Raw genomic sequence first — 121,896 nt, forward strand, 5'->3', positions numbered from 1 at the left:
GCATGGGCTGCTGTGCAAGAGGACCCTGATTCAATTCCTAGCACCTACTAGTGACTAACAACTACCTCTGACTCCAGTTCTAGGCGAATCCAATCTCCTTTTCTGGCCTCTTTGGGTACCAGGCACACATGTGCAGAGACATACATGAAAGTAAAACACCCATACACAAGGCCTTTTGGTGTAATCCAAGCCTGGTCCACCTAGACTCAAGCCAGCCATGGTAACATGGGGAATCTGTCTCAAAAAAAGCAAAACCAAATTAAGTTAAAAAGAAAGAAAGAAAGAGAAAAGAACAAAGGCTGGTGAGATGGCTTAATAGGTTAAGGGCATTAGCTAAGCCGGAAACATAAACAGACTCTTTTTGATGGAGCAGGCTCCCTCCCCCAAATAGTGCAATTGTTCCTGTTTCTTCCAGCTGTTCCTGAGCCTCATGTGGTCTCCCAAACCAGACAGAGAAAGCAGGGTGCCTTGCCCCCACAACCCACGTACTTTCAGGATGGCTCCAAACCAGAAAGCTAAATGCAAGAAAACTGCCGAAAAACTCTGTTGTCAACATTTCACCACGTTCTTGATAAGGCTGCAGAAGCACTCTGCCATTTCTTCCTCCTCCTCTTCCTACTTCTCTGCCACCTCCCTCTCCTCCTTGTCCCTGCATTCCTTCTTTGAGACAGGAGCTTGTTTTGTAGCCTAGGCTGGCCTTCATCTATGAATCCTCCTGCCTCAGACTCCCCAAGTGTTACAGTTGCAGCCACGGGCCTGATATACCATTTTCATGACGCACAGAGTTGATATCCTATCTAGGGCACATAAAGAGTTGACATTTTTCAACTTAATTTTAGGCTTATGTAATAACCTCAACTCCATTTTTCTTTTTTAATATTTCAATTCCAATGCAGGTGCTTCTCACTACTGGCTTACAAAGTAAGGCTTTGTGTTTTGGACCAAGGGGGTGTCAAATAGAAAGAATTTCTTTCATTTATTCATTCAAGCATCAAGCTTTTTTACTGAGTATGTAAGAGCCTGTAATCTTAGCACTTGGGAAGCAGAGGCAGGAGGATTGCTGAGATTCTGAGGCCATTCTGGGTTACAGGATTAAGTTGCATGCTGTCGTTGGCTAGAGTGTGGGACTTTGTCACAAACAAACAGCTTTCAGTCTGTGCCAGGCCCTGCCCTAAATACTAAGGAATTAGTGATGAACACGACAAACTCCCTGTTGTCCCTGAGTTTACTTTCCCATGTAGAAAGAAAAACAACTAAAAGAAAACTATAAGGAAATAGTCACAGCTTCCCAGAGCACTAAAGTGACGCTGCACAGATTGGTACTCAGTGGCTTCTTCAGAAAGAGTGGTCAGGCCAGTTCTCAGGAGGGAACATTTAGGCAGAGATCTGAAGGATAGAAAATGGAGCCAGCTAAACTCAAGGGAACAGCATTCCAGGCAAGGGAATTACTAGCGGCAGTCCACTGCAGCAGGATGGGAGGCAGGTGTTCTGGCTGAGACACTGTGGTCAGAGGTAAGCCTACTCTGTTTACATAAGGCTTTGGGAGCAAAGAGGAGGGTTACTGTGGGTGGGCTGGGAAGCTTCTGGAGAGTTTGTCTTGTTTCTGTTCTTGTTTGAGACTGCCATGCTATGTAGCATAGGCTGGCTTCGAATTCACAGCGACCCTCCTTCCTCAGTGCTACCATGCTCAGTTTACTGAAGAGTTTTAATCAAAGATGAAATCTGATTTGTAGCTTTGCTTGATTAGTTAGTTCTTTGCTTGGCTGTTGTCATTGTTTGTTCTTGAGACTAGATCTCACGTAACCCAGCCTGGCTTCTAGCTCACAGAACTAACTGGCCAGTGTATGAGGAACAGGAAAGAGCAGGGGAAACTAGGTGACTCTGGAATTCTAGAATCCTCCAGAGGGAAGTGGTCACAAAATGAAAAGTTGCTGAGTGGTCCAGAAAGATGGGGTCTTAATAAAATGACACTTCAGAATATGCATTGGATGAGGCCCACTAGGGTGAGAGAGCAGTCAGTGAGTACAGGTGATTCTTTTGAGTTTTGTTATAATAGGAAACAGAGAAGGAGTGGAAGCTAGAAAGCAGGTAAGATCAAAAGAGAACGAGCCCCTGGAGGAACAGCACGGCATTAAGGGCTATTGCTTCTATTGCAGAAGCCTGGAGCTTTGTTCCACAGCCTACGTGGGGACAGTGCACACCACCTGCAACTCTAGCTTCAGGGGATCTGACACCCTTTATGTGCTTATACCTGCACATAAATAAAATGGAAAAAATTCAAGAGAGGCTCAGGGGGCTGATGAGATGGCTCAGCAGGGCAGAAGTGCTTGCCATGAATTTGACAAACCTGAATTTGATCCCTGGCACCCAAATGATGGAAGAAGAGAAGCAACCCCCACAAACTATTCCCTGACCTCCATGTTAGCACCATGTTTAATACGTAAAAGAGAAATGGGATGATATATGTATGTGCAGGATTTTAGGCAGGATTTTGAATGGAGAGGTTAAACAAGGAAGCCATGAGAAGGGAAAAGAGACAGATGTAGCTCAGTTGGCACTGTCTGCCTAGCCTATAAGGTCCTGGGTTTGAACTCCAGCACTGTTAAAAACTGAACATGGTGGCACATGCCTATAATCACAGCACTAGGGTAGTAGAGGCAGAAGGATCGGGAGTTCAGGATCATCTTTGGTTAGATAATGAATTTGGAGCCACCCTGGCTCCAAATTTATAGACCCTATCTATAAATAAATAAATATACAAACTTCAGAAATTCAAGGTCATCTAGGCCACACAAAGACAGCAAGTCCAGTCTGAGCTACATCACCCTGGCTCAAAATAAAAACAATTGGGCTGTGAATGAAATCTGTATATACAATCCTGAACACCCAGAACTCACTAGATGGATGGAACTATGATTATAAAACTATTTGAAAATATTAAGAATGGGGTAATGAGGCTAGAGAGATGGTTCAGCATGTAAGAGTATTGGCTGCTCTTCCAGAAGCCTGTGGATTTAGTCCCCAGCACCTACATGGTGACTCACAACTGTAACTATAGTTACAGGAAACCAATGCTCTCTTCTGGCCTGGGAATCAGGCATACAAGTAGTGTACCAACAAACATGTAAGCAAAACACCATTATTTTTCTCCTTCTCCTTCTTCTTCTTCAATGGGAAGTTTTTAAGGATTAAAGTAAGGAAACAGAATCAGGTCTTCAGAAAATGGAGAGATTACAATTAATCATAGTGACTGTATCTTCCCATTAAAAATTAGGACCCATCATATGGATTAAATTCTATTAGTACAGCCATGTGAAAAAGTCTACAAATGTCAGGCACTTTAACTAGCCTAGCATGCACAAGGCTCAGGAATTTTTTTGTTATTAGTGAAAGTGGGGTTTGCAGGCTGGCTTGGTGCTTACTTAGCACAGGCTGGCCTTGAACTCATGGCAGTCCTGCCACAGCCTTCTAAGTGTTAGGATTAAAATTCTAGGTTTGACCAGCAGTACAACAAAATAAAACATCAAAAATATTTTTAAAAATTAAAGACTAGCTATTCATTTTATGTGTGATTGCTTTGCCTGCATGTATGTATGCCATATGAAGTCAGAAGATCCTCTGGAACTGGAGTTATGGATAGTTGTGAGCCACTACATTGGTGCTGGCAGTCAAACCTGGGTCCTCTGAATGGACAAAATCTCTTAAATACCAGCCTATTGCAAATATTTGGGTGGAGGCAATTTCAAATCCCTTTGCCTGATGCACCAGTCTGTATCTTTACCTGTCCAATTCCACTCATTGCCCAGGTTACTTCCTAGGAAGGTTACGTCCTGCTTGCCCAGTTCTTGCTCCAGCTGTTTGGATGTTCATCCTCTGTTAAAAGCTAGAACTCAACTTTTCTTCACACTTTTTTGTTAACTATTTTTTTGCATATGTGTGCATGATAGGTTGATGTGAGGACTCACGTGTGGCTAACGCTGTAACAGAAAAGCTGGGATTCTGGGAGTGTGGCACCATGTCTAGTTTATGGGGTACAGGGGCCTCACCCACAGGGCTTTGTGCACACTGGGTAAGCACACAGCCCTAGCCCCCAATCAGCAGTCAATTGAATTCAGCTGAATTTAACACTGGGCCTTTGTTGGTAACTTCTGGAACACAAGTCCTTGAAGGAGTGATAAAAATCCCACTGCAACTTTGTATCAGGCCTAGAACACCAGAGTTCTGCACTGTTTGTGTTCTGTCTTCATTTTTGTTGATCATTTAACTTATAGTTGAATGACCAATGTAATCTAAATATACATCATGCCCCAACTACCAAGCTCTCAGACTTTAAAAGTTAAAAATCTGTTTCTATGCACATGCTACTGAATATGTGTGAAGTCAGAGAACAATTTTGTGGATTCATTTCTCTCCTTCCCTTTACATGAGTTCCAGGGATCAAATTAAGGTCTTCAGGCTTGTGTTGTAAGTGCCTTTTATTGCTAAGCCATCTCACCTGCCTGATAAGTGCATTCATTTAACATAATGTCGTAAGTCCATTTCCCTGTTGATAGACATTTGTGTATTAGTCAGGGTTCTCTAGATGAATAGAACCAATAGACTATATATTCTATATAACATATATGTTTAATATACATATAACATACATACACACACATATAGATGTGTGTGTGCTTGTATTAAAGGGGGGATTTGGGCCAATGAGATGGCTTATTGGGAAAAGACACTTGCTGCCAAGCTTGATAACCTGAGCTTGAGCTCCAGGGTTTGGGCCAATGAGATGGCTCATTGGGAAACGGTGCTTGCTGCCAAGCTCAATAACCTGAGATTGAGTTCCAGAATCCATACATTGTCCTCTGACCTCCACACATGCACTGTACATGCAAGGGCACACATACATATACACAATAAAAATGTTTTCTAGCCGGGTGCAGTGGCACATGCCTGTAATCCCATCACTTGCTCTGAGTTTGAGGCCAGCCTGGTTTACAAAGTGAGTCCAGGACAGCGAGGCTACACAGAGAAACCCTGTCTCAAAAAACAAAAACAAGTTTCCCAAAACTTTTAAAATAAAAGGTGATTTTTGTTTTTTAGATTGGCTTAAACCATATGGTTTGGGCAGTCAACAACAAACAACATACTGTAGAGGCTGAGACACTCAGTCTACAACACTGGATGTTTCAGCAGTCCTAGTCTAGTGCTGAAAGCCAAGAGGATTCCTGAAGAACCATTGGTCTTCAGTCTGAGTTGGAAGGTTGAAGAAGCTGTGTTCCAGTGTCTGCAAAGGATGGCCATGGCGGCAACAACAAGGCCTGGAGAGATGACTTGGCAGTTAAGAGCACTTGCTGTTCTTCCAGAGGACTCGGGTTTCATTTCCAGCACCCACATGGAAGCTCATAACCATCCCAAACTACAAGTCCAGGCAATCTGACACCCTCTTCTGACCGCTGTGGGCAGCGCACAGGCACTATACAGACATACATGCAGGCAAAACATATATAAATTCTTTAAAGGAGAAACAAAAAGGAAAAAAATCCCTTACAGACATGCCCATTGGTTTAACTCTTAGTTGATTCTAGACCCAGTCAAGTTGATGACCAAGATTTATCATTAAAAGTTATTTTTACTCTTTTCATTCCATACAATTTGAGTTGAATTGTATTCCTTATAGATTCATATACACAGTGCTAATACTTAAAGGTCTTAGAATGCATGCTTATTTGTGAATAGAACCTTTGTAGAGAGAGGTCAATATAAACTAATGTCTTTAAAAGAAGACGACATTGGAGACATGGCTCAGTGGTTAAGAACACTTGTTGAACTCCAGTGATCTGTACATAATCTCTTCCTGGTTTTCCCACCTTTGTTTGTTCTCCTTCCAATGACTATGGACCATGCTTATCCACTCATAAGAAACACAGTCTAGAAATGACAAGATACCACAACAACACTGGTTTCCTCACAATCTTGTTCTCTTATACCTTGCTTTTGAGACAAGGCCTGATATGTATCCTTGAGTGTTCTAGAACTTGCTAGATAATCCAGTGGCTTAAATCCGCAGTTATCCCAAAGAAGCCAGCACTGTACAGGGACCTTCTCACTGCTTCATGAAGTAGCCTTAGATATGGTCTCCATTTAAGCCATTAAATAAGATTGACATCTGAAATACAAATCTAAGCAATGCTTACATTCCTGACCCAAGGAAAATATGAACATGAAAAGCTTGTTCCTAGCTGGGCAAGGTGGCACATGCCTGTAATCTCAGCAGGAGAGGCAAAGGCAGGTGGATCTCTGTGAGTTCGAGGCCAGCCTGGTGTACAAAGCAAGTCCAGGACAGTTAAGGCTACTCAGAGAAACCCTGTCTCAAAAAACAAAACAAAACAAAACAAAACAAAACAAAACGGCTTGTTTCTTTAAGCTGCTAAACTAAGGGTACAAATAAACAAGGAGGTCACAGATAACTAACAAACTTTCATCTTCCCTGAGTATCTCTCTTGAGCCTCCAGAGTTATTTGGACAGATCTCTATTTAATGTTCATCCCATGCTACCCATCTAAGTCACTCTCCCCATCAGGACTGTCTCCAAAACCAGGAATCAGCCTAGTCAGCACAGTATTTACTGTGTCTTATGCAAAGTCCAAGGCACAGATACTTGTTCTAATTTCCAAAGTAGGCTACTTGAATCCTCTCCAGCCTTTGTCTAGGATATTTTCCTACCATACCATGAAGTCTTTAAAAAATACAACCCTGACCATTTGAGAGCTTGAAATCCACAGGGTCTCACTATGCAGGCCTGGTTGGCTGGTAACTCACTATGTAGACCAGGCTGGCTTAAAACTCTGAGATCCCACCTGCCTCTGCTTCCCTAGTGTGGTCTTTTGAATAGGTTTGGCCTCTATAGACTCATGTGTTTGAATGCTTGGTCCAAAGGGAGAGGCACTGTTAAGAGGAACAGCCTTGTTGGAGCTAAAGGAAGTATGTCACTGTGGGGCCTGGCTTGGATGTCTTGTACACCCAAGCTATGCTTATTGTGGTTCACCATCTCCTTCTGCTACCTTTGGATCAAGATGTAGAACTCTGAGCTCCTTCTCCAGCACCAGGTTTTTCTGCATGCTGCCATGCTCACTGCCATGATGATAGTGGACTAAACCTCTGAGACCATAAGCCAGCCCCGATGAAGTGTTTTCCTTTATAAGACTTACCATGGTCACGGTGTCTCTTCACAGCAATGGAAACCTTAAGACACCTACTGTTGAGATCAAAAGCATGCGCCACCACACCCAGCTAGTTTTTAAAATTTCATTTCATTTTAAAAAGTTCTAAATTGCACGGTGTTTTGTTTCTCCACAAGTCTATGCTATGTGTATATGGGTACACGAAGAGACCAAAGGTATATGGAGCTCCTGGAGCTTGAGGTACCGACAATTGTGAGCTCTCTGCCGTGGGTACCAAGAACTGAATTCAAGCCCTCTGGAAGAGTAATACATGCTCTTAACCACTGAGTGACCTCTCCAGTCCCCAGCTTGTTTGGGGAGGGGGAGTTATTTGTTTGGTTTTTGAGACAAAGTCTTATGTGACCCAGGGTAGCCTTAAACTCCTGAGCCTTCTGCCTCTGCTTCTCAAGTGCTGAGATTACAGGTGTATACTACTATTTGGCGAGATCTAAATTTTTAACGCTGTCTCACTGGCCCAGCATAAGTTGACAGCAGCATGTTTGACTTACCAGGGAAATAAAAGTCACTTCCCTCTTATTCCTGTAACAATGACATTGGCTTTTCAGTTCTTCTGCTGAACCTGAACCTTGCTCCCTCAGTTTCTCTGCACACAGTTCCCTCTGTGTAAGCTTCTCTTTGTCCTCCTTCCATTTCTTTCTCTCCCCTCCTGCATTTGAGATAGGGTCTCAGGCTGGAAAGATGACCCAGCTGTTAAAGGCTACATTCACAGCCCAAAATATGAGATCATGTCTCATGTAACCCAGGCTGGTCTTGATATGTAGCCAAGGCTGGCATGGATCTTCTAATTCTCCTGCCTCTATCTTCTAAGTACTAGGGTTACAGGTGTGTGCCACCATGCCCAGCCTCCTTAATTTCTCCATGGCTCAATGTCACTTCCTAGAGAAGGCCTTCCTGTTTCCATTCTAAATCAAAGAACACTGTAATTTTCCCTTATGCTGCTTATCACAGCTGAGAGTAAATGATTGCTTAATTGGGTATTTAGTGTTTGTCTCCCATGTACTCCAAACTCCAAGGACAGAGAAACACTATCTTGCCCAGTGTACCCAGAGCTGTTTGACATATTTTAGAGACGGTAAGGGCTCAGCATATCCTCTCTGTGCTCCAACAACACACCCACCCCTTTGGATTAAGGCAAACACTTCTTATTCACTTCACAAATCATATCCTTTTATTGCTCACAAATTTAATATTCTGAGTGTCATTTATCTGTGTGAAGTTTTCTGAGAAGCATAGACACAACTTTAAAAAAAATAGGGCTAGAATTGGAACTTAGAGTTTTATACATACAAAGCAAGTGATTATGCCACTGAGCTGCATCTCCAGTCCTTCTATCTATCTGTCTGTCTGTCTATCTATCTATCTATCTTTGCAGGCAGAGACTTACTGTGTAGCCTAGGCATTGAACTCTAGCCTCTACTTCCCAAGTACTAGGATTATAGGTATGGGGCTCCATGCCCAGCAGGGACCACAACTTAAAAATTGAGGTACAGTCCACAGTAGAGTCTTCCTGTGTGCTGGAATACAGCACTATGGAAGGAACAAGCAATAGAACTACTTATTAACAGTCTTGTTTGTTTGATATAGGGTCTTACTATGTAGCCTGAGGTGCTCAGAAACTCGATATATCTACAAAGGGGCTTCCAACTTGGTGATCCTTTTGCCTCTGTCTGCTGAGTGCTGGACTTCAAGGTGTGCATGACCAGGCCTGGCCATTAATGGCCTTTTAAAGCACTCCAGTTAAATTTTAAAAGCAGTGAGAAGTTATAGAGGTTGGGCTATGTGGTAAGATCTGGATTTTTGGACTCTATTATTTAGTAGCTATGTGGCTTTGGGCAACTTGCTTTTTTCCCTGATCCTTAAAATAATCAACTATAAATCAAGGATATAATAATGGCCCCTTTTCATTCAGGTTGTGGAAGAGAGTCAGTAAGGTAATACAAAGCACTAAGAATAGGGTCTGGTTTCAGAAAATGCTCAATAAATGTCAGCCATTCTTTTCACATATGGCAAAAGAGAAAGGGTTCCCATTTCTCACTTGTCACTGGAAGACATTTTGGGGGTATTTGTGGTTCCATGAAGTTCTCCGTGGGAAGTTAAGATTGGAGCAGTTTAAAGTGCAATGCTGCCCCCTCAATTCTTTTTTATTTCTACTTTCAAGTCTTAAAGCTGAAGCCAGTGGGAGAAAGTACCTGCTAGTTTCTAATTGGTTTCAAATGACAGCAGCATGGGTCTGTACTTTCTTTCATAGGTTTGTGTTCACACTATTCAACAACCATCATCAGGTACCACTGCCAGACAGAGGAGGAAGGCTAAGAGAGGGCTACTAGCTCAGCTTCTTGACACCTACCAATTTGTAATGCTGCCTTTTTTTTTTTTTTGGAAGCCACCTAAGTCTTTGCCTTTCCAGTCTACTGGCACTTCCTAGGCCATCAGAGCCTACCAGTAGGGCCATACAAAAGCCATAATAAATGAGAAAGTCAGAACTTCAACAAGGGTTTGTCTGACTCAAACCAGGACCCAGAAGATTTCTCCTGTTCTCCCTGACAGAGACAGAGGCGGAGGGAGAGAGGAGAAATAGAGAGATGCCAATTTATCGTCCCACAAGACTCAGTGTTTTCTCTCCTAAAGGCACACTCCGTTCTCCAGCAGAAGGTAGGAAGCCAGTCCTAAGAGAATTCCTTTTCCTCACCCTTTTAAATCTTGAGGAAGAGCTGCCAAGTGTATAAATTCCTCCTTTGATCAGAAGATAAAGCAGAACAATGCTGTAGAGCTGAGCAGATTCCTAAGGGACATTCTTCTGGGGTGTGTAAGCTTGCCTGGAAGTGCCAGTGTACAGAGAAAGGTGGGGTTGGTGGACAGCTAGGGGCTGGGAAGTTACAACGGTAACTTGCTCCTAGACTTCCCGGTAGAATAGCCTTTCATTTTGCTTAGCTAGTTCTGGAGACTGAACCTAAGCCTCACACTGCACTACCACTGAGCTAGATTTATATATATATATATATAAACTTTTTTTAGAAAGGTCCTGAACTGCTGAGATTAAGCAATCTCCTGTCTTAGCCTCAGCTTGACTTACAGAAACGTGCCACATTCTCTCTCACTCAGCGTCTCCTTAAAGTAGAACTTCATCCAGTCTCCAGAAGTGCAGTCATGTTTATTTAAAAAGATCAGAGGTCTCCTCCTTTACTAAAGGAAAGAGGGAAATGTTGGGAATATACGCGCCAGGCCCCTTTGTCGCAGGCCGCCGGGCGCTGCTGTCCCTCAGGGGGAGGGGAGGCCACCCCCCTGTCCCCCGGGACAGCGAGGGAGCCACGGGGGCAGGTCCCAGTCTCCGATCCAGCCTGTTCTGGAGAGTGGCTGTTGAACTTCTGCTATGGCCTCTTCCTCCTCCTCTCCCAGCTCGGTTTTTGGAGCTTCGGGTGGTTCTTTTTCTTCCTCCCGGGACCCTTCACCTCGTTACCTTAAAACAAAAATCCAGAGTCTAAATTCCAAAACCCAAGTAGACTCTGCCGGTTTACTTTGCTTATTCCCCTACTCCATCTTTACCAACTGTACTCTTCTGCAATCTGTAAAACGGGGATAATTTTCCTAAGTGCTTCACAGTTTCAAACCAAGACAGCAGAGTGCTAAACTCTTTACAAGCACAATTCCATTTGGTGCTCACTAGAAAGGTATGATTACTATGGGGCCTGGGTGTGCTGTCTGGCAGAGCGCTGTTATTATCAGGCAGGCTACCTTCCTCACCTGGCCGCGGCAAGGCTGGCAGCAAACACCAACGTGAGAACGCCGCGCGCATCCAGCCCTTTGCAGGTGCCACGTGATGAGCTAATTACAAACCTGGAAGCACCCGGCGGCCCGCGAGGGCTCTCTTAATGCTGGAGGCAATAAAAGAATTCGTCTTGACTGTTCTTTTCTGTCTTCCAATCCAAACTAATCTCCGGGCGGCCTGGGGCCAAGATCTTAAGCCAGGCAGCCGCAGGCCAGAGGTCGGCGGCGTACGGTGCAGAGAAAGGGCCCGGGAACGACTGGCGTTTCGGAACCCAAAGCGAGCCTGGAGGGTCCCAAGGTAGCCTCCCACAGAGGCCCCGGGCCGCGCCTAGACACCCATTCCCAGGGGCAACCACTCCAGCCCTTAACCTCCCGGCTGCTGCCTCGCTGGCCCCGCCCTCGCCCCGCCCACCACCTCAGGTAGGCCGTCCTCGCCAGCCAATCGCAGGGTACCCAAGCACGGGGGGGCGGTGCTTGTGCTATCGGAAGTGACGTGCAGTGCTCGGCTGGCCGCGGAGTCAGTCGAAGCTCTCCTCGGCGGCCGGCTGAGCCAGCTGAGGCGGGAGAAAAACATGGCTCGGACCGTGGAGGGCGCGAAGGCTCGGGTTGCGGTGCAGACCGAGGCTCCCGCGGCTTGAGGTGAGGGGCGGCGGGTGCTTGCGGAGCGAGGCCTGGCGCTGCGCGGCCGCTGAGGGACCCGGAGGGGAGGGACCGCGGCCGCGGTGCCCCTTGGTCGCTCCATCCTCTCCGACTCGATCCTCGGGCCCCCGTCCCCCACCCGCGGGCGGTCGCCAGCGCCCCGCGCCAGGCCCCTTTGTCGCGGGCCGCCGGGCGCTGCTGTCCCTCAGGGGGAGGGGAGGCCACCCCCCTGTCCCCCGGGACAGCGAGGGAGCCACGGGGGCAGGTCCCAGTCTCCGATCCAGCCTGTTCTGGAGAGTGGCTGTTGAACTTCTGCTATGGCCTCTTCCTCCTCCTCTCCCAGCTCGGTTTTTGGAGCTTCGGGTGGTTCTTTTTCTTCCTCCCGGGACCCTTCACCTCGTTACCTTAAAACAAAAATCCAGAGTCTTCTTGCTTTGGGAACGCAATATTTGTGTGTATTTAGCGCATCCTCTTTCTGGGAGGGCATTAGAGTAAGAATATTTAACTCTTCCTGAGTGACTGGGGAACAAGAAATAGTTGAAGAGGAAGCGAGTGCATACGGTAGCCCTTTCCCAGTGTTGTCCTGATAGAAAGTGAAGTTCTAATCACTGTGTTTTTATTTTAGACAGTGGGTGTTTGAATTGAGTGACACGAAGGAAGCTTCCCTGTTTGAACAAGATTACTTATTAAAGAGGTGCCCCAAAACCTTTCCAGGTGGGTGTCAGGAGGAAAACTGCCTTGGGAAAATTCTTGAATGTATCGGCACATCGCAAGCCACAGGGACAGAAAATAAAAGGCTATTCTTAGAGAGTTGATGAAGTAGGGTATGGGAAGCGAGGCTGCGCAGAGGTCCTGGAACACCGATTCCAGGGAAGACTTTGTACTCTTGCCTCCTTGATGGTGGTTCATTCTCCACAAGAAACTTTCAAGCAGTTCTGCTGTCGTTGGAATCGGTGTGGTTATTCAGAGTTACAGGCCACACTGCAGTGCCTTGGTTGAGATTTTCAATTTTTGAAGCTGTCTGCATGTTTGACATTCGGTGTTTTGAGTACTGAAGAAAAAGCATTGTAACTGATACAGTTATTGGCTCAAAGTTCCAAAGGGATTTTTTAACATAGGCGCAAAATACATGAGCGTCCACAAATTCCATCAGTGTTGGCTAAGTTCAGACTCAAAAGCAGTTTATCTGTGAAAATCTCTGTTGTCTTGGGCATGGTGGTGCACTCCTGTAATTGCAGTGTTTGCCTGCATTGCAGAACTGTGGTGGGAGGGTCAAATTTAAAGCCAGCCTAGGCTACCTAGTGAGACACTCTTTTAAAAAATGATAATAAAGGAAAGAAAATTTTCTGTTATGAGTTGTCTTGTGTACATGTTGCCTGGAGTTTAAAATTATGCTTTAATGGTCTAATCTTTTTTCGGTTTTATAGCGCGTAAAGGTTGGCATGTTTGCTTTCAAGATTTTAGAAACGTTCTGTAATTAGCTGTGGCTTAAGTGTATGAATCTTTGTTGCTGCTTCTATTTAGAGCCTCAAATTTTCCATTCATTTTAACATTGCTGTGTACATTTCTGTGCCCCGGAGTAAATCTGGCACATTGTTTTTAATGTAATAAGTTGGCACATTTAGTTAGTAAATTGTACCTAAAGATGGGTTTCTAAAAGCTCACAGTTCTTGTCAGAGCATCAGACTAACCCTTCAGATCAGGAGAGGTGCATCGCACTTTTTAAAAATGCTTTAGCAGCATACCTGTAGAGATGAGCCTGAGCTACAGGAGACCCTGTCTCCAAAAACAAAAAGCAAAACAAAAATTTTGGGAGCTGGGATATAGTTAAGAATTGGTGCTTGCCCACCACGAGGCCCTGGCTTTGATTCTTAGTACTTTCAGAATGAAGTTGTAACTTAATTTGCTTTGATAAGACAACTTATCTGTTTTAATAATTTATCATATTCCCAAAAGAAATTTAAGACAGGTAAATGATGAAGGTGTTTTAGTGTGCTGCATTTAGAGAATTTGGTGATAAATCTTACCCCTTCCCACCGCCAGTACTAGGGATTGAACCCAGTGTCTAAGCAAGCGCTCTACCACTGAGCCATAATATCCCCTTTAATTTGTAACTGAGTTGAACTACAAACCAACCCACAGAAACTGGGGAGTAAGAGAAGAGAGAAAAAAGGCAAACTAGAAATTGTTGTCCAGTCCACCTGGGAAGACAGGTTAAAAAGTTCTAACACTGTAGTTATAAAGGCAGTGGTGGATTCAAAGTTCTAAGAACGATGTGATCTCCTGGGTGGGGAGGTGAAGAAATGAGCAGGTCTGATGAGAAAGATTATGGTCAAATTGAGGCTTATGAGTTCTTTCTATTAATGAGGGCAGCATGGGTAAAAGTGATTGTGTCCTAAGCTCTCTTCCATTCCCTACCAGTGGTAAGGTAATTAAGAAAGTGCCTAATAGCTCTGATATTTGTTTGATAGTATTCATATACAGTGTTCTTTTAGCAGGCGTCATGGTCACACTTGGAAAGTCTTTTCCCAATAGGTGTCTTCTACATTGTTCATAGGACTATGGGTGAGGCTAAAAGAAACCTCTTAGTTTTTCTTGCTTAAGTGGGAAAACAAACAAAAACAGTTTTGTTTGCTTGCTTGCTTTTGTTGTTGTTTTGAGGCAAGGTGTATCTGGCTATCCTGTATATAGACTAGGCTGGCCTTGAACTCATAGAGAACCAACTGTCTCTGCCTTCCAAGTGCTGAGATTAAAGGCACACACAACCACATCTGGCCATGAAGTCACATTTTTTTTATATCTTTATTTTGTGCATTTATGTATGCCTTGTATCTTTTTTTGCAATGTTTTTCCTTGATTTAAAATTTTAATTTTATGTATGTATATAATATACTTTTGATATTTCTACCTCTACCCCCTTTATCCTCTTTTATCTCTTCCCTTCCCAGTGAACCTCTTCTTCCTCCCAACAATTTTCATGTCTTTTTCCCTTTTGTGGAAAAATTTAATGAGAGTTTTCTGCATGAGCATAGATAGGTGGTTATTTACTTAAGAAAAGGCGGCTAGCCAGGGGTTGCACCACTGAGGAATATGATTTCTCCACCCCTATAGCTCCTTGAGAGTGGGGTGGGTTTATGAGTCCCTTCCAAATCCATGATGAAATGTTAATGGGCCCAGTCTTATGCAGGTCTTGTGCCATTGCTTCTATGAGTAATGGATATAGCAGCCATGCCATGTCCTTAAGACTGTTTTACAGCATTCCCTCCCATATTCGGGCTCTAAAATTCTTTAAGCCTCTCTTCCTCAGTATCACCTAGCTTTGGAGGAGTGTTAACTGATGTCCTGTTTAAGACTGAGCCCTCAATCAGTTTTCAGCACATTGACTAGTCATACATCTCTTCATTAACTTAATCCACTGCAAACAAAAGTTTCCCTGACGTACACTGAGAATAGTATTAATTTATATAAACATAAATATCTAGAAGGCAGTTCAACACTATGTCCACTTACCAAAACAACAGTAATAGGTTCCTCTCTTGGGGCCTATGACTTCTCCATTTATTACAGCACAGGTACAGGCATGAATTCCTGTGGGGTGGGCCTCGAATACAGTTAGAAGCAGTTGGTTGCCATCATAACAGTTGTGCTGTCAGTCATTTTGACTGGCGTCATCTGAGATGAGGGAAATCCTAATTGAGAACATGCCTCCACAGATTGACTGTAGGCAAGCCTGTTGAGTATTTTCTTAATTGATGATGTAGGAGGGTATAGCCCATTGAGGGTGCCCCCCGTCCCCCGCTGGTGATCCTGGGTTTTATAAGAAACCAGGCTAAGCAAGCCTTGGGGAGCAAGCCAGTTAACAGCACCCTCCATGGCCTCTGCATCTGCTGCAGCCTCCAGGTTCCCACCCTCTTTGAGTTCCTGTCCTGTCTTTCTTCAGTGATGAACAGTGATTTTTGGAAGCATAAGCCAACTAAACCCTTTCCTCCCCAATTTGCTTTTGGTCATGGTGTTTCTTCCCAGCAGTAGTAACCCTGACTAAGACAACAGCCATGCCACTACTGCACCAGGAGCACATCTTGGCCAGAAGGTTGGTGTTATAGCTCACAGGATTCATAGCAGAGTAAGAATGTTGATGACTTTTCTAGTAACCTGCATCATGCCTTCTGACACTATAAAAGGTAGCCAGTAAGGAGGAAGTTTCCAGCTCAGTTGTAGCGTGATTTCTGTATGTCCTGCAACCAGAAGTAATAGCAATATTGTCTTATAACGTAGTTCTGGTTGGCAACCAAGAGCAAAAGCAATAGCCTATATTAAGGGGAGGGGGAGCTTTGGGGACTTCTTTATCCGACAAACTTAGTAAGGGCTATCTTATACCATTCCTGGCACTAGGATTTTTGTTTTAATTTTTGGGACATTATCCACTCAGGGTCTTTTATGTAGCCCTGGTCTGGAATTTGCCATGTAGAGAAGCTTTAGGCTTACAGAGATCTGCCTTCCTCTGCCTGCTGACTGCTGGGATTAAAGGCGTGTGCTGCCGTGCCCAGCCTATGTGTTCTTTCTGATGTGATAGACTCAAAACAGTGAGATGCATACATAGACAGTTTGGATAGTTAAAAGGGAAGTAAGTACAACTGTGAACTACTTTCTGGGTTACTTTTTTCTTCTTTTGTAGGTAGGGTTTCATGAAGCCTATGCTGGCCTCAGATTGTAGCTGAGGAAGACATTGAAGTCTAGCTCCTCCTGTGCTGTTATCTTCCAAATGCAAGGATGACAGGCACCACCATAACTGACCTTGGGTTTCTTTTTATCTATTTGGGTACAAAATAAATAGAATTTTAAAACAATTTTTAAGTAGATTTGAAAGCAGTTTTTGTTGGCTTAGCTGTAGGTATTTATCTCTGAACTTTGAGAACATAATAAAACACTATTTAATTAACATCCTTACTGTTAAACAGTAATGCTTTCTGAAAGTCTTACTATGAAATGGAGTCTTATAATTTAGTTCAGACTAGCCCAGAATTCACTATTTAGGGCAGATTGGACTTGAACTCATGGTAGTCCTCCTGCCCTAGCCCTCCAAGTGCTGTGTTATGGGCACGAAGCACCAATATTTGTCTTTGGTATTCAGACCCAGTCTTGCTATGCAATTCAATTTGCCCTGTAACTGATTTGCTGGCCTGCTTCAGCCTGCTAAGTACCTGGGATTACAGGCATGCACCACCATACCTGACTTAACAGTTACACTGTAGAAAGAATCAAATAGTGTATAATACTGTTTCCCTTCATTTGCTGTACTTTGAGATTTGCTATAAACAAACACCAGAAGTAGGTAACTTAGACCAGTGGTTCCCAACCTGTAGGTTATAACTCCTTTGTGGATTGAATGACCCTCTTTCACAGGCATGACCTAAGACATCAGAAAACACAGATTTTATATTACAATTCATAACAGCAGCAAAATTACAGTTATTAAGTAGCAACAAAATATATTTGTGTTTAGGGGGTCACTGCATCATGTTGCAGCATTAGAAAGGTTGAGAACCACTGATTAAGACCAACAACAGAAAGAGCCTGATGTTTGCATTGATTGTTGATTATAGCTTAACTAATGCTTTTATTCCTCAAGACCTTATTATTCAAGTAAATAAAATATTCTTAAATATATTGTGATTTATTTAGTATAGGGTCTGGAATGTACTGCTTGAACTCAGATCCTGCAGTGCTGGTCCAGTGTTCAGTGTTCTTGTCACTGTTTCTTTTCTCTTCTCTTCTCTTCTCTTCTCTTCTCTTCTCTTCTCTTCTCTTCTCTTCTCTTCTCTTCTCTTCTCTTCTCTTTTCTTTTCTTTTCTTTTTTTTTTGTAGCATGGCTGTCCTGGATTTGCTTTGTAGACCAGGCAGACCTTTGGCTCACAGAGGTACGGCTACCTGTGCCTCTGAGTGCTAGGATTACAGGTGTGCACTGCTGCACCAGCTCACTGTGTTTAAGTTGGTGTTTGAGTGTTTACATGTGTAACACATAGCACAGTTTTGGAATGTTCATTAAAGAATGAACAAATTTATATTGGATAGACCAATTTTAATTCGTATGACAATATTTTTCTGAGATAGATCACAGAGCCTAGGCTGGTCTGGAGCTTGCTTTGTGATCACAGATGACCTTGAACTCTTGATCTTCCTGCTTTTATTTCCTTAGTACTGCCATTACAAGTGTTCATGGCTGGCCGGCTTCCTTCCTTCCTTCCTTTCATTCCTTCTTTCAAGTCAGGGACTCACAGTGTAGCCTCTGCTGGGCTTGAATTTAGAGTAATCCTACTGTCTCAGTCACATGACTGTTAGAGTTACATTGTGGACCACTACATGTATCTACGAAAATCATTATTAATGTTTCGTGGTATAATGAGAAAGCAAAGCAAAACCACAACCTTCTTTCCAGGTGAAAGTGTGTGAAAATGAATGAGAGGAGACTCCAAATGGAGATCAGTGCTGGTAATGCCTTCTGGTGAGGAGGGAATAGAACATGAGCGATTTTGTTTCAAAAACTTCAGTCTAATCAGGAATCAGGAAAATACTTTTGCAAGTGTACTATTTTCGGTTTGGGAGATTAAGTAAACTTGTATGTGCTTCCTACAAGATAAGCTCTGACGGAGACCTAACTATTCTTAGAAACAAAACCACAGTGCTGTGAGTAGCTGTGACTGCATTGGTTTATTTGTTAAGTCACTTTATCTATGTTCATAATAAAATTTATGACTGTTCTAATAAACACTTCATAGTTTAATGTATAAATCTGTTTTAGACTACAGTACTAAGTGGGAAAAGGGTGGTTTTTAGCTCCAGGGAATATGCAATGTTGTACTTTCTCCCTTTTTTTGGAGGGAGTAGGAGACAGATTTTTATTGATAACCCAGGGTAGACCCTCCAATCCTTCTGCCTTAGTCTCTGAATGCTGGAATTACAAGCATTACAACCCCACACCTGCCTTGCAATGACTCTCTCTTGTCTGACTAGACCTCCTTCCTTCCCCTTTTTGCATGCTAGATGAGTGTTCCGCCATGTAGTCCTCAGACTAGAATTCTGTGCATGCTGAAATGCTTGGCATGTTAGTGTGTTCTTTTTCTTCTTTTCTTTTTGAGTTATGCTCTCACTTTGTAGCCTAGGTTCGCCTTGAACTCGGGCACACCTTCTGCCCCATTCCTGTATGTGCTAGGAATACAGGTGTAAATCACCACAGCCCACTAACTGCAGTTGCTTTTTTCTTCCCAGTCATAGTTACTGAGGTATGTTTTTCATATAAAATCCATAAAACCATCCATCTAGATATCTGTGAGCACTTCTGCAGTGTTTATAATCTACAGATGATGGAAATACTTACAGGACCGACACAACAGCAGTTAGGATAGAGAATGTGGCTCTGGGGCTGGGGCTCTGTTGCTAGAGTGCTTGCCTAGCATGTGTGGAGTTCTGGGATCAGGTGTGGTGGCTCAGCCTGTGCTCGTAGTGCTCAGCTTATAGAGGCAAGAAGATCAGGAGTTTATCCTTTGCTACCCAGTGTAGTGAGTCTGGCAACCTGAGGTACACAGGATCCTGTCAATAAAACGAGTAGAAAGAAAGGAAGGGAGGAAAAGGAAAGAAATAAAATGTTTTAATCACTTCAAAAAGATTCTTTTGAGTTACAGTCTAGTTTTGTAGATCAGGCTGGCCTTGAACTTCTTGATCCTCCTGCCTCCGCCTCCTGAGAGCTAGCATTAAGAACAAGTGAATCATGGACTTGAACACAAGTCCTTGCGCCTACTAGATAAGAACTCTGCCACTGAACTGTATCCTGAGTCAGTCAGTTTTGTCTGTCTCCTTCTCTCACTCTCTTTCACACACACACAGACACACAAATACATGAACAATATTAGCTCATTTATAGTTCAGATAGTTATAATGTCTATCACCACTGTCTATTTCAGAAAACTTTTATCACTGCAAAATGAAACTCTTCCCATTAAGCAGTAACTATCCATCTTTCTACCCCCTGCTTTTCTTGATAACCATTATTTTTACTTTCTGTCTCCGAATTTTCTTATTCCAGATATTTCCTGTAAGTGGAAATATACCATATTTGTTCCTTTTGTTTGGTTTGTTTCATTTAGTATAATATCTTTAAAGATCATCCATGTTACATAAAAAGTAATTTGCCATTACTTTATATGACTAGATAATATTCTGTTCTCTCTATATATAGAATATATAATATATATCTATATAGAGAGAATTATATATATAATACTCTGTTCTATACATATCACATTTTGTGTATATTTATTGGTGGATACTTAGTTATTTTCACTTGCTGGCTATTGTAAGTAATAGCATTTATACTAAGACTACATGGTGTTTTGGTCAGCACAGTCTCCTTTAAACAGTGATGTGTAAATTAAGTCTGATTTTGGTGCTTTTGAGTAGGAGTAGAATTGCTGGCTTAAAGAATGATTACATTTTAAAGGAAGCACACAAAGGTGTTTTTTAGAGTTACTGCACCATCTTGTATCCCTTACCAGCAAAATATGAGAGTTCCAGTCTCTGCATATATTTTCTACCACTTCATATTTTCCTTAAAAAATTATAGTTGTCAAGTAGATTTGAAGTATGTCTGGTTGTTTTGATTTATATCTCTCTTCTGACTAATGATGCTCAGCATATTTGTATGGGCTTGGACTTCTTACTGTTGGGAGTACATTGATACTCATTTCAATGATTGGACACACACACACAAACATACACACAGACATATTCTTCATGTATACCAGGTAAGCACTCTACCAACTGAGCCACATTCACACTTTACTCAGTTGGTTTTGTTGTTGTTGTTGTTTATTACTGTTCCGTACTTTGTGATTCTTAGTTGTGTTTCTCAGTTTTACTTTTTCTCCTCTGTTAAGGCATATTGGAAATGGAGGCATGTACCATTTTAGCACAAAAGATTTTCTGTTACTTGTCATGTTGAAGTTTCGGTAATGTCCAAGTATATTTAATGATTCATGTCAAATGAATGAACAGAAAAGTAGTCCAAAGTTCAGTAGTTATCTCCACCAAGAACTTCTGTTAGGAAACCAAGTTAGACTGCAAACCTTGTGGCCAGCATGTTGCCTTTCAGAAGAAACCAAGTTAGACTGCAAACCTTGTGGTCAGCATGTTGCCTTTCAGAAGAAGCTTCTTTCTGTGACTGTGTCTTCTCATCCGGACCTCTCCACTCATATGCAGTAAGACCCCTGTCTAGACACAAGGTTATTGTGGCTGGGTATCCTGGATGTTTAGAATGTTACTCTTAAGGGCTGAGAGGGGAACAATGATTCCTGCTTCTTAAGTTACTGTATAGTCTTGCTCTTTGTCAAGATAGAAGGCTTAAGCTCGTTATTAGTATGATTGTACAAAGCATTTTGAATTTTAAATTTTAAAAATATGGGCTGCCAAGATAGCATGGTGGGTAAAGGAGCTTGCTACCAAGTGTGACAACCTGAGTTAGATCCTTGGGACCTATGTGGTGGAGAAAACCAACCCCCAAGGTACTATGACATAACCACCTCTACATACCTCATACACACACAGTAATAGTAACAATAATATTAATAATTTAGCTAAAATAAAGACAGGTAAGATTACTTCATTCTTGAACTTCCATGCTCCTCTATTTTAATTTGTGTAGCAAGCACTTCACCCCACTGAGCCATCTTACTGGCTCTTACCTGGCAGATCCTTACCTCCTGTATCCTTTTTATCATTTTTTGTTTTGTTTTGTTTTGTTTGTTTGTTGTTTTGTTTTGTTTTGAGACAAGGTTATACTATGTAGGTCTGACTGGCGTGGAGCTCTGTAGGTGGAGCAAACTACATTAAAATCACAGTAATCGTCCTGCCTCTGTCTCCTGAGTGCTGGAAATACTAGGTTGAGACACCATGCCTGACTTTACCTGTCTTTAAGATCATGAAGAATCTTGAGGAAATTTAGTTTTCCCGTGTCGTTTTTCACTGAGTAAAAATAACATCTACCTCCCCAACGAAATTCTTTTTTTTTCTTCAGTTCACTTATTATCTAAACTTAGCATGTTCTGTTTAAATCAAAACACTTCTAACATTTCTACCACCATCCTTATACCAAGTCATTGTTTGTTCCTTCATTTATCAGCATATTTGTTTCTTGGGTCTCCCTATTTCCCTTCCTCCCTTTGCAAAGAAACCCACAGCCTTTACATGCTAGGCAAAGCTCTCTACTATTGATCTACATCCCAAGCCCTCCATTGTTGAGTTCATTTGTCTGTTTTCTACAGAACAGTAGGGATTAAATGAACAGTGTAAATTCATGTGCATGAAGACTGTCTCTGTCTTCCTGTTACACTGGTAAGTACAGTAGAGTGTCTCTAACACCATATACTCTTATGTTCAGAATTTTCAATGTTCTTTGAGGAAAGGCAGGGAGGTTTGTGATGTAATCTTAATGATTGAACTTTTTTTTCTTCTATTTTGTGGCTAGACATTAAACATTACAGCCTCAGTTAACTAATTCTCCATCTTCATCAAAATTTCACCATAACCACAGAGTAAAAATAAGTTTTATTCAAGTGAGGAACTTTCATTGTGTCAGACTGTAATGCAAAAATATTATTGCACATTTAGTATCAATTTAGAGGAAATAATTAAAATATGCAAATCAAGTTTAATGTTGAAATGTGTTGGTGTTTGAGTGCATAATCACTTGATTTACTTGAGAAATTGGTTGCCTGAGAGGTGAAATGCCTAATCACAGTTGAAGTGCAGCTATATAAGAACCCAGTAATCAGCCTCAGTCTCAATCAGTCTCAGTCCCCATCTCCTGTCATGCACTGAGGGCCAATCAGTCAATCAGTCCGTCTCTCTCTCTTTCTCACTTTCTCACAAATCTCTCTTTGCCTTACTCTCCTGCCCAGGCTGACTTACAACTCCAAATGTAAGTTTAGGGGTAGCTTTGAATTTATGACAGTCCTTCTTTTTCATCCTCCTGCTGAGAGTGGTTCTCAACCTTCCTGATGATGCAGCCCTTTAATACAGTTCCTCATGTTGTGGTGATGCCTTAACCATAAAGTTATTTTTGTTGCTGCTTCATAACTGTAATGTTATTACTGTTATGAATAATAATGTAAATCTGGTGGTCTTAGGGCACCCCTGTAAAAGTATTGTTTGACACTCCCTACCCAAAGAGGTTGCTACCTACAGCTTGAGAACTACTGTTCTATGCCCTGCTGTCAATTTTGTTTGCTTCTTTGTAGTTGTCTATTACAATGGTTATATTATATATGAGCTAGATATGAATGAAGCTTATTAAGATCTAGGACCATTCTGATTTAGAGTATTTAAAACTTACGTAGATCTACTCAAACTACAAATAAATAAAATAACTTTGAAGAAGAACCATGACATCTCATCAACAAAGTATGGATTCTGAACACTGACATGATTCTGTAGATCTCTGTTGTCAGGACTAAATAGTTTGTCCTGTCTTTAGAAAGTTTTTCAGTCCTGCTTCCTGCCTTTCTTTATTTCAGATCTGCCTTACTGTCTTTATTATCATCGTATCTCTGAAGACAAACAGCCCGTAAGACTATCCTCATGTCACACATGCACTGCACATTGAAAAACAGAATTCCGCAAATCATCCTTAGGTTTGATAATCTGTTAGGATGCCTAAAATGTACTAGATGCTGTTATTCATGTGGTTAATGGTTTATTACAGGGAAAGGATAGATTAAAATCAGCTGAGGAAAAGAGCATGTAGTGCAAAGTCCAGGAGTGTTCCCAACGTGGAACTTCTGGTAATTTTTCCCCATGAACTCAGAACATTTATGCTCCCACTGTCCGCCTGTTACAGTATGCATGGAGTATGGCAACCAGGGATTCTCACATGAGTTTCAGGGACCAGATTCCCCCCCCCCCCCGCCCCATGTCTTCATTACATAGGCATGGCTGGTAGACTTCCTTTGTGGTTGAACTCAGTCTCCAGGCTGATCACACTTTATCACCTAAAGTTTTTCATACCCCAAGTCATAGATTTCATTGTTCTTTATGACCAGTCACACATTAAGCAATGACATTCCTATCAGGTATGCCAAAGTAGACTTTAAAATTACAGCTTACTTCTAGTCAGGCACAACTAGTGCCTATATCTCTGCACCCAGGAAATGGAGGCAGGGGAATGAGGGGTTCAAGGCCAGCCTGAAATAAAACACGTAACCCTTCACAAATTGCCCTTTCTTCCTTAGTAAAGAAAGTACCATCTGTGTAATAAATTGATTTGATAGTAACTTCACACATATTACAAAGGGAGTTATAGGTAGTTGTAAGCTACTTGACATGGATACATTGGATCTCATATTTTTCTCTCTGGGAACTGAACTCTGGTTCTCTTTAAGAGCAGTGCATGCTTTTAACTGCTAAAGCCATCTCCAGCCCTGTGCATTTAATTTAATGATTTTTTTGTTTGTTTGTTTAGACCATGTTGGCCTTGAACTCACAGAGCTCTGCTTCTGTCTCTGCCTCCTGAGTGCTGGGATCCAAAGCATGTGCCACTACACCTGGCTTGAGTGAATTTTTATTTGTTTGTATTTTGAGACAGGTTCTCATGTAGTCCTGACTGTCCTTGAACTGTCTATATTGACTATGCTCTCCTCCAACTCGTAGAGGTCCTCCTGCCTCTGCCTCCCATATGCTTTAATTAAAGGCATGTGCCACCACGCCTGGCCCCTGAATGAACTTTTAGGAGAATGTATTTCAGTAAATTTGTTTCTCACAAAGTCCCTGAGGATCTTTTAGATTCCCCCAAGTGTTTATTCCCAGTCCTTCTCCTGTCTCTATAGATTCTGACCAAACTGACCGTTTTCTTAGAACATTTATTCCTGTATTTCTCTATCATATTCTTTTTGTTTTTGTTTCCTACTTGAGCATTATTGGGTCTCTTGAGCTCTCTCTTGCCTCACTTTTCATTCTCTTTCTCTGAGGGCAGTATCAGTTGCTTTCTTTAGGTCTTCAGGTGCTTATAGATGTCAACTAGGGTTTTGTTTGTGGGGTGTGTGTATGATCTCTAGCCAAATTGATCTGTTGAACTCAAGGCCAGTATTTCTATTTCCCAAGCAGAAAGGAAGTGTACTTCTCACAGAAACTTCACTGTAGTAATGTATTTTTATCCAGCTAAAAGGGATCAGATGGCTTTGAAAAACAAGGTATGCACATGATGTTCACCTGTCCCCTCCAGGTCCTTCTGTCTTTCCCCCTACACTTCCACAGGATCCCTGGAGCTGCACCCCATGCTTGGCTGCAAGTCCCCACATCTGTCCCAATCCAATGCTGTCTGGAGCCTCCCAGACTACAGTCAAGTAGGGCTCCTGTCTACAAGCATATCAGAGTGTCATTATTAGTGTCAGGGGATGGGTCTGAGGTTGGGCCAATTATTGGTTGTACTTTCCCTCAATCTTTGTTTCCTTGTTATCCCTTCTTGTAGGCAGGGTAATTTTTGGATCACAGGTTTAGTCAGATTGTTTCCCTCCTTCCACTAGTCCTACCTGACTAGGAGGTGGTCACTCTAGTCTTCAGGGTGTTCTATCCCCTCCCTGCTTAGGAGCCTATCATGTTGAGGCCTCCAGCTTGACAAAAAGATGTTCCCCCTCAGTTTCTCTTCTTGTTCGTAGCCCTCTTACCTCCCCCCTTCCCTGCCCTGTTCTCCCCAGGTCTAATCCGCAGCCTTGTTTCCCTCCACATCCATTTCCTGTCCAGTTTTCTCTTGTCAGCCACTTCTGCTGTCTATTCTATTTCTGGCTGCATTTCAATGCAAATAATGCAAATAATTTTAAAATCTGAACTAGTTCTTTTCTCAAGCAGTAGTTTGAGCTTTCTTATTTGATCCTGTTACTGCTTTTTCTTAACTTACTATACTGTCTAGAACTGGTTAAAATGTTTAACTAGGATGGTTTTGACATTCTGCTTTTGCTTATGGCCTTAAGGAAAATTTCAAGGTTTCCCATTAATTGTAAGTTGTTGATACCTTCATTAGAGGAAGGAGCTTTCCTTCTGCTCATCACTATTTAAGATATGTACCTATAATAAGCACATATTTTATTTATAGCACTTTTTTTTTTAATTTTTGCTTTTGAGTCAGACTGGCCTTGGAGTGTTACAAAGCTGAGGCTGCTGTGGTTTGACTCCCAGATCCCACATGGCAGCTAACAACTATATATAAGGGGATCTGATGCTTTCCTATGGCCCCAATGAACACTGCTTGCATGTGGTATACATACACGCAATCAAAAAACTATAACTATAACTACATATATATATATATATGTATGTCCACACACATATATAGGTATACCTATATATGTATATATATATATATACACATACATATATGTATGTATATAGGTATACAGGTTTAGTATAGTTTAAATTATTATTGTTTCAACAAGAGGAAGTGATTTAAGCATCTTTAATTTTGTGAACTGCTTATTCAAACTTTAATTTTACTACAGTGTTGTCAATTTTTCCCCTCATGGTTCTTTTATATATTAGGAGGATTCGTTCCTGCTGTACACTATAAGTAGACAGGGTTTCTCTGTGTAGCCCTGCCTATCCTGGAACTCACTCTATAGACCAGAATGTCCTCGAACTCAGAGAGATCCATTTACCTCTGCCTGTGAGTGCTGGGATTAAAGGTGTGTGCCACCGCTGCCTGGTATAGTTAAACGCTTTTGCTTTTCATCATTGAGAACAGTGCAGGGTGCATAGTGTACATCTGGGAAACATCATTTAGGAAGGGAACACATTTCGTGGTGCTTTCCTTTGTCACTTTATTTATTAAAATGTTTATGTACCCAACTGGAGAGATTTGGCTGAGTGGTTACGACTACTTAGTATTCTTGCGGAGAATCTGGGTTTGGTTCCCAGTATCTATATAGCAGCTTATAACCATCTGTAAATCCGGTGCCAGGGTATCTGATATACTGTTCTGGCCTCTGTGGGCACTAGGCATACAAACAGAATACATGCATGTAGGCATGTAGGCAAATATTTATGCACAAATAAAAATAAATCTTTAATAATGTATGTACCTAAACATGAAATTTTTATATGGTTTTAAGTTTTGAAACAAGCTACAGAGGCCTTCTGTCTGCAGTGGCTATAAATAAACTGTTGTTTTGTATTTATGACTTATCTTATACCTAAGTTTATTTAAAATATTTTGTATAGCTATAAGTGTTTTGCCTCCATGTATGCATATGGACCTCTTGCATGACTGGTACCCTCTCAGAGACTGGAAGAAAGCGTTGGATCCCCTGCAACTAACATTAGAGCTTGTGAGTTGACACGCGGGTTCTGTGAATCAGATCTCAGTTTTATGCAAGAGCAGCCAGTGCTTTTAACTGCTAACCCATTTCTCCATACACCACACACACACATTCTATATTGTTGATTGTGAACACATTCTCTGGTGGGTATGGGTGTGTATATTTGTGCATGCACATTCAGAGGCCAGAATATATCATGAGGTGCCTTCCTTTCTCACTTTTCCACCTTATTTTGAGGGATAGGATATTTTTCTGAGCTTGAATTGGGCATCCAGTTTATGCTAGGTTGGCTGGTTTAGCAAGCTCCTGGGATCTGCTTGTCTCTACTCCAGTGCTCTAATTTTAGGTATATGCTACCATGCTCAAGTTTTTGTTGTTGTTTATTTGTTCTCTAGCCCTATAAATAAATTGTTTATGAATGTTAAGTTTATAATTCTAGAAGAGGGCTGGGGATATAGCTCAGTGGTAGAGCAGTTGTCTTTAATTTGATTTTTTTTTTTTTTTTTTTTTGAGATAGGGTTTCTCTGTGTAGCATTGTCTGTCCTGGAAGTTGATCTGTACACCAGGGTACTTTCAAACTCACAGAGATCCCACCTGCCTGTGCCTCCCGAGTGCTGGGATTAAAGGTATGGACAACCACCACCACCAGCCTGGTTTGATTTCTTATGCTGAAAAAAAAAGTTACAAAAGATAAAATAACTGTTATGTAAAGGCCGTAGATTATAGAACTAAATAAAAAGAAAATCTGTTCTTTTCCCAAATAGTAAACATTTGAATTACCTTTCTGCCTTGATGAAAGAGATGGCTATTAGGAACTGTTTTGTTTTATATGTCGTTACTGTGCGGATGGTATAATGCTTGCTTGCCTTTTTCTCCCCCTAAACCATTCCTTCTAAAATATGACTCTACTGTGCACACATGTGACTAGTTTGCTGAGTATGGTGATGCAGGGCTGTGATCCCAGTGGCATTGACCTCTATAATCTTAAGCACTTGGGAGAGAGGTGGGAGGATTACAAGTTCATCCTTAGCTACGAAGCGTGTCAAGTCTGGCCTCTATTACATGAAACTTTGTATTAACCTAAAACAAAGGTAGAATAGTTCACTTGTGATAAGTAAGTGTAATATAAGCATCACATTTTTTGTTTGTTGTTTTTCTTTTTTCTTTGAGACAGGGTTTCTCTCTGTATCCTGGCTGTCCTGGACTCGCTTTGTAGACCAGGCTGGCCTCGAATTTACAGAGATCTGCCTGTCTCTGCCTCTTCCAGTGCTGGGATTACAGGCGTGCACCACCATGCCTGCATAAGCATCAAATTTCAAAGATTTAGTACTAAAAGAAGAAAGTACCCTACTCATTTTTATATTGATTATCTGTGATGTGATAATTTGGATATATTAGAATACAGTATGTTGTTAGAATTATTCATCTATTTTCATTAATGAAATTTGAAATTTAAAATTTTCATTCTGTGTATTGTGTCTTCCATTTTATCTTTGTGACACATTGGTGTTTAATGCCAAAGTAATTGGCTTTTTTTTCAGATGAGTTCCCCCGTCCCATGAATCAGATAGAATATTCTTTTTATCTGCTGGTATTTCCATCTTTAACAGAGAAGGAACACCTATTTTTAGTTCTCTGTTGCCATATTCTTTCTAGTGTTCAAGGTAATTGCCTTTTCCTACTTAGTCTAAACCCAACCATGTGATTTTTTTAAAGTAAAGGGCAAATTGTTAATAAATGAGCACATTTTGCCTGATTTTTGTTTTCCAATTTGAGCTTCTCTTTAATAAAAGGAAGCGTATGTTTGGTCATTAAAAATTTGATTGTAGAAGTGAAAAAGAATTCTTGTCCACTAGTAATTTGTTGATAGTAAATTGACAAATTGTGTATGTTATAACTACATAGCAGTATTAACTGCCTTATGATGGGATTGAAACAAAATTTATCAATGTGGGAAAAAATAGTTCAAGATTAAGAAAGAAATTTGATATTTATGATGGATAAGTTAATGGTGATTTAAGCCTATACTGGTTCCAGGTAATTTATCATGTAGATTAGTATTACTTTGATTCATTGCACACTTGCTAACTGATATAAATTTATTTTTATTTTACTTTTTACATTTATTTATTTTATGAGTGAGTGCTTTGTCTGTCTGTATGTAGGCACACCATTTGTGTGCCTGGTGCCTTGGAGGTCAGAAAAGGGTATCAGATCCCCAGGTTGGAATCACTATGTCAGTTCTGGGAACTAAAACCAGGCCTTCTGAAAGAGCAAGTGCTCTTAACTGCTGAGCCATTTTTCTAGCCTCTACCTGCTCCAAATTTAGGCATTTTATATAACTGTGCCTATGTTTCTTCATTTGTGAACCAGAGATATTAGCAATAGGACTTAGTAAAATTTGTGAGGACTAAATTGCTTTTGTACTCTGACAGATAGCATCTTTCTAGCTCTAGTTCTACATACATAAAGATATGTACTTACTCTGATTTTTATCAAGATTTAGTAATCATAGTTTCCATAATTGTGTATGGAGGTGTGTGTATGTAGGCCAGAAGTCAACCTTGGGTGTCCTTCCTCAGGTGCTGTCCACCTTCTTTTTGAGACAGGGTGACTCTCTGGAAGTTAGCTGATTAGGCTAAGTTTACTAGTGAGCACCAGAGATTCATCTGCCTGTAACCTTACCTTCCCAGTGCTGGGATCATAAGCCTTCACTACCATGCCTGGGTATTACATGGATGCTGGGGATCAAACTTAGATTAAACATGGCAAGCACTTTAATTGTCTTCCCAGCTTCATAATTTTATTTCTAATAGTGGCATAATTGGTTCCATACATTGTCATATTAAATAGTGTCTAGGTTTTTTTAAGTGATTTTATTGTGTGAGTATTTAAAACAGATTTATGGCACTTAGAGTAGAGGCCATAGATGACTCATACTTTAAATTGAGAGGACCTGCTTAGTTTTATAATAACCTTCGATTGAAACTCATTTGTCTATCACAGTCAGGTGGAACTTAGCATCATCCTCATCATTTCTGATACTCAGGATGCTTGCAGACAGCAACTGCTTTCTTAATCAAGTGGTATAGATTCTCCAGGGGATCAGGAACAAGGCTTTTGGACTTAAAGATTCTTAAAATTTTTATTGCCAGATACAAAGCAGACCTGTGCCACACCATGAGTTCCAGGATCACACCAGTTCTGGGGGTGTCATACCTGTCTTGGACAGTTTATGAATATGCTCCTAGACACTGTCAGGTGTCACTTTCAGTCAGGTGGGGCTTTAGGCAGGCCACAGAGCAGTAGAGTAGAGCCAGCTGGGTTCTTCCAAGGAGCATGCATGCAAACCATGATGGTGACGGGCAGCAAAGAGAGTTTTGTCTGTTGTTGAACTGTAACCATTGATTCTTCATTTTCTTTGTATCTTGTTACTTTAGCTTTTTAAAATTTTGTTTGTTTGTATGTGACAGAGTTTAAAAGGCAACCTATAAGAATTGGGTTTCTCCTCAGAAATTGGCTTTCTCTTTCAACCATGTAGGCACTGAAACTTTAACTCAGGTTGTCAGGTTTGGCTGTAGGGGTCTTTACCCACTGGCCCTGTTTCCGTTTTTTTTGTTTTTTGTTTCTGTGTTTTTTGTTTTTTTTTTTTTTGACAGAGTCTGGCTATATATTATAAGCTGGACTGCAGACTCATGGTTGGCCCCCCTGGAGCTCCCTGGAACCTCATCCTCTAGTGTTCCTTGGGGAGCCAACCACTCCTGGCTAAGTATCTTGTTAAGATCAGAAAACATTTAGATGAGTAACGAGACTGACTTGTTTTACTTTTCCTTTTTAAATTTAAATTGTAAATGCATATCTACCACCGAAGGAGCAAGGAGCTTTTAAATTAATTTCTTTGTTTTAGGGTATACAAATAGTGTCCAAAAATTTAATTGCCCCCCCTTTAGAGAATTTTAAATTTGCTATGGCCTTTGTGATCAGCAAGGGGTTACATGAAAGTTAATAATAATAACTATTATTAGTAATTATTATAAGTAATAATAGCATTATTTTTAAATTTGGCTTTTAATTTTTTATCTTTAAAATTAAAATAAGGTACTTTGGAACATTTTCCCTTGCAAAGATATCCTATAGCTCCTTCCTTTCTTTTTAATTAAAACAAAACAAAATAAGTATTTGAGGGCTGGTAAGATGACTGAGTGTTGTAAAAGCACTTATTTTCTGCAAAGGACCTGGATTCCATTCCCAGCACCTACATGATAGCTCACAAACATCTGTGACTCCAGTTCCAGAGAATCCAGTGTTTTTTGCTGACCTCTATGGGTACCAGGCATGCTTTGGTGCACAAGACATACATACAGGAAAACACTCATACAGATGAAAAAAATGATAATAAAATTAATAAGAATTAAAATTTTGTTATATGTGTTTTGTATGCATGTATGTGTACCACTTTAGTGCCTAGTATTACAATCTAAGTGCCAGAAGAGGGCATTGGATCCTCTGGAAAAGTTATGACCCTTTGTATTGATGCTAGGAATTAAACCTGGGTCCTCTGGAAGAGCAGCCTATGCTTTTAATCACTGAGCCATTATTCTAGCCTCCCCCTATCTTTTTTGACAGGGTCTCATGTTTTTTGTTTTCCTTTTATTAAAAAATATTTTTTTTTCTCAAGTAATGTACTGATTACTGTTTTCCCTGTCTCTTCCTCCCAGTGCCTCCCCACCTTTCCTTCCATTTGTATCATTCCCTTTCTGTCTCTTAGTAGAAAACAAACAGGCTTCTAAGGGGTTACAATTAAAAACATAACAACATAAAATATATTTAGCATTGGGTTAGACCCAAAAAAGAAGGAAAAGAGCACAAGAATCAGGGCAGGGTCTCGTGATAACCCAGGTTGGCCTTGAACTAAGTACCTGGGGATGTGCCGGAGCCAGCTGGGCAGAGTCGAATGGTTCTTGAGTTGGGAGTGAGGATTAATATTAATAAAATAAACACACAGCACACAGGAAACTTTTTAAAGGTCCAGACTCGACAGCCACAGCAAAAGGCAGGCTTCTTGCAGCAAGCAGTGCCAGCAGCAAATCTCCCGTCTCTGCTTCCTCCTCTGCCTCCAGCCTTCTGACCTAGCTCCTCCCCTCTTTCCTGTCCTCCGATAGCACAACATTGTATCTAGTTGCTTTACTTGTGTCCTGTTTACACAAGAGTTGAGACAGGATGCTTGGAGCATCATCTTCAGCCTTCTGCAGTAACTGTCAGCCTGTCTTTTTATTGTAGAGTTTCTAAACCAGAGTAGAAACATCTCAGAACAATGGTTAATTGCACAAGGAGCCTGAGGAAGAGGTGTAACCCTCACAAGCTATCCCACCTGTTGTCACAAACAAAAGGAGATGGACTTGCAAGTTCTCCTCTGCCTTTAGTAAAGGCCTCCAAAAAGCCATTTCTCCACCGAGATTAAAATATCAAAGCAGGCCGCTGAGTCACGGCTCCCGTCAGGGATGACCTTGAATTCCTAATTGTTCTGCCTCTATTTACAGTGTTTGTCTTAGATATATATATTTTTTATTTTACTGCTAAGGAAAAGGCTTAAGCTATAATTTTTTTCATGGATGAAAATAAAGATTTTTTAAGGATAAGTTTTAAATTGACTTAACTGCAAATAAATTGAGTAGAACTGTAATCAAGATTGTCTGATAAATTGAATTATGAGATAATCTTTGAGTGGAATATTACAACTTTTTATGATTTTAAACCTTGTCACACTGTTCTAAGCTATGCTACTTTGTACATTTTTAACATTTCTGGGGTATAATAAAAGGTACAATAAGTTTTTTGTAGATTTTGATCAAGTAACAGTTGTTTGCTCTTGAACAGTCTAACAAATAGCAGGAAGATCATAACTATTTTGACTTTTTAGCTATATATTTGTGAGCCCTGCCTTGGAAATATGTGAATGGTACTTAAGTCATTTCATTCCAGGAATAAAGCCATAATGCCACTGGGAAATGACAACCACGTGATAGCGGACATGAAGCCTATTTAACTTCATTTACACTGACAAATATTTTGGTAACTCAGGAAGGTGGGGTAAAGTAGTGTGTTGTTTCAGCATCTTCTGAACCCAACAGTGGATAAGGTGTCATGTGCTTTTCTATTAGGATTTCACAAAAAACCTGTTATTGTATATTATTTGGTGAGTATGTTTGTAAGTGGCTTCAAAACTTAGGTAATACAGGAGAGGTTTTATTTAATTTAGTTACTTGTTTTTTTGAGACAGCATATTACTATGTAGCCCTGGCTGACCTGGAACTCACTATGTAGACCATGCTTGTCTTAAACTCAGAGATCTGCGTGCCTTTTCCTCGTAAGGTCTGTGTGTTTGCCACCACACCCAGCAGGGATAGGTTTAAACTAAATAAATTTGTGTTTAGAAAATCTAACTGAGTGTTATGCTTATTTTTCTGTATAGGCCCTGATTGTGGAAGCCAGAAGAAAAAAAGATTTAGAGGTTTGGTCTCTTTTGTGGACATGGCTCAGATTTCCAACAACAATGAATTTAAACAGTGTTCATCTTCTCATCCAGAACCAGTAAGAACCAAAGATGTGGACAAAGCAGAAGCATTACAGATGGAAGCAGAGGCTTTAGCAAAATTGCAGAAGGATAGACAAATGACTGATGGTCCTAGAGGCTTTGAGCTGTCCAGCAGCCCTAGACAAAGAGCACCAAGTTTTAACAAACAGGATTATGACCTCATGGTGTTTCCTGAGTCGGATTCCCAAAACAGAGCGGTGGGTATTGACGTAGAAAAGCTCACCCAAGCTGAACTTGAGAAGATACTGCTGGATGACAGTTTTGAGACTAGAAAAAACCCCGCGTTGCCAGTTACTCCTGTTCTGGGCCCTTCATTTTCAGCACAGCTGTATCTTAGACCTACTGTTCAAAGAGGACAGTGGCCCCCTGGATTATGCGGGTCTTCCACATATACTTTATCTTCTATTTATCCTTCAGCATACAGTAAACAGGCCACATTCCAGAATGGCTTCAGTCCAAGGACACCTACTTTTCCATCTACAGAATCTATATATTTAAGACTTCCAGGACAGTCTCCATATTTTTCATATCCTTGGACACCTGGCACACCATTTCATCCACAAGGAGGTTTACCAATCTATCGGCCACTAGTCAGTCCTGACATGGCAAAACTATTTGACAAAATAGCAAGTACATCAGAATTTTTAAAAAATGGGAAAGCAAGGACTGATTTGGAGATCGCAAACTCGAAAGCTCCAGTCTGCAATCTACAGGTGTCTCCAAAGTCTGAAGACATCAGTAAATTTGACTGGTTAGACTTGGATCCTTTAAGTAAGCCTAAGGTAGACAGTATGGAGGTGTTAGAACATGAAGAAGAGAAGAAGAATCCAGTTTTGCTAGCAGAGGATCCTTGGGATGCTGTTCTTCTTGAAGAGAAATCTCCAGCAAGTTGTCACCTAGAAAGGAAGGTGAATGGAAAATCCCTTTCTGGGACAACTGTAACAAGAAGCCAGTCTTTAAACATTCAAAGAGCTCAATTTACAAAAGCCCAGGGCCATGGATCGCAGGTATAGTCTCTCCTTGCTAGACTTCTTAAATAGTAAAATAGAGTGCATATTTGTGTGAATCATTTGTTAGGGGGAAAAATTTTTTTTTTTTTAATCTTGCTTTTCTTTGCTTCCAAGGCTGCTTTGGTTCTTTTGTTGTATGGCAAAAGATTAAGTGTGATTAGGCCAACTGAAAATTTGCTTCGTTTTTTACAAAACTGTAAGTAAAACGTAGTTAAGCCCGCAAGTCCGGTAGTGCTCACCTCTAATCCAGCACGCAGAATGCAGAATGCAGAAGCGGGTGTATCTCTGTGAGTTTGAGGCCAGCCTGGTCTACTTAGTGACTACTAGGTTAGCTAGGACTATGTAAAGAGACCGTATCTTTCTATATTATGTTACATGTAAACCTTTCTTTTTCTTCTCTTTTATTTCAGGGTAAGCAAGGAATTTTGTCAGTCATTATACATTCCAGTATATTTTCTTTTGTTATTAAATCATGAAAGACACAAAGAAAAACATAACTTCAGGGAGCCATGAAAAAGGCCACTTAATGGCTTTTCCTTAATAACTGTATTGATAAAGAAGAAGAATGGAGTAGTAGTGTAAAGGTTATCACTAGTTTATGTGGGTTACTTTTTTTTTTCTTTTCTTTTTAAATAGCAATTTAATTTTATGTATGTGGGTGTTTTGCCAGCCTGTGTGTCTATGCTCCACACGTGTAGTGCATGTGGGGGCCAGAAAAGGGCATCAGAATTATAGATGGTTGTGAGCCACCGTGTGGGTGCTGGGAATTGAACCTAGTTGTTGCCAGTGCTTTCCACCTCCTGTATTTGAGACAAATCTCAAACTTGGAACAGTCCTCCCACTAGAGCCTGCCAAACTGCTGGAATTGCAGGCGTGAGACACTGTTAGCTAAGAGGTAAGTGGAAATAGTACATCTTTGCTCAGAAGAGAATCAGGCACAGTTTAGAATTTTCCTTTACAAACATATCATTCTAAATATATTGCTTTTATGATATCTGTAGATCTTGGAAATGTTTAAGGATTGAAAAAAGAAAAACATCCTGGCACTCGGAGAGGCAGAGGCAGGCAGATCTCTGAGTTCGAGGCCAGCCTGGTCTACAAAGTGAGTCCAGGACAGCCAAGCCTACACGGAGAAACCTTGTCTCGAAAAACCAGAAAAAGCAACAACCAAACAAAACAAAAAGAAAAAGAGAAACATCCAGGCATGGTGGTTCACACCTTTATCCCAGAACTTGGGAAGACAGATCTTTGAGTTTGGTTTGTATAGCAGTTTCTAGGTCCATGAGGGCCACATAGTAAGAGTCTGCCTCAAAAAGAAAGAAGGGGGTCAATATACCTGAAAGGATCATATGGGCAGTTTTGTGTATAGTTTTTGTTGTTTTGTTCGGTTGTGGTTATAGAGTTTCTCTCATTCTGTATCCCAGGCTGGCCTTGAACTCATGCTCTTCCTCCTTCAGCCTCCTAAGAACTGGTGTTTCGACAGGTGCTGATATGGCCAACTATGTGTACTATTTTCCATAACATTTCTCTGATTACGTTCCTACCAGTAATGCATGAAAGTTCAGGATTCTCCCAGCACCCACATGGCAGCTCACAGCTGTATGTAACTCCAAGATCAGACATCCTTACACAGGCAGAACACCAATGCACATGAAGTAAAAATAAATAAATAAATAAATACTTTTTTTTTAAGAGATTCAGGATTCTCTATGTTCTTTCTAACACTTATTATTTTTCATGTTTTAAGTTGATACTGACTATTCTTTCATGACTTTCGTTTGTTTTTCTATGGTACTATGGATCAAACCCAAGGCTTTAAGGAAGCTTAGTGAGCTTTCTACCACTGAACTACACTCTAGCCCTCCATTTTTTTTTTTTACTGGCCATCTCTGTGTCTTTTGGGGGGAGAGATACACACACAGTCATTTTGTTGACCTATTGATTTGTTTGTTTGAGACAGAGTCTCACTCTATAAAGCTCACTGTGCATCTCATGTTGGCTTCGAACTGTTAGCTATCCTCCTGCTTCAGCTTTCCAAGTACTGGGATTACAGTCATGAGCCACCATGTCTGGTGGATCTTTGTCTACTTTTTAAAAAAAATGAATAATTCGTAGCAGTCTTATTCATAAAAGATTCAAAGTAAAAACTGCCCAGTTTTGAACTGATGAATGGGGTAACAAGGTTGATATATCCGTGCAATGAAATACTTTTCCCTTAGAAAAAAAATGAATGAACTCTCAAAACTTACATAAAGCTTGGAAATATGCTGAGTGTGGGATTGAGGGTTTACCTCAGTGGTCATGTGCTGGGCAAGGCTCTCTGGGTTTATTGCCCACCAGGAGGAAAAACAAACAAACAAAACCACACATATGACTGAAAGAAATTAGATCGAAAAATCCATACATAGCTTGGCCTGGTGTCACATGTCTGTAGTCTAAAAATTTAGGAGGCTGAATCAGGAGGATTGCCACAAGGTCAGTCTGAATTACATAGCCAGGTCTAAGGCCTTGTTTCAGAACTAACAACAACTACTACAAAAACTCTACTGTGCATGTATTCTATAATTCCAGTTATACGAAGCATTCTTAAGAGTCAAATAAGGGGCTGGAGAAATGGTTCAGTGGTTAAGAACACTGGCTACTTTTCCAGAGGACCTGGGTTCAATTTCCAACACCCATACGGTGATGCACAATGGTCTGTAATTCCAGTCCTAGGGACTGCACATCATGCACAGCATACATGCAGACAAAAGACACATATGCATTAAGTGAATAAAAATTCTTAAAGGGGCGATTGTGTAGAAAAAGGAAGCAGATTAGTGTCTGCATGGGCTAGGTTGCCGTATATGGAAGGCATCACAGTGCAGTCTCTTTGTAGAAAACATTCTGAAATTGTTGGTGATTGCACAAAATTTTGAATGTCCTGAAAGCTACAGAACATACAGTTTTAAATAGTTAAAATTGTGACTTTTGTGGTCTGTGACTTTTTTAAGTGAGGAGATAGGAAGAAAGGAAGTTAGTCATCCCCAGACCTTCCTTGTACTATAGGACACTGATGAGTTCATGCTCTTTTTAATGTCAGTCTCTTTTTTTGTAAGTTAAGCATGATTGAAACTAATTCTGTAGTCAGGACTCAAGATGTCAGCTGTTTGCAGTTGTTTGATGAGGTCATTTGCCTAGATCCCATCCCTTTGGGTCGTAATCTCACTATCAAAGAAAAAGTGAGTGAGCCTTTGACCCTACAGGAAACTTAAATGTTCTATCATTTATGGTAAAAACACTGAAATTCTTTTTCTTGGGCTCTGGAAATATTACCACATTACCATTTTACGTACTCACCCTGCCTTTGTGAAGTTACCCTTACTTAATTCCCATCCTTTCTGCCTCCTCTTTTTCCTCTTGTTAGAATGCAATAATCAAGGCCTGGCGTGGTGACATTTGCCTTAAAGGCAGAGGCAGGCAAATCTCTTGAATTCAGGTTTGACCTGGTTGACATTGTGAGGTCCAGGACAGCCATGGCTTCATAGTGAGATCCTGTCTTTAAAATAATAATAATAATAAAAAGATTTAAACAAATTGAGATTTCTGGGGAGACATGTTCTATACTGGTTAAGACTGGCACTTGGAATATAAGAACTTACATAGTTAAATGTGGGTTGTATATGTTCAAATTGAACTCTTGTTTTTTTGTTTTTGTTTTTAGAAAGCTACTGAAACAGTTCCATTCACAAGGCCAGAGTTGTATATCCCCATATTTATAAAAAGTAAAAAAAAAAAAAAAAATAGCAAAGAAGTAAAGGAATTATGTTAATGTTTTGGTATAATACTGATATAGTAAGTCAGTTCTTGTAATGTAGGTATGCAGGTAGGTAAGTAGATGCATGCATGGATGGATGGATGGATTTGTAAATGGGCCACCAGGTGGGAGAGTTTGCCACTGAGCCTGATGATCTGATGCTGAGGACAGGTGGAGAGATGTGGGAAGCCAGATACATAGGTATTTTACATTATTTTCCTTTTGTGTGTATTTCGGGATTTCCATAGTAACATTTTATTCATCCAGGAGAAGGAAAGGAAATTACTTGTTAGAAGCAAAGATCTGGTATCCGGATGTTTTGAAAATATTCAAACATGTACTAAAAGCCAGCTCCTTAGGTCTGCTTGTATGTCATTGTGTCCTGCAAAGCTTAGGCCACTCAATTCTGATTTGGGGTTAGGGTGAAAAAAATGTGGAATTTGAAGGGAAAGATAGTTTTTCAGAACTTCCCCTAAATGGTCCTGATGATGCCTTACTCTCTTGGACTCTCTTGTTGGAAGACTTCAAAGTTTTCTCATGTCTTAGGAGTCTGTGAAGCTAGGGGTGTAGAAAGACAGAGCACACTGGGGAATATTTTATTTAAGGCCTCTAAACCCATAGTTAGATTGCAAAGACTGGTCACTTTCCAGTCCTTCCCATGATGAGGGAAGGAGTATGACATTTATGCATGTCTCCCTGTGGGACTCTTTTCCTACTTGTTTTAAATATTTCTTATCTTCAAATGTTCTATCAGAAACATCTTGATATTTTTCCTATGTGGTTTCCTTCAGAAAGTATCCTATAGGAATAATTGGAATAAGTAGATTCCTAAATATAAGGTTTGTCCTTGTCTGAAACCATCTGATCAAGTGGTTGTCACAAACTTCAGGGATTAACTCTTGGAGCATCTCCGCATAAGCAGGGTTTGTTGTTTCTTTGACTTGGTGACAAATACTGACCTTCACATCTGCTGGACAAGTGTTCCACCACTGAACTGCAACCCTAACCGTTTTTAAAATTTTCTCACTCTAGCCCAGCCAGTTCTCAGACTTCTGACTATCCTCTTTCTTCAGCTTCCCAAGTGCTGAGATTACAAGTGTGAGCCATTACACCTGATTTTGGGCAGTGTCAGATGTTTTAAATTAGTTAAAACTGGGGAAGGATTAAAGAATAAGGAAACAGGTTAATGAGGACAATAGGTCAAAGCCAAGTAGGTAAAAGTAACATAATTAGCTAACTGATGAGTTAGAAAGTGGAATTGAACCTACAGTGTTGAACTCTGACCTCCACTATGCACAGTGACAGTCAGGCATGAGCACAAGTGTGTGCGCGCGCGCAGACACACACACATGCACTATAAAAAGAAAAGGAAGTTTGGTTTATGTAGTCCAAAAGGGAAAGAGGACACCAATAACAGGGTGAATTTGGAAGTCACTGGAATGGCGCTTTCATATGCTCACATACTGTTCAGTCTCTGTCTACTTACAAGTATTTCCCTGAAGCTTATGCTTTCTTTTGGGAAATAGCATTGTGGTGCCTGTTCTCTATAATTACATGTACTTAAGTGTTCATTTCCTGTTAGAAATTCTGTGTATTAAAAACTTCACTCTAAAGGGTATTTTTCTTCTCACTCAGCAGGCTTACTTCCTGTTTCCTTTTGGTGCCTTTCATTTGGTTTATAGTAATCCAAATACTTAAGTGCAGTTTTTGTGAGTGACCAAAATCAGGAAAAGGAATAGCATTAAAAAGATCTTTGGTTCTTTAAACTTAAATCAGATGTGGTGGTCAATAACTATTTTAGCTTGTTTGAACTGATTTCAAAGATTTTAGTGGTGGGATTAGATGACATTCATAAAGTGGTTTTAAAAGTTGGATATGAGGGCTGGAGAGATGGCTCAGAGGTTAAGAGCACTGGCTGCTCTTCCAGAGGTCCTGAGTTCAATTCTCAGCAACCACATGGTGGCTCACAACCATCTGCAATGGAATCTGATTTCCTCTTCTGGTGTGCATGAAAACAGAGTGTTCATATACATTAAATAAATTAATTAAATAAATAGAAATTACCTTAGGATCTGAGTATTATTTTAAAAAAAAAGTTGGATATGATAGCACACATCTAAAATATTTGGAGCTAGAGAGATGACTCCATACTTAAGAACATTTATTGCTTTCAGAGGACCTGGTTCGGTTTCCAGAATCCATGTGGTGGCTGACAACTCTCTGTAATTCCATGTGGTGGTTTGAATAGGAATGGCCCCTATAAACTCCTGTGTTTAAATAGTTGACCATGGAAAATGACACTCTTAGCAGGTGTTGGAGGAAACGTGTCACTGTGGGAGCAGGCTTTGAGGTCTTACATGCTCAAGTTATGCCCAGTGTGGCACACAGTTGTCTTCTGCTGCTTTTGGATAAAGATGTAGCACTCACAGCTTCTTCTCCAGCACCATGTCTGCCTGCATGTCACCCTGTTTCTTGACATGATGATAATGGACCCGACGTCTGAAGCTGTAAGGCAGCCCCAATTAAATGTTTTCCTTAATAAGAGTTTCCATGGTAATGGTGTCTCTTCATAGAAATAAAACCTTAACTAAGACACTCCAGTTCTAGGGCATCTGCTTTCCTCTTCTGGCCTCCTCAGGCACCAGGCATAAACATGCAGGTTTTTAAAAAATGCATATACTTAAAGTAAAAATGATAATAGTTAAAATAAATTTTAAAAATTTCAAGCAAGAGGAAGATCAAGACAATGTCTGAGGCTAGCCTAGATTATATAGTGAGTTTGAGGTTAGCCTGTACTGTAATACACCCTATTTTTAAAACCCCTATTTTTAAAACACCCTATTTTTAAAAGCAAAAATGTGGTTTTATAAATGTGGACACTGGATATTTCTAAAAGTTTATTGTATTAACAGTCTAACTTTATGAATTATTGGCAAAATGTCTGACATCAATTTCATTTTATTTTGTTTATTTGAGGCAAAGTCTCACATAGCTTTGAACTTACCATGAAGGCTAAGTTCAGGCCTTTAATTCCTGACCTCCTCCCTCTACCTTTCAGGTTCTGGCATTATATAATGGCATGTATCATTATGCCAATTTCTACCATCAGTTTTCCTACCTTTTTTTTTTCTTCTTTTTCTCTCATATCACAGAAGGAAGATTCAAAAAATATTTTCATTGTATAGCTGGTCACATTTAGTAACTCATATCTCTGGAAAATTAAATACCAATAAAGAAGCAATGCATTTAGTTCCAAGAATAATATTTTTAGAATTCATTTACTACAAACTGAATACTTTTATCCCATTTAATTTCTGAGTAGTGTGTCAGGAACTTCAAAACTTGTGTTGTCATGAAGCTTTCCCATATAATTTCTTTTTCCCCCAAGACTAGGTCTCACTCTATAGCCAATACTGAACTGTTTCCTGGGCTGACTTTGACCTTGTGCAGTTTTAAGATTATAGGTATGGACCATTAGGCCTGGCTTCCCATTTAATTTAAAATTTTGTTGTTTTGAGGCAGGGTCTCTATGTAACCCTGGCTGGCCAGGTGCTTTTTATAAAGACCATGATTGCCTTGAACTCACAGAGCTCTACTTGCCTCTGTGTCTGAAGTGCTGGGGAGTGCTGATATTAAAGGCATGTGCCACCAGGTCCAACCCATGCAGTATTCTTGAAACAATTTTTAAAATCAGGATAAACTGATAAAGTTCATAGTTTTAGATACATCTCATTTAGGGCCAAATGCTCGCTAGTCTCTTACTTCTGCACATTGTCTACTTGTAGGTTTCTGTGTGAATTACCATTTACTGCAGGAAGCTTCTCTGTGGAGGGTTAATCAATGCACTGATCTGTGAGCAGAATGTCATCAAGAGTTGTTTATTGCTATATTCGTTTAGCAGAACAATAATGGTAGGTTTTACCCTAGGGCCCATGACCTATATAGTCTTAGGTCTTATTTATGCTGTCTGATATGGGCTCCATAACAGAAAAGGCCTTAAATCCAATTGAAAAAAAAAAAGGTGCCTGGTTACTTCCTTAACATTCATACCGCTATTGCATTAGTGGGAATATCTTGCAGGCTAGCCACTATTGTAACTCAGGGTTTGTAGCTGGGAGAAATCTGTGATTGCTTTTCTCTTCCAGTAGTGTGTAAATCAACTTCCAGGAATGTAAACACTAGTCAGTAGGGGTAAAACTTCCAGTTGAGTGCTAGCTCTATTTTTCCATGTTCTATGATGTTGAGTATGTGATGTTTTAAGCAATAGGTTATAGAAGGTAACCAATAACACTGCCAGTAGCCCGTAGTGTTTGGGGGGGGAAGGGGTTGTGTTACTGGAACTCTTGGCCAATGTCTCAAAAAGATGTAGTCTTTTCTTGGTACTGGGGGTTTTATTTGGTAGCATGATGTTTAGTTGGAATATTTCTCATTTCTGTTTTATCTTGATTAAGCCATGAAGTGCTCAGGCATTTGGACAAACATTATTCTGGCTAGAATAATATTTCTGGCTGAAGTTAATGCCTGAATTGGTAGACTAGGTAAAATAGATTGCCTGCTTTCTATGAAGAGGCCTTCTCCAACCATTTAAGGGCACAAAGAATAACCTCCTGTCTTAGTGTTCTGTTGCTGTGAAGAGACACCAAGACCAAGGCAACTCTTACAAAAGAAAGTATTTAATTGGGGCTTACAGTTTCAGAGGTTTAGTCCATTATCATTATGAAAGGGAGCATGGCTGCACACATGACACTGGAGCAGTAGCTGAGAGCTACATCCTGATCTGCAGGCAGAAAGAAAGACAGACAGACAGACAGATGCATGGGTGCTGGGCCTGGTGTGGGCTTTTTGAAATCTCAAAGCCCCCAGTGACACACTTCCTCCATAAAGGCCATACCTACTAATCCCTCTTAAATAGTACCACTCCCTGATAGCAAAGCTTTCATATAACAAAGCATATAGATGAGCCTATAGGGATCATTCTTATTCAAACCACCACACCCTCCAATTTGGAAATCCTGTCTGAGTACTTTCAAGCTGGAAAATTGATTTCCATGCACGCATACACACATGTGGACACATAGCCCTCTTGCCTTTAGATTCAAACATTGGCTCTTCCTGGGTTTTAAATGCGCCAGACTAATCCTGTGCCTCTGGCTTACTACATGCAGATACGGGTTTCTTGGTCTTGTACTGGAACAAGATAACTCCTTATAACCAGCCTTTTTCCTTCTGAAGAGGAAAGTAGAGGAAGAAGGCAGGGATAGATCTTATCTCTCTACTTATAATATATAACAACCACTGGTGTGGCCATTAGCTTCACAGAGGCTGTCTTCTATTGATGGAGCTTAGTTAAACCCAAGTTTCCTTGGGGTGAGGTGTTGCTCTTAAAATGATTCTTATGGAAAAAAAAATAGTACTAATCTATTGAAGTTACTTGAGAAACAAATGTTTGTGGATTTTGTACAGAGGATTTGATGGCATACCCATCAGATTTGTTGCAAGATACTTTAAAAATAATACTAATAACTTAAAAAGCTTATTTTAGAGAACTGAATATTAATGAAAGCTGCTGTTATTCTTTTTAGGAGGTTATTTAAAAACACTCTCCACAGTATTGAACTGGTGAAACTGGAGTGCAAAGCAGCTATGAAAACATTGTTTTATCCCAGGTGTGAGGCTATTGGGCTGCTTTGCAGCAGCTGATTATGATTTGCCTCATGATCTAGCAGAGACATGGTTTTACCATCTGTAAATAGTTTCTGCAGTTGTGTGATGTTTGAAATCTGGGAATTTTTCAGAGGGTATATAAATGCTAGGGCCCAGGAAGGCAAGTTGGGTTGTTGGTTGATATTGGTTGGTAAGAGTCTGTTAAGTAGTTGTGTGCAAAGAAGAAACAAAAAGAAATTAGATACCATGATCAAACTTGCCCCAAGGAGCTTGATGCCCCTAAGCAGCAGAAAGTAGTTTAATGATAATAATGTTGCGCCCTTTCAGACCCTTGTCTTTATGCAGGGGATCTCTTTCCTTTTCTCTCCATTGTTTTTTCTTTCTTATCTATTGTTATGTGTTGTAAGGGTGGAAGAAAAAGGGCAGAGAAGGGTGGGAAAAAAGAACCCATAAAGAAGCAAAGACCAGATACAAAAATGGTCTATTTTAACTTTTTTCCAGGAGCTGTGCTATTGTGATTTTGTAAGGTGCTCCCCCAAGTATGCATATCACATTCTAGCAGGAAGAACTCTGTCCCTATGTAAATGAAGTAAGGTCATAAAGTAATTATTGCCCTTAAATTTTTAATTTAAGCATCTTAATTGGCACCGAGATCATTGAAATCTTTACTTTTGATGTTTATATACTGTGTATTTTTTAATTAATTTTTAGAAGTAATATATTAGTTTATTTCATCATAATTAATGGCTTGTTAGTAAAAGAAGTTTTTACATTTATTTTGAGTGTGTATACGCATGCACAAAAGACAGCAGATTTCAAGAATCACTTATCTCTTTCCATCATGTGGGATTGAATTTAGGTTTCTATGCCTGGCAGGAAGTACCTTGCTGAGCCATCTTTCTGTTTATTCCATGTGGGATATTGAACCCAGGGACTGTTTTATGTCTTTCCCACTGAGCTAAAGCTTTGGCTCTTTATTCACTTAGTTAGGATTGAAACCATTTTAAATTTTAATTTTAAAGGAAATTTATATTTGAAATTTGTTCCAAATCAAATATTATATATTGTATGTTAAAATGCCTCTAAGTGAGCTACACTGTTTGGCTGCTATTGGGGTACAAGTTGCTCTCCCTTAATGCTGCAAACAAGTTTTGGCCAAATTTAACTTATAAAGGACTGTTGGGATATTTGTGTATGTTTACTTACATTTAAAAAATACATTTTTCTAAAACTCATTTTCTGCCCAAATTTAACTTACAAAGGACTGCTAGGGTGCTTGTGTATGTTTACTTACATTAAAAAAGTACATTTTTCTAAAACTAATTTTTTATCTAAAATGCCAGTTCTTCTCTTGAATCTTGAAGTTTGAGTTGGATGTATAGACATCCTGGTTCATTAGAGTACCAAATGAGCTTGATCTCTCCCTTTTCTTAAGACAGATTGTAGTTTAAGACAGTATTGTAGTTTTTCTTAAGACAGATTGTAGTTTTTCTTAAGACAGTATTGTTTTATTCATCTGTTAGCTTACTGAAGTGTTTAGAATGGAAAGGTTGTCACTGTCCTAGGTTATCAGTACTGTATGTTCATAATTTTTATCAGTTAAAAACAATGAGTTAAAACCAAGATTAGTTGATATTTTACCAGGACAGAAAACCCCCTTGTGTTACTTTGTTTTCTGAATGGGTTCTTGATTATATATAGACTGACTTGAGTTGAAGATCCTCCTGACTCAGCTGTATGCCAAGGTGTAGGCCAAGAAACAGATGTTTTTAGCCAGTTGTAGTGGTTCATGCTTGTATAATCCACATTTGTGAGGCTAAGACAGGAGGATCACTGAAAGTTTGAGGACTGCTGGAGTTATGGGATAAGGTACTGTGTTAAAGCCACTTGAGAAAGCTCTGCTACTTAAATGATCCTCTTATCTCTGTAATTTTGTATTGCTTCATAAAACTGGCTTTTGAGGTGCTACTGTGTAGCACTTTGGAGATCTTTGACTTTTAAAATAAAACCACTTTTTTGATTACAGAAAGACCCAAATGGGACCAGTAGTTTGCCAACTGGAAGTTCTCTTCTACAAGAATTTGAAGTACAGAATGAGGAGGTGGCAGCTTTTTGTCAATCCATTATGAAGTAAGGAATTTTTCTTTATAAATTATAGACTCTTTAAATTAAAATGGTCATAAAAAAAAAGCAAAACAAAAAACCAAAACTTCAGAGTTGGGTAAGGCAGAGGCACCATGTCTCTGAGTTCCAAGCAAGCCAAGGCTACACAGTGAAACCTTGTCTCAAAAAAACAGAACAAGAGAAAAAACAAAACATGCTACTTCGTGCCAATCCTAAAATTTTTAAGTTTTTCTTTTTTATTATTTTCTTCATATGGCTTACATTTTGAAGCAAACAGTTAATTGGCACATAACCACAAACCACAGATGAATCTAGATCTTTACTTGTTGGGCTTCTAAATGTTTTAAGTAAAAAAAAAAAAAAAAAAAAAAATGAGGCCATGAGTGGGTTTCTGATCCTGGATTAAACAAGTGAAAATTTGGCTTGCTTGTGTGCTTCCATACACCTAGAAAGTGTCTTTTTTTTTTTTGTTTGTTTGTTTGTTTGTTTGTTTTTAGACAAACTTCCATCTTCTCAAAAAAATTTTTTGTTTGTTTTTGGAGACGCAGTTTCACTTTGTAGCCCAGGCTGCCATCAAAGTCTCAGTCTTCCTGCCGCAGCCTCCTGAGTTCTAGGTTTACAGGCTTATACTACCATACCCATTTTCTCACAAACTATCTAGCATTCGAATGCTACTTCACTTATTTAATAAAAATATATCTTCTAAATACTTTTAAAATACAGCTCTTAAATATTTTCTCACTCTTGTGTGTCTTGGACAGTATTGGTTTTTGTTCGGTTTGGTTTTTGGTTTTTTTGTTTTTGTTTTTGAGACAAGGTTTCTCTTTATAGCCTTGGCTGTCCTGGACCTGCTTTGTAGACCAGGCTAGCCTTGAACTCACAGAGATCTGCCTGCCTCTGTCTGTGCCTCTCCAAGTGCTAGGACATATATTACCACTCCTGGCTGATTTTTGTTTTGTTTTTATTGTTTGAGAGGTGGGGTCTTTAGCCCAGGCTGACCTCAAAATCCTGTGTAGCTAAGGATGATCGTGAATTTTTGGTGCTCACTAAGGGCTGGGAATACAGTCATGAGGTACCACATCCAGTTTTATGCAATACTGAGGAAGAAACCCAGGGCCTCAATCATGTTAGGCAGGTTCTCTACTAACTAAGAGCTATGTTTTCGGCCCTTATATCTTGTTCTTTGTAGATGGAATAACTGAAACTCCAAGGAAATACTGTAACAAAATTTTCTCTGCTGTCAATACAAAGCTACATCTTCTTTGTTTCTGGTTAAATGTTTCCATTACATGATTATATCATTTAGGGCTTGTGGAATCTGGGGATCAAACTCAAGCTGTCAAGTTTGTGCATCAAACACGCCTACTAAACTATCTTGGCATCCCTGTTTTGTTTTATGAAACAGGGAAGGCCTTACTCTATAGCCCCTGCTAGGCTGAAATGTACTATGTAGGCTGTACTGTCCCTGAACTCATGACAATCCTTCTGCCTTAGTTATCCTGGTGCTGGGGTAACAGTATGCACCAGCACTCCCACTATATATATCCAAAGATGGCCTTGAACTTGGATCCTTCTGCCGGTACTTCTCAAGTCCTTAGATGACACACTTAGCATTGAGAATGCTCAAATTCACAATTTACTCCTTGCTTGAGACCCTTTAGACTTTTCTTTCCCTTTCCTTCCCGTCCTTTTCTTACTGTGCGTATCTTCCATGTGATTAAGCTTCATTTTCTCCTAAAGTAAATGGAACTTTTTAAGACAGGGAGTATAGCTACCAACTCTGTATTGTGATGTTTTTGCTAGCAGAGAAGAAAAAAACTTAGCTAGTAAAACAGAAAAGTTGTGCAAAACTGGAGCAGCAAACTTCAAGGCAGAGAGGACAAAATCTGCTCTCTCATGCAGGAAAAGCCATTACCACCAGAGGATTTACTCTGACTGTAGAGCTGTCTTCAGTAAAAAGGTCTCTTTTAAGCAGGTCACAGGGGTCCCGGATCATTTTTCAGTGTACATGCCATTTTGGTTAATGATTTTAGGGGTAATCTTTTACCTTAATGGTTTGGAAATAACCTGTTACATTTCTTACATAATTTCATTTTTTCCCCAAACAAGTGCTATATGGTTTCCATTAGATTGTTTTTAACTAAGTACTAAATTTAAGCTTTGCAAGTTGGAAGGTTAATCTCTTTATGATCTGCCTTTTGAATCGTAGAGCTGTTTTCGCAAACCTCCCAGCTTGGCTCAGTGATTGTAGAAGTCCTTCTTTGGCTAGGATGGCTACATTCTATAATTCCTTAGTGGATGTCTGAAACCGAATACTAAGTCCTATAAGCTCTGTTTCGTAAAACATATGTGCCTAAAAAAATGAAATAAAAAAAATATATAGGGTTCGCTCAGTTGCCTCAGTAGGTAAAGGTACCACCAAGCTGATGACCCAAGCTTGATTTCTGAAATCTACTCCCTCTGGTTGTCCTCTGGCCTTCACCTATACACTACCTTCCCACGTAAATTTCAAACAATGATTTTTAATAATAATTTCTTTATTATTTTATGTGTGAGTGTTTTGCCTGCATGTAAGTCAATATACCTGATGCCAGAAGAAGGTGTTTGATCCCCCTGGGATTGGAATTGTAGACAGCTGTAAGCCACTGTATGGGTGCTGGGAATTGAACGTGGGTCATCTGCTAGAGCAGCAACTGCTTTTAATCACTGAGCCAACTCTCCAGCCCCCTCAGGTAAATTTTTTAAGTTTAAAAAAAAATAGTAATTTATTTATTTCAGCAATAATTTACCATCAATAGTAGCAGCCTGAGCACATTTTTTTCCTTTCTTTATTGGGATAGAGTGGTTTTTTTTTTTTTTTTTTGTTTTGTTTTTTTTTTTTGCTTACTTGTGGAAGTTTTTCAGATCATAGTTGACGGAACAGTAACTAGAATTGAATAAGGAGACTGCTGTATTTATTTACATATATACATATTTATACTCAGAGTTGCTTATTTAATATGTAACTCCAGATGAACCAAATAGAAAATAAGTCCCAATTCTCTATGTGGTATGGTTACAGCAACTATTGGAACAGCAAGAACTAGAGGTTTCTGAATCCATGTTCTAGGAAGTTTTCTTTTTGCCCTGGAAACATGGAGACCCTGCACATATGTTCCTCAAAATGGCTGCTTTTTTCTAGCATAGTCTCCTTGCAACCCCAGAGGACTTTATATATATACATATTTATAATATTTTAGAGAGTCTCAGAACTTCCTCCCATGCTGGGAGTTGAACCCTGGACCTCACGTATTCCAGACAAGCACTGTACCACTAACACTAAAGTTTTTGGCTCTCTTCGTTAGTCCCCTTTGAGACAAAAACTGGCTTTGTAGCTCAGGCTGCTCTCAATTTATAATTTTCTACAATGCCTGGCTCTTCAGGGGATTGAACCTCCAGCATGCACGTAGTCACTGAGCTATATCCATAGTACCCAGTTTGTGCTTTTAAAAGTTTTCTGAAAGTATTCATGCCAGCATTTTGATTCATCTGTGAAGGCAGTATCAAACTATTAGGATGCTGTGTGTGTTATAGCTGAAATTACAGTATAGCAGTTTGAACAATTTAGTGCCAGCTTTACACCTGGGCTTTTGTTGTTATTGTTTTTGTCAATGAAATTAAAGAATTGAACTAGTGAAGGTCTTCTGCTTTGACTTAGGACTGCCTTTCTCTCTATAGATAGACTTTTTCTTCTTGATAAAACCTACTAGATCTACTGGTTGTGGTCTAGAGAAAAGGTTTTTAGAATGTTGATATAGTAGGCTTGTTTTGGAATACTGAAGATTAAGCCTAGGGAACTAGGCATTCCTTCTAGCACCAAGCTCCAACCCTGGCCTGTGGTTGTTGATGCTTCCTCTGTTTCTGTAGCACAAAATGAGAAACTATATTCCATGCCTTCCTGTTCTTTGTGTGTGATTTCCGATCTCAAACTTATGCCATATAATAATCTTTTTATTATTAGGGAATGTTAGTTAAACATTAAAAAGTTTCGTTGCAACAATTTCATACATGTAGGTAACACTGAGCATACTCCCTCTCCTACATAGTATCTTAATTCCAAGACATGCCATATGTTTTCAAAGATTGACTTCATCTTTAATTATTTATTAGGTGCTGTCTCCTGCAGTCTAATCTCACCTGGAACTTTCTAGAGAACCAAGGATGACATTGAACTGCCAATTCTCTTTTCTTCGTCATTTCTCAGATTTGTTAACTGTATGATTAAATTATATGTATTTCATGAATTCTATTTCTCAATTTAATTTGAGACAGGATCTCACTGTGTTGCCATGGCTGGCCTAGAACTCTCTTGATAGACCAGGCTGGCCTCAAACTCAGGGAGAGATCTGCCTACCTCTGCCTCCTGAGTGCTGGCATTAAAGGTCCAGCTTTATTTCATTAATTAGCAAACAAGATAATGCCAAGTATGTGTGAAATAATAATAATAATAATAAGCCGTTACAAGCTTACTGTGTTAGGAAGGGATAAGCTTGGCAGCAACTAAGTATCTTAGAATGCCAATATGTAATATAGTTCCAATATCAATTCAGCTTATATCACTTTGAACACTTTTCATCTTTTAAAGAATATTTATAAATTTTGTGTATATATGTTTGTGTGTGCTTATGTACATGTGAATACTGGTACCAGCAAAGGCCAGAGACATTGGATCCTCTGGAGCTATAGGTAATTGTGAGACTCAAACTTGGGTCCTCTGCTGCAAGAACAGTATACACTTTTAACCACTCTCCGTTTGAGCAATTTCTCCAGGTCCATATTTTATCTATTTAATATTGGATCCTGTCTGTGTGTGTCTGTCTCCTAATGTTTCAATGTAGAAACTGCATTTATTCTTTCACTGACTCATTTATTTTATAAGACATTTTCAGTATTTGTTATGTAGTAGATACTAAGTGTTTTATAAATTTTACATATTCTTACAACAACCCTGAGAAATAGTCATATTACTGCATTTACACAGCTAACAGATAGTAAAAACAAGGTTCAAAGTCAAATAGTCTGCCTTACATGTTTTGTATTGATGGTTAAATTTGCTCTTGTCATCTCAAACTGCTTTATTCTCTATCTTGCCTTGAATAGTTTAATATCTATAGTAGCACATAGTATTTCCAGCATGCATTTCATGTTAGGCCTCATAGAAAACAAATGATGGGTAGTTAACATAGCTCAGTGGTAGTGGATATGCCTAGAGGCCTAGTATGTATGAGGCCTTGGGCTCAATCCCTGTCACTGCAAAAAGAGAAGGAGAAAACCATGGGGTGAGGGGACTGAAACCTCTTACCAACCTCCAGGGAAAAGTCAGTTACTGGGGCCTGTGACAGTATTGCCAACATTAATTGACAGTGTTACATGTCCCTTTTCTTAAAATGTTTATTTCACTTATTTGGTCACTGCTTATGCTTATGTGTGTATGTGCAGGTGGGCATGCCATGGCAAGTATGTGAAGGTTAGAGGACACCTGTCAGGAGTTGGTTCTTTTATACCATGTGAGTTTCAGGGATTGACTTCAGATTTTCAGGCTGGGTGGCAAACACTGTTATACACTAAGCCATCTCACTAGCTCTCTTCTCGAGATGAGCCACATATTACATTCATGTATTTACATCTAGCTGTGTTGTTTCTATGAAAACCTTTGCATTTGACTTCACTTATTTATTTATTTATTTATTTATTTATTTGCCTTCATACAGCCTGAAGCAATGCTTTCCATATATATATCACAGTTTATTCACTTTGTATTCCAGCTATAGCCTCTTCCCTCATTCCCTTCCAATCCCATCCTCCCTCCCTTTTCTCCTCCCATGCCCCTCCCCCAGTCCACTGATAGGGGAGGTCCTCTTCCTCTTCCACCTGACCCTAGCCTATCAGGTCTCATCAGGACTGGCTGCACTGTCTTCTTCTGTGGTCTGGCAAGGCTGCTCCTACTCAGGGAGAGGTGATCAAAGAGCCAGCCACTGAGTTCATGTCAGAGACAGTCTCTCTTCCCATTAGTAGGGAACCCATTTGTATACTGAGCTGCCATGGGCTACATCTGTGCAGGGGTCCTAGGTTATCTCCATGCATGGTCCTTGGTTGGAGTATCAATCTCAGAAGAGACCCCTGATTTTTGGTTCTGTTGCTCTCTTTGTGGAGTTCCTGTCCCCCTCAAGGTCTTTTTATCTCCCCCTTCTTTCATAAGATTCCCTGCACTATGCCCAAAGTTTGGTTATGAGTCTCAGAATCTGCTTTGATACATTGCTGGGTAGAGTCTTTCAGAGGCCCTTTGTAGTAGGCTCCTGTCCTGTTTCTTTTTTGCTCCCTCTTCCGATTTCTGTCCTGTTTGCCTTTCTGAGTGAGGATTGATCAGGGTCCTCCTTGCTTAGCTTCTTTAGGTGTACAGATTTTAATATGTTTATCCTATATTATATGTCTAATATCCACTTGTAAGTGAGTATATAACATGTGTGTCTTTCTGCTTCTGAGATACCTCACTGAGGATGATCTTTTCTAGATCCCACCATTTGCCTGTAAATTTCATGATTTCTTGGGGTTTTTTTAATTAAATTTTTATTTATTTTTTATTAATTACAGTTTATTTACTTTGTTTCCCAGCTGTAGCCCCCTCTCTCATTCCCTCTCAATTCCACCCTCCCTCCCTCATCTCCTCCCTGCCCCTGTCTAAGTCCACTGATAGGGGAGGTCCTCCTCCCCTTCCATCTGACCCTAGCTTATCAAGTCTCACCAAGACAGTCTGCAATGTCCTCCTCTGGCCTAGCTAGGCTGCTCCTCCCACGGGGGAGGGGAGTGTCAAAGAGCTAGCCGCAGAGTTCATTCCAGAGACAGTCCCTGTTTCCCTTATTTTAGGATACCCACTTGAATACTGAGCTGCCATGGGCTATGTCCAAGCAGGGGTTCTAGGTTATATCCATACATGGTCCCTGGTTGGAGAATCAGTCCCAGACAAGCCCCTGCCCAGATATATTTAGTCTTTGTGGAGCTCCTGTTCTCTCCAGGTCTTACTAACTCTCTCTTCTTTTCATATGATTCCCTGCACTCTGCCCAAAGTTTGGTTGAGTCTCAGCATCTGCTTTGATACACTGCTATGTAGAGTCTCTCAGAGGCCCTCTATGGTAGGCTCCTATCCTGCTGCTTGTTTACTTCTACTTCCAATGTCCATCCCATTTGTCTTTCTAAGTGAGGATTGATCATTCTACCCTGGTTCCTCCTTCTTGTTTAGCTTCTTTAGGTATACAGATTTTAGTACGTTTATCCTATCTTATAGGTCTAGTATCCACTTATAAGTGAGTATATACTATGTGTGTCTTTCTGCTTCTGGGATACCTCACTAAGGATGATCTTTTCTAGGTCCCACCATTTGCCTGCAAATTTCATGATTTTGTTGTTTTTAATTGCTGTATTCCATTGTGTAAATGTACCACAATTTCTGTATCCATTCCTCCATTGAGGGACATCTGGGTTGTTTTCAGGTTCTGGCTATTATTACTAATAAAGCTGCTACAAACATGGTTGAGCAAATGTCCTTGTTGTGTACTTGAGTGTATTTTGGATATATGCCTAGGAGTAGTATAGCTGGATCTTGAGGAAGTACTATTCCTAATTGTCTGAGAAAGCATCAGATTGATTTCCAAAGTAGTTGTACAAGTTTACATTCCCACCAGCAGTGGAGGAGGGTTCTTCCCCTTTCTCCACATCCTCTCCAGCAAGTGTTGTCACTTGAGTTTTTACTTATTGGCACAGGAGACAACTTCCTGAACAGAACACCAGTAGCACAGGCACTAAGGTCAACAATCAATAAATGGGACCTCATGAAACTGAAAAGCTTCTGTAAAGCAAAGGACACTGTCATCAGAACAAAATGATAGCTTACAGACTGGGAACAGATCTTCACTAACCCTATATCTAACAGAAGGCTAATATCCAGAATATATAAAGAACTCGGGAAGTTAAAAAGCAACAAATCAAGTAATTAAAAAATGGTTACAAAACTAAACAGAGAATTCTCTGTAGAGGAATATCGAACGACAGAGAAACATTTAAAAAGACAGCATCTTCAACAAATGGTGCTGGTCCAACTGGATGTCTACATGCAGAAAAATGAAAATAGATCCATATTTATCACCCTGCACAAAACTAAAGTCCAAGTGGGTCAAAGACCCCAACAATAAAACCAGATACTCTAAATCTGTTAGAAGAAAAAGTAGGGAACAGCCTAGAACTCATTGGCACAGGAGACAACTTCCTGAACAGAACACCAACAGCACAGGCTCTAAGAGCAACAATCAATAAATGGGACCTCATGAAACTGAAAAGCTTCTGTAAAGCAAAGGAAACCGTCATCAAAACAAAACGACTGCCTACAGATTGGGAAAGAATCTTCACTAACCGTTTATCTGACAGAGGACTAATATCCAGTATATACAAAGAACAAAAGAAGCTGAAAAGCAGCAAACCAAGTAATCCAATCAAAAAATGGGGAACAGAGCTAAACAGAGAATTCTCAACAGAGGAATATCGAATGGCAGAGAAACACTTAAAGAAATGCTCAGCCTCATTAGCCATTAGGAAAATGCAAATCAAAACGATCCTGAGATTTCACCTCACACCCATCAGAATGGCCAAGATGAAAAACTCAAGTGACAACACATGCTGGAGAGGTTGTGGAGAAAGGGGAACCCTCCTCCACTGCTGGTGGGAATGTAAACTGGTACAGCCACTTTGGAAATCTATCTGGTGCTTTCTCAGACAATTAGGAATAGTGCTTCCTCAAGACCCAGCTATACCACTGCTAGGTATATACCCAAAGTTTGCTCAAGTACACGAAAGGGATACTTGCTCAACCATGTTTATAGCAGCTTTATTTGTAATAGCCAGAACCTGGAAACAACCCAGATGTCCATCAACGGAGGAATGGATACAGAAATTGTGGTATTTTTACACAATGGAAGTCAAAAAGGAGGAAATCATGAAATTTGCAGGCAAATGGTGGGATCTAGAAAAGATCATTCTGAGTGAAATATCCCAGGAGAAAGACAAACACGGTTTATACTCACTTATATAGACCTATAAGATATGATAAACATAATGAAAACTATACACCTAAAAAAGATAACCAAGAGAGCGGACATGGGGTAAGATGATCAATCCTCGTTTAGAAAGACAGATGGGATGTGCGTTGAACGTATGACAGTTAGAAATCTTTAATCTTAGTCATTCTGATGGGTGTAAGGTGAAATCTCAGGGTCGTTTTGATTTGCATTTCCCTGATGACTAAGGACTTTTAGCATTGAACGTATGACAGGAGTCTACTGAACGCATCTGAAAGACTCTTACTAGCAGTGTTTTAAAAGCAGATACAAAGACTCATAACCAAACCTTCGGCAGAGTACAGGGAATCATATGAAAGAAGGGGAGGTAGTACGATGGGGAAAGGATAGGAGCTCCACAAGAACCAAATATATCTGGGCACAGGGTCTTTTCTGAGACTGACATTCAACCAAGGACCATGTATGGATAAAACCTTGAACCTCTGCTCGGATGTAGCCCGTGGTAGCTCAGTAACCATTTGTTTCCCATAGTAAGGAGAACAAAGACTATTTCTAACAGGAACTCAATGACTGGCTCTTTGACTTCCCCACACCCCCCAAGGGAGGAGCAGTCCTGTTAGGCCACAGAGGAGGACTTTGCAGCCAGTCCTGAAGATAACTGATAAAACAGGATCAGATGAATGGGGAGGAGGTCCCCCCCTATCAGTGGACTTGGAAAGGGGCAGGGAGGAGATGAGGGAGGGAAGGTGGGACTGGGAGGGAATGAGGGAGCGGGATACAGAGTTAATAAAATGTAACTGATAAGAAAAAAATAAAATTAAAAAAACATAAGTAAAAAAAAATTTCTAACTTTTAAGGTACCCTTGTAGTGCACTGTAAAAGCTTTGTAACACTATGAAAACTCATTTTTAAATTTTTCCTTGTCTTACAACCACAAACAATGTTTATAGAAAAAAGAAGTCCTGCTTAGAGAAAAGAAAATATTTTGAAAGGACGGAAACTTTTAATCCTCCTGTTATTTATAATTTTAGTTATGTTTTTTATGTCATCAATAATTTATTTTAAACGGACTACTTTGTGTAAGCTCATTGTGCAGCCTAGGAATCTAAAGCGGAGAACCTCACTGATTGCCAGCCATCTCTGGAATGCCTGGATCTTGTTGACAGTGTTACCAAAGATATCCTGGCACTAGTGAACCTCTTCTTTTCTTTGGTTCCCTTCATTTAAAAAGCACATGCTGGGATTTGGAGTTTTAACAGGAGTTCATTCATTGCCATTCTCATGAGCTTCTCTGGAGTTGGACAAAGATACAGAATTGAGTAGCTGAAAGTATGTAAAGCCTTGTTCAGGGCTCTCAAATGCAGTTTTAAAAAAAGGTTTTTACAAAAACATTATTTAATATCTTCTTTCTTGTGAACAGATTAAAGACCAAATTTCCATGTACTGATCATTGCACAAATCCAGGCTATTTTCTAAGTCCAGTCACAGTGCAAAGAAGCATGTGTGGAGAAAATGCCAGTGTGAAGGTCTCCATTGACATTCAAGGGTTTCAACTACCAGTTACTTTTACATGTGATGGTAAGTTTTGCATTGACTAGGAATAAGATGTTTCAAATGTCAACATACCTTTCTTTTCATAAACTAATGTTTTCATTAGGTATATTTTTAAAATAAATTTGCATTCATTTGGGAAGTTTTCTGGTTAAGTGAACCAGGTCACTATAAAATTGTTTCTCTGAACATAATAAATTGGTTCTTAGCTAAGACCCAAAGCACTAGCTGTCATAACTAATTTTAATACTTTCCTGGCAAGAAAAGTGCTTTTTTACAGAGACCTGTCAGTGACATGAACCTTAATATCACTTCCTAATCTCCTGCAGGGAAGGTGTTAATTTTCCTTTCCAAGCTTGGGTAAATATTCTTTCTAAAGCTGTGTCCTGGATGTCTGTAGCAAGTTTTTGTTACTGGGTTGTTGTTTTTTTGGTTGTTGTTGTTGTTTTTGGCTTTGTTTTAAGTACACTGGTCTTCTTTTAGTTTGTTTATAGTGTGTGTTATTTAAGTGAAATTCGAATGTTGCAGTAAGGTTTCTATTCCTAAAAGACTGAAGCCTTTTTCCCCCCCTTCATTAATAGTTGTAACTAGCAGTGTGTCCAATATTTGAATATCTTCTGGTTTTGCACTTTTGGAAAGCCCTTTGAAAAAATGTAAATCTGATATAGAAAATGTTATTCATCTACAACAATCATTCTTTAATTTCTAAAGGAAAACTTACTTCTTTTAAGTCATTTGAAATAAAGCATGAGTAAAAATTGATAGCAAATGTTGATTTCTATCAAGTCTTAACTTACATCAAAATCTGACTTACTGCAAAATGTATTGTTAATATCTATTGGTTAGTCAGAAATGCATATTTTAATGTATTTATCTTATGCGTAACTGGGCTGAGGATATAGGTCAGTGCTGCAGTTGTGGTCTAATATGAATAAGGAAGGCCCTGTGCTTAATAGTTATAACTGGAAAAATTTGTAAGCAATTTATGATAGAAGTGTAGACTGTGTGATCAGATTCTGTTTTTGTTTGAGTCTATTAAAAAATAAAGCTGTTTAATAAGGTATTTTAGTATATAGCTTTTGATGTTGATGCCAAGTCTCCAGTTTATCTTTTAAAAGTTGGACAGGCAGCCCAGCTGGTTTTCATGCCTATAATCTTAACATTTGTAGACTAAGGCAGGATTACTATGATTTCTAGACCAGCCTGGGTTACAGTGTCAGATTGATAGCCAGCTGGTGGCGACGGCACACACACAACACACAGAAAAAAGAAGGAAAGGAAAGAAAGAAGAAAGGAGTTGAACAGAAAGGGTTTTTGTTGTTGTTGTTTTGTTTTGTGGTTTTTGTTTTTTTTTTTTTTTTTTTGAGACAGGGTTTCTCAGAGTAGCCCTAGCTGTCCTGGAACGCTCTCTCTGTAGACCAGGCTGGTCTCAAACTCACAGAGATCCACCTGCCTCTGCATCCTGAATTCTGGGATTAAAGGCATGTGCCACCACTGCCCAGCCCAAACATAGAAGTTTTAAATATAAAAATAACTTGAATTTTGGATTGCACAGTTAGCTCGGCAGTTAAGAGCACTTGTTGCTTTTCCGGAGGACCTAAGTTGAATTCCCAGCACCCAAGTGGCTGCTCATTGTCTAAAATTGTGAATAGAGGCTGTAGAGCCCTTGAAATATGTCTCAACTCCAGTCTCATGTAATCTGAGTAGGCATAATGGTACACACCTGTAATCCAAGCACTTGGGATTCGGAAACAGAAGTATAAAAAGTTCAAGATCATTGCTTTATAGTGAGTTCTGGGTCAGCCTGGGCTCCATCAAAACCTGTTACACACATGCACACCCCTTTGAGCTCACTTTCGAAATTAACTTTTTTCTCTGCTTTCAGTGTGGCTACTAGAAAACTTTAAATGGATGAATGCAGTGGGCCAAGAGGCAGAGGCAGATGGATCTCTATATCTGTTGTTTCTGCTATCATTATTTAAATGTGTATGAGTATTTTGCCTGTGTGTCTGTGCACCATTTGCATGCCTAGTGCCCTTGGAGGCCAGAGGAAGGAAATGGATCTCCTAGAACTAGAGTTACAGAGGGTTGTGAATTGTCATATGGTGCTGGGAATTCAACCTGGGTTCTTTGGAAGAGCAGCCAGTGCTCTTAACTGTTGCTCTAGCTCTTCTGTGAGTTTGAGGCCACTGTGGTCTACATAGTAACTTCCAGGCCTCTAGGGCTGGCTACATAGTCAGACCCTGTTTCAAAGAAAGGAGGGGGGGGGAGAGAAAATTTAAAATGATACATGTGACCTTCAGTTGGATTTGCATTGTATTTTGTTGTACAGTCTTCTCTTAGATTATATTTAATACTTAGAGGTAAGTGAGCAAAATGAAAATGATAACTAACTCTTTTTCAGTGAGTTCTACTGTAGAAATAATTATAATGCAAGCCCTTTGCTGGGTCCATGATGACTTGAATCAAGTGGATGTTGGCAGCTACGTTCTGAAAGTTTGTGGTCAAGAGGAGGTTCTGCAGAAGTAAGTTTTTTAACCAGTGAGTGGTATCTTTTGAAATTTTATTTCTTATGCCTTAAAGTTTTTTAGATTTGTAATTTAAAAATATATTTGGATGTTAGGCATGATGTTGCATATTTTTAATCAGCACTTGTGAAGCAGAAGCAGGTAGATCTCTTGAGGCCAGTCTTGTCTACATAATAAGTTCCAGACCAGATAGAGCTATATTGTGAGACCCTGTTCCCTAGTTAATTAATGTTTTTATGTTTTATATATTTATAAAATATTAGGAATATATTTTGTTCTATTGTTGAAAACATGTTGAGATATGTTATATCCAAAATAGTGTTACGATTTCAGAAAAGAAAGGCATAATATTCTCTAAGTTTAATATACTTATAGTGAAAAATTATGGTCAATTGATTAAAAGCAGAATAAAATGCCTTCTAGAAGGTCAGTAATCACATCATTTGTAGATCCATTCTCCTTCACAGTGTGCAGTTACTTTACAGGAGTCAGTTGTTACTACCATTTATTTGCCTGAAATAATCATTACATGAACTTTAGTAATTTGGTATAGCTTACAGTTGAATGATTTTAAAGATCTTGGCTTTATACTCTTATTTGCGTCTCTATCTCCTTTAATCTTCACTGACTTACACAGAAAACTCCTGTTTAAATGTTTATAGTTTGTTTTAAAACAATGTGTTTCACCATTTTCTTCGATTTCTGATACAGGTCTAATTGTATTTATGTCTGCAACTTGTGGTTTGAATAGAATAATACTAGTTAATTAATATATTTTAACAGTAATCATTGCCTTGGAAGTCACGAACATATTCAAAATTGTCGAAAATGGGACACAGAGATTAAATTACAGCTCTTGACCTTCGGTGCAATGTGCCAGAATCTGGCTCGAACAGTAAGTGTGTATGAATTGCATTTAGTGAATTCTAATAATTCTGATAGTTGACAGATTTTTCAGTCTGTATGTTTTTCTTTTTTTTCTGCACCATGCTGGTGTGATAGAAGACTCCGGCAGGAGTCTTCTTAGGTCTTTAGTCATGGAAATTTAAGTAGCATATTCCTCAGATCTTAGAAGTATAAGTATAAATTTGAAAAGCAAAATGAAAAGTTTGCTTTGCTTTTTTTTTTTTTTTTTTTCCCAATGGGAAGGATATAAAGTTTCCTGTATTTCAGACTGGCTTTGAACTCACTAGGAATCACTTTGTGTCACCCATGACCAGTTTTATGCAGTGCTGGAGACAGAACTGAGGACTTTGGCAGTCATTCTACTAACTTTGCTACATCCTTAGCCCTTGATTTTTTTTTCATTTAGTTTTTAAAGAAACGATGTTTACCTAGTAAGAGAACAGCAGCCGATGGCAGTAACAAGAGAACTGTCTGTCCAAGTCTCATATTTAATAGTCTTAGAAGAGTGAAATTTTCAGGGTTAATTAAGAGGAAACAAAAAGAAGAGATTTGAATACTAAATAAGTTTTTTCAGTTTCTCTTGAATATGTTTGCATAATGTGGAATGGTAAAGAGACTAGTACTTTTCTCATTGGTGATGAGCAGATAATGGGACAAAACTTACTGAGAAAAAAAGGGGCAGAAATTCAAATGATATTGTCCCCATCTGGTCCCACCCTAGTTTTTGCCCACCCTCTTTATTCGTTGATTACTTGAGACAGGATCTTTCTGCATAGCTCTGGCTGGCCTGGAGTTTCTTATATTAGACCATACTGACCTCAAACTTACTTGCCGTGCCTGGATTATAGGTGTGCACCATTTGGTCCAGCTTAGTTTTCACTTTATTTGTTCATCATTAACTAGATTTGGGAACATTTATCTTTTCCTTTTTTGATTTTTTGAGATGTTTTTTCTGTGTAGCCTTGCCTGTCCTAGACCTGCTTTGTAGACCAGGTTGGCCTCAAATGCACAGTTCTCCACCTGCCACTGCCTCCCTGAGTTGCTGGGATTATTTTCCATTTTTAAGTACTATATTACATTTATATATTTTGTGTGTGTATGTGTGCTCAAGTATGCCACAGTATATGTTTTAGGTCAGAAGATAACTTGTGAGAGTTGTCTCTTTCTTTATACCGTGTTAGTCCCAAGGATGGAACTCAGGTCATCAGGCTTGGGGACAAATGCCTTTACCATCTGAGCCATATTGCTGGTTCTGTAAAATAAAAGTTTATGGCTGCATAGAGGGCTCCAGGGTTAAGAGCCCACTGAGTGTTCTACGAGAGGACCTAGATTTGATTGTCTGTACCCACATGATAGCCCACAACTACCTGTAACTTCAGTTCTAAGGGATCTGACACCCTCTTCTGGCCTCTGAGGGCACTGGGCACACATATGATGTACAAGTAGATACATATAGGTGCAGGCAAAATACCTATACACATAAAACAAAAAGAGGAGTTTTGTTCAGATATGGTTGTTTGCTTCTATAATCCCAGCAAAAAGACAGAAGAGTGACAAGTTCAAAGCCAGTCTGAGTTACATGAGGACCTTTTTTAAAACTAAAAGGGGCACGCTAGGCGCTGTGGTGCATGCCTGTAATCCCAACACTTTGGGAAGCAGAGGCAGGTGGATCTCTGAGTTTGAGACTAGCCTGATCTACAAAGCAAGTGCAGGACACCCAAGGCTACACAGAAAAACCTTGTCTTGAAAAACAAAACAAACAACAACATAGCTAAAAAGGGCATGTGGGGCCAGTAACTAAATAGATAAAGTGCTTGAGTTTGGAGCCACAGTACCTGTTTAAAAAAAAAAAAATGGGTATGACAGAATATTTCCATAATACCAACACTAGGGAGAAAAAGACCGACAGATCTTCCAGGCTGGCTGACCAGCCAATATAACCAATGAATTAGCTCCAAGTTCAGTGAGGGAGTGTCCTCAGTGAACTTATGTCTTAGAACATAAGCTAGAGAGTAATAGAGGAAGACTTATGCCATTGACTTCTGGCCTCTACACATGCATGAACGTTACATATATACATACATGTTTGCATACATACATACAAACAGACAAAAGGAAATAATGAAACATTTAAAGATTTATTTACTTTTATTTTATGTGCTGGAGTGTTTGCCTACATGTATGTATGTTTATCTTATGCATGCCTGGTGTACATGGGAGCCAAAATTGGGCATCTTTCTGTTAGAACTAGAATTACAGATGATTGTGAGCCACCATGTGGGTGCTAAGAATCAAATCCAGGTCCTCCGCAAGAATAGCTAGTGGTCTTAATCTCTGAGCCATCTCTGCATTCCCAAATAATGAAACATTTAAAGCAGTTAAGAAAATGAGTTTTGCTGGGCAGTGGTGGCATATGCAGAGGCAAGTGGGATCTCTAAGTTTGAGACCAGCCTGATCTACAGAGTGACTTCCAGGACAGCCAGGGCTACACAGAAAAATCCTGTTTCAGAAAAAGAAAGGAGGGAAGGAAGGAAAGAAAAGAAAAAAAAAAGGAAAGAAAGTTTTCTTAATCTTGACTTTTTGAAAGGGTTTCTCTGTGTAGCCTTGGCTGTCCTGGACTCACTTTGTAGACCAGGCTGTCCTCGAACTCAGAGATCCATCTGCCTCTGTCTCCCAAATGCTAGAATTAAAGGAATACACCACCACGACCTGGCTTGACTAACTTTTTGAGACAATTATAAATAATAGTTTTGATAGCATTTTTCTCCATTTCTCAAAAATTAGTCTAGTTTTAAGATTTCATCTATTTAACCATACTTAACTTGATAGAATGAACAAAGAACTATGTTTGAGTCTTCTTAAACGTGTGTATGTATTTATTTAGGTAGAAGATGATGAAGCACCTGTGGATTTAAACAAATACTTATATCAAATAGAAAAACCTTATAAAGAAGTCATGACAAGGTATAGCCTCTAAAACACTTATTGCCGGTTTTCCAATTTTGTTTTGGATGTGAATATATTTGTATTCTGTGATCAAAACAACTGCTTTGTTTGAGATGGTCTTAAGCCATGATACTTTTGTTTCGTTTCAGACATCCTGTGGAAGAACTCTTAGATTCCTATCACCACCAAGTGGAGCTGGCTCTTCAAAGTGAAGTGAGTTCTGTCTTAAGAGTTTAAAGGTTATTTATTTTTCTCTGAAGTACTAGTTTAGAAATTAGATTTGATGTTTTAAAACTATATTCTTGGTGCTAGCTAGCCACATATCAGTGAGCGACAGGTAGGGAGGGCATTAGAAAGAGTAAGGAAGCCCAAACCATCAATTTAAAAGCATAGTTAAGTTCTAGTGAGCATATAAAACAAAAAAGTCAGAAGAGAAAACGAAGCAGTAGTTAACACCCTCTCAAGTCCTGACTCAGAAAATCAGTCAGACCCACTGATTGGTGGCTCATAGGAACTGTCTGGCTAACTCTTAAACAGTTTAAATTAGGCAGAAAAAAGTTGAAAGAGGCCTGTAAGCAGAAATGTACATACGTGGTACATGGAAGTAAGCAGTTCTATAATAGTATGTAAGTATGAAATGAGCTTGCGGGAGGGCACTGGAGAAAGGGCTCATTGGTTAAGAGCACTGGCCAGTTTTCTGTGGAACTTGGATTTCATTCCCAGCACTCACATAGTGTCTCACAACTGTCTGTAACTCCAGTCTCAAGATACACTCTTTTCTGGCCTTCTTGGATATCAGGCATGCAAATAATCCACACACATACATGCAGACAAAATACCCACACACATAAAATAATTAGCATTATATATGGCTAGACATAACTTACTACCTTACAGTTCAGAAATGAAAATTTTTAGTGCATCAGACCTATTTGCTTATATTGCTTGATGTCATTTTCATTTTATATTCTATTATAGTTGAGTATATAGACTTTATTTTCTTCAAAGCCAAAATTATTTTAATTTTTTTAGATTATTTTATTTATTTATTTATTTTAGATTTATTTATTTATGCCTACATGTATGTGTTCCAGGTGCATGCCTGGTGGCTTCCAAAGTCAAAAGAGGACATCAGGTCCCTTGGAACTGGAGTATTATGGTTGTGAGTCACCGTGGGTGCTGGGAATCATGCCCAGGTACTCTACAAGAGCCATGAGTGGTCTTAGCCACAGAGCCATCTCTCCAACCTCCTGTTTGATCCTTTATAGAAAAAGCTGGCTGATCTTGTACATGATAGTTGTCTCTAGCCACTTAAGTTGCTTTCAGCCACGCACAGGCTGGGAAAGCCCTGTCTTCTGAAGTTAGATTGACAGTAATGTAGAGGTTAGGCTTAACAGTGGCAGAATCGGTTTCAGAGGGAAGGATTTTTGTAATAATTCAGGGAAAAGATAAGCATTGTGAGTGTTACAAAGAGAACTGATTAACAACACTTGGGGACAAAATTGATAAGAGCAGGTCATGAGAGAAAGAAATGTACAATAAACAGATGCTAGTATATTGTGTACGTGTGTGTGTGTGTGTGTGTGTGTGTTTGGGTATACACATGTCACAGCACAGTAGGAGACAGTTCACAGGAGTTGCGTCTCTTCTTCCACCATGTAGGTCTCTGAGATTGAACTAAGGTCATGTGTCAGGATTAGCTCTGAGTTCCTTTATCTACTGAGCTATCTTGCGAGCCCTGCTACTAGTACACTCTCATGAGCATGTAAAAATACTGAGTACCACATCCCGAGACAGTGTTGGTACACTGAGTCTTCTCAAACAGTGAGCCCAAATCATTTCTTCCTTTAAGCTGCTTCTGTCAGGTATTTAGTCACAGTGACAGGGAAAATAACTAATTTGGGTCTCTGAGATGGCATTAGCTAATCCAAAGGAGACATTGAGTGAATAGTTGATATGAACCTGGAATTTAGTATAAGAGGTCCAAGTGGAGATAATACACTTGGAGACTGTCAAAGTAAATGGTGTCTTTCAGCTATAAGACTAGTTGAGTTACTAAGAAAAATTATTTCAGGAGAGGGAGAAGAGTTAACTCAGCCATTAAGACAATGACTGCTCTTCCAGAGGACCTGGATTCTATTCCCAACACCCACATCCATCTGTAATAACTTCAGTTTTAAGGGATCTGATGGCCTCTTCTAGCATTCTTGAGTACCAGGCATACATGTAGTGCCACGTACACATACATACATATATACACACATACACATGCATGCCAGCAATGCCACATGCATGCATAAATATTTACATACATACACACCAGATACACATGTGGTGCCACATACATACATACATATACACACGTAGTGCCACATATATACATGCATAACAAAATGTCGAGAACCCATGTAATCCTGTGTCAGCCATATCACTTCTCTATATCTCTTTGCAGCCAAACTGAAAGTACATGGTTTTGCTGCTTCTCTACTTTTCCTGTTTTTTTAGGGACCCACTCCAACTATGCATTCATTGCTAGCACTCCTTTTAAAATATATATATTTTATTTGTTGTGTCTATATATGGACGTGGAATTGTCTGTAAGCATCCATGTGGAAATCAGAATGCAACTTGAAGGAGTCACATTCCCACTATTATGTGGGTCCTGGGGAATTAAACTCAGCTTACCAGGCTTGGTAGCAAGCGCCTTTGTCTGCTAAGCCAATCTAGCTGGCTCGTTTAATACTTACATGAAACTGTACTTCAGGTAATCAGGCATGCACACAATCTCTATCTGGTAGTAGTTATTTTCTCCATCTTTCTATAGATTTTTTTTTATACTTTTTTAAAATAAATATTTACTTATTTATTTTGGTGGGTTTTGTTTTGTTTTGAGTTTATAGTATATAGCTTTGGCCAGACTGGAACTTACTGTGTGGACTAGATTAACCTCAAATGCATAAGAGGTCCACATACTTCTGCCTCTCATGTGCTGGGATTAAAGTATGCTCCACCATGCCTGGCAAAAAAAAAAAAAAAAAAAAAAAAAAAAAAAAAAATATTTTATATGTGTGAGTGTTTTGTCTGTATGTATGCCTTTGCACTTGCATGCCTGATGCCAAAGGAGCCCAGAAAAGGGCACCAGATATCCTGGAACTGAAGTTACTGACTGTTGTGAGCGACCATGTTGGTGCTGGGGGGTCCTCTACACAAGCAGCAAACACTCTTAATGTTTGATCATCTCTGTAGCCCCTTAATTAATTTTTACGCACACGCATCTATACACACACAGAAATTGGAAGGGGCTTTGTGGACTTGCCTGTTGAGAGGTCAGAAGACAACTTGGGGGAGTTAGTTCTCTTCTTCCACCACATGGCCATGTTGATCCTGGGGGTTGAACTCAGATTATGACGTTTGGCAGCAAGTCCTTTTACTGCTGAGCCATCTCTGGGATATGAGGTACAAATGTGTTCATGTATGTACAGTACACAAGAGGGAGTCAGAGGTCAAACTCCAGAAGTTGGTTCTTTCCTTCCACCATGTGAATTCAAGGCATTGGGCTTTAGCCAGGAGGCTTGACTTTATACACCTGTACCCCTAGGCTATCTCAGTGGCCCAAGACTATACTTGAAGAGAAGTTTTGAGAAGATGCAGAGATATCCCATGATGGAGCCTCCCACTTTAAAAATTACTATTATTATTTTGCCTTAATAAATAGCAACTCTGTTCTCCCATTTAATCATACTGAAATCTTGGTGTTATCCTTGACCTTTCAAGAAAAAGATCTTTCCTCTCCCTTTCAAGAAAAAGATCTTTCATCTCCCATATTAAGCTTAATTCTTACTATCTCTTCCATGAATGCACATGGAAAATGTGATCATTCTTAAGTCAATTGCATTGTTTTTTTACTAGTCTTCCAAATTCTCTGCTCCTTCTGCTACAACTCTTTCCCCTACTCCCCAAAAGCCAACTATAATGATACTTTAAAAATAATTCACTACACTTGAGGAAGCAGAGGCAGGCCTGGTCTATGAAAAGAGTCCAGGACAGCCAAGGGTACACAGAGAAACCCTGTCTCGAAAAAGCAATAAATAACAATAAAAATGAAAGAATTCACTAAATGTAGTGTCCTGAATGATCCTGAAGCAGAGCAGGGAAAGGTTTTTTGGAAACACTGGTCCAGCTGAGCAGGTGTAGAGTTTACTTGATGGTGTGCCACTGTTCCGGTCTTCGTTTTTTCAAGTGTATCGTGATTATGCAAGGTGCTGAACTTGTTTATATGGGAACTCTATACTATTTTTGTAACTTCTATAATTCTAAAATTATTCCAAATGAAAGTTTACTTTAAAAGTGAAAATAGGAACAGAAAGCAGATGTCAAATAAGAAAAAAAACAACAAAAAACAGGCCAAAAATGAACTTTAAGAACCAGCTATAGTGGTACACATCCTTAATCCTAGCACTTAGGAGGCAGAGGTAGGTGGAGGCCACCAGCCGGTCTATATAGTGAGTTTTAGGGCTACATAATAAAGAGATATTGTCTCAGAAAAAGAACTTTTAGAAAAGATAGTTAAATATTTTAAACTATAAAGCAAAGTGAGCTCTTAAGCCAGTTTGAATTTACTGTTTAGCCTGGGCTGGTCTTGAACTTGTGAACCCCTTCCTCAGATTCCTATATTTTATAACTGTGTCCTGAGACCTAGCTCTTTGGTTTATAATCTGCCAAATGTGTTCTTCCCTCCAGTATTTGCTTGGCTTTCCATTCCTTAAGGTAAATACATAAATGTTATCAGAATGCTCTGCACTGACCACTTTGTCTCAAATATCAACTCGGTCATTTATTCCCCCTTTTAAAATTAGATTGAAGTGTTATTTGTTTGTTTTAAGACAATGTCTTGCTATTTAGCCCAGACTGGCCTCAAACTATGTTTAGGCTTGGAGAATCCTAAATTCTCAGCCTTTGCAAGTGCTAGGATTATAGGTATATACCCATGATACATCATGCCCACCTTAAGTATAATTCATTTTCTTTTTCTGTATCTACCTTTTTCCTGTTTTAGTTTATTGGGATGGGGTCTCATTCATCTCAAGCTGACCTTGAACTTGCTATGTTGTCAAAGCTAGCCTTGAGTTCTTGATTTTCCTGCCCATAGCTCCTTAGTGCAGGCGTTATAGGTGGTTTACCACCATTCAAAGAGATACCAAATTCATAGAGTTCTAGCAGCACCACCCTTGTCCTGTTTTAGAGCATTTTCACATAATAATGATTTACAGTTGATCCTCCTCCCCTCTCTAGCTTCATAATTGCTGAGTTAGTTCCTATCTCTATCATGATTTCCTCTTTTGCACATTCTTGTAAATGGGATGTAGTGATTTTTTTCATATGCTTGTTTTGCTTTTTCAAATACCAGCCCTTTTTATCTGTTGTAGTATGTATTTGTAGTTTGTACCTAAACAGCAACAACAAATTTTTTGTTGTTGTTGCATTGTGTGGTGTGTGGTATAGTGTAAATACTTAATTAGTGTGGGTGGATCTCCTGGAGCTGAAGTCACAGGTGGTTGGGAGCTACCTCACATGAGTGCTGTGAACCAAACTCAGGTTCTTTGCAATGGCAGTATACTTTCTTAAGCCCTGAGCCATCTCTACAGCCCTATACCCAACTCTTTACATGGGTGCTGAAGGCCCAAACTCAGGTCCTCATGCTTAACAGGCTTTTCCAACTGAACCACCTTCCTAGTCCCCACTGATAGTTCCTTTTTATTAAATACTGTTCCATTGTACATTTTGTTTGTCCGTACATCCAGTGATTTACATTTGGATATAAGTTAATACCTTTTGGCTATCATGAGTAATGTTGGCATAAAGCTTCATATACAGTTTTTATATGTATTAATGATTTGCTTTCTCAGGTGGGCATGGTGGGCACACTTTTAATTGCCAGCACTCGGGAGGCACAGGCAGGCAGATTTCTGAGAGTTTAAGGCCAGCCTGGTCTACAAAAGCAAGTCCAGGACAGCCAAGGCTAAACAGAGAAACCCCACCTTGAAAAGCCAAAAAAAAAAAAAATTTTTTTTTTAAATATATTTACTTTCTCTAAAAAGCTAGAATTGAATCTCACCAGAGGATAACTTTTTTTTAATTAAATTTTTATTTTTATATTAATTACAGTTTATTCACTTTGTAGCCCAGCTGTAGCCCCTCCCTTCCCAATCCTACCCTCCCTCTTTCTCTTCCTCATCTACTCCTATGCCCCTCTCCAAGTCCGCAGATAGAACCTCCCCTTCCATCTGACAGAAGAGGATAATGCAGCCAATTCAGAGGATAACTCTTACAACATAAAATATTTACTTTTAATATTTATTGTTTGTTTTGTATTTGGTCTGGATTTGAGACAATGTTGCTGTTGCCACCTCAGACTTTCAAGTCACTGTAATTATGGCTATATATCAACATACCTGACAATTAGTCTCTTTTTGGGTGGTCATGATAGGGGGCAGGGTTTTCCTGTTCTTGCTGTATAGTCCTGAATGGCGTGGAACTTATTGTTTAGACCAGGCTGATGTTAGACTTTTTACTTTACTTCCCATGAGCTGGTATTAGAGATATGTGCCACCACACGTGGATACTTAATGATTTTTTAAAGAAAATTTGCTAGTATTTATTTAAGGAAGGTCCAGAATTTACAGATGTAAAAAGTAACTGCCATATCTAGGCTGTAGAGAAATGGACAACTTGAGACATATGAGGGCTCCTGATAAAGCCGCTCTCCAGACTGAAATTTAGCTTCTTTGAAGAGCATACATATGGCTTCCACAAGAAGATAGAGGCTGCCCATGGAAGAGAAACTTTCCAAAGAATTAGCCAGAAATGCCAGATTGGATGAACATGATCTGAGGGTACATGTATGGCTGGTCCTTGAGAACCGCTGAACTTCCATGGTGAATTGAAATGAAATTAAAAAATGCATATAGGACTTGGAACCCAGCTGGGAAGTGTCTCCCTGTTGCTTTTGTGTTAAAGTGTCCTTCTAATGCCCTCTAGTGACAAAAAAAAAATGTTAGTGTGACTTTAGTTCTGGCTCTACAAAGCAAAGCAAAAGAAGGATGGGCTTAGAACTTTATACACTGGTCCATGTCATGTTAAGAGTAATGGTGCAAGACAATGTCATGAACCTTCAGATTAGAAAGTTTTTTACATGAAGGTGAAGTTATAAGCAGAAATATAAATCAGATAACTAAAAAGGGAGAGCTAGATTGTCGATCTTCAATTCAGGCCCTAAGATCTGCATGGCAATTGGGTGTTTACGAAAATGAGATGATTTTACTTATCCTTGAAGGTAAAAGGGGCATTTGCCTTATGATAGCCATGCTTCAAGAATACAAGATGCAGTGCTGAGTTGCAGCCTTTAATAGTACTTGGCATAAAAGTGTAGCATGAATGTTTTATGAATCTAAGCTGTAGGTAGTACACAGTCATGGTTACTGGGAGAGAGAGAAGGATCCCTTGAGCTTATGAATTTGAAACCAGCCTAGGCAATATATCGAGTCCCCATCTAAGATGGAAGAGGAATATATGAATGCTTCTGTTGTTTAAGGTTTTAAAACTACATTTTTGTGGCTGTGTATCTGTATATACATGTGCATGTGTATGTATATGCCAAAGGCTAATAGCAGGTATCATTCCTCAAGCATGCCATCCACATTTCCTTTGAGCATGCCTGCAGCGCACCAAGTATGGCTGTCTTAGTTACTGTTGTATTGCTGTGAAGAAACACCTTGACCAAGGCAACTTACAAAGAAAGATACTTAATTGAGGGCTTGCTTACAGTTTCCAAGGTCATCATGGTGGAGAGCATGGCAGCAGGCAGGCAGTGCTAGAGCACTGGCTGAGAGCTCACGTTATCTGCAAGTTGCTGACAGACAGAGAATGAGAGACTGGGCCTGATGTGGGCTTTTGGAACTCAAAGCATCCCACCCCCACGCCCAGTGACACACCTCCCCCAATAAGGCCAAACCTCTTAATCCAGTAGTCCCCCAATCAGGCAATATATAGTATTAATATAAATATATTAATCTTTGGGGACCATAAACATATAAACCACTACAATGGCTAATCGGGTAGATTCACCTGTCTCCTCATTACTAGGATTACAGTCATACACTACTATGTCCAGTTTTTTTTATGTGGGTTCTAGGGGTTGAATGAAGATGCTCATGATTGCAAGGCCAGTGTGTACTGTACTGACTGAGCTATTTCTGTAACCCTAAAATTATTTATTGTTTGTTTGTTTGTTTGTTTATAGAGACAGGATTTCTCTGTGTAGCCTTGGCTGTCCTGGACTGGCTTTGTAGAGCAGGCTGGCCTCAAACTCAAAAGAGATCTCTCTGCCTGCTTCGTCCTTTGTCTCCCTAAGTGCTGGGATTACAGGTGTGCACCACCACACCTAACTATTTGTTTGTTTGTTTGTTTGTTTTTCCTCTTTTGGTGGGGGGGGTGAGACAGTTTCTATGTTTAGCATTGGCTGCCTGGACTCATTTTGTAGACCAGGCTGGCCTTGAACTCACAGAGATCCACCTGCCTCTGCCTCTCTGAGTGCTGGGATTACAGGTGTGTGACACCACACCTGATTTGTAGCCCTAAAATTTAAAGGTAGCTAACACATAATAATTATGCATAGTATACGTAATTATACAATGTGATATTTCAGTGTATGTATAAAGTAAGTAATGATCTATGCAAGGCAGCATAGTACACTCCTGTAATTCTAGCACTACACAGGCTAGAGAATTTATATCTTTGAGGTCAGCCAGGGTTAAATGAGAAGTTTCAGAGCATTCTAAGCCGTCTCTTTAAAACAAAACAAAAACAATTACTTAAGTAAGATATGTAATGAAAAAAAGTCAAAGCCCACTCCTCATCCTTCTACTCCATTAAACAGTTCCACTCTCTGCTGACTGATTATTGAAATACGTGAGCCTTGGGGGCCATTCTTAGTCATATCACCACAAGTGCCCCGTGCCCGCACTAAGGAGCTCGCGGCCGCCTGCCAGCTCCAGGAGCTCCAACGCTCTTCTACGCACACGTGGCACTCACACGTGTGGACCCACAGCACACGTGCACAAAACGAAATATAAAATACATAAAACTTCAAGTGGAGAAGCAACTCTGTATCTGCGTAAATGATCTTTTGGTGCATTTGTGTGCACACACATTCAAATAGGCACGTGCATATGAGCTTAGGCGTGGCGTGCACCGGCCTGTGCACATGTGGGTTCCGTCAGGGCCAATTAGAGGCCTTTGTGGGGTACTCGCTTGTGTGAGTGATGGGGTCCAAACTCAGGTGGTCTTGATTGAGTGCAATGGCTATTTTTGGTTAGTTGGTTAATTTGTATTGGTTTGTTAGGCAGGGTCTTTGTGTGCAGCGGTGACTACCCTGGAATTTGTTATCTAGAGCAGGCTAGTCTTGAGCGCATAGAGATCAGCTGCTGCAGCAAAGGGCTCTTAACCACTGAGCGCCATCTCTTAAGCCCCTCAAGGATTCTCTGTTTAGTTTGGTTTGTTATAATTTGGTTTTTAATAACCAGTTTTTTGTTGTTGCTGTTTGCTGAAGAGAAGCTTATTTTCAACATGGAAATTAATTTCCAAGTGAGAACTTAAATGATAAATTTAGTTTTGCTTACTTTTTAGATTTATTTTATTTTACATGTAAGAGTGTTTTGCCTAGATGTATATATGTACACAACATGTGTGTACCAAATCTAGTTTTAAAAAATTATTTTATAATCTGTTCCTAATTTGTTATCTTTTCTTTTGATTCCAATGTGAAATTAATAGCATTTACATATGAATAATATGACAAACTGAGCACTAACCATGTCTTGCTTTATACATTTCACAGTATACCATATAATTCAGAAAGCATCTTATTTCTTTTTATTTTCAATCAGGAATTTTCTAATCTTAGAATTGTCTAAAATATCTAGCCTCTGACTTCATCTTTGACAGGGGTCCTATATTATGCCTATTTATTTTTATTTTACTTTTCATTTTTAAGAACCAGCACCGAGCTGTTGATCAAGTAATTAAAGCTGTAAGAAAAATCTGTAGTGCTTTAGATGGGGTGGAGACCCCCGCTGTTACAGAAGCAGTGAAGAAGCTAAAGCGAGCAGTTAACCTTCCAAGGAACAAAAGTGCTGATGTGAGTATTTGTATGGACTTAATGACTACCTGTCACCCTGTCACTTACATAGGATGTTCACCTCTTGGTAGAAAAAATGTCATTTTAACTTTGGCTTTTACTTTTGAGTTTGTTGAATTGCTTCTTTAGAGCTTTGTGAACATTGACATCAAATAGTGGATTCAAATCATCTTCCCTCTAGAAATGAGATCCCTGGCAATTTAGGAAGCCTAGAGAATAGGAGCTGCCAGTCCTGTCTTGATGGAAATGTCAATGTTCATTTTACTTGAATCATACCCCTGCCCTATTGAAGTGGCATTGCCTTAGAAGTAGCCATATGTTAAGTCTTCTATATGCTGTATGTCAGCTTTTAATAAAACCATGTCCCATGATACTTTGTTCCGTGGGGCCTTAAGAAATTCAGCTCTAAAGTGTAACTAATAAAAGTTAAAAAAATAAAATAAATTCAGCTCATAGAAATGTTCATATCTTTTATTTGGAGGAATAAAGAAAAAGTGCACCTCACAAGCTACTATATATTTAAAGGAGAAGCTATGTCATTGGTCTGCTCCTCTCTATTCACATGTCTACTTATTTCCATAGAAATTCTACCTTCATGACACTTAGAGATTTGGGTTTCCTCTTTGGTTTGGTTTGGTTTGGTTGGTTGGATTTTTTGGTTATGTGTGTGTGTGTATGTGTGTGTGTGTGTGTGTGTGTGAGTCCTCAATTGGAAAGTCAATCACCATAGACCCTGAAGTGGCTGTTCTTTTTACTCTTTTATTGGATGAAGGAGCAGTAAAGTATAGTTGAGACAGGAGTTTACCTTAATTATATATAAGCATTTCCTTCAATCACTAATTGGTAATAGAGTTTAGATTTCTTTAGTAATGTTACTTTCATGCTAGTGGAAAATACTGTACTGTGTTATAAAATAAGTTAATTCATTTAAAATGAAAGGACTGATTTTGTTTTTTGCTATAGGAAGTGTTAGGTGCTCTGATTTGACTCCTTGAGACAGAGTCTCATTTTCCAAGCTGGTTTCCATCTTACCATAATTTTGCTAAGGAAATTTTGGCAGTCCTGTCCTCCTCTTACTTGGCCTGGGACTATGGCCATAGTATTACCATGCCTGGCTTTTTTGTTTGGTTCAGAGTCACACTCTGGCCCAGGCAGGCCTTGTACTTGCTGTGTTCCTTCTTCCTCAGTTTCCAAAAGGTGCTGTAATTACAGGCATAAAGTTCCACTCCAGTTTGCTTTAATTTTCTTATTAAAAATCATTTGTTGTCAGGCATAGTGGCATACATCTTTAATCCCAGCTCTTGAGAGACAAAGGCAAGCAAATCACTTGAGTTCAAGGCTAAACAGGGTTACACAGTAGTGAGACCCTGTCTTAAAAAAAAAAAAAAATTACATGTTTACTTAGATTTGTGTTTTCGCTTTTTGTTTGTTTGGTATTCTGCATTTGTGTGTGTTTATATGGGTGCAGATATTCGTGTGGGTATATGGATATGTGTTGGGGATGGGCAGGTGTCCATGTGGAAGCTGGAGATCTACATCAGATGTTAGCTGCTCTCCACAGGGTCTCTTGTAGAACTTACTGATCATCAAATTAGATAAATTAACTGGCCAAGGAGCCCCAGGGTCCATCATGATCAACGTTCTACCTCACGCCCTCTCCGTCCGCTGTACTGACCCTGTCCTTACCTGGGTGCAGTGAATTCTACCTCATGGCAGTTATTTTACTGATGGGGCATTTCATAACTCTTCACTTCTTTGCTTACTATTTTATTAAATTTTTTGGCATGTTTGGAAGATTTCTTCTGAGAAGGGTTTCTTTGACATTTAAAGTAATGTATCAAAAGCAAAAGTTATTTAAAACAAAAGCAAAGGCCCATCATGGTGATACACTCCTGTTATCCCATTATTTTGGGTGTGGATCAGGAATTTAGCAAATTTGAGACCAGCCTGGGCTACACAAGACCCTGTCTCAAGAAAGGAAGAAAAAGTAAACATTTTATATTAAATTATGCTCAACTTCTGACTAATTGATATATATTTACACAGGTGACTTCATTATCTGGAGGAGATACTAGCAAGGACTCAACTAGGGGTATGTCTTTAGAGTCTTTACATTTTGGCGATGGTTTTTGCTTTTTCAGAGAATTAAGACTTTGTTTCAATGTAGGCTCACCGAATCCTCAAAATCCTGTTCAAGTAAGCATGGAGCACTTAACGGCAGCAGTTTATGATCTTCTCAGGCTCCATGCAAATTCTAGTAAGAGTTCTACAGAATGTCCCCAAAGTAGCAGAAACATCAAGGAAGCACGGACTGCAGCAGAACAGCTCCAGTTTACTGTCTATGCTGCACATGGGATTCCCAGTAACTGGGTATCAAAGTAAGTAGCTGCACAGAGGACGTGCACAGCCGCTCCAGAAGCTGCACTAACCTTAGTGTTAGAAACTAATTCTCTCCTCTTTGTTTAAATGAGTGCTACGGAGATCTCTGGGTACCCTTGTACCTGTGTGGTCTTAATAAAGCTACAGAGATGTCTGAAGTTATTGTAGTGAAAAACATAATTCCTATGACATGAAAAAAGAGCAAAAGAGCCAGGTGTGATAGCTTACAGCAGACGTGGGTGGCTCCCTGAGTTCAAAGCTAGCCTGGTCTACAGACCTAGTTTGAGGGCTGCCAGGACTACACACGGAAATCCTCAAAAAAACAGAAACAACAACAACAAAAACTGGGAAAGTATGTAATGAAGCTGACAAGCAAAAATGTTATTTAAAGGATGAATCAACTTAAATTTGGTGGGCTTTTCTGCCTTTCCTTCAGAATCAAGGTAATTTGAAATAATGTAATGGGACTAGAATTCAGGCCCTACTTCTCTTTAATAACTCATAGTGTACTAATTGCTGATATGTGAATTCTACAAGAGAATTCTTTTCTACTGAAGTTTTGATAACGGTTTTTCTTTTTTATTTTTTTTCTTTTGTTAAAATCTTTAAAGCATAGCATTTTGGGGCTAATTTTAATTTATTTTGAAATTACTATTGTAAACTGAAAAATATGAAATGAATATTTGTATTGAAATAGGTTTATAATGCCTTGGTGCTATAAAGTAAATTCTAGTAAAGAGTTAACATACAAAAAATTCCACCTGAGTTGAACTTCAGATTAAAATGATGGAGTGACTTGAAAGTGATTTTTGTTTGTTTGTTTGTTTGTTTGTTTGTTTGTTTTCAAACAGGGTCTCTCTATGTAGTCCTAGCAGTTTTGGCATTTGCTATGTAGACCAGGCTGGCCTTGAACTAACAGAGGTCTACCTGCCTCTACTTCTCAGGTGCTGAATTAAAGGTCTGTACTACCTTTCCAGGCTGAAAGGTGTTTTGTTTTTAAGTCATAGAATAAGTGTTTACTGAGCCCCATCTATAAGCAGAGTTTTTAATATTAGAAATCTGGTAACAAACGAGAGAATAGTGCCTTTCTGGAACTTTCATTTAAATGGGTGGCTACTGCCTACTTCTTTTTATGTCTCTTGTTATTGAGATGATTTTCACTGTTGCTCAGGCTGGTCTCATCTTCAGAGATGAGTGATCCTTTCGCTGCAGCCTCTTAAGTGCTAGGGTTACAGGTATGTGCCAAAATACCCACCTAGAAAGATGGCAAACAAATTGTGTGGAAGTTTTGAGCCTGTGTTTCTTTCATTCCTGAGAGTCCTATATAAAGGGACCCACATAGAAGGAGAGAACCAACTCTCACCAGTTGTCCTTTGACACACATTTACAGGTTCAAACACGCTCTAAATAAATGTAATGAAAAAGGTTTTGTTTGTTTGTTTGACACACGGTTTCTCTGTGTAGCCCTGGCTATCCATGAACTCGCTCTTAGACCAGACTACCTGCAAATTTACAGACTTCCTCCTGCCTCTTGCCTCCCGCGTGCTGAGATTGAAGGTATGCACTACCACTGCCCAGCTGAAAAAAAAGCTTTAAGTTATAGATATGGCTGGGCATGACGTACATAGGACCTTTGGTCCTAGTAAGAGGTGGAGACAAAAGAATGAGAAGTATCAAAGAAAACAACCACCCTAACTGCTCACACCCAGAAGCTGTGGATATGAATAGGATGATTAGCACATAAACCTAGAAGTAAGTTAGAATATAAACAGAATACAATTTTATTGAGTCCAAGGCTCTTAGAAGATGTCCTATTGTATCTGTATGTGCAACAATTTGGAACTGAGTCATTGCAGTCTAGTGAAAGAATACAAGAGTACTTGTGAATTGGCTGAATTGCTGTTAATATGCTTAGCTGAATATTTCAGTGATGTAGCAAAGGAAAGTAACATCTCCACCACTGCCAAGAAAGAAAGCAAAGGAGACTAAAGAAACCAATCTCAACAAAAAGCAGCAATGTCCGTCCTCTTTGCCTTTTTGGATAGGGATTGAACATTTTTGGCAAGAGTCCTCCCTCTTGATTAGTTTCTTTAGGTGTACAGAATTTAGTAGGTTTATCCTATATTACATGTCTATATGAGTGAGTATATACCCTGTGTGTCTTTCTGCTTCTGGGATAGTTCTCTCAGGATGATCTTTTCCAGATCCCACCATTTACCTGCAAATTTCATGATTTCCTTGTTTTTTATTGCTGAGTAATATTCCATTGTATAGATGTACCACAAGTTCTGTATCCATTCCTCAGCTGAGGGGCATCTGGCTGTTTCCAGCTTCTGGCTATTACAAATAAGGCTGCTACAAACATGGTTGAGCAAATGTCCTTGTTGTGTACTTGAGCCTCTTTTGGGTACATGCCTAGGAGTGGTATAGCTGGATCTTGAGGAAGTGCTATTCAGAAGAAGGAGAAAAGAGGCAACAAGTCAGAAGCCTGCCACAGAGGACCTCTGAAAGGCCCTGCCCTGCAGACTATCAGTGCAGATGCTGAGACTTAAGGGCAACCTTTTGGAAGAGTGCAGGGAATCTTATGAAAGAAGTGGGAAACAGTAAGATCTAGAGAGGACAGGAACTCCACAAGGAGAGCAACAGAACCAAAAAATCTGAGCATAGGGGTCTTTCCTGAGACTGATACTCCAATCAAGGACCATGCATGGAGATAACCTAAGACCCCTGCACAGATGTAGCCCATGGCAGTTCAGTATGGAAGTGGGTTCCATTGTAATAGGAACAGAGACTGTCTCTGACATGAACTGATTGGCCTGCTCTTTAATTACCTCCCCCTGAGGGGGAAGCCGCATTACCAGGCCACAGAAGAAGACAATGCAGCCACTCCTGATGAGACCTAATTGACTAGGATCAGAAGGAAGGAAAAGAAGACCTCCCCTATCAGTGGACTTGGGGAGGGTCATGCATGCAGAGGGTGGAGGAGGGGAGGGATTGGGACAGGAGGAGGGAGGGAACCACAGGGGGGATACAAAGTGAATAAAGTGTAATTAATAAAGAATTTTTTAGAAAAGCAGCAATGTAATGGAAGTAGCACCGAGGGAAGATAATGTTGATACTACCTTCCTGGGTGGTCTGTTGTCATTTACCTGTGTTCTGAAGCTAGTAACTAATTGAGCACAATACCTGAAATAGCTTATATTCCATGGGCGTCATTACAGCCTGCCTGAGACTGACACTTGAGGCATATGCTCCCTCACTACCAATTTTGTTACACTTTCTCTGTTTTTTTGTAGAATTTGCGAAGGTTAAATTTCAGTTGGAGTTCAAAAATAAAACAAATCGTTATCATTTTGCCACATGGGGAAAACAGCTAATGTATTTGTTAGATAATTATTACTAACCTAGAAGTCAAATTAAGCTTTCTTTTCCCAGTTATGAAAAGTACTACTTGATATGTTCCCTGTCTCACAATGGAAAGGATCTTTTTAAACCTATTCAATCAAAGAAGGTTGGCACATACAAGAATTTCTTCTATCTTATTAAATGGGATGAACTGTAAGTGGAGTTTTTTGCTTTTATAATTATTTCACTGTACCCTGTTCTTTAATTTTTCCAATGTATATGTTATTTTATCATCTTTATTGAAATTTAGTAAATACTTGCTAATCTTGATATTTTCTACACAGTTCTATAAAGCAAACTGAAATTAGCATTAAAATTTCTTTAAACATCTTTGTTTTAAAATTGCAATATGTAGTGTTAATTCTTCATAGACTTTGTCATGTTAAAGGTAGAAATTTATAGAACTCTAGAAATGGTGCTTTATAAACTGCTTGCTTAGCTGTTTATTATATGACACTATACAAGAACCTAGCTCTTAGGCGGGCGTGGTGGTACACACCTGTAATTCCAGCACTCAGGGAGGCAGAGGCAGATGGATCTCTGTGAGTTTGAGGCCAGCCTGGTCTACAAAGTCAGTCCAGGACAGCCAAAGCTACACAGAGAAACTCTGTCTTGGAAAAAAAAAATTTTTTTTAAGTCCAGTTCTTCATTAATAGAGAACCAAGCTAAATCTTAACTCTTTCTACATAATAATGTTTTGTAGTGTTAATATTTAATAGTTTTTTGAAACTAAGAATGCATCATTATTTAGATAAATAACTAATTACAGAACTAAGGTCTAATTTTATTTTTGCCTAATTGTCAAGCTGCATGTCTTTCGATACTTAGACATTTTTACAAAAAGAAATGTTACGTTTTTGAAATTTTATATTGATAATGAAATTAAAGACTTAACAGTATAAGTTAGCCATACTTGCTGCGTAGCTAAAAGTTACAAAACTAAACAAAACTAAAGATTGTTTCATAATTGAAATAAAACACCTGAAATTATCAGTCTTCATTACATGATTGCTAAGCCTTGCTTTTAATCTAATTTTTTTCTTAACACCAATAATTTCTTTTTCTTTCCATAGGATCATTTTTCCTATCCAGATATCACAGTTGCCATTAGAGTCAGTTCTTCATCTTACTCTATTTGGAATTTTAAATCAGAGTAGTGGAAGTTCCCCTGATTCTAATAAACAGAGAAAGGGGCCAGAAGCTTTGGGCAAAGTTTCTTTAACTCTTTTTGACTTTAAACGGTGAGTATTACTGAATTGTGATAGTGAGTTCTATGACACATCTGTACACAAAGTCAGGCTGGAAGACAGGGTGGAAGCAGAGACAGACATGAGCGTAGGCTAAGCATAATAGTCACTGCTCTAGTCTCAGTATAATCTGGTGAGTGTGCAGAGGAGAAAAGCAGTAGCCAAAGACTGTCACATCTGTAAAGTGTGTTATGACCGAATGCCAGGGCTTTCTCAGTTTTCTTGATACTAAAAACTTGTTTTTAATATTTTCTACCTTCATTTTCAGAGGTTCGACAGGATTAAACAGTTCTAACTCACTAACCAGTCTTTAGTGCTATAGGCCCTTGGTCTAAGAATTTTAAAGATCTCACCTGTGGACAATAACGTATTTATGCATGTGGAATCCCAAGTATAACCATGTTTGCCATTCTTCCAGAACGCCATCCACCCTATTTCTGAGGCACGGGGTTTTTCATTGGCTGAGGCTTGTCAGTTATGCTAAATTGGCTAGCCAATGAGCTGTAGGACCTCACCTGTGTCCGCTTCCCTCGGCACTGGGGTTGCAGGTGTATACTGGCACACCTGGCTCCTTAATGTGAGTTCTGGAGATGAAACTCAGGGTCGCATGCTTGTAGGGTAAGCACTTACCAACTGAACCATGTCCTCAGCCCTGAAGTTATTCTTTGAAAAGTACAAAACAATTTATAGATGAAATACTGTAATGAAGATTTGGAGTTATCCTCTGGAACTGGAATCACAAGTGAGTGTGAGCTGCCCATTATGGGTCCTAGAAACCAAGTAAGGTCTTCTGGAAGAGCAGCAGGTGCTCTAAACTACTGAGACATTTCTCTAGCCTTTATTTGTACAGCCATACACAAGAAAGTTTTAAAGATGAATCTTGGATAAAAAGAAATTTTATCTATGTAATGACTTGGCAAAGTCTGTAACTAAATGTTTTAAATAGACCATCAGTTGATAATTCAGGATGAGGATCAACATATGCGAGCTTCACCTCCTTTTTTTTAAAAAAAACATTTATTTAAATGTTATGAAGGTCAGAGGACAGTTTGCAGGAGTCAGTTCTCCACCATGTGGGTCTTTGGAATTGATTACAGGATGTCAGGTGTAAGAACAAGAGCAACTACATGCTAAGACATCTTACCAACCCCCACTGCATAGTTTTATAAATATATTTTATTACAATATGTTATGCACGTACTCATTTATGTATCATTCTTAGCTACTTTGTATTACTACAGCCAAAAGGAGACTTTGCAACAGAGACTTTTAGATAGCCTTCCTAGTTCTGACATTATAAACGTGTGCTATCTTCAGCTTTTTAAATTTTATTTATTTTTATATTTATTTTATGCATATGAACATTTTGCCTGGAAGTATGTTTGTATACCATATACATGCATGGTGTCCACAGAGATCAGAAGAGCTTGTTAGATTCCCTGGAACTAGAGTTTCAGGTAGTTGTAAGCTACTCATGGATGCTGGGAATTAAACCTGGGTATTCTTCAAGAACAACATGTGCTCTAAACCACTGTGCCAGCTCTATAGCCTCTAATTTTTACTTTTTTGGGGAGGGGTGCATGAAGTCCCTATGTAGCCCAGGCTAGCTCAAACTTAAGGTTCTCCTTCCCCAGCTTCCTGAGTAATTTCCTGAGGAGTACTCAAATAAGTTGTGCTTTGATGACAAAACAGTTACTGATTCTTCTTGGCTTTTTATTCTAATGGTAAAAGTCAGGATGCAGTTCTATAATCCAAACCATGACCTTGAAGTCATGGTCCCTGGAGAAAACTTTGAAAGACAATTTTTTTAAACCTTCCTGCTTATATTGGGGACAGTGATTGTTCTTATTCCTTCTGTGTTCTCTTCTCGATGCCATTCTTTCCAAGATGCATTTTTAGTCTCCCTTCTTTGTTCCCATACCACAATATTTTACCTAACTTCTTAGTACAATATTTTTTTAGGCAGGAAGTCACTATGTAGCCCAGGCTAGCCTTAAGAGAATTTGTAGTTGCTGACTCCTTCCTATATATATATATTATTTTGTGAAAGGCTGTTTTATTGATTCTATTTTTGTATAAAACACAAGGGAGAAACTTGACCAATCAACATATTCCTATGACCACAGGGAAAATATCAAACTCTCAAGTCTAAAAACATACAGATGTTTCTTTATCTTGTCTACAGGAGTTGTCTATGCTTTTCCATCAAACTGTTCTTAAGAATTCCACACACCCCACTGGGGTCCTCTGTCCCAGTTATAGACGGGGAGGGAGAGCAGGTGGGTTAACTCACTTCCTAGGCAGTTTTCTGCTGACCCTTCTTTCCAATCAGAGATTTGTAGTTTTGCGGGATCACACTGCCTCCTGCTATCCTAGCTTTCATAAGTAAATCTAGCTTTTGAATTGCAAGCTGGAAGTGACGTGGAGTGGTGCCCTTTACTTAGAAGCATTTCCGGCTAAGTCCAGCCCCTCAGCTGTGAGGTGCTCCAGAGTTGCGGCGCAGTTGTACACAGCAGCTGTGCTGTACACAGCAGCAGTGGCAGCCACCCATGGCTTGTGATGCTGGTTGGTCTTCAAGTGCTTCCTGTGGATGCAGCCCGCAGGAAACTGTAGCCCAGCTCTCTGTGAGTGAGACACCGCCCTGGCCTTCCCATTCGTTATCTTTCCCAGCTTTGCCCCCCGCCATGGTCTCAGCCCGTGTTGCTGCCGCCGTTCTTGCTTTCCAGTGGATTCTTAAAAACTATACTCTACCAGCCTTTCAAGTTGATTATCAGGATGGACTGTGAGTTTGGGATTTTCAAAATGAAAAAAATCACAGTATTGTTTTTATGTTCATGAAGGTTTTTAACATGTGGAACCAAACTTCTCTACCTTTGGACTTCATCACATACAAATTCTATTCCTGGAGTAATCCCCAAAAAAGGCTATGTCATGGAAAGAATTGTGCTACAGGTAATGAGAGTTCTTTATGAAGGGGTTTAAATGTGAAAGTCTTTGTAGAAGGTGTTTTGTATATAGCATAACTTGGATTGTTAATCATTAGTAACTGTTTACAGTTTCTAAGAAACTAAAACATGTTCTGTATCTATTCTAAGAAATATAAACATGCTTTTGATAATGACCAGCTGTTGATAATCACTATGAACAGGAAGAAAAAAAAAGCATCAGCTTTTTGCTTTTTTTTTTTTGGTTTTTCAAGACAGTGTTTCTCTATGTAGCCTTGGCTTTCTTGGACTTGCTTTTAAACCAGGCTGGCCTCGAACTCACCTGCCTCTGCCTCTGCCTCCCTGAGAGCTGGGATTAGAGGTGTGTGCCACCATAACTATCAACTTTATGCTTAATATGAATTTACCTAGATTGTTATAAAAATCAGTTTTATGAAAGACAAAGATGCTAATGTGGAAAATATGGGTTAAAATTTGAGTGATTTCACCAGGCGGTGGTGGTGCACACCTTTAATCACAGCACTCAAGAGGCAGAGGCAGGCAGATCTGTGAGTCTGAGGCCAACCTGGTCTGTAGAGTGAGTTCCAGGTCAGCCAGGGCTACACAGAGAAATCCTGTCTTGGGGGGTGGGGGAGAATGGAGGAGAAGGACACATACACACATAGAAAAAAATTCAGTGATTTTTATTAAATTTTTCAGGTTGATTTTCCTTCTCTTGCATTTGACATTATTTATACATCTCCTCAAATTGATAGAAATATTATACAGCAATACAAGTTGGAAACGCTGGAGAATGATATAAAGGGGAAACTTCTAGATATTCTTCACAGAGATTCATCATTTGGGTATGCTTTGTTTATTTCTTTCTTGGGACTCTCCTGTGGTATAAAGCTTAGGTTAAGGGCTTTTATTACAGCCTGTGGTTTAGAATTGCTCTTGATGTGGAGCAGGCTGTACAGGCCTGGGAGTGCAGAATGATCCCAACGCTGCCAAGAAAGACTGCCTACATACAAATTAGGGAATTGCATAAATCTGTTTTTTAGGTTTTTTAAAATTAAGTATATCTAGAATGCACATGTATGTGTCTGTGGCCATGTGGAGAGAGGTCTGCATGGCATGTCTTCTTTGTCTCTTTAACTCATTTTTTGAGACAGACTTTGTTTTTAAATGAAACATTTTTTATTTAACTTTTAATTTTATGTGCATTAGTGTGAAGGTGTCAGATCCCTTGGAATTGGCATTACAGACAGTTGTGAGCTACCATGTGGGTACTGGGAATTGAACCCCGGTCCTTTGGAAGAGCAGATGTTGCTCTTAACCACTAAGCCATCTCTCCAGCCCCCGAGATAGGCTCTTACTGAACTAGAACTTACACTTGGCTACGCTGGCTGGCTAGGGAGCTTTAGGAATCTTGCCTCTCTTATTTCCTATGCTTGGGTTACAGATGCACACTGCCACACCAAACTTACATGTTAATGCTAGAGTTCTAATCTCAGGCCTTGATGCCTACAGAGCAAGTACCTTATCCACTGACCTATTTACCCAGACCTATTCTTACTGTATTTGTGTACATGTATGTGCATGAGGAGTGTAGAAGTCAACATTAAGAATCCTCCTTAGTAACTCTCACTGTATTTTTTGAGACAGGGTCTCTTACCGAATCTGGAGCAGGCCAGCAATTAAGTAGACTGGCTGACTGTCAGGTCTTAAGCATCGGCTTGTCTCATTTCTAGCACCAGATGCTTTAAAACAAAACAAAAGCCATCAGCGCTGGCAGTTGAAGTCACTGAATTCAAGTACTTACACTTACCTAGCAAGCACTCCCAACTGAGACATATTTCAGTCCCTCCTGTATTGTCAAAGGCAAGCAGGCTGTGAAATGTATTTATAATAGGCACCAGTTAATGAATTTGCTTAACCTATAAAGAATCTTTCCATGGGCTGACAAGGTGGAACAGCAGATAAAAGTGCTTACCAGTCAAACCTAGCCACCTGAGTTAATCCTATGTATAGGCTACGTAAAGGTGAAAGGAAAGCTCAGAGTCCAAATGTTGTCATCTGCCACACATGCTCCATGGCATGCATGCCCAAGAATGTATTGTACACAGCACCAATAAATTTTTAAAAGAACCTTTTTATGTTAATAAACAACTAAGTCTTAACAGAAAGGGGATGAATAGAAAGCCCTTTGGGAAAGAACTTCAATTTCTCTTAGACGTTTACAATTAAGCCCTTAAAAATGAGACTTAAAATAATACAATGTTATCTTACAGCCAAGTGGCAAAATTTTAAAATCATCATCTTTATGAAGCTATGTTGAAAATATACATACATACAAAGAATTATTTTATTGGCAGAATATTTAAAGACCACATCTGTTGGAGAGCAGTTGACAAAATTTGTAAATGTTATGATGTGTATACACTGCAACCTAGCAATGCTTCTTCCTGACATAAAGTAGAGAAAACCCTCATATAGTTTCTTATGGAAACAAGACTGTTCTTTGTCCGTTGATGGAAATTAAATTATCTAGTTAACAACAGTGACTATTTATAGCTGTGAATACTAGTACATGATCCAGTAAATAGAGAAACCAAGCCAGATAGTCATCAACACAGAGAAAATAAAATCTAAAACATGGTCATGTGGATACTTCTATGTGAATAGACTATCTCTGGAAGCATAGCATATGCTTGTCTGTAGAAGAATTAGGAAGACTTCTGTCTTAGTTCAGGTACCTATTGCTGTGATGAAACACCATGACCAAAGCAACTTGGGGAGGAAAGTGTTTGTTCGGCTTACACTTCTGCATCACTGTTCATCACAGAAGGAAGTCAGGACAGGAACTCAAGCAGGGCAGGAACCTACAGGCAGGTGCTGATGCAGAGGCAGTGTAGTAGTGCTGTTTACTGCCCTGCTCCTCATGGCTTGCTCAGCCTGCTTTCTTCCAGAACTTAGGACCACCAGCACAGAGAGGGCACCACCCATGATAGGCTGGGCCCTCCCTCCTGTATCACTACTTTAAAAATATGCTATGGGTTTGTCTGAATTTTCAGTCCAAGTTTTCTCCTCTCGGATAACTATAGCTTGTGTTAAGTTAACTGAAACTAGCCAGCACAACTTCGTTATGCGCTTTTTGTTATATTTGTGGACTTTTTCGTACTGAACATGAATGAGATGAATACATTTTTACTTGTGTGCTATAAGCACAAAGATGAGTGGGTGAGCCAGCCGTGCTGTTGCACACTGTAATTCTAACACAGGCAATGGAGGCAGGAAGCCATCTTTAATTACCTAGCAATTTTGAGGCCAGCCTGGGCTACATAAGAACCTGCCTCAAAAAGAGTGAGTAATAAAAGTGAAATATTTCATGACCATGTCGTTGAACTTAACTCAGAATATCTCTAAAATAATTTCCCCATTTTGACTGTTTTTCAATTTTAATCCAACTATGTGCTTCCCTAAAAATTCAAACAGCTTTTGTTTTCTCCGTTGTGTTTGATTTTACTTGTATGTATGGATGGAATCCTTGCTGTCTTATAGGGTGAACTCTGCTCATTCAACTCTTGCTTTGTAGTGCTTTGGCATCTTGTTGGAAATACCCTTTATTTTAATAAATATGATGCTTCTGTCAAGGCAGAATGATTTTCATCTCCAGGTGAGGGTAGATTAGTGATGTTTGCTGTGCATTAAATATTTGTTACATATTAGTATTAATAGTATCAAGAAGTGACTGTCATAAATGAATGCATTTCTTCTTTGAATTTATAATTATTGAGATTATAACCATATAATTCTACTGAGAAGTAATTTAATTCTATTATATATGCAGACTTTCTAAAGAAGATATGGTCTTTCTGTGGGAAAAACGCTATTATTGCCTCAGACATCCAAATTGTCTTCCTAAGATACTAGCAAGTGCCCCAAACTGGAAATGGGCTAATCTTGCCAAAACTTATTCATTGCTGCACCATTGGCCACCATTGTGCCCGTTAGCTGCATTGGAGCTTCTTGATGTAAAGTAAGTCAGATATATTTATTTGATGTATTGTCAAATCTTACATCAATGTGTTATGCTGCAGGGGTACTCCCTTTTAACATGAAAACAACATAAGATAATGTAAATGTGTACATATAGTTTACATAAATTTAATCTTTTTATTGAGATGGTCAAGAAAGCATTTTGTATAATTTAAAACAACCTAAAAAAAGAGTGAAGTGGCTAATTATGACTAATACGTCTTAATTATTATGTAATTTACAAAAATTTTGGGGTCTTTTTCTTTTTGTTTTTTGAGACAGGTTCTCTGTGTAGTTCTGCTTGTCCTAGAACTCACTTTGTAGACCAGGCTGGCCTCAAACTCATGAAGATCTGAATTTATACTTATTAATAATATTTTATGATGAAGACAAAATTAGTTTTTATGAAGGTAAAATTTTGCAATAATCTGGGAGTTGAATCTGTGTTTACACAGTGTTTTTCTACTTTAGTAAAAAGGAAAAGGGTCCTGGAGAGATGGCTCAGAGGTTAGGAGCACTGGCTACTCTTCCAGAGGTCCTGAGTTCAGTTCCCACGGTAGCTCATGACCATCTATGATGAGATCTGGTGCCCTCTTCTGGCATGCAGGTGTACATGCAGACAGAACGCTGTGTACATAATAAATAAATCTTTTAAAAAAAAGAAAGGTATTAAGGGGGTGGGTGAGAGGGTAATAGAACACATATGATACGAAAGTAGAAGCAGAAATAGTAAGAATGGAAGGGTTTAAGTGGAGCTTGTGAACCAGGCAGTGGTGGCACATATCTTGAATCCCAGCACTTGGGATACAGAGGCAGGTGGATTTCTGAGTTGAAGGCCAACCTGATCTACAAATGAGTTCCAGGACAGCCAGGGCTGCACCAGAGAAACTTTGTCTTGAAAAAAACAAAGAACAAAACAAACGAAGTGGAGATTGTAGGGGAGGCTGAACCAGAACTAAGTATGTTTGAAAATTCCAGTAGGAACTTGCTTTGTAAACTAGGCTGGCCTTGGACTTAGAAATTGGCTTGCCTATGCCTCCTAAGAGCTGAATTTAAAGGCATGTATTGCCAAAGCAGCACATTGGTTTTGAGTAAGAGCCATTTGGATCTTCTTTGTCAGGGACAGACTAAAATTGTGTTTTTGGTTAATGCAGTTACATTAGCAAAAAAAAATCACTATTAAATCTTGATTTTTCTGGTGTTCTAGATTTGCTGATCAGGAAGTACGATCTTTAGCTGTGAGCTGGATTGAGGCCATTAGTGATGATGAACTAATAGACCTTCTCCCACAGTTTGTGCAGGTAGGAGTTTTTACTAGGCTGCCTTGCTTCTTACCCACCCTACTTCTACGGGGTAGGGAACTGGCTGTGGAACTCTTTGTTATTTTAAAATGCTGTTGCAGTCCAGGAGAATTGTTGAGGCAGTGTGTGAGAAGATAGTGTTATCTCCCATAACTGTCGTCTGCCTTACTTAGTTTGGCATACGTAGGATCATATGATTACCACATGAATTTGTAATTCTCAAACCTCTTAAATCTCAACCTTGGGCTTTTTTTTTTTTTTTTTTTTGCCATACTCGTGTGTTTGGTTTTTTTGTTTTGATTTGTTTTGTTTTTTTGTTATTTGAAACAGGATCTCTCTGTGTAGCTTTGGCTGTCCTGGAACTGGCTGTGTAGACCATGCTGGCTTGAACTCACAGAGATCTGCTTGCCTTTGCCTCCTGTGTGCTGGTATTTAAGGCATATTGCCATCACACTCAGCACAGTTATTTGGGGGAAAAAAAAAAAACTTACTTTGGAAGAATGGCACTGCTTCAGCTAGGCAAGCCTTCTACCACTGAGCTGTAAAACCTAGCCATTTCATCTTTTCACCAATGAGTAATATTTGGTCTATATATTTGATACTTTCATCTGAACAATTTAGTATGGTTTGACTGCTAATAACTCTTATTTCCTCTTACACATAGGCTTTGAAATATGAAATTTACTTGAATAGTTCACTAGTGCGCTTCCTTCTGTCCAGGGCATTGGGAAATATCCAGATAGCACACAGTTTGTATTGGTAAGATTTAAATTTTATCAGGCGGCTCCTTTCTTTTGCAGGTATTGACAGAGTTGATGTAATTGTTAAATATAAACATTGTGTTCATGATACTTGTAGATAACCAGATGTGTAATGAACTTATTTTAAGGAAGCTAATTTAAAAAAAAAACAAAATTAATGAAATTGACAGTATTTTGACATTATGGATTTATAATAACTAATGAGCTTTTTCTTGCTTATATGATTTCATTTCCTATATATCCAAAATAGAACTTGTTAAACTGATCTTTGCAGGAGTTTCACAGAAGTGGCTGACCTAAGTATTTTTGTTGCTTTAGGCTTCTCAAGGATGCTTTGCATGATACACATTTTGGAAGCAGATATGAACATGTGTTGGGTGCTCTCCTCTCAATAGGAGGAAAAGGACTCAGAGAAGAACTTTCTAAGCAAATGAAACTTGTACAACTTTTAGGAGGAGTGGCAGAAAAAGTAAGGCAGGCTAGTGGATCAACCAGACAGGTATGTACCTATGAAAGAGAATACAAGTATTCTGTCTGGTATTTTTGCTTTGAGACAGATCTCTCTATGTAGCTGGGCTGGCCCCTGTATCTTCTTGCCTAGGCCTCCTAAGTGCTGGGATTGCAGATTCTTGCCACCTCACTTAGGCAGTTGGTACTTTTTTATTTAATGTTTTTATTGATTATTTGGAAATTTCACATAATACAACCCGATCCCATTCACTTTCCAGTCCTCGCAGGTCCATCCTCAACCCTTATGACCTCTCCCAAAACAAAAGAGGAATAAAAAGGGGGGGGGGAAGAAATATCAAGTCAGATTTCTGTTGCCCATATACTCAATGGAGCATAGTCGAACTTCCAGTGGCCAGCTCCTTAAAGAAAACTGATTCCTTTCCCTATGCAACTACTATCAGTTGTGAAGAGCTACACTTCAGCATCCTTATCACAATTTTTAAGAGTTATCGTCTTACTTGGGTGGTTGGAATTTTAATAAGAACTCTGTTGAATCTATACATCAATTTTGGAAATATGATTGAAATAATGTGTTTGTTTATATATTTACATCAGTCATCTGTATATCTATATATGTATGTATGTATCTATATCTATCTATCTATCTCTATCTCTCTATCTCTCTATCTATCTGCTTTTTTTTGGAAACAAAATCCTGACTGTCCTTAAACTCACTCTGTTGAGCAGGGTGGTCTCAAACTCACAGAGAACCTCCTGCTTCTGCCTCCCATTGCTGAATTAAAGGTATGCACCACACCACCCAGTTTAATAATGTATCTTAATTCTTGAATTCAGCTTGTCATCCAATTCATGAACACAGGGAGGATGTCATTCTATTTAGGTGTTCTTAAATTCTTTCAAAAATTGTTCCTGTTTTTGTTTTGTTTTGTCTTTTTGAAAATAACTCTTTTTTTACTTGGAGAATCTTGTCAGCACATAAAGTTACACTTCACATTCAATAGGTACATAATTTTACAAAGTATTTAGAGCACGATTTCTGAGCCTCCATATATGTTGTTTATACATTTTTTCTTTTCCAAGTAATGCTGCTGTAAACATGATTGCATACATCTTTACCCATCCTCTAGCATTTCTTGGTTCTTTCTTTCTTTTTTTTTTTTTTTTTTTCAGAGCTGAGGGTCAAACCCAGGGCCTTATGCTTGCTAGACAAGCACTCTATCACTGAGCTAAATCCCAACCCCTCCTTTCTTTCTTTTTATGTTTTGAAAGGATGGAGTCTGGAGTCTGCCGAGGCTAGTCTCCTGAGTTATCTTGCAAGCCTGTTTCAATCTCCCTAGTAGCTCTGTGTGTGTGTGTGTGTGTGTGTGTGTGTGTGTGTGTGTGTGTATATGTCACTGCTCCAGGCTTGCTTTAGTGTCTTTATTCCTACAGACAAAATAGTTGAGTTAAGAGGTATATACATTTTTATCTATAATGACTTCTGTTAGATATCTTGTTTTCTCAGAAAAAGCTACACATGTCTAGGCATGATGGCAGTATGCCTTTAATCCCAGCAGTTGAGAGGTAGAGGTAGGAAAAATTCTGTGATTGCAAGGCCAGCCTGGTCTACATAGTGAGTTCCAGGCCAGCCAGGGCTATATAGTGGGGAGCTATCTCATAAATACAGGATAGATATTGACAGGTGGACACTGGTAGGTATATGGGCATTACTAATTGGATTCAGTAATGTTGGGAAGGAGGTGTGTTAGGGGATGTAGGAGGAGGTGGCTATGAGCAAGATACATTGTATATACATAGATGAAATTTTTAAAGAAGGATCTTCAGTGCTTGCAGCACAAGCCTGAATTTGGATCCCCAGTACCCACGTAAAAAGGCAACACAGTGGTACGTGCCTGAATCTCAGTGGTGGGGAAGCAAAGACAAGAAGATCCCTGGGGGCTCACTGGCCAGCTAGTACATATGTACAATGTATATACTCAAAATGAATAGATCTTCATTTTTATGATGTACTTACAGAAGCAATTTCTTCCCTAGGTAGTCCTCCAAAAGAGCATGGAAAGAGTACAGTCCTTTTTTCTGAAAAATAAATGTCGTCTTCCTCTCAAACCAAGTTTAGTGGCAAAAGAGTTAAATATTAAGGTAACACAATATTCTCAAGTTCTATAAACTTCAAATAATGCACAAGAAGAAGAGAATTTCTTAATACAAGTGAGACTGAGACATGTAGTTTGTAAGTACATAGGAAAGGGTGTCTATCGTTAGGTTTGTTTTTACCTAATCAGTATTCCTGAAAGAAGTAGTGTCAGATTTTTGTACTACTTTGGGTTTTGTTTATGTTCTTAAGTTAGGGTTATGAGCTTATGCTAGCTTTTTGGTATTTTATTTTAAGATAAGATTTTGTAGCTCAGTAGTAGAGCATTTGTTTATTGTGTACAAGTTGAATTCAATCCTCAGCCCCACAAAAATTAGGTAAAATGTGGTTTCATCTTTCCTATGAAATTATTAAAATGTTAGTATTTGATTGTTTGGGAATGAATTTCACCAGTACATATGTGTAAGTGGAGCTGGAGCTCTTGTCCCCAATGAGGATGAGTATCACACAACTGTGTGTTTTGTTGAGATATTCAGATACTTAGAAGTTCAGCCAGGCTTTAAAGGTTTTGCACCAGATTTTTAAATTTTTGCTTTTCTGCCTTTATAGAGAAGCTATTTTACTAATATATATTATATTTAAATTTCAAGAGATATTTACATATATTATTGGCAGATCATATAAGTGCTAGTTAACTTCCATTGTTTGATTTTTCTATAATTTAAAGCAATAGATGAAAAGCAAAACATCAGGATCAATAAATTCAAAATTCATTTTTATGCTGCTGTCAACCTTTCTAATGCTCAGTGTTATATTTGCAGTCATGTTCTTTCTTCAGTTCTAATGCTATGCCTCTTAAAGTCACAATGGTGAATGCTGATCCTCTTGGGGAAGAAATTAATGTCATGTTTAAGGTGAGAACACTAGAGTTATTCTTTGATTTTGTTCTTTTGGGTTTTTGGGGGGAAGGAAATTGGTTTGATTTTGTTTGGTTTTGAGACAGGATCTGTCTATGTAACCCTGGTTATCCTGGAACTTGCTTTGTAGACCAGACTAGAATTGAACTTGCAGATATCTGCCCATGTCCGCCTTCTGAGTGCTAGGATTAAAGGCATATGCCGTCATGCCAGGCTTCCTCTTGTTTTTTAGTTTGGTTTTCAGTTTTTTGAGACAGAGTTTCTCTGTGTAGCCTTGGCTGTCCTGCAACTCATTCAATAGACCAGGCTGTCCTCAAATTCAAAGATCCACCTGCCTTTGCCTCCAAGTGCTGGGATCAAAGGCATGCACTGCTACCGCCTGACCTTATATTTGTTTTTTAATGATAATTTCTCCATGTTGCCTGGTTGAAGGCCTTTTCCTGCTTTAACTTCAAAAATACCTGGAACTATACCATGGATTTGCACCATGTGTCCAGTGAGGTTACTGGGGGAAAAAGACATCTTAAAAATTCCCTTAACCAAGTTTATTAAATATTTATTTATTATTGAAGTTGAATCAGAAATATTTAAGCTGTTGGCATGCAGCTGTAACCTAATGCTCAGGAAATGTTGGAAAGGTAGACCACAAGTTCTAGGCCTTGACTATGAGACCCTGTCTCAAAAAAACAGACTAAGACAGGAACAATTTGAATAGTTCTGTAAAATCATTACTGACATAAACTTTTCCCAGATAGAACTTGGGGCAGCTTCAGCCTTAGGCCAACCTGATTGAGCATATCACAACAGGAAGGCATCGTTAGGTTTGCCAAGCTGCAAAACCAGAAAGAATGACATTACTTAGGGATTGTTTGTGTGAGACAGTATCTCACAGTATAGTCCTGGTTGACCTTGAACCTTGGATCATCCTGTTACAGCTTTCCCATGTGCTGGGACTTACAGGGGTATGCTGCCGTACCTGGCTTTTGGTTTTTTAAAAAGTAAAGATTACCTATGTGAAGCACAAGGGCTGGAGTATTAGAAAAGAATCTGTTACCTGTTTTAATTTTGTGAGTTGTGATCATGATGTGTATACTTTGAAGAAAGAATGGAGAGTTCTGGTTAATTTATTAAGTTGATTAATTGGAGGCTTACAAAGACAGCTTAAATTGAACCTTTCATAGTTACAAGTTGCTGCTCATTTTACTGATAGTAATGCCTTTTCCTAAAACAGTACCATCTGTTTTAATGATAGACAGTTTAGAAATTGTCTCAATATTTGTTAAGGCAAATCTTCCTTAATCTTTTTCTTAATTTTTTTGGCTAGCCTCAAAAATATATTTATCATTGTTTGTGTTAAAATTACGTTATTCAGTCAGGTGTGGTGGTGTACATATTGAATCTCAGCACTTAAGAGGCAAAGGCAGATGGATCTCCTGAATTCAGGGCCAACCTCGTCAATATAGCCAGTTCCAAGGCTGTAGAGTGAGACCCTGTTTCAAAAGATAATAACAATAAAATAAAAATAAGTGACGTGTTGCAGTTTTTAAAAGAAAATGAAAATGCTGAGATTCCAGTTGAAGTTCATTATTTTAGGAGGACTAATATTTAGATTTATTCATTGTATGTGTATGAATGTGTGTACATGCATGCTGGTACACTGTGAGATCAGAAAAAGGCATTGTAGTTCCTGAACCTGGAGTTATGGACAGTTGTGAGCCATGCGTAGGTGCTGGAAACTGAAGCTAGGTCCTGTGCAAGAACAACAAGTGATCTTACCTGTGTCATTTCTCCAGCCCCAAGAAGACTGATTTTTTAAAGACTTTTATTTTTAAATGTTGTAGATTTATAGATGATTATAATTCTCATTGACATCTTATTTAACTATAATGTTATATTCAGAATAATAGCATTGATACAGTCAAGAAATAAGTTATCACAAGAGCCCTTTGGTTTCTTTTTTGTTGTTTTTGTTTATTTGTTTGTTTTTCAAGACAGGGTTTCTCTTTGTAGCCTTGACTATCCTGGAATTTGCTCTGTAGACCAGGCTGGCCTTGTACTTAAAGATCCCAGTGCCTCTGACTCCCAAGTGCTGGAATTAAGGATCTCACCACTGCCTGGCTTCATTTTATTTTTTGATTAAAGGTCTTTTACATACTCTAAAATTCAACTTTAAATGTACCGATGAACAGAGTTCAGTGGTAGAGTGCTTGCCTAGTGTACACAAGGCTAAAGACTCAATCCTCAGCACTTCAAAATTAATTAATTAAAATGCACTCTTCATAAAGTGGAGACGGGAAGAGTTTTAAGTTTCTCTAGGACACCACAGAAGAGTTCAGTGCAGCTCTCATAATTCCTTCTCTGTACATTAAAGTCCAAGTGCCCCTCAGATTTTACAGCATGTAAAAAGTTCTTGAGAAAAGCTGTGATTTTTATTTCCTTAAATTTCAAGGTTGGTGAAGATCTTCGACAAGATATGTTAGCTTTACAGATGATAAAGATTATGGATAAGATCTGGCTTAAAGAGGGACTGGATCTGAGGATGGTGATATTCAAATGTCTGTCAACTGGCCGAGATCGAGGTAGGGGTCTGTTACTTGGGTCTTGATTTTTTACTTTTGCCTCATGTACATAGCTTACTTTTGAGCTTAGTTTTGGTTGTATACTTACCAGGGCCTCGTGCAGGCTTACAGCAGTCTCATTTATTTACATCTAGTATTGCTTATTGGCTGGATTATTTATAATTAAATCCTTTTAAAACAACTATAAACCGTTTAATAGAACTACTAACAAAACAGCTCAGTAAGTAGTCCTAATAAACATTTGTAGTAGCCAGAAGTGTAGATTAATTTGACCCAATAAGAAATTCATTTACATAAGCCAATTTTGGGTTTGTTTCCATGGAATAAATAGTGATAATGTTTTTGTTTTTGTTTTTGTTTTTTTCATAAAAGTAGAATTTTATTCTGTTATTTGATAAATTTTTCAGTTTTATTTTGTTAATTGTGTGTGTTGGGAAGATGGGCACACATGTATGGAGTTCAGAGAACAACTTTCAAGAGTCCGTTCTCAGTCAGGTGGTAGTGGCACATTCCTTTAATCCCAGCACTCAGGAGGCAGAGGCAGGTGAATCTTTGAGAGTTCTAGGCCAGCCAGGTCTACAGAGCTAGTTCCAGAACAGCCAGGACTACACAGAGAAACCTTGTCTCACAAAACCAAAAAGGAAAAAAATAAGAGTCATTTCTTTTTCTTTTCTCTGAATTCTAGGGCTTGAGCTCAGGTTGTCAGGCTAGCATGGCAGGCACTTTTAAGTCACTGAGCCATCTCAGTCCTCAGTTGATAATTTTTGAAATAATGACTGATAACAATTCACTATATTATATACATATATATTACATATTCATCAAATGACACCATCATTGTTCTTAATATAAACATTCATTAGACACCTACCACATGAATAAGACATACAGACAACACTCACACAAGTCAATCATTACATCTTAGACACTTCATTTTTTTCCTGAGATAGGGTTTCTCTGTATAGCCCTGGCTGTCCTAGAACTCGCTGTGTACACCAGGCTTTGAACTCAGAGATCTGCCTGCCTCTGCCTCTGGAGTGCTGGGATTAAAGTCGTGCACCACCACAACAACCTGTCGGTTTTTTTTTTTTTTACTTTATTACACACACACACACACATACATATGTGGATGTTTTGCTACAAGTATCTTTGTGTACTATGTGAGTGCTTGGTGCCTGTGGATGCCAAGGGGATACTAGATTTCCTGGCACTGGGGTTACAGATAGCTGTGAGCTAGCTACATGTGAGTGCTGGCGTTCAAACCTGGTTTCTCTGGAGGAGAAGCCAGTACTCTTAACTGCTGAGCCATCTCTTCAGCCCTTGGATGCCTTTTAAAAATAAGATAATTTTAGCTGCTCACATTTTTCAGCATGACTTGCAGGTTTGGGATCTTATTTCAAGGATTAAAAACGATAGATAGATAGATAGATAGATAGATAGATAGATAGATAGATAAATAGATAGATAGATAGATCGGTTGTTTTTTGAGACAAGTTTTCTCTGTGTAGCTCTGGCTGTCGTAGAACTCACTCTGTAGACCAGGCTGGCCTCAAAATCGCAGAGATCCACCTGCCTCTGCTTCCCAAGGGCTGGGATTAAAGGTTTGCACCACCATGGCCTGGCAGAAAGCTGTAACTATTTTCACAACTTACTTTAAGGACACATTTTGTTTATTTTTTTTTAAGATTTATTTATTATTTATACACTATTCAGCCTGCATGTGTGCCTGCATGCCAGAAGAGGACATCAAATCTCATTATAGATAGTTCTGAGCCACCATGTAGTTGCTGGGAATTGAACTCAGGATCCTTTGGAAGAACGGCCAGTGCTCTTAATTTCTGAACCATGGGGACACATTTTCACAAAACTTGATATTTTATTTGTTAAGGCATGGTGGAGCTAGTTCCTGCTTCAGACACCCTCAGGAAAATCCAAGTGGAATATGGTGTGACAGGATCCTTTAAAGATAAACCACTTGCTGAATGGCTGAGGAAATACAATCCTTCTGAAGAAGAATATGAAAAGGTGACCAGCATGTTTCTTTATTCTAAAGAACTGTCAAGATATATTATGAAGGCTATTAATGCTTCTCAGACCTGTTATGTTAATATGGCTTAAGGAAGATTCAAGATCACTTTGAATAGTAATCTGAGAAGCCTCCAGTTTTGTTGTGCATGAGTTAATTTATTAGCTTGTGAAGAGTTATGTTTTCATATGGCATTTTCTTTCTCTTTTCTCTTTGTTGTTGTTGTTTTGGTTTTGTTTTGTTTAATTTTTTTTTTTTTTGAGGCAGGATTTTTCTGTATAGCCTTGGCTGTCCTAGACTTACTTTGTAGACCAAGCTGGCCTCGAATTCACAGATATCTACCTGCCTCTGCCTCCCTGAGTGTTAGGATTACAGGCCCACCATGCCCAGGAAAAGGACCCCACTTTTAATGTCATTTAGCTGCCTAGTTTAGGTATCATTAATGTGTCATTATTATAGACATTAAAGTGATATCTGTCTGTTGACCTGTGAAGGTAAAGCAAGAGAATTTTGAGCATTGTGGGTCTTTTAGAGTGATTTGGTTGGACCACTCCCATTTGTTGGTTTGTTGTTGTTGTTTGGTTTTTTTGTTGTTTTGGTTTTTTTTCTTTTTTATTCTTTTTGACAGGATCTCTCTAATAAGCCCTGGCTGTCCTGGAACTTACTATGTAGACCATGCTACCCTCAAACTTACAAAGTTCTGCCTTCCATAGAGTTGGGATAAAGGTCACCACATCTGGCTTCATTTTTAAATTTTTTGTAGTGTTGGGAAGCAGCATGGCAGAAGATGGTATTTCTTAATTTTAATATTGACTTGTGCTTTCTGATAAAATGATGGTCCAACGTGATTGTTGAATGGCATTCATTATGCGCTAAGGAGGAGTGCAGCATAGTAGAGTCCTGTTGCCTGCATTGGATTCTGGTGTTGCCACCTCTGCAATTAAATGATCTTGACAATCACTGAAATCTTAATATAGTTTAGTTTCGCTTGTCTATAAAATGGCATTAACTTTAATACCTAAGTTATTGATTTGTAGTAGGGTTTTAAAATAAGTAGTTGTGTATAGAGAAATTGATGTAAATTGGTGTAAGTAGTTTGCTATTGTCATTATTGGCTATGGTTTCTGGAAGATTATAAAATAAAATTAACCACAAAGACCAGTAGAAATCCAGTATTTTACTAGTATTAGTCTAGAGGTCTTAGAAATGAGACAGGAGAATGGTGAGTTTGATTGGGATATAAATCCTTTCTGAAAAATAAGTAAATAATCACACTATTTTAAGAATCAATATGTATGCTTTAAAATACTCACTATGTGCATTTTATATGCTGTGTATCCTTTGTTATGTTAGTAATCCCCAAGAATAGCAAGCCTAACTGAACAAATGGATCTAATCTTGAGACTTTAGGTACACAGGGAGTCATCAGATGCTAACAGAGAACCTCATTAGTTGTATTATTGAATGATTTAAGATATAAGTTGACTTTCCTTGTGTTCTCATATATGCTAGATAAACAATGGCCTGCATATATTCCTAGCCCCTAAACTGACTGACTTCTAAAATTATGTTTATCTCTGTGTATGCTATTTGTTTGCTGGCATGAACTTTTGGAGACCAAAAGAGGGTGTCGCATCTGTAGCTGGAGTTACAGACAGTTTAAAGCTACCCAGTGTAGGATTTCTTTTTGTAGCTCTGGCTGTCCAGGAACTTCCTCTATAGACAGGCTGGCCACAAACAGAGATCTGCTGCCTCTGCTTCCCAAGTGCTGGGATTAAAGGTGTGAACCATACCTTCTGTTAAAAGACAGAAGCTAGAGAGATGCAACAGTAACTACCTTTTAGAAGGGCATTTAACTTTTAAAATATGAAAAGGCTAGCTTTTATTTCCATGGTCCAGTAGGTATGGTGATACCATTAAGAGGTTTATAATTATTTGTTTTATTTTTATATTTTACCTTTAAAATTTTTTGTCATTAAGTTTTTTGAGACCCAAGTCTGGAATTCAGGAATAATCCTGCTTCTACTACTTCTCTCTCTCTCTCTCTCTCTCTCTCTCTCTCTCTCTCTCTCTCTTTAATGGATTATTCATTACTATTTATTCATTTTGTATCCTGGCTGTAGCCCCCTCCCTCATCTCCCAGTCCCACCCTCCCTCCCACTTTTCCTCCTAAGACCCTCCCCTAGTCCACTGATAGGGGAGATCTTCCTCCCCTACTATTTGACCCTAGCCTATCAGGTCTCATCAGGACTGTCTACATTCTCTTCTTCTGTGACCTGGCAAGACTGTCCCTCCCCTTTAACCCCGCAAGGGGAGGTGATCAAAGATCTGGCCACTGAGTCCATGTCAGAGACAGCCAGTGCTCCCCTTACTAGGGAACCCACATGGAGACTGAACTATGGTCTACATCTCAAGCAGGGGGTCTGGATTCTCTCCATGCATGGTCCTTTGTTGGCACATTGGTCTCTGCTGGGCTCCCTGGACCCAGATTTTTTGGCTTTGTTGGTCTTCTTGTGGAGCTCCTACCCCCCTCCCCCCAGGTCTTTCTATTTCCCCTTTTCCCATAAGATTCCCTGCACTCTGCCCAAAGTTCAGCTATGAGTCTCAGCATCTGCTTTGATACTCTGCTGGGTAGATTCTTTCAGAGGTCCTCTGTAGTAGGCTCCTTTCTGTTGTCTGTCTTCTCCCACTTCCAGTGTCTATCCTGTTTGCCCTTCTGAATGACTAAGCGTCATCCCTAGGGTCCTCCTCGTTGCTTAGCTTTGTGACTATAGATTTTAGTATGTTTACCCTTTATTATATGGCTAATATCCACTTATAAGTGAATATATACCATGTGTGTCTTTCTGCTTCTGGTTTACCTCACTCAGGATGATCTTTTCTAGTTTTATCCATTTGCCTACAAATTTCATGATTTCCTTGTTTTTAATTGCTGAGTAGTATTCCTTTGTGTAAATTTCTGTATCCATTCTTCAGCTGAGGGACATCCAGGTTGTTTCCAAATTCTGGCTATTATTAATAAATCTGCTCTGAACATAGTTGAGCAAATGTCCTTGTTGAATGGTTGATCATCTTTTGGATATATGCCCAGAATTGGTATAGTTGAATCTTGAGGTAGCACTATTTCTAATTTTCTAAGAAAGCGCCAGATTGATTTTCAAAGTGGTTGTACATTCCCTTCTTGAGTGCTGGGATGATAGATATAAGCTACCACACCCGGCTCTGCAAATTGTGCTTTTAAAGAGTGATGAATTGGGCCAGATGTAGTGGTGCCTTTAATCCCAGAGGCAGAGGCAGAGGCAGAGGCAGACAGATCTACAAGAGTTTGAGGACAGCCGGGACTATATAATGAAACCCTGTGTCAAAAACAAGTGATAAATTATTACTTGCACACTGGCAAACTCTGCCTCCTTTAAGACTTTTTTTTCTCTAACATAATTTTATTTCTGTATTACAGGCTTCTGAGAACTTTATCTATTCTTGTGCTGGGTGCTGTGTCGCCACCTATGTTTTAGGCATTTGTGATCGGCACAATGACAACATAATGCTTCGAAGCACAGGACACATGTTCCACATTGACTTTGGGAAGTTTTTGGGCCACGCACAGATGTTTGGTAGCTTCAGAAGGTATTAATGTTGTTATTACTTTATCTGAAGGGACATGCCCCGGTCCTTGTCCTCTTGCTGTGCTTTGTCTTGTGGCTCCTTTTGAGCATAACTGGGTATGAAAAGGCCTTAAAAGTTGACCTTTACATATAATAGACAAAACCTGTGTGTGTGTAAACTTTGTTGAAGTAAATGGACAATGTATTCTGTTTAATATAGTTCATGGTGTCTGCTAAAAATGGTTCCATTTGTATAAAGATAACAAGTATAAATTTTCCTCTGCATATTTTTGTAATCACTGTTGAATCTCTCTTTGAGCATATAGGTTTATAAGTAATCACTTTTGTGAAAATTTCTCTTCCAGTGATGAAGTTTCTATTAATAGTTTTTCTCACAATATGAATTTTTAATCATTAGAAAAATGCAAAGCCACTTGGTACTGTTTCCTTTCTTGAAAATTATTACATCTCACATGGCTTTGTTTAATAACTTTTAACCGCAACGGCACCATCTATTTTGAGTGTGTTCTGTAAATACGTTCTGTGTGTACTTTCAACAGGGACCGAGCTCCTTTCGTGCTTACCTCTGACATGGCATACGTCATTAATGGAGGTGAAAAGCCCACCATTCGTTTCCAGTTGTTTGTGGACCTCTGCTGTCAAGCCTACAACTTGATAAGAAAGCAAACAAACCTGTTTCTTAACCTTCTCTCACTGGTAACATTTATAGACATTGAATTGTAAATTAGAGCCTCAGTGTCTTGATAATTTAAAAAGGATGTTTTATGCTTTTGGAATAAAATTGGCTGTTGTCACAAATGTCAAAATTTTAGTGCAGTATTACTATGAGTACCTACTCTAATATCAGTGATTAAAAAATACAAAAAGGCAGGAGAGTGGAGACTCCAGAGAGTTGGGTAGTAGTAACTGGAGCTTGAAAAGGGCATTCGCTGCTACTGATTGAGTGCATTTGTGTCTCTGGATCTAGAAATGTTCAGGTGGCAGACATCCATTAAGCTGTATACTCAGGATTTCTGCACTTCCTAGGATATATAAAAAGAACAAAAAAAGGTGCTATCATTATTGTGACTAGAATTGCTATAGCAAACATAATCCTAGGAGGGAAATCTAGATTTTATGTGTTTCATTCCATGAATGGACTTTACTTCCAGCAAGTCTTATGAGGTAAAGTCACATACCTTATTAACTTCAGTTTTCTCATTTCTAAGTCACTTAAATACCCAATATGTTAGTAAACTCCTCAAGTGTATGATATTTCTAAGTACTTGACCAACAGAAATTTTAAGGTTTTTTTTTTTGTTTTTGTTTTTGTTTTTCTTCTACAGATGATTCCTTCAGGGTTGCCAGAACTTACAAGTATTCAGGATTTGAAATACGTTAGAGATGCACTCCAGCCCCAAACTACAGATGCTGAGGCTACCATCTTTTTCACTAGGTATGGCTTGTTTGATAGTGTCAGAATATAAAGGGCTAGGGATGTAGCTCAGGTGGAGTACTTACTCCTCTCCTCTCTAAGGTCCCCGTGTTCATTCACCAGCACTGAAAGAAAATGTTCCTAAAAGTTACAGCAGCAGTGCTTTAAAAAATGTTTATTCCTCTCAACGTTTAATCTCAAGGTATTCAGTACATGATTTCCACTGGATGCTTATAAAGATATTTCTAAGAAACATGTTTCCCACAGTAATGATAATGTGCTTCTTTTAAGGTTTCATTCTGAAATGATTTATTTATTTTTTCAAGATTCTGCCATAACAGTTTCTATGGATACCACAACCCAGCAGCAGACTCTGACACACCAAGTCTGTAAACTGTACTTCATTACAGTATTTGAAGTACATGGCAGTGAATGGCTAGCATTTGAATGTCATTGTTGCTTTCAATAAAAACAGATCTTGGCAAATACGTTCTAAAGACCCAGTGACCATGTTCACTGACTTCTGCTGTCATGTCTTCTCTGCAAGGAAAATGAGTTCACATTAATATGTCTTTTTTTATTGTTGTTCTTCCTCTTGGTAGAGAGGAAGCATAAAGCACTGACCTGATGTTTGGCTGAAATGGAGGAAGCAGACTCTTCAGTGCTTCCCAACTTAACCTACCAGTTTGGGTGTTCACAGTTTTATTGTGGTGATTGTTATCTTCTGCTGAGGCTGGGACCAAACCCATGGCTGTGTGCTTGCAAACATTTTACAACTGAGCTAAACCCTCAGCCTTTGTGATATTTGTTTCAGTCATTGGTTCCCTTAAGCCAAGCAAGTGCTGGACCACTGAACTCCATCTTAGCCCTTAGCTGTATTTCTGAGTATTGTAGTTTCTTTGGTGACCTAAATGTATTATCCAGGCCTGCCTTACAATGTCCTTCCTCAAACTCGGTCATTTTCTTTTTTTTTTTTTTTGTTCCAGACAGGGTTTCTCTGTGTTAACAGCCCTGAATGTTCTGGAATTTGCTCTGTAGATGAGGCTAGCCTTGAACTCACAGAGATCTGCCTCTGCCTCTGCCTCTGCCTCCGCCTCCGCCTCCGCCTCCGCCTCCCAAGCGCTGAGACAATGGTTGTGTGCTACCACAGCCCAGCAAACCTTCCTTTCCGAATTAAATGTGGTCATGGTGATCTGAGGGAGTCTTGCCACCAAATTCTCCCATGCTTCCTAATAGAATTTTTAAAATGTGAATGAATAGTCATCTTTTTAGTAATACATTTATAAATCATCTCCTAGTTCTACAGCTCTTTGGTCTTAGACCCCATATGGTTCAAGAAATCCAAATATTATTTCTTTATTGTGCAAAATATTTTTTTTGTTGGAGTAAGATTCATTTTAAAAGTTTTTGTTTTTTGGGGTTTTTTTTGTTTTTTTTTTTTTTTGGCCCAGAGAAAAAGAGAATCCTTGGCAGAGTAAAAAATCGATGTAATACTTAACTTTTTAAAAAACATTTTTATTATTTCTTGTGTGTGTGCTATATGCTGCCTGCTTCTATGGGCAGCAGAGGATAATAATATGTAGGAATTGCTTCTCACTTACAACATGGGTCCTGGGGATTAGATTTGGATCATCAGGCTTGGCAAATACTCTAATCTGATGTGCCATCCCCAGAGCCTACTCCTACTTAATATTTTAAAAGGAAGTAGTTTTCATTTTTTGTTATGTTGAATTTAGCATATGTCTCCATGAAAACTTATTATTAACAAGTTTCTGATTATTTTGTAGGCTGATTGAATCAAGTTTGGGAAGCATTGCCACAAAGTTTAATTTCTTCATTCATAACCTTGCTCAGCTACGTTTTTCTGGTCTTCCTTCTAATGATGAGCCCATCCTTTCATTTTCACCAAAAACATACTCCTTTAGACAAGATGGTCGAATCAAGGAAGTCTCTGTTTTCACATATCATAAGAAATACAACCCAGATAAACACTATGTAAGTTTGTTCGATATATGTAGATGATATGTATAAGGTTTCTGTTGTCCTTTGCACATTTTTCACTGACTACTGAAGTTCTATTCTAAGCATTGATTCTGTTTGTGCTTGTTGTTTCCATGGATGGTCCAAAAATAAGTAAATGTGCTCAAAGGGGGCTGGAGAGATGGCTCAGTGGTTAAGAGCATTAGCAGTTCTTCCAGAGGACCCTGGTTCAATTCCCAGCAACTACATGGCATCACATAACTGTCTGATCTGTAACTCAAATTCCAATGGCTCCAACTCCCTCAGACAGACATATATGTATTCAAAACATCAAATGTACATAAAAATAAATTTTTAAATGTACTTAAATAGTGATTATATAATTTGATTTTTTTATTGTTAAATTTGCATAAAAATCACAAGGGTGAAAAGCCTTAAACTCCCAGCTGGGCTTGGTTTTGCACACCTTAATCCTAGCACTCGGGAAACAAGAGGCAGGCACATCTCTGAGGCCAGCGTGATCTACATACCTACTTCTAGGACAGCCAAGGCTTCTTAGAGAGACCTTGTCTCAAATAAACCAACTAGCCAACCAACCAAACGAACTAAAATGTCTTTTAAGTTCCCATTCTACCTTTCAATACAGTATTTCCTTGTTTATTTTGTGTCACTGGGAATCAAACTTTGGGCTTTACTGGCTACATAGCATTGATTAAATCTACATAAAGCTTGTTTTTATACATATAAAAAACATAAAGTTTGTTTTTTGGTTTTTTGTTTGTTTGTTTGTTTGTTTTTCTATGACTGGGTCTTCCTGTGAAGCACTAGTTGCCAATAGAACTATCTACATAGACAAGGCTAGCCTCAAACTCACAGAGAGCCACATGTGTCTGACTTCCAAGTTCTGGGATTAAAGGCTTATGCCACTAAGCCCTGCCAAACCTTATATTGAAACAAATACAGGATTTGGTTTTTTGTTTGTTTGTTTGTTTGTTTTCCCCACACTCATGGTGGCCGAACTGTATACTGGGCTGTTTTTTTCCCTTTTATTCCATGCTGAAAGTCAATCCCCAAGGCCTCAGGCATGCTAGCCTTATACTGTACCACTGAGCTACACCGCTATCCTCCATGCTAACATTTGGTTAAATAATGTTTCTGATTTTTTTTTTTAAATCTATAATGAGTAGATTTTTAGAAAGTCATTTCACTTTTGACCATTTTATTGAGGTTATTGCCATTGATTTATAATGGTAAGTGTACTAAATTTACACTCACATATGTCTCTGGTTTTCTGTGGATGTAACCGACTCTTCCTTCAGTAGTACTCAAAGTACTGTAATTTACAGTAGTTGAAATATCCGGTAAAACATGTTCCCTTAACTCCTACCCCATAATTATTTTTGCCTTTTTTTTCTATTTACTTTCTTAAATCTTAAATAAACATTTTTTTTTCTTTTTGTTGAAAATGCACTTGTTTTTAACAAAATCTCAATCTTACTGACTCAAGAGCCAGGTGCCTGCTAGCTCTAGGCAGAGAAGGCACCAAGCTGACCTTCCTCTTCAGATATCCCTGAAGGAAAAAGAAACCCCCTTCCCTAAACCCCTCAAACTCAGTGTCCCTCCCTTCTGCATCCTATGCATCTCACTATCCATCTCCTGACTTTCACTTTCTGTTTTTTTTCCTGTGTTCACTTCCTGTCAACTGATTGCTTGCTCTGCTTCTTGACCTATGGTTAACTTTATTTAATCCTGTTTACTAAAGCAGAAAGCTCTTCCATTAAAGGTGTGTGCTAGGGCTGGCCCACACCACAACTAGAAATAGCTTTTTCCAGTAACAACACAATCTTGGTGTAATCGAATATCCTGCAACACGCATTAAGTGTGTAAGTTTGAGAAGTACATTATATTTAAACATAAAAAGAGTTCACTTTCAAGTTTTTATTTGAATCTTCCAGCCTCAGAATGCAGTTCAGTCTCAGAATGTGGTTATGTATGCTGTAAATACAGTGGACTCCATTCACTGTTTCCTAATTCCCAAGATTAAAAGCACTTGTACTATAAATTTTTATGTCAGGAAAGGAAATTTCATTATAATGTAGTGTGCCTATCATGTGATTTCTTTTCAGATTTATGTGGTCCGAATTCTGAGAGAAGGACACATTGAACCATCATTTGTATTCCGGACATTTGATGAGTTTCAGGAACTTCACAATAAGCTCAGTATTATTTTTCCACTTTGGAAGTTACCTGGGTATGTTCCTATTCTTGTAAAAAATCATATATATTTTCCTATGTAGAAACAATATTTCCATTAGGTGAAAAAATTTGGTTAACATTTAGTCCCTGGGGACCGGAGAGATGGCTGAGAGTTTAAGAGCACTGTCTGTTCTTCCAGAGGTCCTGAGTTCAATTCCAGGCAACCACATGGTGGTTCACAACCATTTATACTGAGATCTGATGCTCTCTTCTGGCATGCAGGTGTACACGCAGATAGAACACTCACATAATGAATGAATGAATGAGCAAATCGTTAACAGACAAAAAAAAAACATTTAGTTCCAATTAAAATAAGTACCTCAGACAGAACTGAAGGTAGATAAAGAGCTAGAATTTTGTGTTGAATGAGCATGTGACTAAAATCTTTTTTAAAGAGTTATTATATATACAGTGTTTTGCCTATATCTGTGCCTGCAGGCTAGAAGAGGGCACCAGTTCTTATTACAGATGGTTGTGAACCACCATGTGGTTGCTGGAGATTGAACTTAGGACTTCTGAAAGAGCAGCCAGAGAAGACTTCTCAGAGCAACCTCTGAGCCATCTCTCTAGCCCTGTGACTAAACTCTTAAAGCTAGCCCTAGTGGCACATGTACATAGGAGGCAGGGGCAAGGGGACACTGTAGGTTTCAGGTGAGCCTGGTTTCTGAGTGGGTTATTTTAAGTATGTAACTTAAGTATCCATTGTACTCAAAACCAAAACAACAAAGGGTAAGTTTTCTAGACTCTAGTTTTATCACCTTGATGGTACAGACAAAACAGTATCAATTAAGATAATGCGATTTTGGGGACTGGAGAGATGGCTCAGAGGTTAAAAGCAGTGGTTGCTCTTCCAGAGGTCTTGAGTTCAATTCCTGGCAATGACATCGTGGCTCACACCATCTATAATGAGATATCATGCCCTCTTCTAACATGCAGGCAGAATAGTGTATACATAATAAATAAATAAAAACATTAAAAAAAAGAGAAAAAAAGATTATGCAATTTTGGTTTTATTGATTCTGTGTGCTTTAGCTGCAGAAATATAAATCATCCATATGAGCCATACTGATTTCCTATGATAAATAATAAACCTGAGGTCAGGTGTGATGGCTTAGCAGATAAAGACAGTTTCCTCCAAGCCTGAGGACATGTGCCATGGCATAGCCCTGACCCCTTTCGATAAATATCAAGATAATAATAATCTGGAGCAGTTACCACTGAAATTCTTAGATATAATAATCTTAATGCTTAGCTTATTTTTGTGTGTCTATGTGTGTGTCTATTTTTCTTGCTTTCCATGTTGGTGCCTACAGAGGTGTTGGATACCATGGAGCTGGAGTTACAGTGGCCATTGGGAGCTGACCAGTATGGGTGCTGGGAACTGAACTCAGGTTTTCTTCAAGAGCAATACATGCTCTTAACTTATGACCCATCTCTCTTGCCTTCAGTGCTTGGCTTTTTATCTGACTCCTTTTGTAAAACTCAGATTTACTGTTGTTAATGACCAGCAGATTTCCTTTGCCACATTCTTCTCACACAAGATTTCAAAAATAAGGAGGCAAAATGGATATCAAAATATGTTATTGCTGGGTGTAGATCTCCATGAGTTTAAGACAACCCTGGGACACACAGTGACACCTTGTCTCAAAAAATGGATAAAGTTCAGCAGGGCAGTGGCATGGCATGCCTTTAATCCTAGAATTTAGGAAGCAGAGGTAGGTGGATCTTGGTGAGTTGAGGCCAGCCTGGTCTACAGAGCAAGTTCCAGGACAGCCACAGCTACACAAACTCGTCTTGAAAAACAAAAACAAAAAAGCCCTCCCCCAAACTACACACACATATATATATGTGTATATGTGTGTGTGTTAATGTGTGCACTCTCCTTTTTTTACCATTATAAAAATAAGAGTTGAAATGATGGTTTTGACACCTTTTAGGGCCTGTGTCATTGTTTGTGTATTTTATCTTATGGTTATTCAGTAATGACTTTGAAATAAGATCAGGTAAAATATTTACAAATGATTAAAGTTGAGACCAAATAACAGAAAATTAGTAACAAATGCAGGAAACTAGTAACACATTCATATATATATGTATGAATATATATATGTATTTTTTTTTCCTTTTTGGGGTAAGGGAGAGGACTATTGAGATAGGGTCTTGTATAGCTAAGGTTTGCCTGCAGTTTACTGTGTATCTGAGATTGGCCTCAACTGCTGATCTGCCTGTCTCCACCTCCCAATTGGTCCTGGGATTACAAGCATGTGATGTGCCACCATGCCACCATGCCCAACAAAAATATAATAGATTGAAACCCTACATTTGTGGCAGGCAGATTTCTGAGTTCGAGGCCAGCCTGGTATACAAAGCAAGTACAGGACAGCCAAGCAACACAGAGAAACCCTGTCTCAAAAAACAAACAAACTCTCATTTGTATCTTAAGTGTATAACAAAGTATATTTCTACGTAAGTATTGTTCATGAGTGTACAAATACTTCCTAATGAAGTAATTTAAATCTCATTTATTTTTGTTTTTCTTTTGTAGCTTTCCTAATAGGATGGTTTTAGGAAGAACACATGTAAAAGATGTAGCAGCCAAAAGGAAAATTGAATTAAACAGTTATTTACAAAGTTTGATGACTGCATCACCAGATGTAGCAGAGGTGACCTTCCAATACAAGTAAATATAACATACTCTATCTTTGTTATAGAATATTTAACTAATGAACCTTTTTTTTTTTTCTTTTCAATCATAGTGTGATCTTGTTTGTACTTTTTTCCACCCCTTACTTCGTGATGAGAAAGCTGAAGGAATAGCTAGGTCTGCAGGTGAGATTTTACTTTTCCTCCTGGTTGATAATTCCTGACTTTGAGATGGGATGGAGGTGGCTATGTGTAAGTGCATATGCGTGTGTGTAGAAGCCAGAAATCTGCTTTGGGTGTCAGTCTTCAGGTGTCTACCTTTTTGTTTGTTTTTAAAGATTTATCTTGTGTGCATGAGTATTTTTCCTGAATGTATATATGTATACCATGTACATGCCTGCAAAGGTCAGAAAAGGGGGTTGGATTCCCTGGAACTAGAGTTAATGGATGGTTGTAAGCCATTGTCTGAGTGTTGGGAATCTAATCCAGGCTTTCTGTAAGAGCAACAAACTCTGTCTGTCTGTCTCCAGAGCAGTCTTTTTAAGCACGTCTATTTCTGGAGAAACTTAGCATTCCTAATAATTAGCATGTGATTACCAAAATACAAATTAGTGGCATATGGGATTTACTTTCCCTCTCTACTTCATCTCACCCTACCCTCATGCAGCAGTTCTTTTGTTGAAGTGTGAACCACTGTGAGCACATTGAGATAAAGAGGAAAGTATCTCTGTTTCTAGGTGCAGGTCCCTTCAGCCCTACCCTGGGCCAAATAGGAGGAGCAGTGAAGTTATCTGTTTCTTACCGAAATGGCACCCTCTTCATCATGGTGATGCACATCAAAGATCTTGTGAGTGTCTACAAACGATGACAATAAAGCAAATCTGTACCTTGGTATGAAGCACTACTGTTAAGGGACTGCGGTTTTTTTGTAGGTTACTGAAGATGGGGCTGACCCAAATCCATATGTCAAAACATACCTGCTTCCAGATACCCACAAAACATCCAAACGTAAAACTAAAATTTCACGTAAAACTAGGAACCCAACATTCAATGAAATGGTAAGCAAAACTGCATTTCTAAAAATTTCCTAGACTAGTTGTTTTGATATTTCAATGTCTTTATTCTACAAGATTTATTTTTTATTTTATTTGTATTTTGTGTTGTGCTGGCATGTGTTGTCAGCGCAATGGATGTGTGCCTGGTACCCACATAGGCCAGAAGAGGGCGCTGGTTTCTTTCCAACTAGAGTTCCAAGCAGTTGTGAACTGTCAAGTAGGTGCTGAGAATTGAACCCAGGACCACCTCGAGAGCATCCTGTACTTTTTAACTGCTGAGCCATCTCTCTATCTTTTCCTTGAAATGTTTTATTCTCTTAGCAATCCTCTTTCAAAAAGTGTCAGCTGAACAATATAACTGTTGCTGAGATACTAATAACCAACCAGCAGATCCGTAGCCCATCAGTAAACAGTTAAAACCTGCTAATTTTAATTCCCCCATCTTGCTCCCTGACTTAACTACTTTTTGGGCAGAGACATTATTTATGTACCTTAGCATTTCATCCACAAAAATGTCTGGTCAGAGATCAGAAGACAACTTGAATTTTTATCAAGATGACAAATTTATCAAATTTGTCCCTTTTGTAGAAAAGCCAGCTACAGGGATAAAGAAATGGCTCAGCACTTAAGAGCAGTTTTTTTCTTTCAGAGAACCAAAGTTCACCTCCCAGCACCTACATCAGGTGGCTTAAAACTGCCTGTAACTCCACTTGCAAGGGATCTTTTGCTGTCTTCTGTCTTCGAGCTTCCTAAGGCGCCAGCATATAACATGAAAGTTTTAAAAAATTTAGTAAAATGTAAAGAGGAAAAAGCCAGGTAGGGTGGTAAATTCCGGTGCTCATAGCTCTTGAGGGTTGTAGCAGGAAAATTATAATGTGAATTCAAGATCAGCCTGGATTATGTAGCAAATTTGAGGTCAGCTATCTATACAGAGACCGTCTCCTCTCTCACACACACAGACACACGGAGTCCTATAGAGAGAGTCATTCACTCTTTAAAAACACATGCAATGCTTATCAAAGAACACTTGGTATTACTTTTGTAAAATAGCAGTAGGTTTTTTAGTGGATTTTCCACTGGTTGATGTTATACTGTCAAGACAATGAAATGCAAGCAAGTGTTCTTGTGGTTGTTTTAGTCAAATTTAGAAGGTCTAGATTAAAGAAATGTTTCTTAGAACTTACTGTGAAGGTTTGTGGAAAAATAAAAATTTTAAGTGTAATTATGATTTGAAATAGCTTTGAGCACTGCAGATCCGTGCAAACTGCACATGGGTTTGTATCTCCTTGTGAATAAGAAGTTGCCACTTCCCACTATACAGCATTTAAGGAACAAAAGAAAATAATGAAATTTTAATCTGTTTTTGGAAAATAATTTTTAAATTATATTATCCAACTTGCTTTCCTTTCATCCTCTTTTTTTTTCTCCAGCTGTTAGATCATCTTAAGGTAATCACCAGGTAATCTTTTTACCCTTCCCCATCACTTCCATCTCACAGAAACCATGCCTGAAGGCTCTGGGGTTTGTTTTGTTTTTTGACAATGATTGGTCCTGCTTTATACAATTTCTGCATTAAATACTGACAGGAATGGTCTCCAGAAATTAGAAACATGCTTCTGATGCATTGAGACAAGCTGCTTCTATAGTCAGTGCCATTCATTGTATCACTCTTTGATATCTTCACATGTTGCTGAAAATATTCCAAGAAACCAAACCATATCATGTTTCCCCCTCTAGCTTGTGTACAGTGGATACAGCAAAGAATCTCTGAGGCAGAGGGAACTCCAACTGAGTGTACTCAGTGCAGAATCTCTGCGGGAGAATTTCTTCTTGGGTGGAATAACCCTACCACTGAAAGATTTCAACTTGAGCAAAGAGACAGTTAAGTGGTATCAGCTGACTGCGGCAACATACCTATAAACCATGGACTTCTGAGCTGTGGAATCAAGAGGTTATAAATGTATGCACATGTGTGTACACACACACTTGAGAACTGTGTAGTTTTATACCTGGAGAAATTATAAACTTAACCTATTGGACCAGCTGTCACATTAACTTTTATAGATTTCGGGAAGCCATTGCTGTTTCAAAGTCATTCTGTTGAAAGCTACCAATCCCAAACTTAATACATACGAAGTCCTGGAAAAGACTGAGATAATAGTGTCATTTCGACCACCTTGTCTGCATTCTTCCTACACAGAAACAGCAAATTGTTTTCCTGTTATGCACTTCCCAACCTTTACTACTGTGTATGCGCATAGACACCAAAGATGCAGCTGCTACTCAACAGGCTGAAAAGCAAAGCACAAATAGTAGTCAGAACGCTAAGAACTACTAAGTAGTTTATAGAAGTAGAGAAAAAAAATACTATTTTTATTCATTGTTAAAACCTTTTCAGAATAAGTGCCAATCACTGAAGTTGTAAATAATGGTGCCTTACTTAACTGTATGCTTCACTGGCACTTCATTTCTGAATAAAGAGTAAGGTAGTGTTCATTCATTTTCACCTGAGGACAAAATATCATGTACATTTACTAATGGTTTTCCCACAAAAATACTATTTCTGTACTCCTGATTTTGTTAACTACCAAGATTTGATTTAATGTTTGTCGCCCAGTAATTGAATGAGATTAATTAGTCTAGTTGTATTCAAAGTTCTATCATTCCATTATAATCCTACATTTATAAGCAGGGTTGTGAACTGAAATTGGAGTTTCACTTCCATGTATTTATTCTTTACTTCCTCATTAAACAAATAAAAATTGTTTGGCTTTGTGCCCATTTCTGTTTGGTAAGAGGCCCATTATAAGGACTGTAAAGGTCCAGATTGAATTTTAATATAGACATTTATGGAAGGTGTTGTGTAAACTGTTCTTTATTTGTAAACATTGTACATTCACATTAAAGAATTATTTTCTGTAATACAATGAAATTCAGAATTACAAGAGAGAAATTTGAAGTTATTATGGAGTAACCATTAAAACTAAAATTCATTTTTATTAGTTTCTTATTTCAGAAATAACTTTGTTTAGTTTTGGTAAATATGTATATATATATGTCTATATATATAATAAATTTCACGGTTAGAATAGCAAGTTCAAATATTTTTAGAATGGTAATAGAAATGTAGCAAATTTGACAAGAGAAAGCTGACAAACTACTTAATGAAGGGTACCAAGAGAGGGCAATCTGATCAGTTTGCCAAATTAAAATTATAACGTGTACAAAGTGATTAACAGAAATGATGATGCTTACAGAGCTAAATTAAGAGTTAAGGGTGTTTTTATTGGAATAGGTTTTTAAAAAATAAAAACTTGAAAGTTTTGGTGCCTAACACTATGGTCCATTTGTAGGGAAACCTGAGTATGGTATATGAATTTTTATATTAAACTGTGTTGTCTACTTGATAAATTAATTAAAACGAGTATAAAAGCACCATTGTTTGCTTTTTCCACAATTAACATTTCCTTAAATTGTTTTGCAGATGTAAGTAGCACTAGAAGTTTTTTTTTCCTCTTTTGAGAGAGACCTAATTCCATTCCATAAGTCACCTAACTACTTTTTTTTTTTTCCCCCAAATATATGCTGTTTGTTAATGGTTGTCCTTGATTGGACTTACCATGAACTTTTTTTTTTTTGATCGGTTACAGTGTATCTTAGCACAAATAGAACTAGAAAATGTAATGTTACTTTTCAGTGATAAAAAGTCTGACTCATAAAAAGTATATACTATGATTAATACTGTATAGTTAACAAGAATTCAGGACAAAAGTAATATTTTCTGTTAATTTAATTCAATTTGTGCCTTCTTTGGTCATTAAAGCACATATATTTTAATATAAGTTATTTCTTTGTAAGATGCTAATCTTCAGCCCATACCAAAAAAAAAAAAAAACATCACTAGGAAGAAAGCAGCCTCTTTGCACTACCATGGCAGTCAATTATAAATCAGCTGGCTCTCTAAGAACTTTTCAACATTTAATTTAAAATAACCCTGAAATAAACAAAACTCTAAACAAACTGGCCAAGACACTAATTTTTATGTGTAACACATTTATAAGTACCTTCATCAAGTAAAAATAATTCTGCTACACACACGAATTCTGTGCCAGAATTCTTTGCTCTTGCCAGTGCTCTAGAATCTGAAGTCGACGGTTCATCCCAGGAACCTGTTTTCTCTGAGGAATCCAATGAGAATTGGCACTAATGCTTTTTATCACTGTCTATGTGAATCTTTATGTGAGTCGTATCTTTTTTAAGTATTCATTTTCAAATTAAAATTGTATAAAAAGTTCAAAATCTTGCCTTAAATTGTTTACTTCTTTATAGAGCTGATGGATTGTGGCATTTAAAAAATTCACTTTTGCTAACACTGAAGCCCTGCTACTATAGTGGACTTACACGCTGTTCACTAGCAGTACAAATAAGGATGTGATGACTAGTGTCGCCTGTAAGAACCAAACGCTTTCTCAGCACAGTGAGTGAAGATGTATATTTTTATTAATACTTGGAATATATTCAGTGAATTGAATGTGGCTTCATAACTATAATACAATTATATTAAAATATTTCTGAAATAAAGGAATTCAGCTGTCATTTGTTTATTCAACATTTTGGTTTCAAACTTTGAAGGTCTGGCTATCGTTTTGCCATGACTTTTCACTATTCCTGAGTTGTGAACTCTTCTGTGGATATGGCTCCTGGTTTGTGAAAGTTCACTTAGATAGTGATAGTAGCCACATTCCAGGCATAGCTCACAGAGCTGAGAAGTGCAGATTCAAACACCATACCTTTCTTTATTCTGGACTATAAGCTTAAGACTTGTTCTCCAACCTAATGTGAAAAACCAGTGTAAAGACCCTGAAAGGACAATCAAAGCCAAAACTTCATGTTGCCCACTATCCTCTGGCTCCTAGACATCTTCAAAGGAGAGAGATGGCTTATGTCAGCTTATTCCTTGAAATAACTGAGTGCCTGCCAACTGAGTGCCAGGCTGTTTGTGGGTGCTAGTGTTCAAGTAGTATTGCATATAGGGGACTAGAGAGACAGCTCAGTGGTTACAATGGCCTGCTGTTGTAGAGGACTACAGTTTGATTCCCAGTAAAAGGTACGAGCTCTTATTACTCCAGCTCCTGGAGTCCCAGTGTCCTCTTCTGGCCTCTGGGGGCACTGCTGGTACTCTGGTGCAGAGACATACATACGTTCATACATACACTCATAAATGTTTTTTCAGGTAGAAACATGTTGCTATGTATAGGATTAAAATGTCCCTGAAATGTATAGAAATAAGGACAGAGTGATAGGACATGAGGCCAGGGTCAAAGGTTTTATTTCAAATGCATTGAAAGTGTACAGAGGGCCCCTGAAATGACTCAGTAAGCAAAAGAGCTTGCTGTGCACGGACAACCTTAGTTTGGTATCCAAAGCAGGTAAAGGTGAACACACTCCACAGTGTTGTCCTCTTAACATACCCCATACTCACATTGAAAAGGGTTTTTGTTTGTTTCAGAGGAGGGATTTAACAGGAGCGATGCATTTAACTGACCACTAGGTGGACAATGGGTTGTATGCTCCTTGAGACACAAGTCAATGTGTGATACATTTCTGTGGTGAAATGTGTTGGGATGACTCAAGGAAATAATACAGAACCCTAGATTTGTATTTTGGGCAAATATGTTAAACTGAAATGAAGGGCTCTGGCTTAGGTGTGGCGAATTGAAGCCAAGTTTGCTGTATGGATCACGTATCTGAACTAAAAGTATGAATCTGATTATTCAAATACATTCTTTCAAGAAAAAAAATTACAAACTTGGTTCAAGTTCCCGATGTTTTGGCAAACATTCAACTAGTGATGGGTTCAAAGAGTGCATCTTGGCCAGGTGTGGTGGAGCACGCCGTTGATCCTTGCACTTGGGAGGCACAGGCAGGCGGGTGTACAAAGCCAGTTCAGGATAGTCAGGGCTACACACAGAAAAAAAACCTGTCTCGAAAAACCAAAGAGATGCGCGAGGAGAGCGCGCAAGCAGATGGACAGTGCAGTGCACCGTGGCTCTAGCCTTTCGTCTCAGCATGGTCTCCTGAAGCGGAAAGACTTCGTGTTAGAGGCCAGCCTCGTCTACAAAGCGAGTTACTGGACAAACAGCTACTTAGACCCTGTCACAAAACATAACAAAAAGAAAAAAAAAAAACAGCAAATGTTTCAGTACTACGTTGTTTTAAACCTCTCACTAGTCACCTGTTGACAGGCTCTTGGAGGCCTGAGTTTCCTCCTCCCCAGGTCCACGCTTTTGTAGTGCTGTTGCACTTTTTAGCAAACGGTTCCATTTACCCATTCTTGGAACGCACTGTGGTGGACCCGCAATAGGTTATCCTTCGAAAGAGCGACTCCCAAGTTACTCCCTTTCCCCCTCCTCTTCTCGAAGTTTCTTTCCTGGTTCCGACCTCTTCTCAGTCCGGCCCGCGGTTCAACAGCTCCATCCTGTGCAGGCAGGAACGGCGCGCAGGCAGCGAATGACAGACCCGGCGGGACTCGAAATGAACGAGCTGGAGAAGGGGAGGGGCCGGCTGCGCGGAGACACTGCGCACGAGCTCCGGAGCCCTGACGCGTCACTTATCCACATCCTTCACCCCAGGATTCGAATCCATCCTAGGTGCCCTCAGTTACCGCCTCCTCCTGGGGGTGACCGACTGACCCCCCACTCTCGCTAAGAGCAAAGTAAGAGACCGGCACGGCGGGAAACAGACCTAACCAATGAACGAGCCGTGACGTCTCGTCGCAATGCCTTCTGGGATGCGTAGTCCCTCGGGCTCCTGCGTTCCCGTCCTATAGCCCCGCCCCTGCGTGAGAGGCAGCGTGTGCGCGTGGCGTCACTTCCTGCGTGTGGCTTAGCTTCCTGGGCTGTTTCCGCCCTCGTTTTCTCTTTGCTGCCAGACCTCCGCCATCATGGGTCGCATGCACGCTCCCGGGTGAGCCCGCATCGCCAAACTGGGTGTCGGGGCTGAGACGCGGGCCCGGGAGAGGATACCGATTGCGGGCGGGGGGACGGCGGGGCTCGTGGGCCGCGGGCTGCTGCTTCATCTCCTGTGTTTCTGTTTTCAGGAAGGGCCTGTCCCAGTCGGCGCTGCCCTACCGCCGTAGCGTCCCCACGGTGAGTAGAGCTAGGGTGGAGGGCGGCGTGGGGCAGGCAAGCGATCTTTGTGCATAAGGATGCGGCCCGAGGTGGAAAGTTGCTGCTGTGCTTCCCCATCCTAAGGCCGATTTCTGTTCCATCTGCAGTGGCTGAAGTTGACGTCTGACGACGTGAAGGAACAGATTTACAAATTGGCCAAGAAAGGCCTGACTCCCTCCCAGATAGGTGAGTGTTGGTGTGATCTGTTCCTTCTGCTCTCTGTGATTTGGAAAAACGTGTCTAGTTGAAGCGGATTGATTCTAAGCTTCTGTGACTTTGTACAAATGGCAAATAACTTGTGGCTGTTAGCATGGTTCTGGGGCTGGATAGCTGGTCATGGGAGGAAAACATCCTCGCCAAGACTTACAGTATTCTAGAAATAAGGAGAGAAAAAGAACTTGAGATGGATTCAGCCTTGAGTCTGAAAGGAATGACATGTATGTTTTTTTTTTAGTTACGGCAAAATACAAAGATAAAATCTCATAGGTGCTAGCAGGCTCACTGTGATGATGGTGTTCCAACATTCGCGGTTTCCACCAGAATGACTTTATCCATGTTGGGTAGACCTTCCTTGGATGTCTGAGTGAGCTTTGCATGCACTCTTACATTGGCTATTTGCAAGAGATTAGGAGAGTTTTGCTATCAGGGCTTTATTGAACGTGATCAGGGGTTTTGTGTGTGTCTGTGTTGAAAGTTACATGCTTCTCTTTTTAGGTGTGATCCTGAGGGACTCCCATGGTGTGGCACAGGTCCGTTTTGTGACTGGTAATAAAATCTTGAGAATCCTTAAGTCCAAAGGCCTTGCCCCTGACCTCCCTGAGGATCTCTACCATTTGATTAAGAAAGCCGTTGCTGTCCGAAAGCATCTTGAGAGAAACAGAAAGGTAAGCAAGGAAACAGACCTGGTATTGTGTAGAGATCCCTGTACCGGTCTACCTCAGAGCCTGAAATGAATTTGAGTTGAATTCTTTCAGGTGGTTCTAGGTGCCACTAACTAGTCAACATGGTAGTTCCTTGAACTGGGTGGTTTGGTCTTTTTTAATGCTCCCCTAAACATTATATCCAGTCGATTACAAATGTAGGGGGCTTCTTGGTAATTTTGTGACTGTTCCTATAGTACTTATTCTAGAAGATAAAATTGCCTTTATGGGTTTAGTGAGTTTTAGGCCAGCCTGGTCTAGCAAGTTGTAAGACAAACTAGGGCTGTATAATAATGAAGCTGCTGCTGGCAGGGGGTGCCTAAGGGCTTAATTATAGAAGGTGTTAAGTTACTTGTTGGTTGTTTCCTTAGATCGATCTTTCTCTTTTAGGATAAGGATGCTAAATTCCGCTTGATTCTGATAGAGAGCAGAATTCACCGGTTGGCTCGATACTATAAGACTAAGCGGGTCCTCCCACCCAATTGGAAATAGTAAGTATATGGATAGTAATGGGTGGTAGTAAGTACAGTAAAAGGCTTTTGTCTTTCTGGGTCCTATGGTTAAGTGCTAGCGTCTCTCCGTCATAGTAGTGGGGAAGCATGCATGGGTGATACATAACCAGATGGCAGTGTTCGGTCAGAGTATTGCCAAGAGGCAGAAAGGTCTCTGCCTTTGAGGACAGCCAAAGCTAGCTACATGGTGAGGTCCTGGTTTGCTTAGGAACATAGTTGGCAGGCTCTGGTTTGAACTTGCATGAATTGTTCACGTTCACTATGGTGATCATCCAGACATGCCAGTTTCCACCAGTTAGGTATTTCCCTTGTTGGCCTTCCTTAGATATCTGACTGAGCATTGCCATTATCCTCATGTCTAAGCCTGTGAACTTGAGGGCTCTCACTCAGTTTGCTGTATTCTATGCAGTTGGGTTTTTAGCTGTTTCGGGATAGCTCTAGTAGCAAAAAGTTGAATGGATCCAGACGACCAGTATTAATCCCAGTTTCTCACCCTGTTTTCTTTTTTCCAGTGAGTCATCCACAGCCTCTGCTCTAGTGGCATAAATTCTCTTGTATACACCAGCAATAAAATCACTTTGAATTAAATCACATTTTGTGTTTCTGTCAGTGATGCATGTGTTGATCTTTTGTGATGGGTAAGTGTTCTGGCAAAGTGGCTGATCACAGAGGGAGCAGAAAATTAGCATCTGTTTAGTTGGTGGTTTCCCTGGCCACTTGAGAGAAACAGAAGGGTAAGCAAGGAAACAGACCTGGTATTGTGTAGAGATCCCTGTACTGGTCTACCTCAGAGACTGAAATGAATTTGAGTTGAACAAATGGATGCTTCTGCATCCTCAGTAGGGCTGTAAGATTTAACCATATATTTGAAATAGCACATACTATTACCCCCCCCCCCAAGGATACACAGAAAAACCGTCAAAAAATAATCTCTCTCCACCACACCACCCCCCACACACATATTACAGGGTTTCTTTGTGTGTAACCCTGGCTGTCATGGAATTCTGTAGGCAAGGCTGGCCTTGAACTCAAGATTGACCTACCTCTGCCTCCCAGGCCTGTGCCACCATGCCTGAAGAAAACAATTGGGAGGTAGACCTGAGTTCAAGGCCAATAAGGGCTACAGAGTGTGACCCTGTCTCTTCATGTATATGAGTGTTTTACATGTGTATCTGCATGCCAGAAGATGGCAGGTAGTAGAGGGTGTAGATGGTTGTGAGGTACCATGTTGCTGAGAATAATTTAGGACCTCTGGAAAAGCAGACAGTGCTCTTAACCACTGAGCCATCTCTTTAGCCCCAAAAGATTTTATTTTTCATCTTTAAGTATTTCATCTGTTTGCTTTACTTGCACATTGACTTTTGTTTGAGTCAGGGTCTCAGCTGTGTAGCATTAGCTGGCCTTGAACTCTATGTAGCAGTCTGGTGATAGAGATCTACCTGTCTGATTTCTGAATGCTGAGATTAAAGGCATGTGCTTTTCCCAACTAAGTACATTTATTCTTTGACACGCTTGGAAACAACATGTACAGTTACTTGTCTAATTGTTCCTGTGAGGGTCTAGAATTTCCATGTTCAACAGTTACTTTTGAGAAAAAAAAAATCAAGTGATCCTTATCTGCTATGTGCCTTAGACAAAGCTTAGAAGTCTTTTTTTTTTATAGTTCTGGGTTCATGAAGAAGACAGCTGTTCCAAGGTTTGTATGTGCTTTCTTGAACTATTTAAAGTGAACCATTCACTGGCATTTATTAGGTTCATAACCTTTTTCCCCCCCACAATCAAATGTGCATGCTCTGTGAGTACAGGCATATGCACACCAGTGTGTTTATGGTGGACAGCTTTACCTTCCACCTTGGTTTTGAGACAGAATATCTTATTTTTTGCCCGTACTGAGTACTCATGCTAGCTGGCCTTTGAGCCTCTGGTTATCATCCTTTCTCTATTTTCCGTCTCAGCATAGGATTGTTGGTCTCACTATGTGACATATTTAGAGTCATAACCAGGCATAGATTCCCAGAAGCAGGCAAATAAGTCATGAACAAGGGTCAGTTGATCATCACTTGGCAGTTTTCCCAGCTATCCTGTCAGGCCTCTCATAACTACCTACCTGCAGTTAAGATTTGATAGCCTGCTGGCCTCTGGGCACCTGCATACACACGTACACTATTTTAAAAAATGCCTTTGAACTTTTCAGGGCGGAGATGGTGAGATTGCTTGATGGGTAAAGGCACTTGCCATCAAGTCTGATGGAAGGTGAAAACTGACTCCTGTGAGTTATCTTCTGTTCCTACCCTGAAACAATGTCCAAAAAAAAATCTCCCAGTTAGTAACCCAGCTCTTTCAGTATACTCTAAAGTGCTTTTTTAATCTTGCTGCACAAGGCAATGTCTTGTTCCTGGCATGAAACTGATGTGTAGTGTACTCAAATTAGAAAGTAGTAGGTAAAGGAAGGGATTTGTTTTGAGACAGGGTCTCTGTAGCACTGACTGGCCTGGAACTGTAGGTGGAAACAAGTCTTGGAAACTCCTTTTCTAGCTCTCAATGTTGATTGACAGAGAACTGGAAAAAGTCTAGGTTGGGAAAAAGTTTCTGTAAAAGTGATAGTGCTAATTGTCTTGACCTAGGAACAGGCAGAGACGGGTGTTGTTGTGATGTCACATGTCACTCTGATGCTAGCTCCTAACCTGGCTCTGCCTCTGCTTTCAGCAGTATGTGACAGCAGTGATGCCTAGCTTTGGTTTTCATTTGTTCTGCAGGGTGTTCTGTC

General features: G+C 39.3%; 2 protein-coding genes and 1 non-coding gene across 6 annotated transcripts; all 3 read left to right on the top strand.

Moving 5' to 3' along the window:
• The first annotated feature begins 11,501 nt into the window (after nucleotides 1-11,501).
• Nucleotides 11,502-115,109, top strand: Pik3c2a (phosphatidylinositol-4-phosphate 3-kinase catalytic subunit type 2 alpha). Of its 4 annotated transcripts, none has more exons than XM_060366972.1 (35): nucleotides 11,518-11,639; nucleotides 12,265-12,353; nucleotides 33,465-34,594; nucleotides 46,084-46,187; nucleotides 56,706-56,863; nucleotides 59,241-59,361; nucleotides 60,148-60,259; nucleotides 63,155-63,234; nucleotides 63,366-63,429; nucleotides 73,268-73,411; nucleotides 75,458-75,503; nucleotides 75,579-75,789; nucleotides 79,226-79,348; nucleotides 80,269-80,436; nucleotides 83,283-83,394; nucleotides 84,087-84,232; nucleotides 87,220-87,408; nucleotides 88,615-88,708; nucleotides 89,373-89,467; nucleotides 89,788-89,968; nucleotides 91,975-92,079; nucleotides 92,854-92,946; nucleotides 95,399-95,528; nucleotides 97,417-97,553; nucleotides 101,012-101,181; nucleotides 101,720-101,876; nucleotides 102,506-102,615; nucleotides 104,382-104,589; nucleotides 106,701-106,825; nucleotides 109,376-109,493; nucleotides 109,587-109,659; nucleotides 110,211-110,320; nucleotides 110,406-110,531; nucleotides 111,959-111,976; nucleotides 112,266-115,109. In XM_060366972.1, the coding sequence occupies exons 3-35, from the start codon at nucleotides 33,524-33,526 to the stop codon at nucleotides 112,446-112,448; spliced, it is 5,082 nt and encodes a 1,693-aa protein (XP_060222955.1). In that variant the 5' UTR covers nucleotides 11,518-11,639; nucleotides 12,265-12,353; nucleotides 33,465-33,523; the 3' UTR covers nucleotides 112,449-115,109. The 4 variants fall into 4 exon arrangements, with proteins under 4 accessions (XP_060222956.1, XP_060222955.1, XP_060222958.1 ...); XM_060366975.1 differs by having other exon boundaries at nucleotides 111,959-111,987; nucleotides 112,266-112,439; XM_060366973.1 differs by lacking the exon at nucleotides 12,265-12,353 and having other exon boundaries at nucleotides 11,502-11,639.
• A 2,254-nt stretch (nucleotides 115,110-117,363) lies between these two features.
• Nucleotides 117,364-119,717, top strand: Rps13 (ribosomal protein S13). Its single transcript, XM_021647383.2, has 6 exons — nucleotides 117,364-117,494; nucleotides 117,628-117,676; nucleotides 117,805-117,883; nucleotides 118,412-118,581; nucleotides 119,008-119,108; nucleotides 119,642-119,717. The coding sequence occupies exons 1-6, from the start codon at nucleotides 117,472-117,474 to the stop codon at nucleotides 119,673-119,675; spliced, it is 456 nt and encodes a 151-aa protein (XP_021503058.1). The 5' UTR covers nucleotides 117,364-117,471; the 3' UTR covers nucleotides 119,676-119,717.
• Nucleotides 118,196-118,284, top strand: LOC132647521 (small nucleolar RNA SNORD14). Its single transcript, XR_009585886.1, has one exon. It is a non-coding gene; the product is annotated as a small nucleolar RNA SNORD14 (small nucleolar RNA).
• Nucleotides 119,718-121,896: the final 2,179 nt, after the last annotated feature.

Source organism: Meriones unguiculatus, chromosome 14, assembly GCF_030254825.1.
Source record: "Meriones unguiculatus strain TT.TT164.6M chromosome 14, Bangor_MerUng_6.1, whole genome shotgun sequence".
In the NCBI taxonomy this organism is placed as follows: domain Eukaryota; kingdom Metazoa; phylum Chordata; class Mammalia; order Rodentia; family Muridae; genus Meriones; species Meriones unguiculatus.

Coding starts and splice junctions, on each gene's coding strand:
- Pik3c2a (XM_060366973.1), top strand. CDS start 33,524: ATGGCTCAGATTTCCAACAACAATGAATTTAAACAGTGTTCATCTTCT. Junction 92,947..95,398: donor AAATTAATGTCATGTTTAAG/GTGAGAACACTA, acceptor TTAAATTTCAAG/GTTGGTGAAGATCTTCGACA. Junction 110,321..110,405: donor TGATGCACATCAAAGATCTT/GTGAGTGTCTAC, acceptor GTTTTTTTGTAG/GTTACTGAAGATGGGGCTGA.
- Rps13 (XM_021647383.2), top strand. CDS start 117,472: ATGGGTCGCATGCACGCTCCCGG. Junction 117,677..117,804: donor ACCGCCGTAGCGTCCCCACG/GTGAGTAGAGCT, acceptor TTCCATCTGCAG/TGGCTGAAGTTGACGTCTGA. Junction 117,884..118,411: donor CCTGACTCCCTCCCAGATAG/GTGAGTGTTGGT, acceptor TTCTCTTTTTAG/GTGTGATCCTGAGGGACTCC.